Genomic DNA, 144,179 nt, shown 5'->3' with positions numbered 1-144,179 from the left:
TGTTTTCAAAAGATACATACTTTGATATAAAACAATGTAACATGTGTTTAAACTAATCTTCACAGGTCAGTCTGTCAGTTTGAAACTAGCCACACTCACACAAATGTGAATAACATCATTATTTGGGCGATCTTGGCACAAAACGTGGCACTATTACCTAATTCCAGATCAAGCATTTGAAAATACGTCTCAAAGCAAGCATGTTTCTGGAAGCATTTAAGTCAAATTAACTGCATCTGGCGGAACTAATCTAAAGAAATAATCAACTAAATTCACATATCTTTACCCGGCATATACAGTATGTTTATGAATCAATTTATTGTAGAGTGTAATACGGCCAGTCAAAGGCCTTGAGTCATGATTATTTTTAATCAGTATTTTCTAACACACAGTATTTATTCTCCCTCATGCATATTATGTATGATCACCACACTGATTGGTTCATGTGCTTGGGTGGAACAATGGTTTGGCCTTACTGTAAATCCACAAAGGTCACAGTGTCACATGAAGAAAAACAGTGCAAGGTTGTCAGAGAACAAGGCAGGAAAAGTTCGTATAGCTAGTTGCTTCAGTGCAGGAGTGGAGGGATACATTAGTCCATCAAATTAGGCGACTAAGACAGTAATGGTGGATACTCACAGCAGATGGCAAATGATGCCTAATGCACGGACTCATTATCGACAGGTTCATGTCTTCCCATTAGCATGTAAGAGCTTGTTCAGTCTTACGTTAAAAAGGGGTTACACTGGCGGGAGTGTACTGTTATCCCTGAGACATGATAAACAATCAAGAAGGTCCAACTTGAGTAGCAGATTCTTGAGTTTGAAGGCTTATTGGACATAAAAACACTGCACACTGGTTCAGAATCTTAAAAGGAAGAATTTTACATCTCTGGAAAGTTGTCAAGACAGCAGTTATTTCATCTGTCTTTGCAATGTCAATGGTCGTGGAAGCAGTAGAACTATGCCGCTCGTGTTAAAAAGTATCTGAGCTGTATCTGATTGGATGATGCCGTGCCCTGCTGCTTTACATTACGCTGTGTTGTGTCAAAAGTTGAGCCAGATTTACCAGAGACCTCTGCATTGGCACCCCTGCTGGTTCCATTCGAATAAGTGAGGTCTAGGCTCTTTCACGCAGTGTTACTGTCTCTCTGAACGTGCCCTCATTAGGTTTGATGCCAGTAAGCAACATGTACAAGCTACTGCACCTCATACACTCAATGAATTCAAAGCTGTACGGCTCTAATGCCATGGATGTGTTGAGCAAGTTAACGTACAAATTTAAGTTTTTATTTTTTTATGCTGATATGGACCTATGAGCCTGAAATAAAGTGAAATGTTTGATATTTTGATGACTTGGTGGGAGAAGCACAGTAGGGGGAGCGTCACTTCCAATCTAATGTCTTTATCAACAGTATTTTCCAAAAGTACTTTCTCAACATTTTATGCCTTTATTGGAGATGACAGCAGGGAGATGACAGGAAATTAGAGAAAACGATACAACCAAGGTCCCCGGTCAGACTCAAACTGGGAAAGTTTTGGTTCATGGTTTGTATCTTAACCGCTAAGCCACAGGGGTGCTCCATGACCAAGTCCATTTCCTTCATGTTTAGGACTATGTCTCTCTTCTCTTGACATCACTATACCTCTGTGGACCTTCAGTTCCCACCACTCCTCTTTCTGCAATGTGTCATCACAAAATTTGTCCAAATGCTCTCCAGACAGCGACCACACTGATGCCACAAAACCCTGTTTCACTTCCTCAATCAGTGACAGAGGCTTTGCTCCGGTTTACACTGAAGCAAAAGAGCTTCACTTAACTTGAGTGTGCAGGTGTCCATGCACTATTATTTGAGTTTCCCTTACCATGCACACACCTTACAGAGAGTCCAGCCTGATAAATCAAGGCCTCTGATCTCCCAGCCAAGAATTCCAGACAGCCTGGGCCACACCATTCAGATCCGTGAAATACGGAAACAGCGGCTCCGCGCACCAAGAATTCAAAGAATGCCATTAAACTCCATTTGTTTTCTGCTGAGGTGACAAGGAGAGGGAGGGTAGGGAGATGAAGACATTTTTTGATTTCTGAACAATTGAAATAATCCACTTCTAGCCACAGCCACATGTTGTGCTTCGGGTGGACCACACACGAACACTGACACATGCATAAATTAGTGCTAAGCCACATGCAAAAGAATACAGAGCACATAACACAAATAACAGAACTGCAAAGCTAAAAAGATGAATGAATCCCACAAAGACGTGCAGCCAGAAGTGCGCATACATCACACGATGTGTTATGTGAAATAAAATAGGGAATGCCCCATTCAAATTTATGCTGCATCAGAACTGATTTTTCTCGAACAGCTTCCATCCCATCATGCTGTCTTCAGCCAGCTCATTAGCACAATTGGTGTATGGTTACATGGGGAAAGACAAGGTGGGTGGAACACAAGGAAGTGCGCAGTATTTCAGCAGGAGGAACAGCCTGCAGCCGCAGCCTCGGCAGTGAGCTTCATGCCTTCTTCATGCGTTCTGTGTATGCACAGTTTCTAATGAATGCTCCATGTGATTCATGGGTTCCTATGAGGTGAAATAACAGTGAAGACTTCAAGTGTTCATGATGAAGATGTGCCGAAAACGTGGCTTGTAGGGTTGGGTTCATTTGGATGTGGCCACCAAAGCTGCACAGGCTGCAGGAGTGGAGCACTATTTGACACCAAAGTGGCAAGGTTTTTCTCTTTGTGCGATTTACGCATCGTTTCCCATTAGCAGAAAAATGAACAAAAGAAACGCTAAACTGAAGCAAATTCAAAGGCAAACGTGTCCAAATATCTGCTGATGTTTCTTTAATTGGCTAAGCGTGTTTGAGAGAGTGTGTGTGTGCATGTACAGTACATGTGGAGATATTAAAGGAGACACAGTGGGTAGAGTCACACAACTGGAATTTGCAAAAAGAGGAGCTGAAAGTATAACATAATTCCCCTGATCAAAAGCCATAAAGAGCAGATTTGGCAACATAATTTGAGTTAGAAGCCCACAGATTTGGGCTTAGTTCTTTGTTGTGGTGTGGGCCCTCTGCTTACATCTCTTCATGTCTTTTCAGGGATAAAAAACACCATTTACACATGACAAACTGCGAAGCACTTCTCACTGCCAAGCTCTGCTAGGTGAGAAAAGGCCTCACCATTGATTTAAAATGTAACAGGAAACAGTCTGAGTGCCAAAGACGCATTGATTTAGGTGTTATTCTGCGTGTTGGGTGAGTTCCCTCTCTCAGTAGAAAATAAAAGTCATATGTGTGACTTCTAAGACTGACAGTTGAGCTTGTCCTGATCAGCCAGCTAAAGGCTTGAACTCAACATAATGCAAAAGACTGAAAGCAGCTTTGTTGATCCTTTGGAAGCCAAGTCCCAATACAGGAAAATGGGATTCTCGTCATACATCCTCCTTACTCTTTCCGTATATGGCGCTCATTGCAAAGGTGGACCAACAATACATCTTCTAGTTACATTTAAAAATCAGAGTCCAAAGTAAAACTCCCAATCCTATCCTTATTTTCATGCTTGTCAGGTTGCTGCAAAAGGCCAGTGCTAAATGAAAACATTTGCTGTTGCAGTGTACCACTGTTTCAGAACATGAGAAGGAGCTGGACCCTCATCAAACTGCAGCTATTGAGAAACTGAGAGAAAACATTTCAAAGCATGTCAGATTTCACTGACACACACATCACCACCTCAACCTCAGAAACAGGCCGTCTCTGTAGGAGACAGGAAAGAGGTTGGATTGACCTTCCAGCTTTGGGAGTCAAAAATTGTTAGGTCATTTAGAGGATTGTTGAGTTTAAGTGGACTGCTAGCAACCCTTGTCAATGGAATTAGATATTTGACCAACTTCTGAGAATGGTCTAGTTATTTTGACAATGTCACATAACAAACAGTCAAAAGTCAAACTTTTTTTTTTTTTTTTACCTTTTTTATAGCATAAAATGTATACTGTACTGTATGTTTGAAGGTTGAATCCATAGATGTCTTAAGAGACCTGGATACCATGTTCCAAGATGGTGTCTCATTTATTCCAAGGAAAACGGGCACGGGCACAGCTGGAAAGACTAATTTCCAAAGATGATGTACTGATACAGCTCTTAATGTCTTTTTATTGTTTATTGGACTCAATAGCCCAACTTGTGATAATACGAAGAGCAGTACTGGAGTTGACCAACCCCAAAGACCATATCTGAACACAGGCAGGGGTGACAATCTCTCCTCATGCATGATCATTCGTTATCCTGTGACCATACAATTCTATACGTGCTGTCGGTCACATGATGAACGTGAATCTCCACGACAACTGAGCACACTGCTAAAAGTCGTGAGATGTGGCTGAAAGCTCTAGAAGAACACTTGTGAGTGAACCCTGAGTTGAGAACTTTTTGTTACACTAATTTTGTATCTGGGATTCTTTCATAATGACTGTGTGGGAATGAGGAACTGGAAGAAGAAGCACATTCTGGGCACATGACCTGCAATTGTGCGGCTTTAAGTGAGATATTTGGAAAAGATCTGACATTTTATTCTTTTGGAGCGCACTGCTCCATTGAAAAGGTTGAGTTGAAACTGCAGTGTCCTGTGAACTTCAGTGGAGTTTTGACTAGCTATTGCTTTAATGCTCTTTTAATGAAGTGTGGCTGGGAGCCTGGTCTCAGTAAGAGGTGATTAGTTTAAATGTCAAAATGTCAAAACTGAGACTAAACTGACACCATGCCTTGACTTAGCCATACAACCAGCAGCCCAAGCTCAACAAAAATAAAGAAATTCAAAATGCACATTAACTGTACAATGCACACTCACATACTTGCATGCACACATGCAAATGCATAGCCAGGTGTATCCACTCAGGAGGTATAATACAACTCAGGCCACATTTTATAGGCCCGTATAGCTTATAAAAGCTGTGAACCTTTCTTGGGCAAATACCTGCCTGCTCAGAGGCAGAAAATTACATGCTAGGCATTAGATCATTTTGAAACAATGTCTATATTTTTATACCTTTTATTTGAGGCCTGTGGCTTGTACGTCTGAGCCTGTACATCAGGGGTCTCGTATAACCTGCGTTTTAACACGCCATTATGTTGTAACATTCAGATGGCCTCCTTCTGTTGAATACCGAGCATGTCGTTCCCAACTTTGAGTGACCGCTCTTTGGCTTTTCCCCTCACTGTTTGTGTCAAAGGGACAAGTTTCATGAGGTATGCCAGTGTGGGCAAAGAATGTTGAAAATGTGGAGGAACTGCTAAGATTGGATTGCGGAGTGCAGGGGGTGAGACTGGAATTTGTTGCCATTGATAGCATCTTGCTCGAAGCACAATGGAGCACTGCGCTTAATGTAACTCAGATAGGAAGGGCAGCTACAGTATGTACAGTGTATCAGCACAAGACTGAACATCTCATCTTTATTTATACAACGCAGAAAACAAAAGAGTTGGGATGCCGTGTAAAGCATGTAGGACAACCTATGGTGGGCACTAAAAACCTGAAAGGCCCTCTCTGGATCCAGTGTTTGGTTCGTCCAATTCCATGGAAGAGGACGCACTCACTCTGTAGATTAAAGGGCTCATTCTATGGTTTCGTGACTCCTGTCCGCCGTGCAGTGCATTCAGTGCATCTGCCGCGGTGGCACTGCTTCTTTTTTCCACAATCAATATTAATTTTCACCATTGATTGTGTGGACTGTTTTCCAATTCAACTATACATATTTGAATATAGAATATTCGTTGACAGCCCTATTGCTCTCACATTAATATTCATGAAAACCATTGAAGAGCTGGGAAGGTCAGAGAACTTCTGTACGGCCATGCAGTTTGCTGCCAGGCCATACAGAGGGGCAGGAGATGCCACAGTCACTTTGTTTAACTTGCCTTTTAAACACTTGGAGGGAAATGAGTCTCATGCTAGACATCTATTTGTTGATTTTTCCTCTGCTGTCAACATAACTCAACCCCACATTTTAACCAGAGGGCTTTTGGAACAATTTGACTTCAGCAGCAATCTTGTGAAATGGATCTTGACTTTTTAACTAACAGGACACAAAGACTGAGGACAAATGGAATTCTGTCTCATCAAGCGTGCTCCTCCACTGGCTCGCCAGATGGATGTGTGCTTTTCGCCCCTTTAATTTATCCCCTATACAAATATGTGTCAGAGCAGTGTGTGCAGATGACTTAACATGTCTACCACAGATGTGATACTTGATTTTAGAAGACGTGCTCACACACATCCATTAAGAGTCAGACAGTGGAACGTGTGCAATTTTACAAATATCTTGGGACATTTATTGACTTGAAATTGAACTTTGAAGCAAATTGTGAAGCTGTGTGCAAAAAGGGGCACCAGAGTTTGTTTTGTTTGAGGACACTGTCTTTATAGTGGCACAGTGGCTCGGTGGAAACACTGTCACCTCACCTCACAGCTAGAAGGTCCCCGGTTCGAATCTCACTGTGGGCGCTGGGCGTTTCCTCCACCATACCTTTGGTGCCTGCTGCTGCTTGAGGAAAAATTAGGGGCCTTTCTGTGTGGAGTTTGCATGTTCTCCCCGTGTTCACCTGGGGTATCCTCCATAAAAATACCCCCACTAAAAACATGCAAGAAGATCACCACCTGAACAATGGTGACGAAAAGGAACTGGTCCCCGGGCGCTGGTCGACTGGCAGCCCACCGCTCCCGGTCGTGGAGGAAGGACTGACCATGGATGGGTCAAAAAGCGGGATGGAATTTCACATATGCATGGTGTGTACAGTTTCCTCCTCAACTGCATGTTGTGTGTAAAAAATGTGACGAATAAAGGAAATTCTTCTTCTTAGGACATTTGACCTTTTATTCAAATCATTTTATCTGTTTCTTTGGTGTCATTTTTTGGAAACCTATCTTTAAAGAAATTTTTTGCACTCATTGGGGAGTCGCAGCGTAACTCAGGGTCCCTGTACACCAGACCAGACAGACTCCCACCCATTGCACAGTTTACTCTTTCTGGATGGAGGATTATGGTCCCATTGTGTGCAACAAAGCGGAATAAAAATAGTCCAGCAGTAATCTTTGAAATGAACAAGTCATAGCAAGATTCCACAGATGCTATAGAAGCAGTGTTTATTTATTTATGTATTCATTTCTCTGATAGGTGATAGTATCATGATTGGGTATGAAAGGGGCATCCTCAAAAGGCTCAGTTGTTCATAAGCAAGATGGAGCGAGGTTCACCACTTTGTGAACACATGATTGGATAAAGAATACTACATGGGTTTAGGAACGCTTTGGAAAATGACTGTTCAACACAGTTCATTTGCAAATGATTGCATTACGTTTTTATTCATGTTTTGCACAGCGCCCCAACTTTTTTGGAATCAGGTTTGTACATTTGTAGAGCGGGATATGGTTATGCAGTGGCAACTACATTTTCTTATTCATTTTCACTGTTGCACACTCCAACTGACCTCCTCCCTCTGCCCCTCCTCTAACTGTCTCCATGTCCCCTGGTGTGAGTCCCTGATTAATGGTTGCAGGTCAAACATTTTGGCAGAGGATCCAGTGATAAAAGATCACTGGAGGTGCTGTTACACCCGGTTCAAATCATTCTCCCCTTTTCCCACTTCAGTGAGAGCAGCCCCAGGCTACTAAAATACATGTGACCCCTGACCTGTATTTGACCTGGCAGTTAAAACAAATACACACATTGCCCCTGGACAGCTTTCGCTCTCTGCCTCCCCGTCTCCTTGCCCGAGCCAAATAAATGAACAGATAGAACACGAGGTTCCTTTTCACCTTTATGTCCTCCCCCTGTCTCTTTTGTTCTCTCCTTCTCTGCTTTTTTAAATTTGTTTTTCTCTTTAAAGCAGTTCAGCTCACTGTTTTCCTGGACTGATGAGAAAGAGAAAAACAAAGAAGTCTGTTACACAACCAGTCTAGTCATGGGGAGATGACAGGTCCATTTTGGGTGACGACATTATTTGCCAGAGAAAAAGCAAACAGATGAATGGCGCTGGGGGGATTATTTTATTGTCCCAGAATCCCTTGAGGTCTGGTCACGCTGTCAACAATGCCAACAATTCCAGTAGCCTCACTGCCCACTCCTTTCACAACAGAGCACTTCATAGTCAATCAGCGCCGTACCTTTCCACCACATGTAGTCCAGCGCATCTCCCCCGGATTTATTTTGACTACCATATCCACACAGAAGTCTAGACATGCACATCGTCACTGCTGATTCTTTTGTAAATGAACGGAGGTGGAAAAAAAAGAGGAGAGAGAGGGAGTGATGGGAGCATTCCTTCCAGTTCCTAAAAAGGGAACACACAGCCACATTTTTGCCATAGTTCAGAATGGAGGAAAGAAACCTGAAAGACTATGATGGATGATCCTTGTAAAAGATAGGCTTATGAGGTGAATAGACGGGTGTAAAAAGAGACAGAAGAATGCAGCGTTTGTCTGATAGAATAAATATATCCATCCACCTTGATTTGGCTGCTGTCAAGTAGTCTATGACTAGCAGAGAAAAAGCTTTTACTTCATCATTGTCTAGTTCTATGATGAAGCTGTCCCAAGAGAGCAATGCACAGCTTATCACTGCAGTAATGGCAATCGGTATCCTTCATGAAACCACCACTGCATGCTGGGAAAGAGACAGAGAATTTTAGCCAACGTGTTTCCATGTGAGTAAGGATGTATGCTGGATCACAACGAGCACACCTGCTTTACATGAAGAGCTCATTTATCCTTATATATCTAGAATTCCCCTACCAGAAAACACAACCCAGGTATTGTATGCAAACTTGATCATGAGGACTGCTCATCACACACAGGTTCAATGGTAATCTCACCCAAATTATAAAACATTATATTTTCCTATTTTACTGTGGTGGTATCCAACTATGTAGATAGTTTCAGTTTTACATGGTGAAGGTCAAGCAAACTTGTCTTTGCAGAGATGTTGGTCCAGTTTGTGGTGGACAGCTTGGTGAATCAAACGTTTTTTTTTATCATTATCTTACAAAATCTTATTTCCATGTTTTTGACCATTATGTCTATTGTTTATGACACTGACTTCACCAAAAAAAACTGCTGAGTTCTGGAAACAAAGGGATATTGGTGCAGAGGAATTGAAGCAGTGAATGAAATGACCTAAACTGTTTCTTTTACAGGTAACACCAATACTAAACTAATTATCCATCATTGCTCACGAAAACTATGGGTGCACAACTACTTCAAGTATGGTAAATTAGATTTTAACCAAGAAGCCAGTCTGTTAACTCTGATGGATGTTTACAACGGACTGTTTGGCTTACTTTGGCAAACCTGTCTGATTGACTGACTGCTTGTTTTGTCGCCATATTTCTAGAACTTAACAAGACAGTTGGTGAGCACAGTGCTATTATTATGGATAGAAAACTACTAAAATAAAACCCAGACTGTATGAAACCTAAATGTCCCTTTAAAGCTGTCATACCTCTCTCAGACAAATTCACATTTGCACTTTCTCCTTTGCTGTGCCAGTTCTGACACTCCATGCCAACCTTTTTTCACTTGGGCTAGTCAAAACTATATGGCCAGCGCTGCTCCTGTCCTCTCCCAGTAAGCCTGATCAAAGCTTGTTGCTGTGGAGCTTTTCACCAAACCCTTTGAAACCCATCAGTAGGTAATTCCAAAATCCTGTGCAATCCCAGACCGTGGCATCGCTCCGAGCTTCTTCCAGAAACATCGATCAAACCTTGTTGAGGAAAAATGTTTCCAAAGCATGGCTGCACACCTATGGCCATTTGCGTGGAAAAAAAGCATGCGAAACAGTGGGACACCAGCTTGGAACAGGGAAACACTAAATATTTATCCTAGAGGAGATGGAAAAAAAACTTGCTTTGTGAGGTTGAAGAAAAGATTATAAAAGAAGGATAAGAAAAAGAGGTAGGGGGAAACGCGAGCTTGTCCTTGAACAACAGCGAGAGGGAAAATGTATTTCACATTTGCAATCATTGCACAACTTAAGTGTGCAACTGAATTCACTGTTTGTTTTCTCACTTTCATTTTCCCTCCTCTTTTTTGGCTTAAACGAATTTTCTCATCCTTACCCAAATACACAGCTGTCACTTCTCCAAATATTCAATGTCTCAGGGAAAAGAAATGTTGATAATCTGCCCGAGAGTCCTCCAACAGCAGCAACCCCATCTCTTTCATCCGTCATTTCCCATTTATACAGCAATCCACAGCTATGGGTTTAACTGGGCCTGTTTAAACACATTGAAGAAAGTCCTATTGTGCAATTCTTTTAAGTAAAATAAACATATTTGCTCTTTTTTTTCAGTAAGAAATTATCAACAACGCGAAAGCCACCGCAGACATGTTTAAAGAGGCTGGGTAAAAGTAATCTCTAATCATGTTTCCATTCAGCTGTGCCGGCAATCTTACATTGACATCTAACAAAACAATGTAATGTGAGTTCAGTGTGCTTTGACTAGCAAAGAAAACAGAAACGACAAAAGGAACTCAGCTGCATCGGGAAACACTTTTGCTATAAATGGTGTGTCGTTACTTATTCATGAAACGTGTTTTCGTTGTTATTTAATGCAGATATTCACATGGCTTTTCTTTCAAGGACAAACAAGGTGAAATATTTTCTGACCACAATGATTTCTTTAATTTTGGCAAAGGAAAATAATGAACAGCACTGTCAAACTACTTGTGCGTGTTCGTATAAAATTACTAAAAATGCACCATTTCTGCAATAAGAAACCTATATGTTCTCCACTCAAATGCTTGTACACAACCATGTGTGCATGCACATTATGAAACAAAACCGGGACCCCCCCTCCCCCAAACCCATCTTTTTGCCCGTATAAGTAAAACTGAGACAAGAATGACTAATGCTGTGCAGCGAGCTAGTTTCTTCTGTCTGCTCTGAGGAGTGAAAGGACCTCTACAGTCAAGGGACTTGCAAGGTGAGGGTCACATGACAACAGCGATGCCACCGATAGGCTATACGTACTGGAAAGCTGCATCTTGTGGCACTGCTCCTCTGTACTGGGAAACAGTGGCTAGCTTTCTATCCAAGCATCGCGCAAATTCGAAAAGAATTACCGGATAATCAGCAGAAGAAAATGCGACCACGATGCCATTATTAGGAGCTGTTTTGTCGAGATACAAGCAGCTGGCATCCATTCTCCAGTCGGTTATCATTAAACCATTGCAGAAGAAGAGGTTACAACAAGATGATGTAATCAAATGAGCTCCAGTCAAACCACAAACAGTGAAAAACAATGTCGAAAACAAAACGGCTTTCATGTTTGCTTCATGGATTGATTTGATGAGCGTTACAGACTCGCCGTTGCTCCACACACATCTGATGTTTTCTATGTTTTGTCTCTTCAGTGGGTGTTCAAGTCATCCTTCACTATGTCGTGATTTATTGACTAAATCTGTTTCCACTGCACTTTGTGGCATTTTGCTTTCAATGATCCAACTTTTCTACCTCAGGCAAGCTTAAAAACTTTGGAGATGTTCGAATTTTCAGTGTTCCCACTTTTTTATTAGCAAATTGAAACTGCGCATGAAAACAGGTGGATGGCATCCCACCTACAAACTCAAAACAGAGGCCTTCTACTACACTTCACTTTTTTTTTTTTTTTTTTACAAAGTTGGTTCTTATGTTGGCCACACAGACCCACTAATTGTGACTCCCTGGAGTAGACAATCAATAAATCAATAAACACCTGGGTGTAGAACATTGCAATCCGAGAATGTCCTGTATGCACCTGGTTGATATGTCCATGTGAGATGCACGTTTTAATTTGTGTCTGCATATACAGCACGTCTCTTTATGTCTGTTTCATGGCTTCGCTCTGCACAGTGCACATAATCTTTAATATTTACAGTCTGTTCACGTGCTGCCAGGTGCAATGTTGGAAAATATGAGGGCAACTTTATTGCTGTGCAGGTTTTGGGGACGCACAGCAAAGCCTCCTGCTGTGTAACTGGGCAGTGATGGATAGCGAGGCTGATGGGACAGCGGCTGGACCGCCGAGACCTCCAGGTGCTCCGGAGTCTGGGGGCCCGCTGATGTACAGCCTGCTCCCCTGCGTGCTGCAGCATTAAATCTCTCACACACTAACTTTATATTACGCGGCCACACACACACAAACACATTAACACAAGCACACAAACACCGCAAGCAGACATGAAAAGAAATATGCCGTAAGTAGACACAAACGCCTTCACGCACATACTCCCACATACCCAATGCTGCTGCACTAGAAGAGGCCTACATCTATAATCCAGCCTCAGTTCAATGTGATGGGCTGCACGTATTTTGGCCACGTGCGCCAACTCTCGTTAGGTGAAGAATTATCAAAAGAGAAAAGTGAAGCAGATGTTTTCAAAACGACTGGAGCCAGTTCTTTTCACACAGCTAAGCATGGCTGCCATTGGAGCTGTGTGCGATTCATCTTAGCACAGCAGCTCTCAGCACCTTCGTGTCACGTATAAGCACTTTTCTCTATAATTAACATTTGACGGCTTTGAAGGTATTTGCCACCTTGTCTCTGCCTTTGTCTCACAGAGGAACATCTAAACTCAGACTCTCACTGTCTTTCACACAGGCTCAGTCCGTGGGCAGCAGGGAAAAGCAGTGGGCCAGCTAATCATTTGCGGAATGTGGCGTGGATATAAGATAGGCCCAGATTGGGAATGCACGGAGCCAGAGGAATGGTAATTACTGTGGAAATCAAACACCATCAATTGTGAGGTTTTTCAACATTTCACAGTGTCCCTCTCCCCTCCCAAAGCCCCTTCTCCTCTCGCTCCAACTCAAACGACCCTCGCTGCCACTCCCTCAGTCCCTCAGCCCTCCCTCCTTATTTTTTCCTCTATTTTCCACCCTATTCTGCTCCTCTACTTCTCTACTTGCCTCTCTCTACCCTCCCATTTATTTTCCTTTAATTTTTTCCACCTCACTCCACCCTCTCACTTTATCTATCTTCACTTTGTTTTTCCTGTCTTTCACAGTACACCCATTTATACCTAATCCCTCGGTCGAAATCGCTTTGTTTCCCATCCTGTGCGCTCCGCCCACACTAGTTTGCACACACACTCATACACGCAGGAACTCACATGAATGACCACATAAGACAAATGACCCTCATCACTGTACGTCTGGAATGTAAAAACACTGAAAAACGGCGCCCGAAACATTTGTTAGACATTCCAACTGCTTTTAGAGACTCTCACTTACTTTGCACTCTGCTGTCCCGCAAGAAATTACAAGCTAATGCTAATTCTCTCCATGCATTTGTCTTGTAACTAAGATGATAAATGAGTTTGAGTATTTCTTTTTTCCCATGTGTCTGTCTGCCTCTTGCCTCTGACTAAAAACCACACACATGCTTGCATGACCTCAGGGGTAGTTAGAGGATTGTGGGGTGACAGGTGATTACAGGTCGGTTATAAAGTCTCTGTTCCCCAGTGGGTAGTTAGACTGTCGACCTCATGCATACCCACGCTGGGGTACGTGACACTAGCCAGCCTGACTGCAATCAAAGGCACTTTTTGACAGTCTGCTGCACGTGTTCTTGGGTGCAGATATCAAAGTACTGTCGTTACATAAGTCTCACACACACACAGCCTCTGTCCTGTCCTTCATCCCATCATTCCTTTTTGACAAACACCAAATATGAATTGGACAAATAGGGCCTCTGTCAGGGGTGACTTCCAGGGATAAGGAGGAGGGGGTGGAGGGGGAGATGGAGCCCCCACAGTTCATACATCTTCCCTGCTGCGCCCACAACCCCTCACAGCAGCCTCCTCCAGCTAGCTCCAGTCAGATGTGTAACGCTGTAGTTCACAGATCTGTTTCCACGGTCTTCAAGTTGAGGCTTTACTACTGATTTGGATTCAATTATGCTGCTTCTCCAAGCCAGAAGTGTGTTACATTTTATTTATTACTGTAATTTGTCCCCAATTCATTTAACTCTTGTTAAAAGCTGGAATGATATCTGGTGATGTAGAGGTCTACAGAGGTTTTGAAAACATCTGAGCTGGATGACCTGGTCAAAGCTTTATGAGGCCTCTGGTGCTTGTCTGCCATGAGCCCCCTGTGCAAAGTAGGCCGCCTGTCTGCGAGAACACAAATAGATGGAGGAAGCAACGCATTAATGAGGCAGGAAAACCTGCACAGATGGGAAGACACGCACGCGCGTCTGCACATTCGCAGGGCGGTCCAGACAGTAACAACGCTCTTTGCCAAGTGTCACTGGGCAGTGTTTGTCAGAACATAACATTAACGCTGCGCCACGGCAACAAGCACTTCCTGCTTCCTGCACTCGCTGTGTGATGAGACAATCTGAGGAAATCAATTTTGCAGCAATGTTGCAGAGCAGAGCAGAAACACAAACACAAAATGCATGGGTGTCACAGCACGAAATGAAGAAATTAGAGAGTCCCATGTGAATTTCTGGATTTTATAGGAACAAAAACTGTTCAAGGGTGTGAAAATGACATCCTAATATTACATTCTGAACACACATTTCTACTCTTTCTTGGCTTGATCGACATGGCAAAACAATGGACTTTTCCAGCTTTTATCAGCTGGAAAAACCCAAACATCGTCTTATAAAGAATGTGGGAAAAAGAGTTTTCACCACATTAAAGGGATCCAGCATCCATGTTTCATCACTTGGAGGAGCTAGCAAGTGTATCAAAATAAATCACGCATTTGCATACAATGCTGTTGGGGGAAATGTTGTGGAGGTCTAAACAAATCATAATCAAAATAAACTGCACTGTCGCTTCGGTTAAAATGCTTCCTGTTTGTGAAAGTGGGCCTATCATAATATCCTGTCTACACTCAGGCACAAGCAGCAGATTGGACATTTAGTTATACAAACATCTCAGAGGCGAAGCTGCTCCGGAGGCAAGAGTGATCGCATTAGATGAGATGTAACTCTACAGGTGGAGTCGAAGTGTCACGGCTTTTCAGTGCAATTTTGCGAACTGGCAAATCTTACAGGAAAAGCAGAAAGGAAAAATATCAATATAAGGAGGAAAATAGAAAAAATAAGAAAGCAAATAAAGGGAAAAGATGTTTTGCTGTCACTCAATACCACATAACTCATACTCTTGGGGAAAAAAAATCTTCAAGTGTGTCTGGCCTCTGCAAAATTAATTAATTAAATGAAATAATGATGGTGTCTTGTTTTTTCAGTTACTGTACCAGATTTGCTCACACTCCCTTTGCCAGTCCTCATGCTCAGTGAGCTTCACTCACACATTTTCCCAAAGTCAAAGTGATTGATAGATACAGTAGATAGTTACACTGAGTTAATGTCTGAATTAAAATGACTCTGTGGCCTGGACGCCTTCCCCGTGTTAGTCTGATGAGAAATCCCATTCTTGTTGTCCTTCCAGTTGGCAGTCAGCCAAGGCCACAGCCAATGATGGAGGAATGTGCATCTTTGAATGATGTAATTGACATATTTCATGGTGAACATCACGAATGTTGACTGTAAAAACATTTGCAAAGTAAGGGTCTTATTGCCACTGTTGTTAAAATCTTTCATGGGGGTTTTCTACAGCTTTGTTCCTTCATACTGTGGCAACAAATACACGAATATACCATCACTTTGAGATGCAAGCTTTTCCGTAAAAGAGCTTCTGTATGAAAGTATGCCCTCTTATTTTGTGGTCAAAAGCTCATTTTGAATCCCAGCAAAGAGTATTCATTGCAATATTTTTGAGGAATGCGCTTCACAGGAACACTCACTGTCAAAAACTGTAATTAAAAAATAGGTGGTGATGCTGGAAGCTTTGTGGTGTAGTGCCTGCTACATGTCACACAGTTGTGAGCATTGGTCATGGCTAGTTTTGTTCGTGGAAGATGGATACCATAAGCTCTGTCGGTGTTGCTTGCATCTCATTTTGCAGTGTAGGTTTCTATACTGTAAAAGTGGATGATGCAACATAATTGAGATAATAGCTTCCTCTATGTTGGACTTTCCACTTCTCCCTTTTTCATAAACAGATTGCCAAGAGGATTTGCAAATGGTCAGTGGTGCAAATGTGTGTGCAACACAAATCAAAGTGGAACAGTACACAATAATGTGCAATTTTTTGAAGCATTTCCGCTGAAATGAATTCAAATCTGCTAATTGCTTCAAAGTCTCGTGTGATCCAGCCGTTAGCACCAGGCAACACAAAAGCAACAACTCCAAAACAGTATTAAGGACCCTGTTAAAGACTTTGGCCCATGCATTGCACTAACCACAGCACACAGTGTGCTGTGTGTCTGCAGTGTGCGTTATGAGCGGCCTGCTCTGCACTCTGTCACACACTAAATGTGTGATTAAAGAAACCAGAAGGCTGCGACTAAAAAAAACGAACAACACTCGTACATGTCAGTCAACTTTTATGGAGAACACTCGACTTTTAAATGAATCATCGCGGACACAAGTACCCCTGAAGTGAATCGGCCCCCGACCGACACGCACGCAGACACACAGGCAAACATAAGGGAGCTAATAAAGAAAATCAAAGCAGAGAGCTCCACTTGGTAATGACAGAGTGCCCTGGGCCTCCGTCATACGACCCCTGGATGGTCTGTCTGCTCCCATGGTAACCCCCATGCTCTCATCTCATCTCGCTCATAAACAACATTCGATACCCCAGTAAACACAAACACTGCAGCCAGCATCCATCATCCAGCGGTCAGAACACACTCTTGATTTACAGTTTATTGCTTTGCTGGCTTGATTTCCCTTTTGTTCCCAGAATTCCACTTTTTCGTTTGGGTTTGCATTCCCGTGTTATGACCTCTCGCTGCGTTGAAAGAATTGCGTCTGTGTGTGTGATATGGTGGCATTCGTTGTGACGAACGCCTGACACCTGGGACTGACTGATATGACCAGAGTAAAGCCACTGTGTCATAAATCTTGGTCTGATTTATTCTGGGCTTTGGTGGTGTGTTTCTTGACCTCAGCAGGATGCTATTGACAAAAACAGAGACAGTGATAAGGAATTATATCAGTGTGTGTGTGTGTGTGTGTGTGTGTGTGTGTGTGTGTGTGTGTGTGTGTGTGTGTGTGTGTGTGTGCGTGTGTGTGTGCGTGCCTCACGCCTCACATACAGCAGCTTCCCTTGCAGCCAGAGGTCAATAATTCCACATCATCATCTCCAGCTTCCCACAGTTTCAAATTTTAAACAAAAACATGGTTGATCAGAGAAAAATGGACAAACATCTATCGGTGAAATGGACCATTTAGAAAAATCCATGTTTAAGTTATAACTGAGCCAAAGCCAGAGAAACTCAACTTACTCAAGTGAATGTGAAAAGCAGCCATTTATAAATATTCCATGCAGCTACAACACAATATGCTTTATTGTGAGTAGTAGGACATAAATAATTGACTTATGAGAAGCACACGCTGATGAATTTTGAAATACAACATTTACACATATTTGCTTAATTTCATACAGAATCTTGGCGAGCACTTCACTCGCCCCATGAGGTAGTGCAGGGTGCCTTTTCAGCAGTGTACATAAAGTCCTGTCCATTAATCTCAATTTGGACGTGTGTAGCACTGTTCCCTGCCACCTCGATTACACGTGCTCCCTGCCCATTAATCACTGGGATCATGTGCAGAAAGCGTGAGGGATCATTTCAGGAAATTCACCGCGTTTTTTTTTCCCCCTCAGCCCTGTCTCCTGTTCCTCTATCTCCGTTCCACTCACATCCATCGCTCCACAGTTTGTTTTGCCACAGGAGCAAGAAATGCTAGATTGTGGAATAACAGTCTGCATGACACAGTAAGAAACAAGACAGGTCACACAGCACTGCAAATGGAAAACATGTGCCCAGCGTGTACTCGGTAATAAATGCCCTGCCATGTACAAAGCCCCTTCTCCATAGCTGAGTTTTAAACTTGTCTCTAACTCAGTTTGGCATGTCGCTCTGTGGGACAGTCTTGTCATGGTCGTTAGCAATTAGTGCTAAACTGTGAAAGCTAATTTTTTTTTAAAGCTGAACTGAAATTTCAATTTCCTCACTCTCTTTGGAAAGAAATATAAACTACAACGATACTGCAGCTGTTCTTCAGGCCTCTGGGTGGGCAGCAACTGACTGACATCTGAGAGCCGATGATGCTGGAGGACACACTCTCAATTTCGGTGGTGTGCAACAGTAAAGACTACAGAACTACAACAGAATTCAACATTTGGATGGACCCATCACGCTATTAAGTTCGTACTTCACTCAGAAATTTAAAGCCAGCAAGCTAAGCTAACTAGCCTCCACTCAGACTGGAATCTAGTTAGCATTATTTACTAACGTTAGCTTTAATTCTCCCATTAGCTGACGCTTTTCCTTGGTTCCAGTTGTGGAGACGGCAAATTCTAACTCACACCTCGAGTAGTCCAGTAACATCAGTGCTTTGTGTCTGACTAGGTGGTTCAAATCATGACACTGAGCATTTACCAGTCACACAGTAACTCATATGACAGATGCGGCTCAGTAACAGCTCATGACGTCAGCCTGCCAGCGAATTCATTAATTCACTGCCTGTGTGGGATTTGACAGCGAGGCGATATAACAAACCAGTCTTCGTGCCCACCCACACAGATATCGCACTGATCAAATTACAGTAGCCCACCAACGGTGTTAGTTGGAACAAATCATTCACAAAATCGAATTTCATTTCAGTTTCATTCATATGTGGGTGATTAAAGTTCAAAAACAACCAGGCAAGTGAACCACACGGGATTACACTGACAAAGTGTTGTTATACTTTGGGTGAAGGCAAACTTGCCCAAAATAGCCACAGTTGAAAACATGGCCACATAAAAAAATGTATACTTGCTCCTGCTTTGTTTTGTTTGCTCACTTTTACTGTAAGCAGTGAAATGAAGGCAGGAAGTTGAGACAGTTGCGGACAAAGGAGACGCAAAGGGTGTAAATGAAGACAAATCACGGAAAATCAGGCATTGGTGGCTGATGTGTAAAACATTTCACTGGTTCAGCCTGGAAGTTTGACCGTCCCACAACAACAATAGTGAACAAGGCACTGTGGATGTACGAGCCAGCCAAATTTTAGAAACTTACTCCAAAACCAGCCCAAGAGTTACAGTATTTTTTAATTTTCTGTACTGCTACTACAATTTTAAAGTTATGTTAACAAATCTGAATTATCGAACAGAATAATAACATGAATAAAGCAAATCATCTGGGGGCAGAGGCAGTGAACACAAACAGCCTCCTCTGTTCTGTTTCTCTCCACAATAAATATTTATACCTGAATACAGAGAAAGCAGACATGCAAAAAGACAATCACCTGGCTCGGCTCACACAGGCCTTGACGCCTGCCAAATACTCAAAGCTTGCATGAGAGTCTTAAGGCTGCGGCGTGTATGAGTGCTTGTCTAAAAGCCATCACTGCTGTCTGTGGACCTTGGTTTGATCCTTGAGCTAAAAATAAAAGTGACTGCAATGTACAGTTCCCCTATATTGGCTGTGTTTGGTTACCTAATAAAATATTAGCTCTGGAGGGCCCTAGAACGGTATGGAAGCTGTTTAAAAGTAGGGGTGACTGGGTTCATATAGTGGAGTGACACATCCACCTGTATTCTACGTACGTACATGCACACGCAGACACTGTAATTATGATGGCATAAAGTTGAAAAAAAAAAGCAAGCGTACATGCCGAGACATAAAAGGCATCCATCCATCCTTTTTCTAAATCGCTCATTCTGCTCAGGGTCCTCTTATCTTATAGAGCACACATAAACACACATCACTACACACACGCACACACACACACAAAATGTTGAAAACCAAACAGAGCAGACGTTGCCCGGAGGAGCGTTCAGCTGCGGCGCAGATGTGCTGAAAAGTGGATGGACCCAGTACACAACATACACATGTGCACATACTCACATACACACCTTTGCTCGCCAGTGTGTGTGTGTGTGTGTGTGTGTGTGTGTGTGTGTGTGTGTTGGGGGGGGTGGGGGGGGTAGACAAAGTAAAGGTTCAGAGGGTGGGAGATAAGCATCACATACCCTCTTCAACCAGGTAATACATTAAGACACTCTGATCAAATAGAGAAAGAAAGAAACAAAGGAGATATTCCCCCAAAACAGCTGCAGGGTCAGGAAGAGAGAGTAAGAGGAAGTTGGAATGAAAGAGGAAAGGAATGAGGATGGTAGCGAATGGAACCAAGACCCCGACATGCGGTTCAGATTATGACTCCATGCCATGAACATCCTAATGGGAGAAGCTGTGTGTTGAGCCAAAAAAACTGGCAATGTGTGGCTGGAGGTATTTGAAGGGGCATAAGCATTCTGCACCGTTGGCAGCGTGGTACAACAGTGCGCAAACAGCACACAGGTTCATTTATTTAGCACGTCATCACGCTGCCTCAATCCAGCACTGTATTGAGTGGGAGCGTTTGTTTCCTGTGGGGAAGCGTCTTGCACAAACAACATTTACACGCTCAAACAAAACCTGTTTACTCCCCCGTTGGCCATTCCTTCCCCCATTGTGTTACACAATGTCAGCATGCATTTGACTTTAAATAAACTGTTTAGAAAAGCCAGCTGTCATCTGCAAACAGCATACACAAAACAACATGAAATTATTCATTGTCTCAGTGTCTAATCATGTGTAATCAAGCCATGTCAATTAGGCAAGGGAAAGGTCGCTTTCATGGTTTTTGTAACTTGAAAAAGACTTAGGCGCACCTCTCCCTGCAAAAATGCTTCATGTTTCTTGTTTCTGCCGTCTTAATGCACTGCTGATGAACAGGTAACAGAGATTAGTCACAAATTGTCATCTTGAAGTAATCAAAGCAAAGTAGTCTCTGATTTTGTTCCTAATAGGGGCCAGGGTGTATGCAGACTATTATGGGGCCTGTTTCTGATCTGCAAGAAAACCAAACAAAAAGATCCACAACTCCAAGCAAAAAGGAAGCATCAGTACCACGTGGGCAAACAGACAGGAAGTGTGTGTCAGAATAAAGGACATGCCCTGAAATCCACATCCTTAGTCACACAGTTGTGACAATGGATAAATAATGTTTAGTATCATGTTCCAAGTCAACATATTTATAATCTCTGTTTGCATATTTGACTTAGATAACCTCTGTTCTAAAGTCAGGATTTTATGGTTTCTGTTGGAGTGCCTCTGGGTATTTTTTTTGTTTCCCTTGGCACAGTAAAATACAAATAATCTGTTCTTGTAAATATTAGGTCTGATCATGAACATACCAGAAAACCAAATCCTTCCACACCAAGAAAAAGGCCAGTGCCATGGAGGACATCAACGACTGAATATCAAGAGACACAGGTGTGAAGCAGGACCCCTCAGCCTCAAGCTGCTCTGTACCTTTGAGGGGCATCAGGGAGCCAGGCAGAGACAAAGACGCCACACACATTTGGATGGACCCTACTATCCCACAGATATAATCACCCCTGGAAGAGTCTCTGCTAGTCTGTTTCCCATTTCAAACCTCAATGAATCCCATCCTCATCCTTTAAAAGTGCACAGACACACACACACCATGGTCTGGAGAGATGGTTACACTCTATGTCGACTCAGTGGAAAATTTCTGAACCACAGAAACAAAGGCATTTGGTAGAATTGGGGAATAGAGCTCATATATATCAAGTGATTGGTCCTTGAACAATCATTATTGATGTAGAGGTTTCATAAACTTCAACTAACACCAGCTAGTGGCTCATTTAGCACTGATAATTATGAAAACTGGTATCATTCCAAAGCGTGTAATAGACCTGCTGGTCCACCGTATCAGTGTCATGTTTTGAGCGTGAAAAGGATACCTTTTCACTGGTCAAGTTCACAGTAATGTTAATATGCAACGTCCAGTAGGGCCTTTAAAACAAAGCCCGCTGAGAAACATGGCAGGTGACAGCCACAGTTTGGTTGAGTTTAGGCACCAAAACTACTTGATTAGGTTTATGAAAAGATCGCGTTTCACTTAAAATAAGTACTTCCTTTAAACAATTTTTCACATGGAAATTAAATCCTGGACTTGTGTGTCATAGTCCTGTACTCTACCCTCACTTTTTATAGTACATTTGTCATTTGATCCCATCATTATTGCCCCCTGTTGGTACTTCGTCTTCACACCCATGTGTACTTTTCACGGCAAAACAATGACTCGCTATCCTCTAGTGGATTTGCGGGTGTATTACATGCTGTGGCTTGACTAATAAAGACAACAGACTGTCTTTCAGTTTGAATATGAAGTGTTTCAAATTTTAGAAAAACATTCATCTCAAAGATACAAAGCAAAATATCCTCATTCATGTTAATATGGGTAAGCCCCATGTGGGATTTTTGTGCACATTAAAGACAAAAAACACCAAAAATTGGAGAATGTTTCAATAGTCTGACTGCCAATAGTGTTGATTTCATGACAGTAAAGCCTGACCCTCCTAGGAGTTGATCTATTTAAAGACAGTCATTAAAAGTAAGTCCTAAAGTGCTCTGCTCCTTCCTTTTCCGTTCTGTATGTTACAAAAGGGAAAACGTGTTTGCAAGTTGTAACATTCGCTCATATGCGCTTGTTTCAAAAATGGTCTTGGCTGGAGCCTCGTGTTTCCAGTGTGGGTCCTGAGATTCAAAATGGAAACATATTGAAACCATGGTACAGATCCAGCTCTCTTTTAGTTGTGTACATTCTTCATCGGCACTTCTGAATCAGAAAGAGTTACATAACAAAAGTTGCGAAACCAAGAGGCTCTGGGCAACAAAATGCCCCTGGTCGTCTCAGTTGTGTGACAGCTTTGTTTCAATTCCAAACAAAAAGGCACAGATATTCTATTCCTTTCAGCTGTGAGGAAACCTGTTGATATTTCTGAGACTCTCCATTTCAGGAACTTTAAAGTACCATTATCTGACTCAAAATTCTCCTCCTTCCAGGGAGTTTGAAGTATATAATCAAGGTCTGGAATATGCCTTGCACCACCAGTTTGGCTCTGTAGATCCACAGCCTCAGTTGGACAACAACCACTTCTTATTGCCTTCCCATGGTAATGGTGGGAATGATCAAGTCATTAATGTCCTCTGTATTCACAATTCAATTCAAAAAAGAAGAAGGCCAAATTGACCACAGTGTGCAACCCCAAAATGGGACTGCATACAAGCATATTCTGGTTGCCTCTGATCAAGATCAAACCATACAGTCAGAGCAGAAATGACTTTACCATACAGCCAGATTACAAGGACACTAAACATGTCTTTCATTTTCATCTATCATGGACTCCACATTGCTTTCAATGGGGGATCAGTGGGACATCAAGGGTTGTGTATAGCTGATACACACTTGATGGTACTGATTGAGAGCTGAGGTATTTCTTTAGCCATGCTTGTGATGTGGATGGCAATGTTGGTCTGTTGGTTGGTCCAGCATTTTGGTCCAAACTTGAATATCTCAACAACTATTGAATGGATTCCCTGCAAATTTGTACAGATGTTTGCCAGAGAATGAAGCCAACTGACCTTGGCGATCGCTTAACTCTTCATGCGGTGCCACCAACAGGTCAGAGTTTGTAGTGAAATATCTCAACATCTACACATGGACTAGTGCAAGCTTTGGTGCAGACATTCATGGTTGCGGTGGATTAAACCTATAATGGCTTTTGAGGTCCCTTGACTCTTACTCTTCCCATCAGGAGGTTGACATTTGTGGTGAAATATCTCAACAACTATTAGATGAATTGCCTCAAAATCAGGAACAGACAATCATGTTCCACTAAGGATGAATCATTATCATTTTCGGGATCCCTTAACTTTTCCTCTGTCATCATTTGGTCTAAATTCTAATTCATTCAATACTGTAATTTATGATCAAATACCTACAAAACTAATGACATTCCCATCAGCCTCAGCTGCTTTGTGTTTCATATTAATTAGATAATGTTAGTGTGCTAAAACGCTTAGCTGAAATGGCAAGCATGATTCCCATTATGCCTAGCGGCCAAACATCAGCTTATGGCATTGCCAATGTGAGCATGCTAATATTAACATGGCGCTCAAAACTCTGGCTACTTAGCATGGGTGTCGACTGTTGGCGTCTTTTGGCACAGCGGGCCTCTGATTGTACCATACTGCCTGCAATGACTATGAAATACTTTACAGCGAGCACAAATTGATATGAATAAGAAAAAAACTGTGTTGCAATAAAATTTAAAAGCATTCACTGATTTTCCTTCAGAAACTAATGCTTAATGTTTATGACAGTGAGCTGAATTTGGACTCAGTTTATGGTTTTTCTTATCATTTTATTCTTTTGATGTGCAGTATCTATCAAAGCAAAACCATTTGGTGTGCAGATATGATGTCAGAAAAAGCAAAATGGTAAGATGGTGACAATTTTGCCTGGTTAAATGGTTTCATCCACCATCCTCGGGGCAAGCATGACATGTAACTCTGAAACTGCCTGTTATAATTCCAGTGTTATACTACAGGACATGCCGCCGTATGTCATGCTCACTGGTTGGGAAACTATCATAAAAACATCTAAATGTGAAAAAGAGTTCAAAGTGTGCAGCAGACCAAAAGAAAAATTTGAAGCACAGACTTGTACACAAATGTTTTTTCAGGCTTTTGCTGGGAACGCTCCCCATTGGCCCTTGCATTTGAGAGGCCGAATCTACAAAATATATCAGCTATTAGGGGGAAAAAAAGATGTAAATGGGTTCAATGCAGAGTCTCTCCAATTAGGGAATAAAAAACATGTGTATCAGAGGCAGGTTGCCAACGTGTAGTCTGGACATAAAAAAGGTCTACAGATTTCAAGAATGAAAGCTCACAGTACTGCTGTGCTACACATATTTCCAAAGAATGAAGCTGAAAATTCATGTATTTTATACATACAGATACACACACGCTCGTTTTAGTCCCGTCAGATACCATGCTCAGTAGCAGCTCGGCATCTCCGTGGAGTTCAGCAGGTAGGGCAAATACTCTTTTAGGAACCGCCACTGAAATCTCCAGGGCTTTGGAGCGCGTCATTGGCCCGACGCTTCAAAACACTCCCCAAATCCTGGAGATCACCCTGAGAGGGAACATCTGTGGGCTGGGACGGCCTGCAGATGAGAACAGACTGCGCTCTGTGTGTGTGTGTGTGTGTGTGTGTGTGTGTGTGTGTGTATGAGGCTTTGTGAGAGTGTGTGTGCATGCATGTATGTAATTATGGTTGTGTGTGTAATAGGTAGGTAAATTATGAATTATATCACACGGTGGAGTTAAGTTCGTGTATGTGTGACATGTATATGTCCTTCTGTGAACAGCTAATTACTAGTATTACGATGTGCAAGTGTGTGGCTTTGTGTATGTGTGAGTGTGTAAGTAAGGCTGTTCACAGGGTACAGAATTCTGTAATTGGGATCATATGCGTGAATAGACCAAGAGATATTTTTACCTGTTTGAAGGTTAGGGTTGGAGGTTGCAACCTTAAACATAGATTTTCATGATTATGCTACTGCACAAGGATGCCGGCCTTTCCATTAATAATACTAATAACATGCAAACAACAGCTAACATGCAGCAGCACACACTATACATAGAAGTTGTACGTACAATGTGCATTTAAACAAGACTTTCTGATTATAGACACAACAGCAATGACTGTGCAAACACTGAAAGCAGCCAGTATTTATGCAACAAGACGTCTTATTGTCATCCAAATATCTACTGTCCTTTCTAAATAGCAAAGGCAGAATTCGCATGATATTACACAGCAGCATAACCTCTTAGCAAGCAGGTCAGGGTGGATGCTTTGGCATACAAAGCTCTTGACTCTGACCTACCCTGTGGTTTGCATCACGTCTCATACCAGCAGTCAGTGTTGGTTTCATTTTAACCATGGAGGCAATCTTGGTCAAAGGTTTACCACGACCACTTTTCTAACCTTAACAAAATAGTTTTAATTGCCTAAACTTAACCAAACTTTAACTGTAGGCGGCAGATGAGAAAACACGAGTTCTAACATATCTAACATTTTTTCAACTGCGGTCACATAGGTTGTTTTGGATTGCACTGACAACTGATGGCCCATACAATCCCTACATATGTACCCAAAAGCCATATGTACAATACAAACACACACAGACACACTCAAGATCCATTGCACATACACACCACCCACACATGCTGCACTTACAGCCAAGACCAACTTTGACTGACAGCTTAAGCAGATTCAGCCTATCTGTTCCCATCAGGTGTGATGACTGGAGGACCGAGGGGTTAAATCCAAAACTCCACTCTAAACAAAGAAACGGGCGTATATTTAAACAGGTCATTGCCAACTAGCCAAGGAAAGCAGGACTTTGTGGCCACCTCAGCAAACAGCTCGATTAAGAGGATTTACCATTGATTTCTTGGTTAAAGTTACAGTGGAAATATTTGGACAAAAGGCCGCTATCAACATGAATTACCACTGACATGTTTGCACGTTTGAAAAAGGAAGAAGGAAAGAAAGAATGCTTAACTTAGTGAAACCGAAGAAAAACAAGAAAGAAACAATGTGAGAAAGATACAAAGAAATAAAGAAAGACGCAGTGGAGATGAAAGTGGGGTGCAGATTTTATGAGGGCATCCTGAACGTCCCTGATGTGCGTTTCTCTGTGGGAAGCATGTTACAGGCTGGGTACACTCCAGTATGTGGTTTTCCCAAGGCCAAGCAGATCCAGCTCAACCCACCTCTCCCTCATAGACACACCACTACTCAGAGGGAGGGAGAGTCAGGGTTTTCCTGTTCATGTGGAAAAAAGCAGGGAAGAGGGGAGGCAAGAATGAGCGAAGGTAACTCTAGCCACCGAGGTGGCCAGTTGGTAGGGCCCAAATCCTACTATTCTCCTTCCTGAGTGTCTCAGCCTCTCTCTCTCTCTCTAATGGACACATACGAGCGAGCTGAACACGTGGGGTGAGGCCGCCCTGCATGGATGTCGGCTGGTGGGGTGGGGTCTGGACACTGTGAAAGCCTCTCCCTGTTTTGACCATGGTTACGTTACATGCCAGTGGGTGTCTTTTTAAGAAAATAAAGCAGTGCATGGGCCAAGTCTAGACTCGTGTACAAAGCATATGTCTCCAAACATAGGATCCAAATTCCAAAGGCAGGAATTTAGCAGAGCTCTTCAGTTCTACTTTACTGCGGCATGTAGCTCTTTCAATCCAAAATGTGATTATCCTCCTTACAAATTGTTCAAAAATAGCAAGAGAACAGGGGCTGATTTGCAGCATTGCAGGGTATTGGATTCAACTGTCACTGTCAGACTCTGGGGTATTTGTCTCTGTCTACATCTGGTATTCACTTTCTTTCCGCTCTCTCCATCACTGTGTGCTGCTCTTTTGTCTTCACTCCATCTTCCCTGTTCTGTCTTTCTGTCTCTCTCTGAGGGACATTGTGCAGGCAGGCCTCCGCGTTACTGCTCTGATCCCAAAGAGGGCCCCACTGAGGAGGGATATGGATTCCATAAAGCACTCAGCTCTATAAATGTCTCCCAATCCACGTTCAGCACCTGGCTAAATATTATCCCGGCAATGCTTTGGCGACGTCCTCAGAAACATGACTGTATTGTCTGATGACAAATTCTCTGTTATGATTAATGATGTGCTTGCTGTGTTTCTTCAAACAGCACATCTGCAATTCGCAATGATAACGGTGACAGATTTACTACTTGAAATTCTTTCTCGAAACACTGAGTCCTTGATTTCACACAGAAGTGGACAAAAAGTATTTCTAGCTCAGTCTCATCAGTGGCAGCTAGCTGGCCAGCTAATAAAGCTAATGTTAGCTCTGCACAATTCACGTAAAGAGAGAAATATTTGAGAATGAGGATTAACTTGTGTTTGGCAAATGTACTGCCAAAACATTAAACCAGCCACAAATTTAATAAAGAGCAGGAGAGAGAAATTTAACGTTAGCCTAAACTGTAATAGCATCCAGGACTGGCTTCAAACCAGTGGGAAAAATGCTACAATGAATGTGCTTTTTGTTTTTCTAACGTAACCTGTAACCCCATCAACTAACGTAGTTTGTTAAGATGTGCTCCTTGGCCTCGGAAGTAAAGTCTGGTTACTACTGAAGGTAGTAAAGTGGTTAGCCAGACTGGGTAACGATTGCCACATACAGTTACATTAAAGGAGATAAACACACTGTGTAGTGTATTAATTGCTCTTGTGAGTTTGTGTCCAAAAAACAGACACAGCCTCCAAACTCCTTTACCCCTGACAACCTCTCAGTAGTCAGAACCCATGAACTCTGCTTCCACATCTAAAAGCTTGGCAAGTGTGAGGTGCCTAGTTATGGCTGCTAACCTATGATTGGACAATCCCTGTTTGCGGGAAGGGTTTAACAAACAGTCAATTGTGAGTTTGTGGATTTTGGACAGATCATAAAAAAAACACATTGATGGCTGAAAGCTGAGCCTCAAAACTACATTTTTTTGTCTGTTTCTAAAAGGAGACAGAAAATGAATACTTAAACTGAACCTGAACAATGGACATTATTTGGTCAACTCCAGGACTCTGGTGGCTTCTCTTTGGTTGGAAATCCAGTGCTGCCATGAGTCTCATCAACCACACAAATGACCCCAATGAAAGTGCACGGGTGAGACAGGAGGGTATGGTATCTTATGGTTACCCTATGCAACAATTTAACTTCCTGGCAATGTACCAGACTATTATGAGTGTTTTTGACCACCTGTGTCTATACGACCTCTCATCTTCTCTCTCACAGTACACCTGGCACCAAGACTGATCACATCTGAATAAGGCTGGATGTCAGTCACATTGCAATCAGGCTAGATCATCAAAATCATCTCATTATGACAGGTTTCAATGATGCAACGCATTAGCAACAGCACATGAAGGCTCATCACTTAATGTGGATCTTTGGCTACTGTGCATGGGAACCAAAAAGCTGCAACAGAAGCATGTGACACTAACAGCCTCAGCAAGCCTCGCCTCCACATGGAATGACTTATATTCAGTCTCTGCCAGAATGCTTTGCATTTTGAAGTACAACCACAGTCATGTTTCTATGATTTTATGATGAGAACGTCTTAACTCAGAGCCATACAGCACTGTTAAATAATAACTTCAGGCTTCCTGGAGAGGCAGTGCAGGCAAGGGGTTAGAAATTGACGGAGATAAAGAAGGGGACCTCAGTTTTTTCAATTTGCTTTGATTGTTAAAGAATCTGTGAATTACTGTATAACATAAATTAATAACATTTCACTGGCTTGCAAAGGAAAGCCCTGTTAGCAGATCAGGTTTCTGCCATGTTACCTTACAGTCAATCCAAGCCTGACTAGAAATCTCACATGAAGTCACAGATCTCTATCTAGATTCAATTTGATAAATAAGATTGACCCTTTAGTTCAATCACAAAACCAGGCTCGGATGTCAAACATGCTCATTTTTAATGGGCTTTGGCGGCTTAGAACTACAACAGAAACCTCTCGGGTTACCACAGCTGCAAGGTTCACAATTTGGGAAACCGATTTAGATGGATGGATCCAAGATAGAGATGGGATCCAGTGGACTTGATGCGACCTGGACTACCTCAGCCAGTACACACTGACAGTGATGGAGAAGAAAAACAAAGGGCTGGAGGGAGGGAGAGGAATCGCAGAGGAAATGAATATCTTACAGTAACACATGGTGTGAAAGAAAGAAATGTCTCTCTCGCTGACCTCCTTGTGTTTTTCATTCCTCTCCTCTCCCCCCTCCCTCTCACCCCTTCCTCCTCCACCCCTCACTTGCGCTCCATGCCGATTGAAATATGCAAGCATAATAGTCTGGGAAATAGGATCGAGAGGTTTATGAAGGAAAGTGTGTTTGGGCAGGGCCCGCTATGCAGTGTTAAGTCTGTGTTGAAGACCAGCGAAAGAGATTTATGCTGTGTGTCAAAAACATGAAGGTAAATTGGAATTATCAATTTGAAACCATAATACCATGAAGAGAAAATCATGCAGAGGAGATGCTGAGTGAGTAGATGCGGATGGAGCGGGACACTGAAAAGAGGAAAATTAATCAGTGGTTTATGCCAAAAACTGCTCAGGAATGACTTAATGGATATATGGTTTGCTGTGGTTTCTCTACATGCACAGAGACCAGACCTCATCCAGTTTAACTCTTTAATCCCCCCTCTATCTGGTGTGTGTGATATCTCTATTAAACAATTTTGCCAGATTATTTCTTCTCTCTCTCTCCCCATATCTGATCCCCTCAGCTAGCCAAAACTCTTCCACAGCATGGGATGTCCTCTCCAGTTTCATCTAAAAATTGGTTTAGTTAATATGGGCAGTGAGATGACTGTTGCTCTCCTCCTCTGCGGGAGAGCTTTGTTTGCCCTCACTCATCCAGACATGGATAATAGAAACCAATTATCTCGCACCACTGACTTCATAATTACTTTGGAAGGTCTGTGCAACAGATCTGTTCCCACCGAAGCTTGTCAAGAGAAACCAATCAAGACCCTCAATTAGATGAGATTGATAAACCAGGCAACAGGCACTGCTTTAAAATCACCTTTTCACCTCTGCAGAATGGCTGGATGAGGTCTGAAACACTTCCTGAACGCAAAACAGTTAAAGTGTAAGTATGCTTCAACCGAATGTGTTATTTTTATGTAGTAACGAGACCCCCGAAGTGGCCATCGAGAGAAAAAAAAAGGTATTGAGGCAACTTTTTCCTACATCAAGATCTCGAAACGCTATCGTGGGCACACATGATACAATTCTTTGCCACGTTTTGGTTAATTCATGAATGAGATAAGTGTATATACTATGTCGAATGCACTGGTTGGCCATCAACACACAACTTCGGTATGTCTTAGTCCAAGCATAGTGACCATGCATAAAGATGTACACAACTCATCCACTAAAACTGACAGCTATTCTTTTGAAAAATGATCACGTCTTTTATCTTATATTTATTTTATCATCTATTTTTATGCCAGCTTCAAGTGTGGCCGTTCAGAATAGCTATAAACACTTTTATTAACAAATTCTAAGCCCAACGCGGTCTTAAGTTCACCTTAAGAGCTGTCGTTCACTAACTATATAAGGGGAACAAGTTGTACCTGTTTTAAATTTCTTGAAACTTTTATGCAAACCTCTTAGTTTGTCAGTGAAATAAAACAAAAATCAAGAAACAATGAACAGAAGCGATTGTAAGTTCCAAAAGACACAGACAGACTGACCTGGTCTCACTTGGCCCCAGATGACAATTCACATTTCCTCCGCCCAGTCGAAAGGTCGAACAAGTGCATCCCTCTTCCTTTTCCTAGAGTGACCTCATCTGTCAGCTGTGGCAGGCATTGACACTGCTCCCTCCTCAGTCTGCCGGTGCCCTGAAACATTAGACAGGAAACACTGTTACCATCCCACTGTCCGTCCAACATGTACGTGTTTCTGTCGGCTTACAGAAAGTTTGCTTGCTACAATGTAGAACTAGAGATGCAGATGTTAGGTATTTGACCTTGAATGATTCCATATTACTGACAAATGCGGCCACACATTGTACACACAAAAAGCAGACATATTTGGATTCAAGCCCTTTCAGTAAATGGAAACAATTATGCATTTCCTCGAAGCTGCTGGTTGGTGTTACAGGCAAAGCCTTCAGAACGCCAGTAGCGAGGGCGGGTCTACAGGTGGTGTGATGTGTCTGTGAACACATCGCACCACCAACCATTCTGGTTTTAACCCCGTCACACACTTCAAGTGCCCACATGTGAAAATGGAAATATCAAATGCAGTTTTCCAAGCGTGTTAGTTATGTTCCCATTTTTAGGTACAGCACACCTTTTTAAAAGTCTATGAAGAGGTGCTAATGAATGAGTCACATTTCATGGAACCCTCCGCTGCGCCTGTCATTCTTTCCTCGCTGATTCAAGCATCCACACCTCGCACCAATGACCACAGTCATTCCTCTATTTTCATGGTAGCCGTAAATATCGGAGGTCACGCTCACACTGTTAGTTTCTGACTTGGTTTTTTTTTTGTACAGGGAAGAGATTATATAATGACTGAACAGATCACTTTGTTACACTTCAATAACCCATTCATTGATCCATCCATCCGTCCATTCATTTATCACTCTATCCAGTAGCCTTTCACCTTCTCCTGTTCCACATGATTCCTGTTCATGGAGTCCTTTAAAGCACATGAACCTTCAGGTGTACACGTGTGTATTTGGCTCTACAGTGTACTGCATGTGATCGTCATACAGTATGTTGAGTATGAAGGTGTCGAGAGGTACCTCATGTGTCACATGAAGCGCACTGTTAGTGTTGTGGTGCGTGTGTGAGTGCGGAGGTGTTCAGAGGGTCACAGAGGTGTGAACAAAAAGGTGTGTACTGGTCGAGGGAGCTGCAACTGTGATTGACGGCGTCTTGTTATAATTACACACTTATGTTCAAACCTGAATTTCTTCCAAACACATTCACCCTGTAGGTTATTACTGTATGTTCTTTTCCTCTCCTCAACATCGTGCACCAATCTCAGTTAAATCCTCCACTGACATGTTTTCCCAGAGCTGGTGTTATTGCTAATACGGTTAGTGCTGGAAAACCAAACAAAGCATGACACAGCACTCCATCACCTGGCCTGATGATGTCATGATGTCATAAATAGTGGCAGCCCCACCTTCCTCCCTGCACGTTTGGTGAGCCAAGGGCAGGTGTGTGTGTGTGTGTGTGTGTGTGTGTGTGTGTGTGTGTGTGTGTGTGTGTGTGTGTGTGTGTGTGTGTGTGTGTGTGTGTGTGTGTGTGCGCGCGCAAATCGGTGACATTTTTTGGAGGTTGAGTAGTGACAGGGCATGTTTTTAAGACCCCCCTCCTTATTGTAAAGTTGAACCAGACCATGCAGCACAGGGGCTGGTTGTGAATGGGGGGGTTGTGTTTCTGAACAGTCCACTCTTTGAGCGTCCATAACCAGGTCCACCCTAGCGGATCAAGCATTCATGGTAGAGGTGTCGCCATCAGGATGGTTGGTGCCCCTGGCCTCAGGTGTGAGAGTGGATTTAGTGTTTCAACCTTATTGTGGTTGTATCACATCCCATTAGTACAAACTATGGCAACACCAGTGAGATCATTCATGATTTCACCTTAACCTTTAGATTTATTCAAGAACATACTGTTCAGGTTTTAAAGAGACGTCCTTAATATAGTAAAAAAAAGACTAAGACTCTACAGTCACGCGAGTATATTTAGCCACAATAGCGTTTTGAGCTAAAGGCTAATGTCAGCATGCTAATATGCTTGCAATGACAATGCAAGCATATCAGCATTTTAATGTTTATGCTCATTTCGTTCACCATCTTTGTGTTAACATGCTAACATTTGTAAATCAGCATTCAACACAAAGTGCAGCTGACACTGATGGGAACAGTTTAGCAAAACAAAAATACTGGACACTTTTAAAAAGGGTAATCATGTGCTTAAGGCTCTGATTTGTGGTAAGAATATGAGGCACTGAAGAAAAATTTTGGATTCATTGCCATGCGGACAAAGACATGAACTGGTTACTCATGCCAGATAAACGTACTGCTCAAATGAAAGTGTCATCACTTTCATCTTGAGTAAAGCATGTCTTCGTTTTTCTCACAGCATCATCTATTTGCACTCATTCACACCTGCCAAGAAGTAGATAAAACAGAGAAGGACAAAAGGAGAGATAAAAGTGAAAAGAAAGAAAATTAGATTGTTGGACACTCCTGTGCATTTTGAGTCATGCTTTTGCCTTCCAAAGCACATCTCCGAGGACATCCAGGTCTCCTTCAATCAGCTCCACTGGCTTTTATGTCCGCTGAAAATGTCTCCATGGTGTGCACTGCATACCGAGTGCAAAAGAAACCAAATGTGGTATTCTGAAAACCAATTGTTTTCAGTGATTATGTTTCACTTTCCTTTGTTTCTTACATATACAATTTTGGTTTGACTGATTATGGTTAAATTTCTGAATCAAAGAAACGCTTTCATGGAATTAAAGGAGGGGAAATAGGAAATAATTACATGGTCTCACAACATATTAACAACAAAATCGATTCATAGTTACTGTGAAACATAAACCACATTGTTCTCAGATGACAGAGGCTGGAAAGACTAACACACAGAGAGAGAATCTCACTTGGTGACAATCAGCTACCCGCTGCATGCTTCTGGTCCAGTGAGTCCAGTGAGTCCCGAGAGAAAAGATATGATATTTGCGTGTGAGGCTATTTGTGGCTGCGTGAGTACATGAGCGGTTGTAATATGGCCACAGAGATCAGAGTCCGTCTGGCTTTTCCGTTTTTTCTCCTGCATGAAACCATATGACAGTCTTTTAACTGGCTAACTGATGTGGATGCTGACAGTCGGAGGGCCAGACACTGAACTGCAGAGAGAGGCCCGGAAACCATCGGACAAAATGCTCCACAGCTTTTGACAACTTCCTCCCTCTTCCTCTCTCCCGGTCCGTCCCTTTGGACCAGGACCCAGTGGGTGTTTTGTCTGGGTCAGATTTACAGTAGATTTAAGCTCCACTGAGCCCAACCTGGCCGGCTAATTGGAAAAAGGTTTGTGCGTTATGAGGCCCGGAGGGAGTGCTTTCAGCACCTCCACACTGAATGAGAAGTGAAATCACACAGGGAGTCACATAGGTGAAGCAGATGCACGCATGCACACGTGTGTCGGGAGAAATCCTCTACACACAGACACAAACATCACATTTTCTAGGACATAGAATTATGAGGAACTTTTGGCGCAGCGCTCACATTACTGAATGACATGAGTGAGGAAATGGGAAGGGCAAAAGGTGAACATTCAGCTACACATGTTTGGCATGGACATTGAAGAATGAGTATAATACACTCCCACTACGCATCCCAAATATATGCAAGCATGTGTTGTATTTGAAGGACAATAAATACGCACAATTATACATGTCCTCTTGCATTCCCTCACACAAAGTGAAGTAAAACTCCTTTCCTGTTTTAAAACATCCTCTCTTGTGTTAATGGGAGGCTCAAAAACCCACACTGTTCGCATAAATCAAGCTGTTGTTACATCTTGTTATCGCTGCACGTTTCCCCAGACCGTAGATTTTGTAACGTCATACCTCTGGAGGCATAGGACTTTCATGACAGGCAATAAAATGGCAGAGAAAAATCGCTCCTGCTGTGGGCCTGCTGGATGTGTGATCTTTTGCAGGCAATTTTACATCTACTGTGTCTAATCTCGGTTGACCTCTGATTTCCATTATGGATCAGTAAAGAGGCATGCTCTGTGCATATTGGCCTCTCCGATTAAATAAATCTCTCAGCACCCCAAGAGCTTTGTACCTCTGAACAGCAGGTGAACAAGAGGTCTTGAACTTGGCAACGATAAAAAGACTTTGAAGGCTTTACAGTTGGGCAGACGTACCACCACAGACTCTGGCAATATTAGGATGGAGAAATGACACCTGCCATGAATTGTTGTATTAAAATATATGCTTCCTGTGCCCAGTGTCATTCCCAGGGCGTCAAATACCAACGTTTTATCATGCCCTTCAGACGCACACTTACAGATGCACATGGTAGCCTTTGGCGTCTGTATGAGACACACCAGGTTTTCAACTAACTCCGCTGTAAACACATCCAAGACACTCATTGCAACTGTATCACCCAACGTAGTAGGAAGAGCGACAAAGCCCTTAGAGGGGTGGAGGTGTGGGAAGAGTGTGGGGTCAGACACAGGACTTCCACTCAGGAGAGCAGGGTTTCTATCCCATGTGAAACTAAAAGTGGTTGGTTCCTAAAACCAAACCAAACTGCGAGTTTTTCACAACAGTGACTTTTCATATCAGAGACTGTTTGACAGTGTGAACCATGTGTTAGAAACACTTTATGGAAGGAAGGTGCACACAGACGCTACCGTGCGCATTAGTCGTTACCATTATTCCTCAGCCATACTCTTTGTTTTGTGCTAATGAGCACTTTTTAGCATGCCAAGTAATGAGTGTAATTATTTCGACATCACAGATGAAATAATTGTGGATAAAATAAGACTTACTATGTCACTGTAACATTACCAAAACAATACATGTGAACCTAACTCAACTGTTAACTTGCTAGCTTTCGCGTGAGGCGGCAGAGGCACCGGGACTGAAAGGAACAACTTCAGTTCTACAACATGGTTTAGGACCAGGCTACAAGTGACGTCTTCAAAGTGATTTGAACAAATTACGAGTTACTTCTCATTCTTTCAGACTTACATTTCAGGAAAAGTAACAGCCCTGATCCTCCTGTAGGAACCCATAGCTGTTCAGCCATTTCCTGATGCACTGAAATATTCAAGTGCATTTTTTCATCTTTAAATTAAAAAGCATGAAATGTCACCCATTGCCATCGCTAATGAACAATACCTGATAGCGTTTCTTCAAAGGTCTTTAATTATTTTGTAATTGCATGCGTTTAAGTGACACTGATATAGGTTAAGGTAGGCCAATTGGTTTTAATAGACACACACATTCCTAGCACAACTTAACAGTTAAATTGAAATGCAGCTAATAATGCCCCATCACGCATCTCCCTCACTGTTAATTTTTCATAAACCTCAGTCCGCCCGTCAGATTCCAGTCAGTCTCATTTTGCAGTGTGACAGCTTGAGGTGTTTTATATGGAAAGTCATACTCACAGACCTGAAATGTCTAGCCTGCATAATAGGACATCCAGACCCCTTACAATCACATTGAGTGGTGTGAAAGGTGCATGCAGTGGGTGGATAATAAATGACTTGCTGAAGACATAAAGCCTTTGAGCTGGTGTCTAGATTTATGCTGTGATAATAGCTCGGATATATTGCTTTAAAAGTTAGATAGATGGCCTGCCTGGGAGACATGCGTCATCAGAAGTACATACTTCGCTCTAATCAGTGTATGGTGTGTGTTTTGTCACTCCAAGATTTTGATGTGACACACACACACAGACGGTCAGTTCATGCTTGGCAGCGGTGAGCGGTGATATCCCGTCCAGTGCAGCTGGTGTGCAGCCTCTAGGCAGCCCTGTGCTCTGGGAGGGAAGCCTGGTTTGATTTTAGTCCAGGGCAAACCAGGACTTTCACATTCCTGCTTTTCAATTGGAATTAATGTATTTGTTGCTGCCTGGGAGACTGATAGAAATATATGCTTACATATGTGCATTGGGAGGAAAAGGCCCTGTAATAATGAAGTCTAAGGTGAGGTGCCATTTGCCCTCAGGGCTAGCCAGTGTAATATTACATGACACTTTTTTTTCCTCTCTTTCCCACTCATTCTCCTCGCTCCATCTTCAAGTGAGGCCGTTCCAAGCTGGAAAGTTCTGCTGCTGTTACATAAACTCCAACTCGAACGGCTGCGGGGTCAGGAAAAAGGGAAGAAAGGAGGGAGAAAAACAAGACAAAAGTTGAGTGTATTGTGGGAAAATGAGGCACAAAGATGAGAGAGAGGATCTGGAATGGGTAAAATCTATATCATCAGCAATGTCTAAAAACTCCTCTTCATCAGATCCTGAAGAAAAGAGGAAGAAGAGAAGAGCAGGAGGAAATTGGAAGCAGAGCACAGGCAGCTTAGCAGCTCCCATCCAAAAAGCCTGCAAGAAAGGGAAGGAGCAAAAACTAAAAACAAGGCATTGAATGGCTCGGCGGCGTCCAGGGCTCCGGCTGAAACCTTCATGGAACCAGCCAGGTCACTGCTGATACAGAAAAGAGACCCAGCTTTGGACCAATTTCAACCTGACATGTCTTCCTGCTGCAAAGATGTTTTCTTTGTTAACACAAATCCCTTGTGACACTGGTGATCCAGGATTTTATTGTCCGGGTTAGCTGGATGTGATTCATGCTTTTATTTTTGAGCTTGAAGAGGCGTGTTTTACTAGTTTTGTTTCTTCATTTCACCCTTCCTGCCAACACTCCTGATGACCCAAACATAGCTTCTCACTTTCTATTAGATGTAGGGCCCATGCTAAATGGTTGAGTTATTAGATTTATAGGAAGTGCTCAACAGTTTGTCTGGAAGTGGGTGATGATTCATATTCCAAATGGCTTGCAGATGCTGTAGCAGATTTCAGTGGGTACATACTGTGACTGAACAACAAATCAATTCATAATTACATCCCAAAACCACATCCACGTTTATTTACTGAGGTGTTTATGCACATAAATCCCACGAACATCCCCTCAAACCGCCAAAATCGCACTTTCACAAAGAACAACAGGATGTGTTTAAGCAGACAAGTGTTGAGCCTGTGAATTATGTAACAAGTCCTGTGTTGATGTGAGCATCTTTTCAGGTGCGCACCAGAGACATGCTCATTAAATCAAGCGCTTCTTCCCACACCGCTTCTCTGCCCAGGAACATCATTCAGTCTGTCTGGGATTTTCTCCATGAACACGCTTGTTTGCTGACTCATTGCATTCTCCTCTCAAAGAGTGCTGTCCATCCTGCTGTCATCCCCTCTCTTTCCACTGACCAGACACAAACCGCATGCTCTGTAAATCCAGGGTGACTGCATCTTCAGTCAACCCTTACCTCACCTGAGACAGAGCGCGTTTCCCATCAGAGGCAGGACAGTCCCGAAAGCCTGACTACCACACATCCTTTCCTTGATTTAGAGACTGCTGGCTCTCCTTCAGCACATCAGCAACGAATTAACAAGACTAAGACAATGGGAGGAAAAAAGCAGGAATAATTGAAACAATGAAAAAGGACTGAGAAAACAAAGTGGGAAAACTAAGAGAAGCAGTGGATGGAAACGGATGGAGTGGAGGTAGAAGAAAGCGATGCGGTATTCAATAAGCGCAGGTCAATACCAGGCTGTGCGCTGGGCTTTACTGTCACAGCGTGCCTTTCACCATTTGTTTCCCATAAAGGCCACATGGAAACATTTATCTGGCTTAAAGCAGATCGGCGCACGTTGTCTCGGGCCCGTAACATTTGCTACTTGTTTTCCAGGTCTGTCCTAATAAAGTTTTCTGAAATATATAGGCAGCTGCAATAAATATCATCAATGATAATAAGAAAATAAAAAATAATTAAATAAAGACGAAGCATGTGCCGACAGGAGACACCAAACCAACAGAGACATGAGTGATGTGAAGTAAAAGAAAGGAGAGGGGGAACAACAATAGATAAAAATAGCATCTTCGAAGCAGTTCTTCATAGCGTGGGGAGAGTCTTAAGTGCCTCAACGACTGCTTTTTTTTCTCCTTGTGTTTTCATTCTGCGACATCTGCAGTCTTGCGAAGGGAATAGGGCTCACATATGCACAGGTTATGAGTCATACGCAGCGTTAGTTTACAGTCTTCTTGTTTAATGGCCAAAACTGTGAATACAATCAGCACAAAACTCTCACTGGACACACTGGTAGAACTTTGGTTGGTGGGAGACAGAAAACGAGCTATTTGTTTGGACAAGGTCCTTCTAGTGTGTTTTAACACCTATTTGCAAGAACAGTGGCTGTAATCAATTCGTTCTCCATGGCGAGTTTGTGCATGTATGTGTGTGTTTGTCAAGTGAAATTCCTGCGAGCATATGGCAGAGTAATACAGGTTTTCACAAATACACAAACCCAGCTGTCTGTCCATCCCCCAGGTACACGGCTCTAATTCTGCCAAGTCATTTACATTAAGCTTCTGCACAAAAACGATTTCCTGCCCGCCGTCCATCCAACATCCACATCACAGGCCTACAGGGTACATAGATATGTGCACGTAATGTGCTGAAGAGCTCTCCTAACGGCCCGCCGGGCTTATTGCACCCTGACGGCCGTCGGGGTGCTTCCACTTTCCACTCTTTATTCTTCTAAATGAGCACTGCCCCAGACAGGAGTGGGCAGAGACTTAAGACAGTAAATAATACGAAGAAATCCCATCCTAATACATCTTCCCGGGGATTATTAAGTACAAAGACTGCATGTTGTCATCGTTTGTCTATTCTCCAGCCAAATCAAAGCTAGAGTCCACATATTGGCATCAGCCACTCCGCTCAACTACTGCGAATTGTCTGCTCTTCCCATATTCAGAATCGGAAAATGAACCTTTTATTTATGTTTTCTGGCAGCTCTAGCTTCTACTCCCACAAATAAGGGAATGTATTTCTCCCACAACACCCACCTTTGGCCAAAAAATGCTAAATGTACATAACTTGAGCCTCACACTGAAAGCTGCCTCCAGCTGAGGAAGGTAATGTACACAGCAACCTCTGGTGGCTTTTTGGAGAACTTGTGCCTGAATGCTAAAATTGTAAAAGCAGAAATGGGTTCATGTAATAGCAGCTATAAAATAGGATGTGTAGAGCCTGAAGGTTTCCAGCAGCTAATAGCTGACAGATTTCTCCAAAAGGAAATCCCTATCTTACAATCTCATCCTCTAAGTGCTTTCAGCAGACTCATGCGTTTGGTACTAATGTTATTGTTCTGTTACACAATAAAACAAAAAAAGACAAAGAATAAGAAAAACATGGCTAATGTTCTCGTGGTATCCAGACCAGATTCTTGCTTCTAAAGCAAGACCAGGGATAATTTGTGTGTGTGTGTGTGTGTGTGTGTGTGTGTGTGTGTGTGTGTGTGTGTGTGTGTGTGTGTGTGTGTGTGTGTGTGTGTGTGCATGTGTGTGAATGAGCGGCTGTGTTTTCAGTTATTGATGAGGTGTGCAGCAGGTCTAAATGAGAAGTTCTGTTCGTTACTTCTGGGTGATGTAAAGCTATTCACAGGTGTGACAGCCAGAACTGAGCACTGGTGAGCTTAAGCAAGGCGGCCTGTCCTTTTCTGCACGCACTCACACGCAAACCACAAGCACAGATTACTTCCATGTATCCTGAACAAACATAAGAGAGGCATTAGGTCTGTTATTGTTTGCCTTTGCAGAGAGGCTACGGTGCTCCAAAGGAATAACGCTCCCACAGTACACTGAAGCAGAGCTGACAAGGTGGTACAGAGGACACTGTGTGTGTGTGTGCGTGCGTGCATGCGTGTCTCACTAACTAGTTAAAACTGTTGCAGGTTGCCCAACAGGCATCTTATAAAGTCTCCACTCTCACAAAGCACATTAGAAAAGCATCAGTATTAAATATGCCGCTTTTATTTGACATATCCATCTACATAAATTAACATACCATATACATAATTGGGAGCAATAAAGTGTGTGATTTCGTACAAAAATAAAAGAAAACAAACATAAAAACATTATGAATAAGGTTTTCAAGCCTCACACCAAAAAGAAAAAAAAAAGCAGTCTATACATGGCCGAACGAAAAGGCATAAATCTTTCGAGAAACAGCACAAATAATGAAAGTAACTTTGCATGAGGGATAAACAGTCAGAGGCGTTCTCTCCTCCTCGACAGCAACAGCTGTCATTCGGGGACAGAGCTACAATAACTTTCCCCTCAAACTGGCAATCGATGCAAAGGATGATCTTCTTTATTCCTACTCCAAGATATTCAAGTCATGTTTCGATGATGAGCTGAGTTTCGTTGGTGAACAGTGTTTCTTCTCTCTGGAAATCTCTATTGTTTCTGTGAAGGAGATGAAGATGCTAGAACTTGAGGCTTCAAGGAAAGTGAACATGCTGGGGTTTGTATGTCACTTGTCTTGATGTTTTGAATTCATTTATCTACTCCGTCTGTATGTGACTCGGTCCTCTCCGTATGAGACACACCAAGCTGAGGGAAGGATCTTCTCATTTCCATCACTCGTCTCCTGCTGGGAGGTTTTCTTCGATCCTCTTGATGAACTTCATGCGGATTTCTGTCACGTTGTCCCCTCTCAGAGTGTCCTGAGCAAATCTCACATCCACAGCCATCTGGACCTGAGTCAGATACATAAACACTTAGGTTTCTATTCTATTCATACAGGAAACCTATCAATGATTCAACCATCAATTTATCAATCCGTAAAGACCTGGAGCGTTGACCTTACCATCTCCAGGGCTCCTCTGAGGACCCCACACAGCAGGTTGGAGTAAATCAGCGTGTTGTGGTTATCGGGCAGCTCCACAAAGTCGACCAGCGGGTTGTTCTCGAGAATGAGGGAGAACTCGTCTCCTGCTGGGCTCCAGTTGGTCACACTGGGGGTGATTCCCAGGTACATTTTAAATGCGACCTAACAACAACCACAACACAGTGAGGAGTGGTTAAAAAAAACAGTTCATGATTACTCAATAGAAAACAGCAGTGTGTACTTGCATGTTTATTTAGCTCGGGCAGATTAAATGTTTACCTTGGTGGCACTTGTCGGTTCTGCTCTGTAACTAATTACAGCAGCTCCAACAAAAATATAGTAGCACAAAACATAAAAGTAACTGCAGCGCCAGACAAAAACGTGCTACTCAGTTCGTACCATCATTAGCATACACTCAGGGTATGTACACATAGCTACATAATCAACATCCTCCTCTGAGTTCTAGGGCTCAGGGAAGCAGGTGGAGCAGGTCTAATATAAAGGGATGATTTGTTCAATTTGCTTACAACAATATGCTGTCTTTTCCAAATTTGAACAGGAACATAACCTTCGGTGTCTTGGCGCACTGATCCACTGACCTCACAGCATAGTGACAGTTGCATGTGCACACACCTGATTTCTGAGAACTGTTGCTTCCATTCGTCCACAGCACTCATCCCTGTGATGTGTCACGGGAGGGGTGGCATGCATATTATGCATGCACAAATCAAGGTTGGCTCAAGATAGCGAAACTGCATCCACACTGATGAAAATATTCCTGGGTGCTGGGTGGATTTTTAGTTTTTACACGAAAAATGGTCAGACACTGGGGAGCAGCTTTGCATTAATAAAAAGTCTTTTAGAAACACAGGAAAAGAATATTGGTAAACAGTGGTGTGATTAAGTCTTCGACTCCTAAAGAAATCAATCATGATCTTGAAAATCTGCTTTTGAACAAACAGCCGACCTCCTTCACACATACTCAACTGACGAGGTGACTTTCAGAGATTCACTGGAGGTCATGTGATACCCTCAGGAAAGGCTATCACTGCAACCTCCAAACCACTGTCCCACAGTGGTCCTCCAGTTACAACCATGACCCTCCTCTTCACGACCAAGAGCCAGTTCCCTGAGCGAGTGTGAGGTTACATGTGTGGAATGACTCCCCCAACAAACAGCTGTAACACCTTGAAAACAGCTGGAGTGCTGAACACAATCAGGCCTGAGAGGGGCCTTGGTTATCTGTTGTGTCTATCAGTCGCAAGGGGAGTCTGACTATCGCGAAACACGACAAGGACGCGTTAAAAATCCACAGGCAGAGGACTGAAGTACAACGACTCGCAACAGTAATGTGATCATCACCTTTCTGAGCGACGAGATTACATTTCAACACACATGTAAGTGAATCCTCGCCTTCTGAATATCAAAGCAGTCGCCACACAAAGCAAAGAGGAAGAAGGACGCAGACTGGAACTTTTAAGTTTTCTCAGTCACAATCATCGGTTTCCCCTCCCAACATCCTTCTTTTCTTTCAATTGTCAGGATGTTTCACCGACATCACTCTGTCTAGTCTTTCTTTTTTCCTGCCATCCATCCTTCTCCCTCCCTCCCTCCCTCCTTCCATCTTGGGAGAAGTCCACGGTCACGCTCTGATTGGCCTGGAACCTTCCAATTACCTTAGCTATGACATCGGCTGTTTCTCGGAAATCCTGACACCTGCCGATGTTGGAGCGTGCCAGGAAGTCCTCAATCAGACGCACTCCGATGTTATAACCCCTACGAAAGAGAGAAAGACAGAAGAGAAAGAGAGATAAAGTCATTATTCCTCCAAATACTCGCAGAAAAGTACTGATGAAAACTGATAGCAATGACTTAGAAGTCAGTTCCAAATGCAAACATTTTTGGTCATGCGCTTGGCAAATGGTGATAATTCTCATAAGGTCAAGTCAACTTATTCTTTCTACAGAATCTGAAGCCAACCGATACATCCCCATCCTAACATGGTCTTCCTCTGACCAGCTGGCTGGTGACTGGCAGGGTGGGCAGCGCAGACCCACTGCCTTCTAAGGCCAGGTAAGAAAAGCCCCATCATGACTTAGCTTTGAGAGAGCTTAGGGTTGCTGCACAACCAGAAAAGCAAAGTACATCCAGTCCAAAGTCCTGTCAGCGTGACAGGATGTTTTGAATTTTTGAGTTATAAACCCAACGATTTTTCTTAATCTTATTTTCTGGGAGAACTGTATCCAGCATAGCCTTCCAGAGACTTCTTATTTTTTTTTGTCTCTCATAAAAACACATATCAGCATTCTCTTCTTCAAGGGCCCCATGGGCTCTGAGAAATTACAAAAGCAGAAAGGAACCTCTGACACAGAAGTGCGAGAAATAAAACCTGATTATTTCATCTCTGTGCTTTAGTTTGTGTCCGGGTACATTATGAACGGAAAGCCGCATAATGTGTCAGAGCAGTGTGAAGGTGTGAGTTAAAGGGAGACACCCAAGAGGCCAAAGAAAATCACTTCTCTTCCCTTGGTTAAACAAGCAAGTTAAACTTTAACATGTTAAAGCAAAGCAACTCAGCTTATGCGCTCAATGTGTGCGTGCAGGGTTATAACATCTATGCAATGCAGAGAGCAGGGCTACATCTTGTAGTAGTTAGACACCACTGACTGTATATAAAGACAGATGACATGACAGCCTCTCAAAAGAGAAGCCAAAACATCTTGATCGCCCCCTGGTGGCTGGCTACAGAATAGGTCATAAATCTCATCCTTTCCATGTAGCAGATGGGACAAGGACCAAACTAAAAAAAAAAAAAACCCAGAACAACATGCCAAATAAATGTTTCTGTCATTTTAGGTAGCTTGTATCACACTGGTGTATGTTTACGTGTTCATTTTAATGTCAAGTTTGGTTTCAATTAGTTATTGCTGCTATAAAAAGAGGGTTTGACCTCACGATTGGCAGTTAACCCCAACCCACGAAGGAGCCGGGATGCTCCACTCCCTGATCACTGTGGTGCAGACATCACTAGTGTAAGATGGCAACGCCTGTTATCTTGAATATTTTGGCTTCATTTTTATACAGTGGGAGGAAGTGAAGACACATCGTCCATCTTTATTTACAGTCATTATTAAACACCAACGCACAATATGTTCAGTGCTGTATGGGACTTTGGTATGGTTCTGGCATTTCGCTGGATATTTGAAGGTGGTATGTGATATACTTACTGTACAGATAGCAAATTCCACCACATTTTTACAATTGTATGAAATTTTCGAAGCCAGATGAAAACAGATATTTTGTGATATGTAAAGAATCTGTGTAATTAATAACACAGAAAGAAAATAAAATGTTTTTGTGCATAAATCACTGATAACAACAATTCTGATGGCATCTACACTACATGGAAACTACAGCTGGGTGTGGTCATAGCTCATGACAGTCGATGGGGCTCCTTACATCTTGTCCAGCTGCTTGTTGACCTCCTCATCATTCTCATAGTCTTTGCAAAGCTGGGTGACCAGGGCCCCGTAAGTCAGAGTGAACAGCTCAGAGTTCTACAAGAGAGAAAACAACATAAGTCTTGTGTTATTTTGCCTACTCCAAATGAAATAAACCATCATCTAATAATCCTTCAATGTGAAGAGAGGCGTGGAAACAGTTACAGGGTTACTTTCTGCACAAGGAAGTACAACAGGTCATGCTATATGGACAGCTCCTGGTGCTGAAATGAAACAGCAGTCATAAAAATTAAAGATTTTGATAATAGTAAGAAGAAGAAGAAGAAAAAGGAAAAACCCTATATACCCTCTGTAATTTATTGGCATCATGAAAAAATATTTTCAGTATTAACACTGAAGGCTGTGTCTTCACCATGGCTGTAAAATTGTAACGCAAACCATGAATAGTGCAAATAAAAGCTGAACCAAAGCTGAACATGAGTATTGACTCCCTGCATGGCAGTGATGATACTGACCGTTTAATACTACCGTACTGTGACTTATTGCTTCAGCAAAAAGTCTTTAACAAACTTAGTCTGACACTGTCGCTCAGCTCAGAAATTATGTTGAATGCTGTGTGTTTTTTTCCCAGGTGAGAATGCATTACGGCGGTATTTGTTGCAATCAAATATTATGGATTTCATTTAGAAAGTTATCTTTAACGTGAACGGACTGGGAAGGAACCCTGTACAGCTACGGAGGCTAACTGTTTAGCTTGCATGCTGCAACGAACTGCACTTCCTGTCAAAGCTAGTGCTCTTAAACAATGAATGAAATATAAAGTCAATTGGTTCAAATGCTTTTCGTGTATCTAACCAAAACTGTCTTGTAAAGATACATGGTTGACAAGTAGTTTAGTTCGCTGACAAATAATGTAGCCAGTTGTTTTGTTAGCTAGTTACGGTTAGCATTTTGCTAGCTAGGCTAGATAGCTTTGGTTGACGTTAATCCTGCGGGAGTCGCCTACCATCTTCTTGTTGTCTGTTGTTCGGCTGGATTGCCTGGACATTGTGGACAGTGTTACAGGCTTACACAGGTGGTGACTCGATATTAATCCTTTATTTATTTGATTCTGACTACGCACTTATTTCCGTAATCGCCCGTTTAGTCACGCGTTTACTAACGTCAAAGTACCTAGATTCAAATATACTCTTCCGGCCGTACTTTCGACTAAAAAATGATTTGGGGTAAAATTTCTGAGTAATAAAAGGCAAAGAGATAAAATTAAACGATGCATTTCATAAAACATCAATCGATAAAAAAAATAACCATTTGTTATCATGTTATCATGCCCTTGCAGTTTTTTTTGTTTTGTTTTGTTTTGTTTTTTACAGGAGAAAGACGCTGTACGCTTTATTTTGAAGACAAAATAGTAAGATTTCCGGTATTGTTTTGGTGACTCTTCACTAGCTTGATGCAGCGCTTCAGTCAGCTGTTTCGTCAATTTTTCCTCCGCTATTTCCTCCTGGCAGATTGCTTTATCGCCCTCCGGCGTCCCGGAGGAAAACACCGTGGTCAAAGTGAGACCTACTTCTCAAGAACTTCTAACGATTGACCACTGGATGGCAGTATGCCTAAAATATTGACAGTGAGATCATTCAAAGGACCGGACATTTCATTTTTAAAGCTGAAAAATACAATTTTAAAATGTTTTTAGTTGAGAATTTAAGTGATTACTCACACTTTTGCAGTAGGATTTCAATAGCATATTGTGTGCGTGCGTGTACGCGATAAGGGAGTGTGTGTGTGTGTGTGTGTGTGTGTGTGTGTGTGTGTGTGTGTGTGTGTGTGTGTGTGTGAGAGAGAGAGAGAGAGAGAGAGAGAGAGAGAGAGAGAGAGAGAGAGAGAGAGGACTGGGAGCTGGAGGACTGTCAGTAATAGGTTAACTGTTATGCCTTACAGTCGACATTACATTTTGTATCATAGCAATCACATGGTGCTTTCCTCCACGTTACGTCTTGATTAGGGTATTCGCATCTCGAATAACCCGCATGCTGGTTGGCTGAAAGGCAATCATCCCATCGTTGTGAAACAAACTCGCTTCGCTTTGACACCGAGGAGGAAGAGGAACGGAGCGCAGTGGCTCACACACTGCTTTAATTTGCTCACAGAAGAGGCTATTTGACCGCAGCCGGCTCGGACTGTAGGGGCCGTGGAGGAGGTGGACCAGTGCAATGATGACGGGCAAATCTGTGAAAGACGTTGACAGATACCAGGCTGTCCTCAACTCTTTACTGGCGCTGGAGGAGAATAAATACTGCGCTGACTGCGAATCGAAAGGTAGGTGTTTGCCGCTGTCTTGATCCCGTCCATGCCTGCTAATGGTCACCGCATGAATCGACCCTCTTGCTCATTTACTACGCTGGAAAATGCGGCATTGCATTCATCATCCCTCGACCAATTACATTGTACTATGGTGCAAGGCACGGCTGGAGCATGGCATGCAGCGACACCATGCCAGCCCCCCAACTACTGGGGTGTCCACAAACACAATAGATCCTGATTTTATGAGGACCACCTCTCATCAACAGCTGTATTACAGGATGAAATGACTAAATGTGATCATCAGTGAATGTAACTCCCAACTATTGGGGCCCCTACCAGACACCTGAGGCTCCCTGGGCTCCAGTTTGGAAACAGAGCTCGAGACACTTGTACTGACTTTGAGTCACCCTGAACAGACTGTTCCTGCAGTCTGAGTGCAGATGGGGACACAGTCTAACTCTTAACAAAAGGGCACTCCAATATTTTCACTCTATAGCTGCAGTCAAGGCTCGGTCATTACTTAAAGTTACAACGAACTGAAATTTTGAAAATGTTTTTAAAATTTCTGTGCTGTGTAGTCATAATATCCTTTTGCAATTGTTCTAAAATGTAGTGTAGGATTATTTTCTATACTGTATATAAGGATCACCACAGCCAGAGACTCAATTTTATGTGTTTCTGTAGACTCTGTGAGTAGCCTCAGTGAGGCCTTGAACTCTGTCATCAGCTGTTTGCTGAACCTGTTTTTCCATGCTGGAGTAAACACTGCTGTTTTGGTTACAAATACACTGAGCTGGAGACTGAATCAACAAGCTGATTGTCCAACATTTTGCCTGTTGAAACTGTCAATAAGGTGAAGAGATCTGCGACTGTGAAATGCTCAAAACCGTACACGTGTCCACACGCCGGCAGATAAAGTGCGATGCACATGAAACCACTTCGCAGGCGGCGCTGTGAACAGCTCTCCTGTGTCTTTAATCAGAATCAGAAAAGCCTTTATTGCCAAGTACGATTTTACACATACAAGGAATCAATGTGGAAAATCGTATTTGGTAATAAAGTACGAAAGAAGGTGTCATATCTTTTTTTGGCATAATTGCTTGTTTTCTTGCAAGATATGTCAGGTTTTATGGAAACCTTTTACAAAAACATTGGTGCTGGTACCATGTTTTAGTATTAGCCCATTGCCCATGATAACACTGCACAGTGTCTCAACCTGTGCTATTTCACACTGGCTCTGATGTAACACAGTGGCACTGTCGGTGTCGAAATGGATGAGACTGACCTCTTCATACCTCGTCCGAGAAATGAGTCAACAGGGCAGCTGCGTGTCACTGCTCTCGGCTCAGTCATAGATTCTCAAGTGAAGGATGTCCGTGAATCACTGCGCGCTGTCATGCAGAGGGGCACATGGGATTCCTGATGAAAACTTGATGAATGATCTGAGTAAGCTGCTTCTCATTTTTAACAGGGAGCGAGATCTATCCTTTGGTACAGGTCTGCTTCCTGAACAGACGCAGAGGTGGACAGGATGGACACGCAAATAGCATCAGGGAAATACAAAGCGCTCTCATATCTGAGTCGTGTCACGGCTTAAAAATCTCCCTTTAATGTGTAACTGCGCCTGCAAGCCTACCCCTGCTTCATGAGAGGAGGGGATGAAAGAGTGGGAAGCATTGAGTTCTGTTAGCTTTTTTCCAGATTTATGTGCAACACTGATAAAGGTGGTGCAGACAGACAGATTATTTGACCTCCAGTAAGAAGGCTAAACTTAATCTCAAAGCCCCCATCCTGTCTGTGCTTGTTCATTTATGGCCGTCACCATCCAGGTGTTCTCTCTGTGTCTCCCTTTGTATCCCTCAGTCTCTTTCTGCCTCTGTCTCTCTGTTCATTTACTGCGTCTGCATCTCTGTGTCTATTTCAGGTAGCTGCCAAATGCAGGTAAAAATGATCCGGGGTGCTGATGCTGGCATCACAAATATTTCATAAGAAACACAAAGCGAGTCAAAAAGCTGCCGAAAGAGAGAGCAACTGTCAATACGGATGTGGAGGGACTTGTTTTTCTTTGGATAACCTCCAATTAACCTCAACAAAACAGTGTATGAGCAGAAAGGTTGTCATTTCAAAGCCTGGTGGTAATCTGAGATTAAGTAAGACATCAAGACTTTTAGAGGCTTCGGTGATAGTGGGAAAAGTAAATCCACTATTTGTCGTCTGCTTGGTCTTAAGTATGATTATACCATTGTTTTTTCTTGATTTGCACTTCAAGTCAAATCCAACACACACACAGAACACAGACAATGGCAACACTTGTACAGAACTTCGCTGAGATGACATCTGAAGTCGAGATCTGTGTTGGACTCAAGCCGCAGACGTCACCAGGACTCCATGAATGCTTTGCTTTTCAACACAAAGTTTCATTCCACTGCGTATCGCCTTTGCATGGTCTTTTTAATAGGGTATAAATAGATCTGCAGACATTGTTAGACTTCAGGCAAAGATACTTGTGACTGTTCAGAAGTCAGTTTAAAAAAGCAAACTGTTCTCAGACTCTTGCAGCTCATCTAACGACGTGACCATTCTCAGCTGACAAAAGCACAGAAAATAAATAACAAAGGCGTCATTTTTGTGTTGGTGAGGCAGTCTTTACGGGTCCAAATCGGAGACATGTGGAGAAAAAGTTCATGGAAATCCTTTTCTTTTTCTCACACCCTCACACACGTGGTCTCCAAACATGCCAGTGCATTGCTTTCTTGATTGGCGTGACTTCGCTGTGCAACAGACTGACCTAATTAGACTGCAGATGAGATTAGGTGCGAGGGGAGAAAATAGCAACCACACACACACACACACACACACACACACACGTACCAAGGATGCTGAAGCTCCAGCTTAAATCCTTATAAAAAGTGACATTTATTCTGCATCATTTAATGGTCTTTTATAATGTATAATCTGAAGGGTGTTTTCAGTCAACTATGTCGAAAAACTTGTTCTTGGTTTTATTATTTAACCACTGAATAATATATGCTTATATATATTTACACATCACTCTCATTTCTCAGCTTGTGTCACTGTGCAAATGAATAAAGCCGCGTTTCCTCTGCAGGAACTTTCAACAGGAGCTAGGAACTTAACGACTGCATTGGGATCCTGCGGGACCTAATGCAACTTGTAATTTTCACTGGATGAAGTCACAGAAATCAGTTCCTTTGTGTGTGAGCCAATGATTGAAATTACCGCTGGTTTGTTTAGAGTAACGCCACGTGAGCAGATAAGACATTACAACAGAAAGAATCTAAAGCCATCACTTTTTCCTTTGTCAGCAGACACATTTGTCTACTCTTAGCGGGTCTTAAAAGCACACGTGTGCACCTTCAACACATTTGTCCTCTCCCCTTCCTTCTGTCAAGTCAGGCTTTTGGCCATATGGCAGCATGATGAGGTTTGGTCTAATCTTGTTTGCTTTGACAGAGATTACTGTGCGTTTATTACCTTCCTCCTTCTGGGTGATTGAAGAGGAAGTGGCGACATGTATGAAGCCGAGTGTGTGCACACACCAGCACATGAAAAACACCCCAAAACATACATTGACGGTGCTTTCAGGCCCCTTCCATGTTTACTGTACAGATGCTGCAGCAATGAAACAATATCTCTGCTTTTTGACTGCCGTTTGCTGCCCAACTTCCTGTCTCTCCGGACCGGACGCTCTGTATTATTTGTTTTTGATCACTTCCCCACAGTGTGACACTTCTACTGTAAATCCTCAATACTGCCAGGAAATAATGAGAGATGGGGGGAAGGGGGGAGAGCAGGTGCATAATGTAGTCAACACTTCTACCTCTGGCTTCAGTCTCAAGAGGCTCTGTGTGTGTGTGTGTGTGTGTGTGTGTGTGTGTGTGTGTGTGTGTGTGTGTGTGTGTGTGTGTGTGTGTGTGTGTGTGTGTGTGTGTGTGTGTGTGTGTGTGTGTGTGTGTGTGTGTTTGTATAAAAGCCTTCCTCCTTTATTGTCTCCATTGTACTTGTGTTTACGTACACACCGGGCCCTGGTTGCCATGGAGATATCACCTGGCAATACCATGCCTTATCCCTCCACCACCACCACCACCACCACCACCACCACCTAGCTCGCCTCCTTTCACACCCCTTAACCTCATCCAATCAGACGCCAGGAGGGATTTCCATTTAAACAAGGTGATTGGCTGGTTGGGTCCCCGGGCTGCCATAGAGATCAAAGTCTCATGGTACCACGGAGAGGGTGGCACAGCGGTACACTCTACAGTATATTGCTGTGTGTATACAGTCTCTAATACACTGCTATGGCCAGATTAACCTGCTCGGGGCCTCTGGGAAAAATAACTTGCTGGGTCCTTATTAACAGCGCAGATCCACACAGCATCATCTGAGGGCCTTAAAACTAGATTTTGACACAGAGCCCCTCTAAAAGACAGGCCTGAAGATGAGGTAATAAAGTAAGGTTCTTATTATGTCATTTGATATTGTGCACACACCAATTGCCACACAGTGAACCTTGGGCTTTGGGGGGTGGCCCTGACAGTTTGAGGCCCCGGGGCAGTTGGTAATCCAGCCAAGTACAACTGTGTATAATAGAAAAACACACACACACAGTGTGATTAAATCAAACGTCAGTCTGCTCTGCCTAGTTAACAGGAGACCGCTTCGTCACTGTACTGGAAAAATAAGACCATTTCTGTCGATGTGATGAAAAAAACAAAGAGCTATTACAATAAGAAACATTCCTAAAATAATGACATAGTATCTCAGAATAAAGCTGGCTTTCTCTTGGATGTGGATGCTTAGTTTGATATTATGCAATTCTTCCAAAACCGCTGAACTTTCACTATTTGTGAATCCACCTCTGAAGTTGAAAGTCTTCGGCGATGGGGTCCATTTGGGTTTGCTGAACTTCGTCTCACCCACTTGCTCTTGTTGCTTTGGAGCATATGAGGAAACGACACATGGGCCTATGCAGATTTCAAGAATGTGTCTCATTGATTTTGAGAAACTAAGTCACCATTGTGAGAAAGCTTCTCATTATTTGAGCTATTATGTCATCATTTTGGGATTCTGAGTCATAATTTTGAGAAACTTTTCATGGCATTGGTGGAAATGGGCTTCCATAGAAATGCCAGGAATGGCTTACAGTAAAATGTGACAACACAGACCTCAAAAAATACCATGAAGTCCAAACAATAAACATTTGCAAAGGTAGCACGTATTTCAGGGCTATTATATTATTACTGTTATGTTGTCCACCCCTTTTGTGTCACTAGCAGCGGCTTTCAAAATGAAAAATAGGGTCTGGGGATGAGTTTAAATACAGGACTGTAGGCAGTGTTTTTTGTTAGGTGGCATTGATTTATCTCTCCTGTTTGTGGATAACTGTGAATTATAGTTAAAATTTGTATTGCACTCTTTAAAAGATCAGTCCTCTCACACCCATGCCAACGCATACTCAATAACTACAGAGAGTACAAACAATAATATCAGTAATAGGATCAAATGAAGCAGAAAAGCAAGTCTAAAGATGTGTTTTCAGAAGAACCGTAACTTACAGTGGAGCATCTTACTCATCTTTTGATGTAGAAGGCATTCAAACTCAGTGACTCACCTGCAGGATCACAGCCGTGACACTTGCATTGTAGCACAGATGGTGGGTGTGTATTAGTAAATTATCAATAGGGGTCCATCTGTTTAGCTCAGACTGGGACTGGGTCACTGGTTGGCCTCAGGGTTTCTGGAGCGGTTTAGATGTTGCGAGGCCGGATGGGACAAGTGTGTGTATGCACGAGTGTGTGTTTGTGTGGCGGCGTAGGAGGGCGTAGGATCCGCTCATGACTGAGGCTCTGTGGGATTAACTGGATGCATGCAGAGAGCACCATTTATCCTTGTGGGATACAGGCTAATGAGCCATATGCACCTGCTCATGCATGTGTCTGTGGGTGTGTGTGTGCGTGCAAGTCAGTGGGTGTATACATGAACAAATGTGTTTATGTGTGACATGTCCATTTATCTGTGTCATCATAGGTGTGAGTCAGTGTTAATATCATGTGTGTGTTTGCTATGACCTGGCTCAGGGTTTTTTCTCACTTTAGGTGTGGGAGATTTCAGGTTCAAATCCTGGACCAGCCCCTGTTTGCTATGACCTGGCTCAAGTGGCCAGAACAAAAGGGAGATGTGCTGAGTGTGAAAGTTAACCAAGTATATTTTATTAAACCCAATTAGGACACTCAATTAGGTACTGACAACATGGGGGGTGGAAATCAGTAAAGTGAGGTTAAAAGCTTTAAGGTAAACATAACAAGCCTGTCATGTGCCTGTGGAGGAGAGCGGAGAGAGGGCTTCGTCTGCCAGGACTTATATAACCTGGGAACACAAATGGCCGCCTCAAATGTTCCTGCTCACTCCGATCAGCTGCCTGCAGAGCAAAGATACAAGTCGGTAGACCAAAACAAGGGTCATCACAGTGTTGATGCATGATTCGGTTTTTTGATTCTATTTGACATTACCAGGACGTCACATACAACTACAACAATGCCAAGGACGACACAATCAAGCCCAAGACTTGTTGTCAAGGTGCTAAAAGAGCGAACTGTAAGTCTTTCTGGGGAGTCTTGATTACAGGATGGGGTGCAGCTGGAGATGCTCAGGCAGAGACACACAGGGAGGGACACAGAGAGAGAGAGAGAGAGAGAGAGAGAGAGAGAGAGAGAGAGAGAGAGAGAGAGAGAGAGAGAGAGAGAGAGGCTCTGTGGGAGACGGGGGGCTTACTGCAGATCAGATGTGCGAGGGGCACATAGCAATGATGCCATGTTTCCCCCAACCCAAATGTCGTCTCTGAGGTACTCAGGGGTGCTTCTGTTGTATGTACCACACTGAGTGGAGCTGGTGGACCTGTTGGAATTGCTCATGCAAATTGAGTAGTGAAAGCAAATCAAAGCAGGAAATTGGCCAAGAGCCTTTGACTTCCTTTAACAATTACATTAGCTTTTCTATTTTCTTATTTAAGATGATTTATCTCTTCATAATTTTGATAAATAAAATACATTCTTCCCGGTTTACAGTGGCCTTCCAGGCAGCCATTGATTTCCATTTATTTCTGTATGATATGAAAATGTATTCGCAGGCTCTTGAAACTTGCTCGAGGTGTATAATTCAGCAATGTGAACATTAAGTTTGAATTAGCTTTTGACAAAGTTACATTGTCATCATGAGGTGCTGAAGTTCACTGCTCCGATTTCCAGTTTTTCCACTCAACGTAATGTTCTGTTATTTTAATTTTATGCAGACTTGACATTTACTGCAGTGGAGTACGCAAGCAAACTTAATTGAAAATCACTCAGAGCGCTTTAACTTAACAACTCCAGAAAGTTCAAGAACTAAGAAACTAATTTGCTAATTAGTTTTCATACTATATGGAAATGGATGGGACTCAATGGTTCTCTTTAAGGTGGATAAAAATCATACAAAATCTGTATGAAAGTGTAAAATATGCATTTAAAAATGATCACTACAAATGTAAATTAGACATAGTTGTTATGTGGATAATATTTCAAACCTACAATGGTGCAGCCCTTTGAATTTAACATATTAGTTAAGGAGGTGTTCTAATATTGACAGTGAGGGATTACAAAATGAATGGAACCAGTTTGGGTCCTCACAAGTGTTTTAATACAAATAAGTGTGTGTGTGTGGGTGAGTGACAGAGAGGTTCATTATAGATCTCTGTTTGCGCTCGCTGCTCGTCATACCCCCTGTGCATCCCAGCAGGTTATCAAACAGCTCAAGTCCACCATTTAACGACTATAAAACCCTCTCTTGTTTGTCTTGTTTTTGGCTTTCGCCCGAGCTCTGCCTTCTCCCCTCCTGATGTGCTACAGACTGCGTGTTAGACAACCACAACCATGGTCGGATTTTGCCAGGATGATTCAACAGTCTCCTATGCAAACCCTCTACTTTTGGGTAGTTTGCCCTATAAAAAGCAACAGATTTATTAGTCAAACCTAATAAATATTTCATCATACCTCACAGAAGGTGTTGGCCTTTGTTCTTTGTTTACGAAAAGAAAAGAGGAAGCTGATTCACCACTCTTATTCAACAGTGGAGAATGTGCACTGCAGTGCAAACCCAGCAACACCGAGAACCTGATTTGTACAGATTGTTCGATCTTTCCTTCCTTTTTTATATGTCTGTTCCTCCCACTCTCTACCAGCTATATCTGTTGAAAGTACATGGAGGTGTGCATTGTTGCTGGACAGACGTGCTCTATATGGGTTCTTACTCAAGCACAGCATTGATTGGAACCAAAGAGGCTACTGCGGTGCAGTGTGCAGGCGTGATTCACTTTAAATAACTAACCTTCACCTCTGTCCTGATCAGACCAACACGTCCACCAATGGACACAGGATCATACATGGTTTGGAAAGAAAAACATGGGAGTTTATGGAAACTACTTATGAATAAGAGTCTGCAGTCATGACAGCTAACAGCTCTGTGAGGCTGCACTTACTGGAGGCACAACAGTGCTTTCAGCTACATGCTAACATTAGCATTCTCACAAGCTTACACGCTGTTAAGCAGGTATAGTGTCTGCCATGTTCACCCACGAAATTTTGTCTGTTAACATGCAAACATTTGCTAATTTGCACCAAACACAAAGTGCAGCTGAGGGTTCAAGTCCTTCATTTGTCATACGCACAACAATGAAGCACTCGCTGGCAATGAAGTTGGTGGTAGTAATGTAATTAGTTTTGCAAGTAATTGATCATAAACCAACATACTGGACACCTTCAACTGTGCTGAAACTTTCAGGGATCACCAAAGTCATTCAGATACAATGTCTGTGAAGCATTAACATCTGTACCAAACTTCATGGCAATCCATCCAATAGTTGTTGACATATTTCAAGTCTGGACCAGCATTGCCATCCCGAGAGCCACGCTACAAGTCTGGCTAACAAGAGCTAGAAAATCAGTACAATATGCAAAGAGAGAAAAATTCAACAGTGCCAGTAATTGGGTGAAACCCCAGAAAGTAAGGGTGGAGAGTGTTATAGAAAGGGAGAATTAGAACTGTGAGTGAGAGATATGGACGGACGGGGAGAAGAAGAGGGAGGCAGCTGCGGTGAATGAGAGAGATAAGAAATGGCAGCCAGGACACAGAGGAGCATTAGAATAAGGATGTGGAGGACAAACAAATTCCACCATTCAGGGGGTTCAACACAATTGACAATCTCTCTCTTTCTCTCTGTCAGGGCCACTGTTTACAGCGGTTAAGCAGGCTTTGCAGAGTAATTCTACTATTATTAGCCGGCATGACAGCTTATGCTGCAGCCAGACGGTCAGGATGATGGCCATACTCTGTCTGTCTGGTGACCCTCTGTTTATCTTAACTGGTTTGCTCTTTTGTTTGCATGCTTGCCCTTTATTTCCTCATTTCAAGCTATAGTGTACAAACTGGGCAGCCTAAAAATGCATGAACACTCAGAGCCAGTCTTATGATTGCCTTCTAATGATAGGAAGAGTAGAATCCCTTAAGCATTCAGGATGTAACCAAGACAAGATGCTATTATTTGTTTCTGCACCCACAGCGTTTCCGTAGCTGAAGAGAAGAGGAAGGTTTCGCATCTTTTCTCTTCTGAAACTCAACTTCCTGTTTCATTTGCATAGAATGGCCTTTGTCAAACACTGTGCCAGCGGCTCTGGCTCACAGGAGAGTGCAGTGAGAAATCCATATCGAAAGCTGCTCTTCCACCTAGTGGTACAAAGGCCGCAGTGCATCCACTTGGAGCAAGGTTGCAAGCGAGGACTGTTAACAGAGACGAGTGGAGGGGTGGAGACAGAGTGCTTTCAGCTGACCAGAGCAAGCGAAGGGTGGGGGAGCATGAAGGGGAGGGGGGGCAAGATGAGAGAGAGATGTAGGGAGCGAAGGGGGGAGAGGCACCAGTATTCTCTTTGAAGCTGACTGTATTCTCTGAAGAGGACGGTTGCATAATTTCAGCAGAAAAATAGCCCAACAGTGTTGTTTTTATTTCCCCCCTCGAAGAGTTTTCTGGTCAGGAAAGCAGAAGGAAGGAGGAAGGATCCATGCAGCGGTATAGAAAGCTATAAAGCGCAGGGTTGAATGTAGGGCACATGACACTCCAGTGCAACCATTAAGATACATGTGGCAGTAAACTGGACAAAATGGCCCACTCAGATAACTACGCACCCACACACACAGGCTCATGACCAAATGAGTAATCATCCCTGCAGGTATCCAGGCTCAGAATGTGTGTGACTGCTTGTGTGTGTGTGTGTTTGTGTGACTTTCTACACCCCCTCTCTCCTCTCAGTCTCAGCTATGTAGGCTAACTCTCCGATTGCATCCCATTATGTGTCAGGACACCACATGACTTACACAGGATTAGATTTCCCAGCTGAATTCAGACTCATAATTGAATATCAGGCTTGTCTCTCTATAATTGGCCCAAAATTAATCAGGAGTCTTTCTCATCATTCCTCAGCCTTTCACCTGGTTACTCTACCTCGCTGTTATAATTGTAGATTCACTCTCATCCCATCTCTTTTCTGTCGCCCGATGACTTCATTGGCCTCCTCCAAAGACCCTGTGCTCTGAATATTATATTCTACCTTCCTCTCTCTGACAGGTCCAAGATGGGCATCTTGGAATCTGGGCATCTTCATCTGCATCCGCTGTGCCGGTATCCATCGAAACCTGGGGGTGCATATCTCCAAGGTCAAGTCTGTAAATCTGGACCAGTGGACGCAGGAGCAGGTCCAGGTCAGAAGTCACACTGCAGATCCAAACAATGAGATGGGGACATTTGCTACATGTTAATATGTGATATAAAGTACATAGGTTTTCACAAAATATTAATGTGATACAGTCCATGATGACCAACCGACCCAAGCCCAACAACTATATGTTCTTCAAAGCGTGACACTTTTCATTCAGTATTCATCGATGAACTCCAAAAAGTGTTATGTGATAACAGCGACTAATGCCCCGATGTTCTGATATCCATTTCATGGAGTTGTTTGCATTTGCAGGTATGATGCTTTGACATGTTGGGAAATATGTTGATTGCTTTTACTGCCCAGAGTTAGATGGGACGATTGATCAAACTGTCATATACTGTAAGCTTAGCTTGGTGTCACATAAAGTCTGGAAACAGGAGGAAGCAGTTAGCGTGGCTCCATCCTCAATCAAACCTCTTCAGTTATTGTACAGATTGAAGCCTCTTTTCAGCTAATCAGCTGCTGGCTGTGTTTTCATATTTAGCTCAAGATGTGAGAGTGGTTTCAATCCTCTCATCTGACTCTCATAAATATATTTCCCCGAATGTCAAACTATTCCTAATTATCCCTTACTCTACAAAATCTTTGAAAAAGTATGACATTAACATTTAGGGCTGATTCTCCCTTTCACACAAAATAACTCGCTTACTGCAGCCTGCTCTTTTGCAATTTATGTGACCTTTTGGTAACAAGATTACGGGGAACAAAGAGTAAATTGGGCCTTTTAGAGGAAAGGAGGAATAAATCATTTGAATAAATGCAGAATTATTATCAATTGGGGTACATCAAGATAGTTTTATGGTAACAGACGCATAGAAAGGGAGTACGAATTTTGGATTAATGACAGACTCATCAGTGGAGCACAGCAACATACTTATCTATAAGGGATTTAAGAGGTTAAATGTTATTCCAGAGCATGGGCGAAAACAAATGCTTTTGCCCTTTGCTAATGGCAGTTATTAGTTAAGGCACCCAAACAGAGAAGCTGCTATAGAAATATAGTTGTTAGGGTGGAGAACACTGGCAGCTTTAATGCCTTAATGAGTGTAATTTATTTCTTCCGTCCTCTAAAATGCCCAATTGTTAATCCATTGTTCCCCATAGTCTTGTTTTCTTCCATGGTAACTACATTTAAGTAGCAGTAGGAGCCAGTAAATATTAATTAGAACTAATGACACTATTAAAGTTTATATATATATATTTATATGCATTATGTATAAGCAACAGTATCAAAGCACAGAGCCCTGAGTCAGAAATGACCAGTTGTTGGATCAGTATTTCTGTAGTATTTCGGTGGTTGCTGCAACTGTATCTCGAGTGATTGATTAGGAAAGTTTATCTGACCTGCCAGGTGGTTTGTTACGCAGAACCATCTGGGAAATTGTCCAAACTGTTGGGAAAAGGGCAGGCACTTTCAAAAAACATTTGCCAGATGACTGGATGAACTATAACCATCTATCATGAGCTAACTGCAACCAATCGGATCAACGAACCATATGACAAAACTCTTGCGGAAGCCTGTCTTGTATTTCTTCTTACAATGAAGAAATAGTTTGGGTATAACTGATGCCATTGAAGCATCTACGCTCACCTCTTCGCCTTCGCATGACCGCAGCTGCCAGTAGTTCCTCTTAGGACGCCGATTGGTCTGAACCACTGTGGTTCTGCCACAAGTGCCTCACTTGACACCTGGCAAGATAGATTCTCACATCATGTCATCCTCCATGGTCTCCTGTAGTCCAACCTCCTCGCGAGGTAGAAAAGCAGAATATTAATATTCATGTATTATGTTCACATACAGTGGACAAAGTTTTCTCATCAGTATGCAGTTCAGCTCATCTAGATCTGAAAGAAAGTCAGTGTTGTGCTTCCCAGTGTGATAATTTTCCGATAGTCAGCATCTTTATTTCTCTCTCTCCTCCACAATAACAATTCACGCTGTTTTATGATGAGGACACCACCACATGCAGTGCGAATATTACCTGGGATGATGTATCTTTTTATCATTAGACTGCTTAAAAGTGTGACTGATTGTTGTGTTTGGGTGGCATCAGTGTGTTCAGGAGATGGGAAATGCCAAAGCAAAGCGTCTCTACGAGGCTTTCTTACCTGAGTGCTTCCAGCGGCCGGAGACAGACCAGTCTGCAGAGATCTTCATCAGGGACAAGTATGATAAGAAGAAGTACATGGATAAGGTCATTGACATCCAGATGCTCAGGGTGAGTCCACAGTCGTGTTTCCATCACTTTTGGGTATATTACATAGACTAACATTCATTTCCTGGAGACTTAACCTAACCTTTAAATATAACCACTACATTTCTAACCCTAACCTAAACTGAACCCAAGTCTTCACCCTAAAATATAGTCATTTATATTATGGGGACCTGCATTTTGTCCCCACAAGTAAGACAAGTCCCCACAATGTGTCTGTGTAAACAGATTTATGTCTCCGCAGTGTGAGTAATACACAGCCACAGAAAGCAGCTTTGTGCTTGTGTCTCAAACAGGATGAGCACACTTTTTTGTCTTGTCTCTCATTCCACCTGAAGTCTTTGCTTGCTCAACAAAAGTGTTTGTTCTCCCTGTACAGAAAGAAAAGAGCTGTGACAACATACCCAAGGAACCAGTTGTGTTTGAGAAGATGAAATTGGTGAGCACATCATGCCTTGTTCACACTGGTTGTACACTGTATCACAGCATTAATGGAGTGGGACTTGTCTTGTCCTGAATTGTTAGATTTTTCACATTTAGCCGATATGAGCTAAAGACAGAGGGGCGAGTCAGTGAGGAGAAGGTCATATGACACATCAAGAAGAGATGAGTTTTCAGCCAGTGGGGGAAAATTGGGACTAACTGCTGTTTTGACTTGAGTGGAAAGGTCATTTCACCACCGGGGAGTCTAGAGAACAAAAAGCATTGTGGATTCAAGCTCATTTGTCAGTGCAGACATATTGCATTAATTGTGTCGACTTTCTCTGTTGTGACAGAAAAAAGACGTCAGCCCGAAGACAGATTCCCAGTCTGTTACGGACCTGCTTGGATTAGGTATTGCTGCTCACACGCATACACACACAAACACCAGTTCAATTAATGTATAGTTGTAGGTCAAGTTTAAGGCTGATCATCATATCCATGCCTCCATATACCCTGTATCAGATGCCCCTGCTCCAAGTCCTGCAGTGTCTAATGGCGGAGGATGTGTTCCAGACAGTAATGAGAGCCCAGTGGTATCTAATCCAGCTCTGGCACAGTCTGCACTGGATCTCTTCAGCTCCCTGCCAGCACCCTCCTCTGCTTCCTCCACTAAAACCACGGTAGCACACAGATAACACTCTGCACATACTGTACACTGTCTGCTCTCCACAGAACCCTTATGTTTAAGCCCTGGCAATGCCGGTCTCTTGGTCAGCCCATCACTTTGGTCCAGACTGACATAACCACTCTTGAATGGATCGCCATTGAGTTTTGTACATTCATTCATTGTGCAAAATGTCTTTGAATCTTAATTAACAAATGGGAGCTGCCTGCTGAGCTAAGATGGTGAACATGTAAACATACCTGCTAAACATCTGCGTCTTAGCATTGTCATTGTGAGCATTTTAGAATGCTAAAGTTAGCGTTTAGCACCACTTACCCTAAGCACAGCCTCATAGAGCCATTGGCATGTAGACTCATAGCCTTGCTTAAATCTCACTTTGAAGCTGTGCTTTCATTTGCCCCATTTCTCACACCTGGTTGCAACCTTCCATTATTGATGATAACCTTCTACCACTTCCTGTTTGTTTCTCCCTTGTGTCTCTCTATCCACACCACCCCGCCGCCCTCCCTCTCCAGCCTGTTTCCAGCTCCATGCCCCAGAGCAGAGTGACTGCCTCAGTGCCTGAAAACCTCAGTCTGTTCCTGGATCCGGCTCCCAAAGCAGAGGAGGGCACTGTCAAGAAACTGTCCAAGGACTCAATTCTCTCCTTGTATGCCTCCACCCCCTCAGTGCATGCAAGCAGTATGGCTACTCACGGTGAGAACTGAAAAACCTTCTCTCAGGTGTTGTTTTCTCCATGTTTTTGAGTTAGTTTCATCAAAAGAGACAAGAGAATTACAATTAGTAATTGCTTACCAATTGCCAAAATGGCCACTTTCTATCTGTGATTACTTTCTGCAGGCTTGTACATGAACCAAATGGGATACCCGACACACCCCTATGGGTCATACCATTCTTTAGCCCAGGCAGGGGGAATGGGAGGTGCCATGATGACATCACAGATGGCCATAATGGGACAGCAACCAAGCGCCATGATTGGAGTTCAACAGAACAGCATGATGGGACAGCAGAATGGCTTAATGGGTGCCCAGGGTGTCATGGCCCAGCCAAGTGGCGTCATGGCATCACCCTACATGACGGGGATGACACAGGGCATGATGGGACAGCCTCAAAGCGGAATGATGGTACAGCAGCAGAGTGGGATGATGGGACAGCAGCAGAGTGGGATGATAGGACAGCAGCAGAGCGGGATGATGGTGCAGCAGCAGAGCGGGATGATGGGACAGCAGCAGGTTGGAGGTTTACCTCATCAGCATGTGTATGGAGTGCAACATGCCCAGCAGCTCCAGTGGAACATTACTCAGGTGTGTGTGTGCATATTTGTTATGGACCATATGAATTTGGAAAGCAGTAAAAGCATTTTAAGTAACAAAGTGTGTTTTGTGGCTTTCAGATGACTCAGCACATGGCTGGCGTGAATCTCTACAACACGAACGGCATGATGGGATACAGCAGTCAACAAATGGGAGGCTCGACAACTCCAAGCTCAGCGCACATGACAGCACATGTTTGGAAATGATCTCATCCGTCCAGGAAGTGATGTCATGCCAATAACCCACGAAAGAGAGGGCAACTGAGTCGTAGGAATCTGTGGATTAGACTTTCAATGAGACATTTCCTAATGCAAGGGAGGAGGAGGAGGAGGAGACAGGTATGAAGAAGAATAAGGTTTGGGAAACCACTACTACCTCTCTTTCTCTCTCCTCGCTGCCCATGCTTCCTCTTCTCATCTCATCCATGGCCATGTTTTGCATATTTCCATGCTTGCCTTGAGAACATTTTCTTATGATGACCAAGACAACAGGGTACAGAGTTTTGCTGATTAGGACCACACATGTTTCTTTGTACCTTGCCTGTATGTGAGCGTGTGTGTGTGCATATCTGCTGTGCGTAGGGGTCAACTAACTGCTTGACTTACAAGAACAGTTTTACAATTTTTCTTACTTGATCATAATCAAGTAGATAATCAAAATGTAAATGTTAAGATGTGCTGGACATTTATTGGAACAAGATGCATTTTTTTGTAATTTGTTAAATAGTTTGACGTTTTGGGAAATACACTTATTTGTATTTCTTATGTCTGTACATCAAATATGAAACCATCAGCAGAAGCCGGTTAGCTTAGGTTAGCATAACACAATCCACCTAGCAGCACCTCGTTAGCTTACTTATAAACAAACATATCATCAGTGAGCTTTATATGTGCTGGTAGGCAGATTTTGTTACCTTTGCACAGAGCCAGGCTAGCTGTTTCTGCCTGTTTCCAGTCTTTATGCTAAGCTAACCAGCTGCAGGTAGTAGCTTCATACGTATTGTATAGGCATGAGAGAGGAATCGATTTATCATCTAACTATTAGCAAGAAAGTGAATCGGCGTTCATCTTATATCCGTCCAAAATGTTGAGCTATTCTTTTAGCCGAGCGTTAACATTTCTTACCAAATCATTTACAACAGAATGCAACAAATTAGCTTCATTTTAGCCACAACCGTATTTGTGAAGAAGAAACTACAAATGTTTTTCCAGCCAGCTTTCAAGCGCACAGGGGTTAAGAGTTTTATACCTTAAAAATTTTAGGTGACATAGGCTAGCATTTTAAAATTATATAGCTAGATTGCGAGCGGAGAATCAAGCCAGGCTATGCTAGTCTCTTCATTTATCACACCTTCAAGCTGCAAGTAGACGGGAAAGGAAAGAATGCATTCGCCTTTCTCTGTGTAAGTAGGAAAAATGTGTAAAATCTTACAAAAACCAATGTATTCCTGTCTAAATAGCCTACTTAGGTTATCCTTCCCATCTAATAATATCAAATCTTACCTAAATATCTCTTAATTATGATGTCTTCAATTTACAGAGGGCTTCTTTTAGAACCAATATCTAAACTCAACTTTACGTGTCAAAAGTCCTAAACTGGATTTTGGGAGACCAAAGATCAACACTAGCTTTATCAAGGTTGTACAGTATTCCAGTGCTTTGTTACATCTGTAAAGCCACTTGACTAGTGATTCGTAGAAATTTCAATTCAGCAGTCCTTTAACAGTACGTCTGGTTGTACCTGCTCATACACGACGAATGTTTGGGCATATCAAGTCACTGTGCTATTTCCTCTGCAAGTGTGGGACACTTAAAAAGTCACTTGCATGCCATACCATAAACTAAATGTCGAGTTAACGCGCACACACCTCAAGTTAATCTACCTTGTACAATAGAGGCCTCAAATAACATTGAATGTCCGTAAATAAGAGAGAAACAGAGACAGAGGTGGGGACAGAGGAGACTTTTTGGTACAGATCAGTCATGTTGCAGATTCTTCCACTGAATTGCATGAGGAGAATGTTTTTTTTTTTTCTAGCTCTGATTGTATGTACTGTATGTTTATTAAGATATCCGAATGTGTATCTCTGAATGTTTCTCTATACATGTCGATCAGTCTCTGACCAAGACCCATAAAAAAAAAAAAATCTCAGTGAATGTGTGTCCTGAATGTGCTTCACGATTGTACCGGACTTGTTACAAATATACACACCTGAGTATCGCTGTGGTGTGTTTGTTTTTGATATTCTATGACTCTGTCAAGCAATGTACACTTGTGTCTTTTGAATGTTCTGTGGTCAACGACATCCTGTCTGTTTTTGGTGAATTGTCCAATTCAGCCAAGTTTCAATGTTGCCGTCATGTTAGGAGCAAACTGTGACCGGGCTGCCGCGTTTTCAGGTCACTCCGGGGGCGTTTACAATTTGGCCAAATCACATTGTGAAGCGAAAAAGCGATCTTACGACCACAGTCTGTCATTTCTTAATGTTTTAGTCAACCCCTCTACACCTCTCCTACATGCGCCCACACAAACCATCTCCGTGCACTGATTTATCTGAAAGTGTTTCTAAATATGTCCATTCTTATAAATGCATGAAGCCATTAGTGTAAATAATCTTTCCATTTTTTTTTTGTAGGAGCTCGTCTGTGTTAAGTTGCCATTATGATCATGAGGGGTAAGAATGTAAAAGGAGCCGCTTAAAGAGAAATAAATGAACACACTCTGGCATAATAAGATTCCTTTTGTCTGCTACCAATAAATGAGCAGTGCAGCCTTCACGACTCAGACACTCGTGTATTCCTTCCAGGTGTTTCTGTCAGGCAACAGAGCGAGAGCAATATCACCATCAGACTGTGTCGTCTGCACTGTAACGGCAGCGAGCCATGAGAAGTTTCTGGAAAAGCAGTAACAGTCCGTCTCTTTGAGCGTTTTCACTTGTGATCAACTTTAACTTTAGGTTGCTTGTCATCTGTTCCTTTTTTCGTCTGGTATATTTTCTGTGAAATAAGAGCCAGTGAAGGAATGTATCTTTTTTTTTTATCAGAATTTCTCTGTATGTTTCACTATGGATGAACATGTTCTGTATATTAGTTCTTCATTTTTTCACACGCTTTGCACTGTTGGTTTCAAGTTCAAACTCACTTAAATTTGAGAATATGTATGTAACATACAATACTGTCTCTGTGAAATATACAAAATAAATATTGTTTTGATTAAATTTGATAGCTTGTCAACTATTTAAACATGTTAAACCGTCAATGTGCCTTCCCTCACATGTGCACTCTGGACCCTATCAGTTCCACCCGAGTGCTGACATTCTGCTGGCTCTGTGTAGTGAAGCTTACTGGTAAAAACATTAATAATCCAGTTCCTTAAAAGAAAAGGATTACTCAATTACTGTTCTGTTACCAATTTGACGTGAAGCAATTCCCTTTTTTTTAGGCAAACCTTTCTACATATACGGAATACATCATAAATCTTAAATGTGACTTTTCACAGAAAAGTTTGTCTTCATTTTTAATAAGGATGAGAAAATGTGCAAAATATCCATGCCATCTGTCCACTTCCTGCCCAGCTCCAAACAGCAGACAGACAAAGCTAGCAACATGGTGAACACAGCTGGGCGGTAAAGAGCCAACTTTCTTCCTCAGGAGTCCAAGCAGGATCAAAGACAGGCAAAAGCGAATGTTGTACTTACATTTATCGAGTAGCCAGAAACACACAACTCTGAATAAATGCTGAAGCTGAAAAGGTTAAAATGAACACCTGGCAAATGTTTGTGATTCAAATAAACTTTATTCACTTTGCGTCCAGATGTCAAAGGGCATGCAAATACAGGCTTCTGAATCCGAAATTGTTCTTTTTTTTCCTCAGTTTGGTTCTATTTTCTTACAAAACTACGTGCACCTTAAGTAATCAATTTTGCAGCGTACAAACCACAAAAATACCAGTTTTACATTATCAAATACTGCACATAGAAAACATTTACAAAGCACAGGTATAAAATTACAGCTCCCTTTTTCTTCTTTGCCATAAGCCGCATCCTTTCATCAGATGGTCTGCAATGCTTTGCCCTTTAAAATGTACTCTGTGAACACTCCTCGGTGGAAAGGTTAAGGCCAGTTAAGAAAAGACAACCACTCATCTACCAACAGCAGCAAATCCAATTTAACTCGACTGAATGTTTTGATGCTCTCATCTATCTTTACATTTGATTCCAAGATGGGAATTGTGGTTGATAAATATAATTAATTTTGCATTTTGAGGTTCCACATTCAGCCATTAGTTCAGGTTGTATTCGTGAGGTTGGGGCTGTGCTGGGCTTGATAAAATGAAGGTTGTCTTGACAGTGGGGAGGGGAGCTACAGTGGCCTTAATATAGTCTGACGGACAGCTACAAGGACAAAATGCCTACTCAGGAAACTTGTGCTGTGATTACAGACATTTATAGACGTGGATGAAGACAAACTGGCATATTCAGCAGCAAAAACTCCAATTTGCCCATCAGCTCAGAGATAATGTCTGTTTTGATCTTGTTGACAGCTGCTACATTGGTAAACAGACATATGGAATGCATGCTTCATTAGAAAATGAAAGTAAAATAAAAAGTCAGAGATAGAAATTTGTTGCTCATGGTCGCTATATAAAATAGCAGTTATTCAAAATGCATTGCATGCTCTGTTGATGCTAAATTGCTTCTAGCGCTTGAAAATGTGATTCTTATTTGTCATCATGGTCAGCTGATGCAGATTCAGCCTGAGGTTGCCGTGACCCAACTCCAACGAGTGAGAAAGAGGCTGAGGCCAGGAGTGAGGAACAGCAGAAGCTACAGCCAATGGTTATTGCCAGAAAAGTATTTCAGAAAATGGAAGGGTTAGTCCATGCTACGTTAAGATACAGCATTTTTGACAATTCATTTGAACCCAAATGAATTTCCTTTGATATTACACTGGGTCTGATTGACTTCTCACCACTTGTCACTCTCATAATTATTATCATCATAATCATACCATCATAAAGATTAAATACAAGAAAATCATCAGAGTAACCATGCTGCAAACATTTTCTAGTTCAAAGTACAAAAATCAAAAGAATTCCATCAGCTCGACAGATAAATCGATAAGTTAACCGGTGCAGGGGGAGGGGAACAGCAATCCTTTGTGTCTGACACCCATCGTGGCGATTTAAATAAATAAAAATGCATTTCGCCAGACAGAGTTCATGCTTGTTTCAACCACAGAGCTGCTCTTTTAAATGAACACACAGAGAGTAAGACATACAGTATACAGTACAGTAAAAGTAGGGGATACCTGAACCTGTGCAGGCGAGATCCCTGGAAAGTCTTCAAAGAGACGGTATAGCAAACAAGATGACAAAAAAATTACACTCAGTTCTGGTGTAAGGATTAAGAAATACATTCATAAAACTATACATATACACATATATAACTTCAGTACAATATTTCAAGCAAAATACATTTGTCAAAACTTTCAGTTGTGTGCTACAATAGTGAAGCAATGTCTCCTTACACAAAATAAGGCCATTGTAAACCGAACAAGCCCTCATTTTTGCAAAAATCTAAAGGCAGGTTTTGCCCACACCGCCTCTCTCTCCGCCCTCTTGAAGTAATACCTCTCTCCTTACAAAAATAAAATACATCTTCAACATAGCACTCAAGAGACGACTCAGGTTGATTGAAGATACGTTAGAAAAGTTCTGCACACGACAAAACAGAGTTGGAGAATGCTCAGTGTGGATTTTACAGGGAAGCAAGCGAGCGTACGGGTTTACATTCCAAGCATCTGCAGCCTTTACATTCAAACCTCAGCTGAGCCATGCTCAGATACTGCCTGACTCAAGCTAAGACCATATCTACCTGTCTGAAACACTCTCTCCCAAGCTCCACATGCTCTCGTGCCATTTCCCATAAACTGCACATACGTGTCTACAATCGACACTTGGATGAATCCAACAATTTAGCTACCCTGCTTGCATGCATCTACATCTACAAAAGTCTAAGAATCGCTCGGCTTCACCAAACCACTAAGACTCACTGACGACCTGCTGTGACTCTGCCCCACCGCTTGAGAGGCCTCAGCCTCCCTTTCAGCATCCTTTTTCATCTCACTTAAACAGCGGAGTCTGTGTCCAGGTAAATAAAATGACCATATGATGAGACAATGCATTTTAATCATGTGATACTACAGCAAATTCTTTCTAATCTATGCTAAACACCATGATGACAGAAAAAGGTGTTAATGTTCACATCTGAAAACCCTGATCCTGAAATTCTCTACACTGTGGTCCACAACTTGAGTTCACAAGTGACTTTTTAACAAATATCTACACGTTTAAATCTCCGCCCTGCCACTCTTCATTGTGCATCACGTAGTGCAATAAGTGCACCTCAGTAGAAGACACACGCCCTCACTACTCTTACAATACTTTCCTTTTGGGTGCAGGGATCAAAATTTGGCAAATGCTCCCTGCTCTCAATAAAACGCTTTTTGCAGGATAATTATACATCTCTTTGCATCATCTCTTCCTCTACTGTCAACCATCAGAACTGTTAATGTTTAGGGCTACTCAATATACAGCAAAGGGACATATACGGTCTCATATAAGCTCCAACTATTGGAAATCACATGGAAAAATATTAACAGTATTTTTAAAGACTTTACCAAGGACTAAACATTCAACAGGGATGTTATACAGGACTAGAAATTTCTTTAGATTTCTTCAGGTTTTTTTGTTTTTGTTTTTGTTTTTTTTTTTGGTTTATATTATTCCCATTTATTTTCTCTCTTGTCAACCAAGCATTTTTTGTCTTCACACAAGGCGCGCACTGAAGAGAACGTGTGCAAATACGAAGAGTATAAGTCCTTATTTTTACATCATGCCAGCTGTCCACAAAAATAGATACAAATTAATTAGGTACATAAAATTACTTCATATACATGACCAGTACAGTTACAGATCCAGAAAGGAATGGCTCCAAACGGTACAAAGAAATTGGAACCAGGACCTTGATAGTTCTTCTGAAAAGGGTTGTATACACGATTGGAGGGTCAAAAATGACCATCATCTTCCTCCCAAAAAAATCAAGAATGCCAGAGATCCCTTTATCCAAAGTTCAAAGCACGTTAAAACGCGAATTCTGTTGGTCTGAGGTGCTGAGAGGAAAAATGTGTTTCCCTTTTTTGCAGAAAGATGACAAGAGGAATGAGCTACACGGTCTAGAACAGACGATAGAACATATGGCGGTGATAAAACCAAATGTCAGCTTGTAAACACACGCAAGCTTTTAAAAGCCTATAGCTCGAGACTATCGTGTCTCGAAACACTAGTGAAATACAACAGTCTTCAGTGTCCTTATCCATACACAAGGTCTGGTGTTGGTCTCAAGACAGACAGATTCAAAACACCCTAAAACAAGCTACTGAGGAGAGGATGAAATTTCCATCTTAAAGAAAACAGTAAACACCAGTAGCTCAGTTTGCCCTGCTGTTCCTCTGCTATCAGTGAAGACGCAACCATTGCACATTTTACCTGAACAGCTGACAGGTCAGTCTCACCTTGTTTGTGTCCTCAAATGAATAAAATAAAATACTAAAAAAAAAAAAACAGGTCAAAGTTGTCAATTGACTCATTTCTTTAAATAACATGAATGCAGGAGTAAATGTTTTGACTTTTTGAGACACACTTATCCTTTATCCTTGAAGACATACACTTTCAAGATCTAAATGTGATTTAAATGTTAAACACAACTAGTTATGTTCTTGAATAAGCCTACGCTGTACAAGATTTTTGCACATTAAAGAGTGTTACGATTGCTCAGATTTATCTCTATAATCAGTGGCAGAGCTGACCTATTTCAGCTGTTCTTTACGCTGAAATTCAAAATACACTCCTTACATTTCCATGCTGGCATTCAGTTAGACGATTCAGAGGTGCACACTGCAGTGTGACCAAATATAATAAAAATAAATAAAGAGGTGGTCAACCACGCTATGTTTGTACTCCAAACATAATACTTCTATCTTACAGTAAAGTGCCATCTTCCTTACAAACACACTGCCTGACAGGAAATATGAAGAGTGACATATTGCACCTGAAACAAGTAAAACCACCATACATGGCAGGTTAGCAATCACCCTGTGAGCAAAGTAATACTGGCGTAAATAGTCAGATATCAAAAAGAAAAACGCATCTGGAATCAAATACATGTTTACACATTTACAACAGGTTTAGTCACAGCCGGTGTGACAGACTGGAGTGGCCAGAGAGAAAGTAGAGGGTTAAAGGTAGCAGTTGGTACAAGCTGTGTGCGCGTTGTGAGCTCACCAGACGTGGCGAGACAGACAGAGGCACGCTACATCCTTCATTAATCAGGAAGAGTGTGAGAAAAGATGACATCACAACAGGGAAATCAACAGGAAGTTCAAACAAGTCTTGGTGCTGGTAATCATACAGCGAGAGTGATACTGTGGCACCCCCTGGATGTGGAACACAAGAACCCCGGACAAGAGCTGGACACGTTTCCCACAGTGCCTTTGAGCTGAGCACCCGGTGTGGTACAACAGTCCCTTATACTCTAAAGATGAAGGCAGGATCAGAAATGTGTTTATCAGCAAATGGAGAGCTGGCTGACTAATTTGTTCTCTTCTTCTGCAGGCGGCAATGACGGCGCTCTCCCTGTCACCTCGATCCTTCTCCCTAACTCAGTGCAGAGCTCTTTTCTCACGACAGATTGCGAAATAAAGTGGCACTATACTCCCGTTACATTGGTCAAGCTAAATGAAAAGATTTAAGCACTTTAAAATGTCTCTACAAGGGTTGCAAGCAAACATGCAGAATGCAGCCGATACGTACATTAACACAAATAAGTATTTAACTATCTATTTATATATATATATATATATGTTTATCTATATATAAACTCTGCCCTGTGAAAATTATAGAATAGCAGTGCTGCTACCTCACATAATAGCCATTATGTGAACATCTAAGCCTGTTGCCCAGGTATGTTTATGTGTTTGGCTTACCGTTCTCAGCTCGTGTGTGTAGAATGTATCTTCTTTTTTTGCATTACATCTAAGTCATCGACTCTGCTACATATCCATACTTTATATTGTATACTAGTTCACCTACTACTTATAGTAATAATAACAACGATAACAATTGCTTTGGTTTTAAAAAATAAAGTTTTTTTTCTTAGTTTGGCATAGAGAGTTTAGAAACTGGCATCGGGATGGCCCTGGGATGAGTCGTGCCACGGAAATCTGGTACCTTGGAATGCAGAACATGGTACCCGGTGGGGTCGATGTGTCGTGGTTGGAAATGTTGAAATGGGAGGGTGAAAAATGCTACATGTTCTGGTAAATTCTATCCACTTCAAGTTGAATTCGCTAAATGTTTTATCAACTAAAAATACAGATCGTTGGGTGAGAATATGGATGCTGTGAGTAATGTCCAGAAAAGGATATGGCAGCATATCAGTGTGTGTATTCATGTAGATGAGATCAGTGTTTGCACCTATATGTCAAATGTGTCTTCCTGCACATGGGTATATGTGTGCCTGTGTGTGTGTGACTGTGTGTGTGTGTTTATGTCTACCTGTCTTGCGCTTCAAATACAGTCATTGTGTAGGCCTATATACAGTACGTGTGTCCATGTCTGCATGATCTGTGCCCCTGCTTGCGGTCTACTGGGTGTCTAGGTGCACGAGGGGCTGGTGGCACTCTCCAGGGAGGACTGGGAGAGGCGTCTGGTGAGGGGTCCGATGCTGGGATCCGCCAGAGAGGAGGTAGGGAACAGCTTGTACCAGCCGCTGACTGTGGCAGACAGGTCCAAGTCCTCCAGGAGGATCTGGGCCATTCCCATGAAGCACTTGTGGTCCATACGCCCGTAATCCCCCCACACTATTACCTACAGAGAGGGTGACAATAAATTATACATACAGCACTGTGCAGCATAGTACATGGCATCAGTATGGTTGTTGTATCCTAAATAGACCATATATTTTAAAGGCCCAGGAAATGTCTTCAGCATTCTTTTCAGGCCCCACATGAACACACTATTTGTTTGCCAAAGTTTAACGATTTGGGTCATTTCACATGAGATTCGTTCTTCTGACTGGTTTGAAGTGGGTAGGCTCATTTAGAAAAAGATGACGTCACATACTTCCGTGCACCAATCACAATTTAGTGAATTTGAATCAGATTAACAGCTAATATCAATTAAATCCCACACATCAGTTTACTTTGACAGGAGATGAATTGCTCTCAGTGGCGCACTGAAAGATGAAGAAACACATTTTAGGGTTGGTATTTATTAGATTTAAGTTTGTGTATTGTGGGTGAAAATGATCAGTACGAAAAAGAATATTATAAGAAGTGTGATCAAGGAAAAGTAAGAAAGGGAGGAACCCAAAAGAAATCCTATACCTGTAGGACTTTGCCCTGAGGACTCTCATCAAACAACAGAGCCTGCTGGTAGGTGGGGTCCAGATTCTTCTTCACTACTTTGGTTTTCTTCTTGGCCAAGCACACGCCATTCTCCAGCAAATACACCTTCACGTAGGTCGCTGCAGACAAAGCAACACAACGCAGCACAGTGAAACTCCTATGACATACAGACTGGACAAAGGGGCTAAACGAATAGATTTAATGCAGTGGGTGAAGTCAGTTCAGGGTACCTGGTATGTTCTTGGAACCTGGTTTGGGGGTCAACCCTCTGGCCTGGTTGACCTCCACCTCCAGCTGCCCTCCTCTGTCTACCATGCCTACATGAACATCCCCTGCAGAGGGAAAGGAAATTTATCTCTAGCCATCCAACAGAAATCTGCATAATCAGAGCCAAAAACGTCACACACTCCGGTGCTCAGGCATTCCTGGTCTGCTCTAAGTCTTGGTTCACTGATGTTGCAGTGGCCGATATCAAACTGCAGAGGGCGACACATAGCTGTAAGTCTGTCTGCACAGCCAGGTACAGAGCACAGTGCTCTGTTCTGTTGTTTTTCCTAAGCAATGACCTTTGCATGAAAGATTTATACCTCATGCAAGAATAACTTCCTCCATGCTGAGTGAATACACTCATATTGTGCAGTATTTTTAGATGCTGCTGTGCATCTAACGGTTTGTAAATTGGCTTTAGATTCATGAATTTGATTCTCCATCATCCTACAGTCAAACAATATTTAAAACCTTTTGTATTACAGCTTTAATTACCTTTGATTTTCTGGTTGTTACTGAAATGTGAAAAGTTTTTTGTCAGTGTTTAACAGACATAAGTGTTGCTCCTACAAGAGTGCAAAGAATCTCATGAAATCTCATAAAGAATCAATTGATGATGATGCTTTTGATGAGATTGAGACGGATTGAAAAGGAAAAGCTGTTGCTCTTACCCATGGGGGGTGTAGCTAGCGTTTGCCGGCCTACAATCTGAGCAGGGCCTAATCCATCCAGAAAGTCACTGAACTGGCTCTCAGGGCCCAGGCGTGTGGTAGGGAAGACAAACCTGAGAGAGAGGAAACAAAATAATGACAGATGGATACATTATATGGATGGATGGGTGGAGGAGCTGCGGGGTGGATACTCACGTTCCATCGGAGCTGTTTGAGTTGGTGCTGCCATCAGTTGAGTCCTTGCTGCCCTGCCGTGTCACTCGGTTCCTCATCTCCACAGCAATGCCAGTCTCCGTGCTCCGTCGGATGGTGCTACGAAGCTTCTTTGTCCCGCCGTCTGAAAAACACAGAGGTCACAGCTCCTGCTTTAAGTACCTTCATTTCAGCAGGGTAATCCTTTAAGTATAATAATCAGAGGAAGTCAGAGTTGTCTGATAAGGAAGTTAGGTATTAAACAGTACCAGCCCTGCATGATAAGCCTTTCATGAGGACCTGCTGCCCGCACTTCTAGGTGCAAATAGGTCTTCTGAAAAGATCTGAAGCCATGCATATCTTCTCTGCAGATGATAAGATAAAAGCAGATGCTTCTTTCCTTCAAGAAAAGTTCTCTGAGTTACCAAGTTTATGAAAAAAACACCTGAAACATACAGAGGATGGATGCATCTGTCAAACTCTTTCATGTCTGTGAGCTGGGCTGCACAAGAAACATCCACAATGTTTGCTTTTATAAAACTGCTCACGAGAAATGAGGATAAACTCAGGCCGGCCTTGAGACCGCCCATCTCTCCACTATTTATTTTGAAGTAAGTCCACTCAGGCGAGAAGGCAATCTCACCTAATTTCCACTGAGACGTCCCCACACTATTGGAAAATCTCTCCACTTCGCAGGTTTTACTATGGCCCATTTTGAACACACACTCTACAACGGCTGATGCGAGAGGGGGGCAATAAGCGTTGAGAGGGGCTCCTGAGCCCTGGCTTGCGAGGTAGAAACACACACAATTTGGCAGCTTGAGGAATGCTGTGAGTGGCGGGGTAGAAAGAAGGTGGAGGCTGAGCCGAGAGGAGGGAGGAGGAGGAGGGAAAGGTATTTAGGCTGTATGGCTCTGCTGACGCAAGGAGAATGGGAGCGAGCTGCAGAGTTAGCGAGCTGCTAACCCCAGAAGAAGCTTTCAGGGCATCATCCCTTGTAATGACACACTGTACTGTATCTCTGTGTGACTTCACATGCTGAGCGCAAAGTAGCAGGGCACTGTCGCAGCGATTCGGGATATGACATGTGAGGCTGTGCTCTCAAGCAGTTTTAGCAGATAACCCCCCCCCCCGGCTTCTATCGTTCCCATCTTTGTCTCGCTATCCTTCTCGCAACATTACCCAGAGTTCCCAGGGTCCAAAGAGGCAATGCAGGCCAACATCTCACCAACGCATTTCAGGCCACTTCACACGCAAACACCCGCACTGATGAAAATATTCAATTCTTTCAAATGTGAGGATTTGCTGCTGCTTTGAATATCTTCTGGTCAAACAAGGAATTTGATCACCTTGTAAATTATGATAAAATTTTCATTATTTCCTGACATTTTATCGACGAAATAATCAATTGATAGATCAAGAGAATAACCGTCAAATGAATGAAATTAATCAAAATAATCACTAGTTAAGGTCCTTATATCAGAGCATTTAACATATATGTACAAAAATACACATAAATTACACTTATGTGTACACACACTGAGTATGTATACAAGATGCTAATTGTTATGTGGAATTTATATTAAAACATTAGAGGCAAGAAGCTTGAGGTAGATGAGAGGAAGGAGATGTAAGAGAAAGAGAGGCAAATACGAGGGGACACTCTTGTTCTCCCTCAGGTCCACAACAGTAAACAATAAGATAATGTAAAATCTCCCAGAGCTATTCCATGTGATAATCTATAGAGACATGGCCACATATTCACACATGATGCTGTCGCTAGACACCACAAGTGTCTGTACAGTCACACCTATGTGCAGCAATTACACACACACACACACACACACACACACACACACACACACACACACATACAGAGTCTGCACGTGAGCAGTGAGGGTGACAGTTCAGTCAGACGGGAGGATGAGAAAGCTGCTGTGAGTCGTCGTGTCAGCAAAGCTTGCTTTATAAAGACCTCTCCAAAGTCTAGGTTCTGGGACTTCCCATTGACAGGGGCTTTCTAGGCTGGCAGATATTTTTCTTTAAATCCTGCAGCAGGGATTTAAATTCTTGAAAACCTCTTAAACCTTTTACAGACGTCTCTATGTTTTCCCATTCAACTTGTTAATTTGGAGGTAAATCACTGGTTGACAAGAACACTGCCCACAGTAGAGCGCAGATCTCCACCAGGTGCATCCGCCTGAAACTGAGGAAGGTGAAATGTCTGAGTTAACAAATGGTGGAGCATCTGTTTCAGTGCTACAAGTTTTCTAACAACAGATGCAAACGAAGCTTTTAATCTTTTAGTATAGTACAGTCTCAGATTTTGGCCTCCAACCAAATAGGCCTCGTTTTAGCCAATTGCTAATTGTCGGAAATACCTTTTGCTATGCCATAATGCATATTGTAACAAGGTGAATACAGCAGTCTAAAGCAGTCAATAAAATTGATTTTTAAAAAATTGTGAATCACTGCAACCAGAAGAGGTCCTTGAGCATACACTCATAAATGTGCACAGAAAATATTAGGCTGATGGCTCCATCAGTCTAACAGCTACTTGGACTGCGAAGTAGCTATTCATTTCACTTAATATGCAAGATTAGCTGCGTACATACAGATAGACACGCATGCATGCATGTATGCATACACACACACAATGAAGACATGACCCCCTCCAGTCTTACGCCTGGCAGAAAAAACAAAGCAGTAACAAGAGAAACAAACTGATTAGCTTCCTGTTTTAGTGCAGCTGATTATGACTGCAGTTGCTGTAGAAACTCGTCCATCTCTCCTCTACAGGAGCCCAGATTGCTGGATGATACCATGAAGTCACCAAAGGAGACTTTTAACAAGGGACTGCTCATTGTTGCCAGTTAAGCGCACACCCAGGTACAGCGGTCCCACTTCATTAGCCTGAGCAACTCCAAGCTCATTAAGCATCCTCGCCGTGCTCGTCCCATCGCCATGACAACCACAGACACCCCACATCATCACCATCACTATGGAGATAAACAGACAGCAAACAAAGCCACCTGATGAGACTTTAAGTGGCTCAAAAGAGGAGATTTAACAAGAGTAGATAAAGCTTAGAAAGAGGGATGATGAGTGAGACAGAAGGGAGAGGACAAACAGAAGGAAGTGTTGAGGAGAGATGGGTGTAGAAGAAGATGAGGATGATGAGGTCCCATGGGTGAAGGAGGTGAGGAGAGGGGTGCTGCCTTGTGCAGCTTTCTATTTATAATCCTGCAGTCAAGAATATTTCCAACAGACAGTGTGTGTGTGTGTGTGTGTGTGTGTGTGTGTGTGTGTGTGTGTGTGTGTGTGTGTGTGTGTGTGTGTGTGTGTGTGTGTGTGTGTGTGTGTGTGTGTGTGTTGCTGCATCACACCCAGACAAACTCCATGTGCTCCTGCTGCCATGACAACCCCCGCCCTCGGATCTGGACCCAGACAATGCCACCTGAGACAACTGGCGCCATGGCGGCAGACTCATCCCCCATCACTTTTTTTTAATGAATCTATCGAGGCAGCATTTCACTGAAACTCCTGCACTTAGAGGGGAACAAAGGAGCAGCACCATCACTGCAACAGTAACCTGAACCTTGCCCTTAGCTGGAGCACACAGGCTTGCTGGTCAAGAATGCAGCATTAGCACTTAAACATATCTGTGTACGATGGTCAAATGCATCTCTAATGATGGTGAATCTGTCAAAATAAGAGCCCAAGTGGGCGATCTCCACTATAAACCCGTCTTTGAACTAACAAGTAGCTATTCATTTAACTTCATAGCCACACTTGTTACTCATTTGTCAGCCAGCCCCTCCTCTCTCATCACAACAGCACCCCCCACCACCAACCCCACCATCCCCCCATGGTGTGAAGCAGTGATCTCTTCCTTCCTATTTAATCCCCTCCTCCTCGTCTGCGCTTTCCCTCCATTCGTTTCCATGGCAATGCCGTCTGCATTGCACCAAGAGCCCGGGCCGGCGTGTTCACTCATAAGCCTTTCCCCTCTCTCTGCGTGTCTTTCTTCGCTCGTATTGTCCTCTCCATGAGTCTCGCCCCTTAATCTGCCCCCACTTCGTTTTCTCTCTCTGTCTTTAAATCACTCTTCTTTCTCTTTAATGCTGCTCTTTATCTCCAGCTCTTTGTTCACTTCTATATACATACTTACATACATACTCATGCACCAATTCCTTTTTGCTTTATCTGCATTTCCAAATCACTCTCCCTTTTGTTTTCCCTTCTCTGGTAGTTCCCCAGTTTTTCTGTCCTCTGTCCATCTTTATCACACATCTCTTATCTCTTTTCCTGGTCCATCCCATCTAAATTATTTAGTGTACTTTCTCTTCTGGCTCTGCTGAACTAACTTTGTCATACAGCTTTAAAATCGCACACATCCTGGTGGAATAATTACAGGTAGTCTCACATACATGCTGTTTGAGCAGCAAAATAACACCATTACATAAGCTGTTGTGCTTTACCGTGCTAGAGGAGAGTTTCTTGGTCTTTTGTGCGCTACAAAGATGTTAAAAGTGTCTCCTGTTGGCTCCACTATGATGAGTAATACCTCATCCCTGAAGACGCAGTCACAGAAATGTGCAGCCCAGAGAGCAATCACACATGCAAAACTTTCTCTGCATGTGTGTAAAAACCAAGCCACTGAAAGCTACTTATGCAATCTACGTTTAGTAATCACAACAGGACAAGATCAAGTCATGGGGAGGAAGATTAGGATGGGAGAAAGACAGAGGTGGTGGGGATGGAAAGAATTAATAGTGTCAGTGGAGAGAATTAATAGCAGAGAGGGAAATAAAGAAAGGTGGGATTACTGAAAACGCCAACAATGCAGAAAAGAGCCACACACTGTGACTGCATGCACACTCACCAGATATATAGCCTCTGTGTGTGTGTGTGTGTGTGTGTGTGTGTGTGTGTGTGTGTGTGTGTGTGTGTGTGTGTGTGTGTGTGTGTGTGTGTGTGTGTTCAGTAGATCATTAAAGCTGCTCTGACATTTGGAGAGAGCACTGATGAAGCCTTTCTCATTATATGCTGTAATATAGAATGCTGTTTTTAGACTCGCTGGCTCCGCCGACATGCCTATTGGATGCACAGTGACGGCAACAATCCACCATGCATAGCAACAGTAACCAAGCACGAGTGTTAGAGATGAACGATCTGTTGTGGTATCTTTACCGCTGGACCCCTGCTAAATTTGGAGACTCAAAGTAGAAACAAAAGATTTTTATATAAATATATACAAATGTGTGATTCAGAGACATACTCATCTGTCCTGTGGTTACATAAGATTACAGCCAGTGAGTCAGTGGTTAACACGGTGGATAGAAAGCTTCATGTAACCATTTATAGCACTTTCTAGGAATTTCTAACATCACGGATGATAGATGATATAAATGACAATAAACTCTATTATTATTCTCTGGACTTAAAATCTTGTGTAGAAGGAGTTTTATGCTCCCTGGTTAAATAACCCTCTAAGCACATTAGTGTGAAAAATCAGCAGCTTGTGTGTTGCTCAGGGACACTTCAACAGCCTGAGCAGGCAGGTCCAATAGCATGTAGTGCCAATACAAAGTATTGTTCAGCTAGCAGAACACTGAAAACCTATTTTCTGAATAAGCATCTCACTATGGGATCCAGAATTAACCCACTATTTACGAAGTTAAACCAGTTTTGGTTGTTTTACCTGATATATTCCTGCTTCTTCTGTGCTCCTCTCACTGGCTTGATGTGAATGGGGCTTAAATAGAAAACATAATGTCACATGCTCAAGTGCTCCAATCAGGATTTGGCAATATTTGAATCCAAATGCAAAGTCAGTTGAGTGAATTGTTTGGTCACTGTCAATCAAATCTGGTTGAACCGCAGCCATACGACCCTGATGAAGCAGGGGTTTTAACGCGTGGAAAGAAATTGTTTGACATTTTGAGACTTTGATGAGAGGACTGATACCACTCTCATGCTCTGATGTGTAGCTGGAGCCAGCAGGCATTAGGCTTAGCTTAGCAAAAAGACTGGAAAAAAGGGGAAACAGCTAGCCTGGCTCTCGCTGAAAGTAGTAAACTGGCGCATTAATTAGCACGTTTAGGTATGAGGGTGGAATCAGTCTTCTCTTCTCACTCTCTGAAACTATTCCTTTAAGGGCACACCAACAGTCTGAAGGTCGTTAGGTTAATGGACATGACTTCTGAATGAATTTGGTTGTATTCATGTCTGTATGTAATCATATGCTTGTGTTTTCTTTCCCAGCTGCTTTGTGCGTGTTTGTTTGTGTTCTTCCTAAAACCTTTTTCTCTATAATTTAACTTTAATTTATGAGGCGCTGTCAGCTGGGCCACTTTGCTAAGACAGTACTTTAACTTTAACAGTGCGTGCAAAAACAAATAAATGTGGCGGTGAGTTAAGTGTAGCCAAGTGTGCTAAGTGTTTGTCTGTTTTTAACGATAATGCATGGGAGTTAACAAAATGAATCTCCTGTGTTGTCTTTGTGTGTGCGCGCGCACTGTCAGTGTGCGCGTGTGAATCACATTAACAGTTTAGACAGGGACATAAGGCAGAGAGTGGACAATGTGATGCGATTAGCCTTTCTCAGCGCCATGCCGCATAGGAAATGATTTCTTCAAATCTCAAACCTTCATGTATGGCAGGATGTCTGTCAGTGAGTTAATATGCCACACGGGCTCCTGTCTAATGACTATTCATTACAATGAGGAAAGGCGTAATCTAATTCAGATGTAATTTCCCCTTGATTACTCAACTTGGTTGATGGGCAAATGATGCAAGATGACCAAACGATTTACAGGGAAGAGGCAGATGAGAAGAAACAGATGACATCAGGTGGCTGGAAATATTTCAGAACACTTTCCGTTGCATGTTAAGCAGTTAACATTATTTCCACTGGCATACCCAGTGACGAAGAGAGAACAGAATACTGTTACACTGCAAAAAAAAAAAAAAAAAAAGTTCATCTCATGTATTAATTTTTAAAATCAAAATTCTACCAGGGGAAGATTAAATATTTCCATTCCCTTCTGATCTATATTAAAGAGGAAACAGTGTCAGCATCTTCAGGTAAAGCAGAATAAAGACGCCAGCTCCACTTTGTATGAAGACAGTTACACTCGGGTCAAGAAAATTCCCCAGAAGAATCGACTTACATTGAGTTAGCAGAAGGGAAAATATTTCGCCATCTTGGCAGCTGTGCGCTCTCTGATTTAAGAGCATATAACATTTTAAGTCTCAGAACTAAACAAAATCTCTTGGTCGATGTTTGGCCAGTGCAACAGCAGCCCCCCTGTGCCATGACACAGATTTAGAAATCAAACATAAGTGCGTGTGTGTGTGTAGCTCCCAAGCACCAAAAGATGCTCTCCAGTCCACCTCTTCTTTCAGGGCACCATACGGCAGACGGCAAAAGGCTTGTGTATTTTCTGTGTAAATATGTGTTTACAGCACTCCATGCTGGGAGGAGTGGTAATGACAGCCTGATTATAGGTCTTTTACACACACACATTCATACGCGCAGACAACATGGTGACTCACCTCACACACTCTTGAGCTCAGTGATACTTTAGTGCCAGTTAAAACCTTGCTGGGGTGCCAAGAAGTGCTCTTGCTCATGTTGAGCTTTGCTAAATCTGAGAGCTTTTACTGTATTAGTGCAGGCTGCCAGATCAGCGAAACGCCTGCAACATATATGAGAAACAACACTTCAGCTGACTCTGCTGTGTGAAAAACTGACGTCATGTATAATATAAGAGGACATATTCTATGCTTTTCATCAACGGAGCGCAAGTCTCGAATGGAGAGCCGTGCTGTTGTTGAAGGAATAGTGCGACATCTGGAAAATATACTCGATTCCTCGAAATCTAAACTTGATGCAGACTGGAAGCAGGGGGGGAGCAGCGAGCTAGCATCTCTAAAGCACACTACTTAACATGTTATATTTCACTTGCTTAATCCGAACAAAGTGGGTTTTATGGGGAGTTATGGGGGGGATTATATTTCTTGACGAGGTGCAGTAAAGGCCTGGTCGCACCAAGAAGGAGCTCAGCCAAACTGACCCGCATCTTTGTAAAATATACGTGGTTCTACACCCTCGGTGATGCAGAGGCCACTCGCAGGTGGAGACAAAATGTGCCTGGCAAGCTAGATAGCTGGGATGTGATAGGACCAGTCCGTCAATTCATTCATTCACCAGCTTCCTCCAATTTGGACTCTGAAGCTCTCCATTCCATCAAAGGTCAGTTCAAGGTGGCTCGCTATTGGACAACAGTGTAAATTTCAAAGTCAAAATCGTGGGTTTACTGCAGCCCTATGAGCACATTCACTCGCATTTCGCCATCTTAAGATTGGCGAGATTAGTTCACAGTTGGTTGAAAGGCAGTGTTTTACACGCAGAAGCTACACACACTCGCACATTGTACTGACACACATTAGCAGGTACACAGGTACAAAGAAAAACAGATTCACCGCTGAATGGTTCACCAATCATGGCTATGAATAGAGCATGGAGCAATGAGGAGTCGGTGATTGAGAAAACACGATAGACGTTCTGAGTGAAAGTGAGAGCAACAAAGACGGAGATGAAAGGGGGAGAGATAAAGGAGAGGAGAAAATTAAGATGTCAGCGAGTCGGAGCAAACACAAAGAGGGTGACAAGGGAGTACGGCCAGTGGAGGGACGCAAGACAGAGAGGGGAGAGAAAGTGATTGCTGGTCAGTCTAGCTGGTGTCTGGTAGCCTCTAAATGTACTGGTGGGGAAGAGAAAGCTTTTAGAAGACACGTGTAAGGTTTCAGTTTGTGTGTGTCAGGAGAGCCAGTGACTCAATACGCTTCAAAAGAAAAATCAGGTGGTCGAGCAGGAGTTGGAGCGAGGAAGACAACAGAGAAGCAGAAACACCTGAAACAGCAACTCAAAACACAAAAGGAGGATTTTTCCATTAGTCATAGTGAATATGAACAGCTATCATGTCTAGTCATTCTGTGAAAGAGCCATTATTATGAAAGGATATTTCAAGTGTTACCACAGCTCAGATGCTGCAGTGACTCAACAACTTCCATTCTTACTACTCTAACAATTCATAGCTTTTTATTCACTGTTGCTCATTTTGTCCGCAAGCCTTTTCCGAGCTGTCTCGATACGTCAGAATTTCTCTTTCGGGGTGAATTTTCCCTCAAAGGATCTGATCACCGTAAGCTTTCCAAAATGTCTGCCAAAATTCCTGAAGTGTGTTTCCTAGCTGTGACTCAGACACAGAGCTAGAAGTAGGGCATGAGTGAGTCACCCCAAAAACATCCTGAGTACTAAAATGCCAGGTCTATTCTCTGGTAGCTGTTTTTAACCAGTGGATATAGTAGTCTGTGACCTTTTCTTGTACTCTTGTTGGGTTTCTTTCTCATGCCATAACATCCCTGATCACTTCAATGTGCTCAAATATCACAAAACCCCTCAATCATATTGAATAGGGCTGCTCAGATAGAGGAACATTCTGATCCAACGGACGGAAAACATGGTGCACAACTTCAATAATGAGGGAGAAAAGAGGCTGGAACTGAAAGCAAAGTGAGTATTATAAGGGAAGGAGACTTCAGCTACAGTGTTTTTTTCTAATGTTATATGAGTGCCAAGGAATAAAAGGAAGATCTGCACACACGTGGCTGAGTGCTGTTTAGAGGGTTGTAGGCAGTGGTGTCGAACTGTCTGCTACACCAGCGCTCTTATTTTGGAATAGAAACAGAGCCTTCCAGATAATGTTATCATAGCTATCTCCCATCTGCATCACATCAGCCTGTCATGCAGAGTTATCTCAAAGTACTGCGTTCACGTTGCAGGTACTCAGGAAACCACCAAGACTTTTTATGAACACTGTAGTTCAGGCGAACTGATCAAAGCAGACCTTTAGCTAAACACCGTCCTGTCAACAGAGTTTCAGTATCAGCACTGCCCTTTGCTTATCAGTAATAACCGGAACTGTAGGGTAACATTAAGGATAGCTAAAGACAGAAGACTTCTAAACACCACAGCCATATCTGCCAATGTTAGCTTTGGTGAAATGTAGTCTAGTATTGAATAATTCCAAAAATGGCAATAATTCCAAACAAATGCCATAATGTGTAGGCTATCAAATAGTGGGGCAGTTTGACAATAACGTTAAGATACTCTGTTTGATACGTTTATGTTAATGTACAAACAGTGCCTGACAACCTTTTCATTAATAAAAATTTACAACAGGAGGTAGAGTGGTCGTCCTTGGCCTCAGCAGTCCACATGCCGAAGTATCCTTGGGCAAGATACTGAACTGCACCCGATGCTGTGCCATCGGTGTGTGAATTCATATGTACGTCACCTTGGATAAAAGAAATGCCAAATGACTAATTGTACTATGAAAGTACCCAAAACAATGAGAACCAAACTGCCATGAATAGCTAGCTGGTTAAGCACAGGTGACGGTAGCTATTCTCGCTTTAGCAAAAGGTAAACAACTCAGCGTTTCATTCTTAGGCCACTCCTGTCTTACTTCTGTCCTTCTCTTTGTTATTGTGAGAATAATATCTGCTTGTTTTTAAATGGCTTTGAACTCTTCCACCATTTAGCTGTCAATGATGAGTTTCAGCGGAGGCTAAGGCTAAATAAAGCTAACCACAGCTCATAATTTATACTGAATATACTGTGTGTCTGATATATTTCTGTTAGGATAAATTAGTTTCGAAAGACGCATGGCTTAAATTTGCACTACACAGAGAAACAGCCGACAAAGGTTATTATTTCTTGGCATTATAAAACCACAAAACTTTTTTTTTTTTTTTTTTTTTTTTTTACCAGCACTCCTGGCTTGTGACACTGAATCGGGTAGTTTTTATAGCCGGGGATATGAAACAGAAACAGCTGTATCATTTTATACTGAAATAAAACGGAGTCAAACGTCTGGGAAATGGTTTTATTAAGATTACTGGCAATGGTGAAAGCCCCTTCACATATCCTCACTCGCAGGCTGGAGCTAAAGATACACTCAACAACCTCCAAATTATTTGTCTGACAACAGAATATTCAGACACGTGGCTGCTATTGGTCTCCGAACAAAGTTGGAATCAATTTAATAAGCAAACTAACAAGTGCTCGTGCTCTGTAGCAGACATTTTTCCCTCTCTGTCTGTCTGTCTGTCTGTCTGTTTCTTTTCTGTGTCTCTGGTGTACTGCCAACAGTATCTACAGCAGCACAGAAATAAACACGCAGAAGACAGAAAGATTTAAATAAAGAATATCTGAAGGAATTGAAAAGTGAGGCTGAGAAAAGAAGAGGATGGGTGTTGAGTGGGATGAGAGAGCCAAATGGAGGAGAAAAGAGTGAGGTGTTTGAGTGGGAATGTGTGGCAGCCAAACACAGGCCCACACACACAAACACAAACACACACACACACACATATATATATATATATATATATATATATATATATAGAGAGAGAGAGAGAGAGAGAGAGAGAGAGATTTTTTAAAATATATATACATAAACTAGGAGGGATGGGAGCTCAGAGTTGAAGCCTCTCAATGGGATGCTCACCAAAAACACACACAAACATGCACACACCCATGCCTGGTTTCCTTTAATGTAACTCTGCTGGTGTGCTGCATCTCGTCTGTTGTTTCTCCGCGAGCCGCGTCCCTCAGTGCAGACTGACAGTGCACTGGGAGCTGCTCTGCTCGCTCTGTTTTCACAGTCATGGATAAACCTGCTCAGGAGATAAGACTGTGTTCAGCGGAGGAGTGACTCACCCATTAAACCTGGGAAACCATTTGTGTGTGTGTGTGTGTGTGTGTGTGTGTGTGTGTGTGTGTGTGTGTGTGTGTGTGTGTGCTTTCTCCTCACTGATTCTAATAATAGCAGGTAATACATAGAACACAGACAGAACCAAAATGCCATCTCCTGTCGCCTGTTACAAAACCTAGAATAATGAGACAATGACACAAGCTATGAATGGAATTACACGAACAACACTGAGATACATCATGGAAAGAAAAACATACACCGTGCATGACAATAGTATCTGAGAATTTAAATATGGAAGCACACCTTGTACAACTACACCAGTTTTGTAAAAGTGTACTGTACATGGACATTATCTTCTCTTCTACACTGTTTTTTGTTTTCATGTCAATCTGTATAAGATTGTCTTACATGTCTCAACTTTGACACCTTTATTCACACAGCTATCTTTGGCAGGTGAGTGCAGAGACACATCAGCAGGACTGGAGGTGTAATGCGAAAAAAGTGAAGCTTTAGACATGCAAAATGGATTTTTAATACTGAACAAATCTGACGAGTTATGGCTCCCTAAAGTTATACATTTTTGTTTGGAAACACCAGAGGGCACAATTAAACTGCATCCATTAACACTAAGAGGTGTCAGAGGGCTCAGCTGCTGTCTGAAAATGTTGACAAGGCTGCAGCCAGAAAAAATGCCCTTGTCCTACTTTAGGAAGATGAAGAAGAATCGGAGGGACACACGCATCTAATATCAGCGTGTGTGTGTGATGATGTTAAAATCAGATGTTTTTGTTGTGCTGTTACCTTACTGTGGCGGGGAAGCTTGTGCGTCTCAAAGACCTTGAGAGCTCTGTGGGAGTTTTTGCTCCGAAGGGGATTAAGTAAGTAAAAGTTTGTTTTCAATCTATCTTTATTACAAATATTGCGAATGTATTGTTGCACCCCATGGATGACTACCTCAAAAGGCCTGATTATTGGACAGTCATCAGCAGTCAAGCGATTCTTCTTTTCAAATGGGTTTAACACCTCCATTGTCCAGATGATGCAACACAAAACACTTTCTTTACACTTTGGAAATGAAGTTGTTTGAAAAATGAGGTGCAATTCTTGCTTGGAAACATCGACAAAATCGCTTCCTTGGTTGCAAAAGAGTTTCCTGGACAGATCTTGCTGATTGTTGTAAATTAACTGGATCCAATTCGCAAAATGGAGCACGGGAAGAACATACCCTGCAGAAACTCACAATAACAACACCATAACCACGTTACCACCTAATAGCTCTTTAATGTGAGACGCTGACATATACGCCCATCGTTTCCGTTCACTTTTTTTTTATATCTTTGCGTCTCCATGAACTGCCTCTGTGTTCAGTCACTTTATCTAGCCCAATGTAGACATCAGCTATTAATATGATGGTTTAGAGTAGAAAAACAATCAACAGGAACAGATTTTTACTATAATGGCCATAGTTATGGTCAAATGGTCTTTTGTTTTGATTATTTTTCCCATTTCTGCACCCAAAGTCCAAATGACCTGCCTCACACGTCCCCCCTCCTCTGGGGACCGCTTCAACCTGTGGCTTCTCTGCCATTAGGTGACCAACCGAGCGAAGCGGGGGGCTCTGCACCTGTGTCAACCGACCCCATCGGCCAATCGATTGTGTCACTCGGAACATGGAGCAGTGACAGCTGACCAGCCTGGGCTGATAATGATCGCCAGGAAGGAACACGGAGAGGGCCATAATCGAACTTGACCAAGCGAGGGGGAATGCTTGTCTGTGTGACCTTCTGTCAGTCTGTCAGTATGCGCGGGTCACCCATTTAATTGCATACACCCATTTTTTGCCTCTAGCTGGTGTGAATTATGAGGCTGGGAAAACAACAGATAGTCCATTTTGGCCTCTCTGGGTCATTGAGTAAACAGCCTTGTTTGTCAGTAAGAACAGGTTTCCAGGCTCAGCTCCAATTTACTACTAAAGGAGAGACATAATCTTGTTGTTGGGCGGATTTTATGTAACAAAACTAAAATGAAACACCAGATTTTGATTCAGGTTACATTTAAATAATTTTTTGAGCCTACTTGAGACTGTCAAATCCCAAATAATACCAAATTCTGATATCCTAAACTCAAGGTGTCTGCTAGTACAAGTACAAATAAAATTGTTTTTCCCATATTTAAAATCTGAATAGTATGTCATGTCCTAGGGCGGCACGGTGGCGCAGCAGGTAGTGCACGTGCCTCCCAGCAAGAATGTTGCCAGTTCAATCCCCGGGTCGGGCAGGGCCTTTTTGTGTGAAGTTTGCATGTTCTTCCTGTGCATGCGCGGGTTCTCTCTGGGCACTCCGGCTTCCTCCCACAGACCAAAAACATGCTCATTAGGTTAATTGGTGACTCTAACATTGTCCTTAGGTGTGAGTGTGAGTGCTTGAATGGTTGTCTGTCTCTATATGTTGCCTACGATAGGCTGGCGACTGGTTCAGGGTGTACCCCGCCTCTTGCCCGTTGACAGCTGGGATAGGCTCCAGCCCCCCCGCAACCCTGAAAAGGGATAGTCGGGTATAGACAATGGATGGATGGATGGATGTCATGATGTCATGTCTTCTTCATTAAGCTTTGTTAAGCAATAAAATCATATGTTACTGCATCCACGTAAAGGTTCAAAATGATGTGACAGAGTGCAAAGTTGGCTCGAGTCAATTTTTGGTAACACTGGTAACACTTCCAGCAAAGATCTATCACTGCGCTACCATTAAAATGCACCTATTGTGAAGATATCCAGGGCTTAATGAGTAACAGCAGTAGGTCAATGCAACAGATGTATCTATGAATTAAGACAAAGAGAAAATATTTAAGTATTTAATGTGGATCAGTCACATTGGCCGACACCCAATCGATCTAAAAACGTATCAGGAACAATCCCAATCCCTTTCTTAAAACCTCATTCTCAAGCTCAGGCAGTCAGAGGTTTGTTTCTGAAAAGTATCTCAAAACCTGCCGTGGTTAGCACAGTGAGGAAACTAGCCTGCAGGAGCTGAAGAGGAGCTGTGGTTTGGATGGAGGAGGAAGGAGCGGTGCATGATACTGTGATTTTTTGTTCCAGGCGCGATGTGTTCCTCTGGCAGCTGAGAACATCTAAATTTAGACACACCCCTCGTCTCCCCTTCCTCTTCTCTACATCCTCAGCCCCTCCTCGCCTCCTCATCCACACTTTCCCATCCATTGTGCCCTCCTCATCACCACGAGCACAGCGACCTGAAAGCCCCTGTGGTGAAAATATCGACAGCTCTCTCTGCGTCAGACAAGTGTCAGCTGTGCATGAGGGCGCCAGCTCTTTGAGTGTGTGTGTGTGTGTGTGTGTGTGTGTGTGTGTGTGTGTGTGTGTGTGTGTGTGTGGAGCAACAGCCATCTCAACCTGATGGGTGCTAAAAACAGGTAATGATAGAAGATAATGATTCAGGATTTAGGTGTGTGTGTGTGTGTGTGTGTGTGTGTGTGTGTGTGTGTGTGTGTGTGTGTGTGTGTGTGTGTGTGTGTGTGTGTGTATGTGTGTGTGTGTGTGTGTGAGTGAGTCTTCCTGTGTAAACTGCCCATTAGCCATATGGTGGCCATGTCAGAGCTGGCATGACAACATGTACGAAGTGAACTCTCATTTTTTATTTCATTGTGTGTGTGTGTGTGTGTGTGTGTGTGTGTGTGTGTGTGTGTGTGTGTGTGTGTGTGTGTGTGTGTGTGTGTGTGTGTGTGTGATGTTTTCATCCACATTTTTCCACTGTTGCTGCAAACTGGTCTCTTTCTTCCCACTTAGCTTTCAGCAAACCTGTCTGGTCTTGTTATATTTGCTTATCACAGACCAGTGAGGAAGTGTTCCCAAAGGACTGAAGTGAAATGAGAAGATGAGATGATTACGGAGAGGACAGAGCCACTTTGGGTGACAGGGTGGATACCATTTGCTATGTCACCCAATCCCAGAGGGCGTGTCATTGGGATGATGAATATCCTGAACGTCCTAGAACTAGGACTGGGTGTCAAATGAGTACAGGCTAAATTCTGTCCGGAGCATGAAGTACAAAAAACTGTCAAGTATTGAGAGTTGGCTCTGAATCCCTTGTCAGGATCTCAGACTTATTCCTCGATCACATATTTTGTGATGTCAATCTTCAATATTTTATTCAGGCATACATCAGCTGACTCGCGTCAGACACTATTAAATGAAGTTTGCCATATTTTGTTAAATATGGATTAAATTAAAGATTCAAACGATGTCTTATGGGAAACAAGGAAGCAAAAGTCCACAATTCTATTATAATTTGTATGTAATATTTTAATAATCCATTCTTTGGATGTTTGTCTAGTGCTGATAGTATTTAATGTTTTGTTTTTTTTGATAGTATAATGCCAAGATCCACCATTGAAATAGGTTTTGGACTTTATGGTGTTACCTTTGACATTTTAGTAGTCTTTGTAGTGTGATTTCGTACTGCAACTAATGTTACTTTCACTACCTGTGGATTACTTTCTCAGTCAACCAATTAATCATTTAACCCATACTAAATATGATACAAATAGTAAAAAAAATGATCATCACATGTTCCCAGAACCCAATGTGACGTCCTCAAATGTCTTATTTTGTCTGATTAAGAGTCTGAAAACAAAAGATGTTCAGTTTAATATCACAGAAGGCAAAAACACTGCCAATATACGCACTGAAAAAGCAGAACAAGTGATTTTTTTGGTCATTTTGTCTTTAAAAATACTTAAGATATCACATTTTGGAAAAACGTATTTATATACAGCTCAAACTAAGGTAATGGTACATAAACTCAGGTATCCTACAGTACTCAGCCTGCTACATGATGCAGAAAACAACCACTCCTAGATGTTCTAATAAGACTCAACATTCTTGCAGAATAACACGCACATACTGTACAACCGCAAAGCAAGCAGAAAAACACAGACAGACACTGTTCTGACAAGGTTACAGTTCATCGTACTGGAAGGAGAAACACCATGTACTAAGAGGATGCGGAGAGACAAGTAATGCGTTTGTTACCGGCAGACAGAAGAATGAAGAAGGACTTTATGTGCACTGAAAAAGAGTTGCATCCCCTGCCCATCCTGGCCCAGCCTCTCAGCCTTTACCCAGCCTTGGTGTGTGACATGTTTTTCCCGTTTCCCACCAGGAGTGTGTGTGTTTGTGTTCAATGCTGAGGTGCAAAATGAGAAACACTTTTGTTGCAGCTGCACAATATCTGTAATTATACCCCACAGGACACATATAAGAACATAGTGTTGCTATCATTACTGCACAGCCACCATGCACAAGAGCTGCCACTGCTGCAAACCCACTTCAGAGTGCAGCACACAATAATGTTGAAGGCTTTTAAAAAGGGCTCATTACAATGATAATACCACAAAAGGTAAAGCCAGTGAGAGCTTGTTGAATAAGATATTAAAGGTATTCAAACCCCGGCAGTGCACCACCAAATGCCCTTTGGAGTGGATTATGCTAATGTTATTGTGCACACTCCAAAACAATCACTGTTCTGTTAGACCAGTGTTAGCGTCCGTGTAACTGTTTAACAGCAGCAGGAAAACATTTAATCACTTTAAAGGCATGTGGAATATTTGGAAATGCTAAAGCCAAGCCAGGTGGGTAAAGGTGATTAAATGCCTCAACTAGTAAAAATTCCATCTTCATTTGGAAAGCATTATGATTTGCAGCTTTCACTCGAAACTGAAATTTAAACAAAATATCCCCACAGACCACATATAAACAGACAGAAGAGGAAGGGGAAAAGGTGAGGAAAACTGTGGGAGCTGATAATTAGAAGAATGGAAGCAGGGAAGAACAGAAGTGGAAAGGGACTAAAGTCGCACTGAACTAGCTGAAATGGTGCAAACGGTAGAAAAATATGCTGGGATTGAGAGAAACTGATGATGAAAAGGGGGCTGGAGGGCGAAATGAAACTTTACTTGAACAAGTGGGGAAGCTCAATCTAAAGAGTTTACACCCAAAAGAAGCATTTCAAACTGTAAACTGACCTTGCTGGTTGAGCTGCTGTGTGCTCTTGCTCCACTGCGACAACCCCACAATGGCCACCATCTTGGCGCCCAGACTGGAGCGCCGCTTCTTGTTGCCAGCCAGTGACGTGGAGTCCGGGCCCCCGCTGCTGGGACTCTTCTCCAGGCTGTACATGGCCCCCGAGATGCTGGAGGAGCGCACCACGTTCCGGGCCGCCGCGCTCAGCCCGCTAAGGCCGCTCATCCCGCCCGGGCTGGGCACCTCCACGGAGCTGCTGAGCATCATGGTCCCGCTGGACTGAAGGGCCGGAAAGTTGGAGCAGGGCTGAGGAAGGAAGATAAAAGAGACGATAAGGTGTTTTGTGTCTTGATGCACAGAATAATAGCTTGTCTTACAGCTGCAGTGGCTCCCCGAGGCTGAAGGACACCGAGTTTGAATTTCAACCACAGTTTGGTTTTCAATTAAATTCCCCCACTTATTGTTGAGGCAGCAGAAATGACTTCCTGTCCCATAAAAGACAAATAAAAAGCGAAAAGCTCAGAAAAGTTTTTTTTTTCTTTATCTCCAATAGTTTTGCAAACTGAGAAAACAAAGAACACAAAGGTCAGCAGATGAGGACAGTGCAGATGGCAGCAGACTGTTCGAGTGAGTTAAGAAATATCTCCGGTCATACACACACACACACACACACACACACACACACACACACACACACACACACACACACACACACACACACACACACACACACACACACACACACACACACACACACAAATGTCAGGGCAGGCCTGCTGCTGAGGGGTGACCCTGTCAGCTGGTATTTGTCTCGTGTGTTTTTTTGGAAGCTCATTCTGTGTCTGACCTTAAACAGTGACAGATAATAAACTCTGCAGCTCAAGTCATCACTGGTTGGTTGAATCCTGAGAGGAAACCTGTGTGTGTGCGCGCACTCTGCTAAACTTTGCGATATCTAACTGATGCGCGTACAACTCTTTGGTTGCAAAGGTACAACTCTCACTCTTTTTCATCATAGTGGGAAAAGCACAGTTGTTACTAAAATCATTAATGATAGTTGAGGTCTATTCAAGTAAGTGATGACAGTGAAACTGACCCTGAGACTGAAGCTGCTAAATGGAGCCATCACTAATTGAATTGTTTGCACACGTGCTTCTCTTAATGTGACATGTCAAAATGTCTGCTGGAAATAAAAGGTTTATTGTCCTTCAACATCTCTGTCACGCCATATTTCTCTCCTCTCCTTTCCTTCTCTCCTTTCCTTTCCTCTCTCCTTACTTCAGAGCGATTACACTGAGGCTAAACCGACACCCCGAGGGAAAATTAAATATGTAGACGCACTGCGGCCAACACCGCTTTCACGTGCTTTCACACTCCTTTTTAATATTTCTCTTTCTTCACCTCTCCCCTTGCATGTAACTTCTGTTTCTACTTGCTTTCTCACTTGGTGAATCATTGGGACCCCTGCTATAATTTTTTTTTTGTTACACACAAAGTACAGCAATGCAGTCTTTTACTGTCTCACAACCCACTAAATAGGTGCCTCGCAAACTTTAGTTCAACTCAGGTGATTCATATGCTTCAGCAAACCAACGCAGTGTTGTATGCGTCATCATTGAACAGGGCTCAGAGTCTACAGCCATGGAAGCAGCTCTGTGATGGCACAGGCACACAGAATCTGAAAGCTCTGGCTGGAGGGTGACGTAGTGGAGTGAGTAGGGCCCACTACGGGGGCCAGGTCACAAACTCTCTCATATTACAGCTAAACAGTACGCTAAAATATGTTCCTAAAAACATCTGAGGTGAAGAAGAGGCAATGCATTGACAGAATCTTCAGCACTGCCTAGTTTGACTGTGGGATCTGATTTCAGCTGGATGGACTCAATTGCATAAAGTTGAGGAGGAGTCCTGATTCAGCTAATTCAGACACAGTGACCGGTCTCTCAACACGCCATTTCGCGTCCACCGTGCACAATGCTGCTGGATCTTCTGCTCTCCATAGAAATTACATAGGATCTGTTAATGGATCCAGCGTGTCTGCATCTTGAGGCTACAAACAGCAGTACTTTGAGCTAAATGCTCACATCAACATGCTAACAATTACAATGCCAAAATGCTTCTGTTTAGCAGGCATAATGTTTACCATGCTAATATTTGCTAATTAGCATTAGCATAAGTACAGGTTAAGGCTGATGGCAATGTTGTTCTTTTGGTCAGAAATCAAATTATTGAACATATTACAGATTCTGACCCGATGATGGTGCCGTAAAGAAAGTCATGGGATCTATCAAGTTTTTATATTACAATTCATCATTTTATTCCAATTCAAACATGAACATATGTACCTAATTTCATGACCATTGTTGAAACTTTTCAATTAAAACCGCAGAAAATCACAAATAAGTAGCATTTAGCATCTGGGCACCATAAATAATAGTTGCTGACATAGTCAAAGCAGTGGCCCTACCATCACTGCCAAATCTAGAACTTCTAACGTGACTAAAAGGCATCAGTTTTACATTCTGCACCACATATTCTTTATGCAACTTAAACACTCACTCCCATGACTGGAAACCATAAATAATACATATACAGTACAGTGAATTTGGAGCCTCAATTGCACTTCAGATGTCTCCATTAATCATCATCATGCTCCTGCTTTGTCACACCACCACAACCATGATGCTTCCAGTCCAAAAAATGTTGCTGACAGGCATTTTTTGCAGGGATGTATTGAGCATTACCACAGTAACCAAAGTGGGTGCTATTGAGGAACAATGAACTGATGTAGCAAAGGGCAAATTTTGGCATTTTGTAATGAAGCTCATAATAATAGCAACTAGGTGGAGGTGGAAGACTGCATGCTTTGTACAGGGCTATTGCAGTGACATTTGCTTGGACTGGAAAAGGGTACTGAGGGGAAAGAAAGAGCGAGGGGAGATGGGGGCTTGAAATCTGAAATGCAGGTGAGCCTGTATGCCCTTATTTTCATCCCCTCTCCTCTTCTCCCTCCCCCTCTTGCCCGCTCACCCTCTCTTTTCTATTCCAGCCCATGCGCACTTCTCTCTCAGGGGGGCCTCTGTATACTTTGAACACACAGCGAGCAGAGCAGGAGAAAATGAGGATAGGGGAGGGATGGAGAAGGCGTTGTGAGAGCCACGAGGACAGAGAAGAACAAGCGAGGCAGCGAACAGGGAGAGAAACGTGGGAGGAGAGGATGCTTCATAATGAATGGACACAGAAAAACACTGCGGGAAGCTGTGAGAAATAATGGAGTGAAAGGCAGAGACGGAGAATATGACACTGATAGTGACGATGACTGAGACATGCATCTACTCCTACTTTCCTCTTAATGATGAGATCCTCAGTCCTGTGTGTGCATGCGTGCGTGTGTGTGTGTGTGTATGGCTGAAGACATAGACCAAAGTGAAAAGCGTGAACTTAAATGTACTGTATATAATCTGTATATATGTTTTGCCCAGAGGACATCTACACTGACCAGTGACATTGGTACTGGTTTTAGTAGTGCAACATTAAGGATCTGTTTGGGGGTTACTTCTACTGTGCTTCCTTCTCTGAAGCAGAACATTTCTCAAGTTTTTTAAGAGTTTCTTATCTTGTCAGCTCCATATCTGATAAATCAAGCCACAGAAAAAATAAAATATCTTATGTGGAATGGGGCATGGAGTAACCTTGTCAGTTTTAAGACAAAAAGACACATATTAACTCTGGTTAAATTAAAAATATCCACACCTGCATATAGGAGTCTTTCAATGTGCAGTATCTGCAGTTGAAGATGACACCACATACCTGTCCTCACACAGTGTTTTGCTGGACCTGAAGGTGCAACCAGACCCCATCTATCTTCATCTCAGTGCCAGACAGCTCCCCTACCATATGTCTGTGCTCTTTTAACTTCTCATCTCAGAGCTCATTTATTTCTCCTCCCGTCAGCAAACCGACCCCTTCGACCCCGCTTTAAGCCCCTCCCCTGCACCCTGACACCACCCTTCACGTTTGTATGCATTCAACAAACCTGGTGGGCAGGTTTCTTAGAGATGTGAGAGTGGTATCGATCGAAAGTGAATGAGCATAAAGTGTAAAACTATTAATTAAGAATTCACAGATCATTCTTGGTAGATATCAATATGTCACAACTTTATGTCTCTTTAAAGCTGCTCTCTGGTATGAAGGCCACCATGCTAATGCCAGTCAGTTCATTAACCTACAAATTAGCTGCAAAGTAGATGATAAAGATATACTGTGGGTGTCTTGTTAGAAAACAAACACTAAAAAGCCAACGTGAGTCATGTTCATCATGAATCACCAACGAACTGTTATTATTCATTGGTTTTATCCTTTTCTAATTTATTTTTACTTATTGCCTGCACTTATTGCTTTTGCTTCTGCATGTTACTTTTTCTAATTGATTAGAGGTTTTTTGTTGTTGCTGTTGTTGTTGTTTAGTTTTCTATTGAATTAGTCTGTTTTCATGTGTCTGCCAAGTCTTTCTGGCTGTTGCAAGCCAGATTTCCCACATGGGACAGTAGAGAGTAAACAGCTGAATTGCGGCTAAATTAACAGGAAAAAAAAGTCTATCAGCAGCATGCTGTTGGTAAGTAAAATGTCATGAGGCATTTAAATTCAAAACAATAAGCATTTTATTTGACTGACTATTGAATTGCCATGTGTGGTTATTTGAACGCCGACCACCACAAGGTAGTGTGTCACTCTTTGGTAAAACAAACTGAATGAAAAAAGCATATGCACACTCAAATCTGTGCAAATATAAGTGAGCTTTGCTGTTAAGTCCAATAGCGGGTGTGCAGTGTATTTTTTTCTCTCTATGTTTGAATTTGATTTAAAAAATAAATAAATGAAATTAAAAGACATGACAGTATTTTTTATTTAATTATGGAGCTAGCCAATTGTGGTTCCCTCACTTATCCCAGCTAACTGGTATCAAAGTCTGAACTGTAGGATACAGCAATGTAATGCAATGCACACATTAAAAAGGATTTGATCAGCAAAAGCTGAAAAAAATGTAAATCTCTGTTCTCTAAGTGCAGAAGAAAAAATATACAGATGACCAAGGACCTGGTTTGAAAAGTTAAAATTGGGGTAATTGAGCGTATTGCAGTATGTTAGATGCATCTACAGTATTTAGAACAGCATTACATCACACACGTGTTGTATACATGCAATTTGCAGTTGAGTGAAAAACAGCTAGAATTAAATTCATGAACAATCACACCGGCAGTGCACAAGGACAGGCAGGAGCTGTAATGCACTTCCTGTTGAGGCTGCCATGGAAACTTCCCAGGTGATACTATATGTGTCGGCCCGGTGCCGGCTGCCGTTGTGTGCCTGGTGTCGTGTGTGGCTGATGTATCCCTCTGATCATGAGGGGTCTCTTAAGGTGAGAAAACAGAAGGCTGGTTCTGCAGCCACACACACACACACACACACACACACACACACACACAGACAGTGTAAGAGTGCCAGGCTGTGGGACGAGTGAGAGCCAAATGGATCACACACAAAATCACACACAGAGAAACCCAGTGTAGTGCAAACACACATATGCTGCACTGAATGTACGTGCCAGAACGTGTCGGAAGAAAGAGCTGAAATACTGAATGACAAGGGGCATTGACACTGGTGTCTTGGCTTGCAGACTTGAATTAACATCCAAATCTTCTGTAAAACACTCTGCTGACACAGATTTGATTTCTCCAGTATCACACTGACCGAGGGAAGCAGTGTATCAGAAGCGAATTGACCACATGCAGTCAAAGCACCATTAAATATTCACAAATTTCCCATTTCACACTTTGCAGAGCAATATTATGCCTTGTGCACACACACACACAAATCTGAATCAAGCACTAACAGCCATGAAATGAACAGAAAAAGGAGTTCATAAGCAGCTTTCGTTTTGCCTCTCCCATTGGCCCAATCAAATTTTTATCCAATAAAATCTTTAATGAGGTGAGTCAATGAGTCACTCCCTTTACATCACCTTGTGACAGCGGACATAAATTCGATCTGTCACACCGTGTTTTCACACAAATTGCCTGAATCATGTTGAATCAGCCATGGCAGGGAAGCAAAGGTTTAGATTTTCTCTATCAGGGCTACAATTAAAGGGTCAGATTAGCCTGTCAGACATTGTATTAAAGGTTATGTAGCATTGAAATGCTAAATCGAAGCGTACAGCACACATCTGTGACCAGTAACAGCAGTTGTACTCATGTATAAGCCATTACATCTTCTCATAACCCAAATAACAATCAACTCTGTCTCTTATTTAAAGGTACACTGTGGGGTTTTTGACCATCAGCCATAATCTTGTAATCTTGGTTGCAATGAGCTTGGTATTAATTTACATGAATAAATACTTCAAGGATTGAGGAAGGAACATGGTATATTACAACCTGGGTACTATTTTCATAGTTTTGGCTGTACTAGCGGTCCAGAGAGTATTGTACTCAGAGATCTGTCCAGCAACATTTCTACATTAAAATCTGACAATGTGACAAACACGAGTGTTCAGACAATAAGACAACAAGCTAACAATTTAGCTACATTATGCGAACCACTTACTCTGGTGATAAAACCAAAAGGGAGTCCACCAGTAATGTTAGCAGTAATCCACTGCTCATAAAACCTGGAAGTCAGTCTGTAAACTGCGAGAGATTTCTCCAGCTGTGAGTTGGAGCAGCCATTTTTACCGCTCACCACCTCCAAACCAGTTTGGCTGACCTGGGGATTTTGTTTGAAACCCGTTAGATCATTCGACTGTGCATGTTTCTTATCCTTCTGAACCATCTCTTTAGAAACTTTTCCAACAAATTTTCCACAATTAACTTGGTGAGCTCACTGATTGAAGGCCAAAACAATGTAAATAAAGTAAACTCTAATATATTGAATTGTGACAGAGCTGCATCACTGCAGGCTGTCTCTGCACCATACTGCACATAACAATAGGTGAGCTGAGGTAGTCTTATCCCATCACCTCCTTTCTGTTCATAGGATGCTAGTTCATGAGGTAGACATACAGAAAACACAATTACATGAAAATACTTTTTGGCATCAAGCCACATCGATAACCATCAAATCACTACCCTGTAGTATCATTTCAAATGTCCCTTCACTCATCCCCTGCTTCCCCCCATGTTCCCCGCTAATCCCTCCACAGCTGAGCTAGCAATACAATGTTTTCGTCTCAGCAGTGAATCAAATACCTTGTCCAGGATTTGAGCCAGCAGCCTTTTAGAGAAGTAAGACCTCTCTCATATCATCACTTATCACTCCATAGCAGTCTCACCAGCTCACAGGGTTTCTCTCTGCACACCACCAGTGGGAATCTGGTGTGAAAATGAGACACACTATGTCACTGTGTTATCTTCTTCTCTCCCTACAGTGACACAGACTAAACAAACTGCCTCTAATCGTTAGATTTAGTTTCTTCAAATTGCAAAAAGTTGTTTTTGTGTGAAGCTTCCTGACTTCTTCCCTCGCTGCACTCAGGAGGTTGACCCTAAACCTCCTCTTGCTCTCGTCTCTCGTGATCTGCCCGGCACTGAGCCATTCTCTTTGCGCCCTCTTCTCCTTTTCATCAGCATCAAAAGACGGATGGCAAAGTTACTCCATCAGCAGCAGGGGGACGGAGAGCTAGCAGAGAATAGAAAAATAAAAAGGCGGAGTGGCTGGACTGAAAGGAAAGTGGGTTAAGAGGGGCGTGATGGATGAGGCTGGGAGCTTTCCTGACTCATGACCTGCTTTCTCTGGTGACTAATGTGGTCAGTGACATCTCTCTCACTCCCCCCACCCCATCTCTCCACCCCACCTGGGATTCTGGTGGCCAGCCCAGGGTGGAGCAGCACACAGGCTCTCACTCCCACTTACCACGTCTGGATCACCAAGTCCCAGCTTAGACAGCGTGGGTTGTGTGTGGTGCCGAGGTGGGGGCTACAACGGGCCTTTGGGGTCAACCAAAGCGTGCCTCCCTGTCTTATTTACTGCTAAAGCTCTGGAAGGGACGTGTGCACTGGAACGTAGAGAGACCCCGCGGGAGGACAAGATAAGAGCTGTATATTTATCTCTCTCCCCGCTTATGTTTTTAAGACTTCTATCACGAGCTTTTAATCCATTTCTCTCCCATCTTCCTTTTATATGTGACCTCATTTTTGGGTTGCTTGCAGGTTCAAGTATTAGGCCAATCTGTCAGACTGACAGTCTTTTAGCACAATGGGATATTAGTTCGTCAGTGTTATTAGCCAAAAATATAATGAATTTCAGGGACTGTGAATCACAATACGTAATTAAGTTGTCTAAATGAAAAACAAAAAACAATAATTAGTGATTGCAAGGTCTGCAGATTGCAAATGCAACTCAGTTTAAATTCTCATTACTGTGCAGTCCAGTGAGAGGAACACAAACTACACAAATGGACAATTACAATGCAATGATCTTAATATAGTTACAGATATTGTGACATGGCGAAAGGTCTTCTTATTATTGTCATATCTCTTAAATACAATTTCAGTCGCAATAAATGCAGTTTGATTGCATAGCTGATGGACGATCATGACCTAAATAATCTTAATGTGTGATCGTATAATGCAGCTCTGCAGTAATGTGCAAGAACTCCTCTTACAATCGTGCTGCATCAGTGGCTTGTGTGAGGGTTTTGTGTTTTAGGTTGTATAAATATAGCATAAGTCAATAAATAATTAATTTCCAGCAGGCTTAACTACATATAAAGAGCTACAAACACACTGCCATGTTTATATTTTGTTACACACATTTTCAGCAGGAAGCACAGAAGACATTTGTCTCCTAGACAGGTGTTATGTTAGCAAGCCAGTACTCTTATGATAGAGGTCACCTTTGGGCCTGCAGCAGACTCAAACACATATCAGGTGTTGAGCGGAATTGATTTTCTTGGTTCTGTTGTTGCAGAGTCCTTGTATAGCTCAGAAAAAGTTCAGTGGCGTTCAACTGGATGATCAGCTGACACTGTGTAAAATACAAACTTCAAAGAAATGTAGGTCAAAATCTACATCCGTGTGTGTTGAGCGTGAGTGTGCAAAATAATCTCACACAAGACTGTAGTGTCTCATTAGCAGGTCCGGTTTGAAGTGGGAAGTGAGGCACAATAACCACTCACTGATAGCCAATCGCAGCTACTCTCTTTGATGATGCACACCAGTTGGCTGGTGAATTGTGCCTTACAGATGGTTGTCTACAAGTGTACACAGACACATAAGCTGCATCAACAAACACACTGAAGTCTGCTCATGACTACAGAAGTGTCTATTCTGGATATTTTCACTTCATTTTCTTTCAAAGAAGACCAGGACTGGCAGGGCCTGCTACAGATCTGAAGTGTGGTCAGATGTGTCAGCGCATATGTGTGTGTGTGTGTGTGTGTGTGTGTGTGCTGCGCTGGACGTTGCCTTTGCCCTTTCCAGCTATCAATTTTGAAAAGTGAGTGTGTTTGTGTGTGAGCAGAGACTCTTTGATGGAGGATGATACAGTGCACAACAGTCAGGCTGGCCTTTTGAGTAGCCAGTTCTGAAACACGCGCACACACACACACACACACACACACACACACACACACACACATACACACACACACACACACACACACACACACTCGGTGCATATGTCAGAAGAACAAGGTTTTTCCCGCCCTCTGAACTTGTGAGCCACACATCTCAATTCTGCTCGGCAGCCACGCCCATCCAAATCTGACACACATACATGAATACTCATGTCATGGGCTGCGTGCCACAGCTGTTTGAGGACAAAATCATGAGTTGACAGACTTTTTTCCCTCTTGCTTTTGTGCTAATATAGAATGCAGAATTTGTGGAAAATCTCTTCTACATTTCAATGTCTGAGTTTGTAAATGGAGTTATAGAAACACGGTTTTCCACAGCGCTGGGCTGAGTCTCTTCCAGCTTTTACTGTCTCAATGGATTACTCAGAGGATCAGGTTTGAGTCAGGCACGGATTTCAAGAGTTAAGCAGGAGGATAATTATTCCCTTTCTCCTTAAAACGGGCCAAGGAGGGCCTGCTCCTTCAGGCCCAGTTAATGTACTCACTCCACGCTTCACACTCTGAATTTAACACGAACAACTGCACATGTCAGAAATGTCAAACAGCTTTCAGATTGTTCTTAGCAAGATTTAGAGAAAGGCACGCGCACTGGAGCCCCATCACGTGTCTCTGCCCCCATCCACAGGTGAGGGACACAGTTTGAGATGAGATCTGGAAATTGTTGTGTTCGCGCGCGCGCGTGTGTGTGTGTGTGTGTGTGAAGCCATCTGACATAATCTCGCACCTCAGCATGCACTTGGCCTGACCTGAGTGTTGGCAGAGGACAGGCATCTGAAAATATGTTTATTCTCTTCCCCACACTCCCTCCCTCCCCCCTCGCCCTCACTCGCATGCGCTCACACATACAAACACACGCAAAAAGAGGTTCCAGTGCATGGCTGGCTTATCCTGAGACACCTACATGCGTTTGACCCCATGCAACCGTGCCTCACATCACCTGCAGAGCAAAGCTGACCTCTGACATGGTTGCCCTTACACAGCTTAATCAATACAGGCAATTAGTTTCTTGTTTCTTCAGCAGCATTGTTACAAATCCAAGCAGAACATCTTTAAATGTCCAAACACAACAGGCTATTCAGAAGTTTTACTCATTGGTTCCACTCTTTGCAACTGAAAGAATAAAAGCAGACATAAATGAGTATTTAGGTCACATTGAAATCTGCAGCCTTAATGTGCATTATCTTGTCCACATCATCTCATATGATCACATCAATCCCGTTAGGCGGTTAATGAGATTGAAGTAGGAGAAGGTATAAAACTGTAAGCTGTAAGCGCATCTTGGCATTGCTGGGCTTATAATGCTACAAAGGTGAGAGTGGAAAAGAAGAAAGCAAGTCTCCTCAGCTGATGCTAATCATCTAATCTAGTGCACTCTGCCTCTACAACAGGCCTGCACATTATAACAATAAACACAAAAAATCAGATGACAGCGCCCCGTTTGAGGCAATCATCCGCTCTGATATTAATTGCATTATTCGCAGTATCAGTCCGCTGGCGCTATCACTCTGCCCTGTGCGGAAATTGGGCGCTGGGAGCCCTGCAATTAAAAACGAATAAAGAGGCACTTACCACTTACAGCAAGGAGCGGCGAACGCAAGGTGCGGGGTCGGAAGTTGTCAAATAATTGTTTGCTTCTGTCGTATGTGTAAGAATGTCATCGTTTGGGTTTTATTTTTGCAGTGCTGGTGTGCAGACGGCGGTGCGCTGGACGGTTTCTCCGCTCAGTGCTGCTGGTCACACGGCATCCAAGGCGCGGTGAGAGACGCGCTGCTGTGGAGAGAGGAGAGGAGAGGAGAGGAGGGGGAGAGGGAGAGGGAGGGAGGGGGAGAGGAGAGGAGAAACGAGATGAAGCGGCGTGGCAAACAGCGACAACGTGTGGTTTTGTGAGAGAAGTGTGATTAAACGCTGAGGAGCCGATGGTTCACATCACCAGGCTGATTGCGTGAAAAAGCCTGCAAAAACAGCAGGGACGACTCCACAGAAGCTACCTGTAGGTCAGGCACAACAGAGGTGAGGTGAGGTGTCCAAAGGGCAAAAAAAATAAATAAATAAATAAAAATGTTGTAGGCCCCTATTGGCCCTTTGTGGTAATTCAAACACATGCATCACATAGCATTAAAAAGTGAAAGATGGCGTATGCATGCTCATATGGGTTGTTAAAGGAGCTGTTTGACATTATAGGGAAACAAGCTTAATCTGCAAGAAAAAAAAAACAGTTATTTCAGGTTTAATTATTATTTCATACAAAACCCAAAGTGTGAAAAGAAAGAGTTGCAGGTGTTGTGCAGTGGCAAATCCATGGTGACCTCAAGACTCCAGGAAGTAAGTGCGAAGCAAACTTGCAGTTAATTAAATCACCACAAACCTGCCTGCTGCCTGCTGATTATTAGCATAATAATATTACTGATGTGCTAAAGGTATAATATTTCTTATGTTCATCAGAGGACCTGAAGCCATCTCATCCAAATATCTCATCAGAGAGTTTTACAGCCAGGGTCTTCAGGGCAAGTAAAACAGCTGCTTTTGTTGTGCAACCAAGAATAATTCAGGAAGCAGTGCTGCTGCTGCAGAGCTTCACAGACAGGATATGCCATTTTTTTAATGTGTTCATCCTTTTCTGAATTTTAAGAAACTCGGCTTGCTTGAGAAAAGTCATGCATCACATTATTGCTGTCATACATTGTTGTTGCTCGATCTGCGCTGCATCACCACACGAAAGTCATGTAACTTTGAAGAAAAAATAAAAGATACTAAAACATACTCAAAATTTGTGTTAAGTATGGAAAAATGTGCAAAATACAGTCTTTTGCAGTTTGATGCAGAATGCATAAAGACTGTGTTTTTCATGTTTCCCCATCTGCTGAGGGATCATGCAGCACTGTCCACATGCATAGATGAAATCAATGTAATGTAATGACATGTAGCATAATTTTCTGCCCAGGCGCTTGGTGCCACTTCAGGTCAAACGACCCAGGCCTCACCCACTCTGGTCTCAAACACATAAATTCTCTGCACCGACAGTATTTACTCACTACAGTGTGTTATTTCTGTCAGTGTGTGGAGGTGCACTAATACGAACCCATAAACATCTGCAGTACAGAAACTGAGGTCCAGAACCTTGCAGGTAAAATATGTGCCACTCAGTCTCCCATGTGGCGAACCACTCAAATAGGCATAAATCACAGGCCTTGGATCAATGCCCTGTTTCTTATAGCCAAGCTGCTGTGGCACAACACAATCAATTCTTGTTCTCTGCAGCAACAGTGAGGAGAGTCGACTGGAATCAGCCCCCATCAAACATTAATACCAGCACTGAATCCGAATCAGCTCATTGGCATTCTGTAGACAGAGGGGATTCAAGCAGTGGTAACAGCATCTGTTGCTGTCATCAGCCGACGTAGTGACCGCAATCGCTGTGTAATAGCAATGAACACTGCGTGCATTTAGGTAGTGTGTGTCATTGAAAAATGTTGATCTGAAGAAGACAGCCAGTGAGGGGAGGAATTTGAATAGCTGCAAGGAGAAGTCATAATTCAAAGGACTGATCCGTTCAGAGCTCTGACACACACACGCGGGTACAGTACACAGTCTAAGCAGGGAATTAACAAGACAGACAGCCCCTATTGCCCCTGTGTGAATGCTAAATGTATTAGAGCACCATATACAGTGCATGTGTGGTCCGTGTTGCTGGAGTCAGGTCACAGTCAATTGAATCCCAGTATACATCGTGGTCATGTGACCGGGTTTGTGTAAGCTATTCCACAGGAGGGTGGGGCAGGTTGCTGATTAAAGCAGGAGGAGGGGGAGGAGGAGTGTGTGCAGTGTATGACAGGTGTGTATAAGTGTGTTTGTGCGTTCATTTCAACTCAAGTGTCATCTCTCAAAATCCAGGCTGGGATCTCCTGGGAATACTGATCAATCCTCAGGGGGGGAGGAGGAGGGAGTGACTGCATTCGTAAGTGATTTTCCTCACTATTAAACAGAAATGAGTGAAATTTAATCATTTCTTTAATATGATGCATCTTGTACCATAACCTTATAGAGGTCTTAATGCACTCCAGAGTGATTAATTGTCTCCAATAAAAGCATTCAGTGTCTGGCTGTGTGTGCGCAGGCATCCACAGACTCATCCCTCATCTTTAATATTGCTCTGATCCCACTCTGTGCAGCTCATGCATACATTACATAAACACAGGCAAGCTGGCAATTTGATACACAACAGTTAGTGATTAAATCTGCTTATTTGCTGTTGGGGAAACAGGGACTCACGAGTGCTCATATTTCTCAGTTAGAATTATTTAAGAGTCACCGGATGGCAATTTAAACAAGTCTCACTGAAGTGAGCGTGCAAGTGCCTTTTCATGAGATAGTCTCTTCTTCAATCGTTCATTAATCTGTTGAATTATTTATGTATTATCTGCTACCAGGGGGTGGGTGGGAGGTTAGTGCTGACAGACTGCAAAGTAGGAGAGAAAATTACTATGTTGCACCCTGTTGCTGGCAGTCAGTGCTTTTACTTCAGTAAAAGTAGCCTACTAATACTGATCAAGTCCTACATTTGTACATATGTAAGTATAATATGCACAATATACCTGCATAAATGGATGAATGAAATGGAAATGCATGAAAAGGAAATACTTAAATAAAGCACAAATACCCCAAATTTGTGCTGTATTTAAGAAAATCTACTTACTGTAGCTACCTGCTATGACTGCTGGCAGTTAAGTGTAAAATTGTATTATGCACAATGCCTTTGACCTGGCTACGCAGATATTAACTTTGGATGAATTCACACACATACACTCACAGAGAGACACACAGGAGGCAGCAGCAGCTCAGTTTCACCTCTTGCTGATATTACAAACTCCCTGTCAGCTGAAAATATGCTCCAGTCAGCAGAGCTGTCGCCCCTATAGCAGCAGAATAGCTTATTGCTGTCTCTTTGTCACTGTATTCCTCTTCTTGTGGTCCCACCAGGTGCTCAACACCTAATGAATACATATTGAATAGCTTGCTCACTCATTGTCTCCTGTGCACGACCACACTTCCCTCTCTTTCAGCGGATGTGGGCTTACAAGATGGTGTGGATGGATGGATTTAGACAGACAGGCCTGGCTTTAGTTATTTTAGTAGTGTCACATTACAATGTACACGGAAAGAGATGAAAAATAATACTCAGCCTGAGGCAACAATCTACCTCTTCTTTTCAAATTAGTCTTAAGTTATACAGCCATTTACAACATCCTAGTATGTGTGCGTCATTGAAATGTTGTAAGGCTGGCTTGTATTCTGACATCCTCTCCTGGTTGAGTTGTGCAATTGCAACTTTTACAAATGCACGTTAGTTCATGGAAGATGACAGTGTCATCCAGAGGAAATTCTATTATTCTCCCACCAAGCATAGAGTGTAATGCATTTGGAGGTAAGAGGGCACTGGGTATGAATTATTGCAGGAGTTTTGTGCAAAGGAAAATTTCCAACCCAGTTCAAGGCAGGTTTTTATTGTTTTGTTGTAACAGATTATGTCTGATCACATCTTGCAAATAAATCTCAGAAAGAAAGGTGAAATTATCAAAATGTACAATCCAACCTGACAGACATTCAATCATCTCAAAAAATAGCACTTTATATTAAAAAAGACCCAATGTAAAAATATGTCCTGTGTATTGTGTGGCTGTACATAAAGCACACCTATGCATAAAAACCTTCTGTGGACCGAAAGCAAGTTTTCCCTTCCAAAACTGATGTGTCTGAGCGTAAGCCATATCTTACAGAAGCACTATGCAGAGGAAAATCTTTGTATAAATTATCGCTTTATTTCATCTTGCAAACCTTTCTCACAGCATCATACCACCAGCATGTCAGCTGGAGGAGGCTTTAAAGGGATCTGGCCTAGAGTGAACCTCTTAGCTTTGAACTGACTCAGTTCCTCTGGAGTCAGTTTGCCCTCAGGTGAAAACAGACTGTCTGATGCCCCGCCGGCAGACCCGGCTCCTGCTGCAGCTGGAGCAGTGGATGCTCCAAACCCTCCACTCGTCTGTCCAAAAACACTGCTGTTTCCTGCTGCAGCAGGTGCTGCAGTCCCAAAACCGCTCCCGAATCCTCCTGCGGTGTTTGCCGTCATGGAGAAACTGAACCCTGAGGCAGAGCCAAACCCTGAAGTGGCTGCTGATGTATCAGAGGTCGGAGCGCTGAAGGAGAAAGAAGACGCAGAGGAGGGAGCAGAGGAGGAACCAAACCCAGAAGGAGGTTGTGCAGGAGCTGCTGAGGCACTGCCAAAGCCTGTAGAGGATGACGGTGCCATCGCAGAACCAAATCCACCACTTGCAGCACTAAAGCTGAAAGTGCTGGCCTGGACCGGTGCTGGAGCCCCAAAGCCTAGGTGGTCAGAAAGATTGAGAGTTTGCAACATTCCACAGGTAAACAGGTTCATTGGTAACAGGTGATAGTATCACGACTGGGTATGAAAGAACCTGCAAATGCTATGCTATTTGGCAGTCTATTCCTCTGAATGGGCGCAGTCACTTCCTTTGCAAGAAAGTGAATTCTAAGTATTTCCCAAAATGTTGAACTATTGCTTTCCACTTCTGCTGTTACAAAGAAGCAAAACTTAACCTTCACCTTTGTTTCCAAAGCCGGATGTAGAGAATCCAAATCCGGTCTCTGTCGACGAATCAAAGCCACCTGAAGATGCCTGAGGTGCTGGGTTGCTTAACTCTGCAAGCTGCAAGGAGATATCACACGTTCACTGTATTTAGAAATAGTCCTTTATGAAAACAGATGGGAGTGCTATTACAGTAACTGTGTGCCTCACCAAAGATGCGCGAGTGGCTGGATTCATGACTTTCAGTTCCTGCACTCTGCCTCTCCACTGATTGAGCAACTGATTGACACCATTAACCTAAACAAACGAAACAGGACGTTCTCAGACTCTTACGCATTCTAAAATTCCTGTAGTCACATTTATAGCATCATCACAGACAACACAGAACTAATTCAAGGTCATGTGGCAAAAAAACTGAGGCATCACCCATCATCTTTACTGAAAGGAATACTTCCACACAGAAGACAGAAAATCACAGAAGACAAGTCTTTATTTCCTTAGTGTCCTGCAGACAAACGTTAGCAATGATATTAATGAGTGCCACTACACTCACATAGCTCTGCAGATCTCCTGAAGCTCTTGTAGTGTAATACTCCAGCCTGAGCTCTTCTGGAGAGAGATCAGTGAAACCTACAGACAAGAAATCATCATGTACAACAAGTACTCCAAATGTGACAGAAATCATGTAATTAAATGCATATTTGACACAGACCAGATAAAGTTGTCTTGGCGTTAGCATAGCATGAGAAGCCCCACTGTCCTGAACTCTCCCAGATGTCCATGTCCAGCTGAATGATCTCCCTGGGTGACCATGAGACAGAAACCACATGAATTAATGTCTTGTGATAACATGAATTTGAATGCCGCACAACCTGAAAGGAAACAGCAAACTCACAGTTTTTTGTCATCCTCTTCATCACCACCTGCCGCCTGCTGGCCTCCTCTTCCTCCCCTGTCAAAGGTGCCGGAAGAGCCAAGCGCCGAAAATCTGTTTTGACTGGCGAAACTGAATTCGGAGGCCTTTGCATTATCTCTTCTCCCTCCACCTCCTCTGCCCCAGTCAGTCCCTCCTCCTCCTCCTCCTCCTCCTCCTCCTTGACCCCAGTCATCACTTCCACGAGAAGAGAAGGATGAAGGCTGGATATAGCCTCCTTTTTGCTGGGAGGGATTCACCCAAACTCTGTTTCCATAACCTGAAACCAACATGCACACCAATATCAATGAATGCTGAGGAAAAAGGTGCCATGAGTGCTTGCTAGACAGAAATGCAAAGTCTCTGGAGGTTAGCAATGCAGCCATCATCAGATACATCAAATACAACTTGTGGCTGATGCTGATAAATATGAGTCATATTTTAGCTGCCACTTTTAGTAGATTACACTGAGCTGATTTCATGCACAGGCCTGCAATAAATTCAGCCTTCACGACGGCTTTTTATTCTATTCGTCAATTCAACTCAACTGGTCATTTTGGAGGATGTAGTTTGCGATGCTACTGACTTGCACTGAGAGGTGTTTCTAGTATTTTCTACAATCTTATTCAGCCAATAATAACTCAGCTGACATTAAGTTAGCTAGCTAACGCTGAACAGGTTCGCCAGTCAATAGTCAACGCAGAGTTTACCAAACAAGAACTGCTACAGAATTACTTTGAGAAGTATAACTAAAGCTATAGTTATTTATCCTTAATGTTACCTCCACCTCCTCTCGGCTGCTGCTGTGTAGAAGAGCGGTTGTAGTTGTTGTATCCTCCACCACCTCCTCCTCCACCTCCTCCTCCTCCTCCTCCTCTGCTTCCTCCCCTCGGGTGTTCATTCCAACACTTGTCGCCATACCGACAACGACCCTGAAGGAAAAAACTGCACACTGTCATTTTGAGTCGGTTTAGAGTCTGTCGTTTATTCTCCCAAGAATCACCGGCACTCGGCAATGTTTTCGTACGACTGGCGAAGAGACGGTGTCGCAGGAGAATGACGTCACATTGAACAGCGACCCCACGTGGCCGTCAAGTAACTTGCAGCGGATAGGCGAGGACGGCTTGAATCACATCTGGTTTGCATTAAAGACACGTTGGACAGGGACTGTGTTTCATCAGATCATAGACTGTGAACTATACCAAAGGTCATACATCACTCTGCAGAATGTAAAAATGTGACAAATTATCTGCTTTATAAACTACGAGCATGTGTTTTAGTCTGAAATAGGTTAACCTGTAACATCTCTGTGGTAATAATGCACCACTCGAAACGAGGTTGCTTTGCCCTCCGTTAGAGGTCCTGCACACCCACACAGATGACTAAAATTATTCTGATTAGACTTGTCAATTTGGGTAGAGATATGCAGGATGTTTCCTGAGATCACTAAACTCTACCCTCACAGTTGCCAGTTTATCGCTGAAGATACGCATTGTTGTCTTGGCAGGATTAACTTGTTTCGGCCTTAAGGTGAATTGCTGTTGAACCAGACTATACATAATTTCTTCATTGTATGCCCAGAGACCATAACATCTACAGTGGAGTTATACTTCTGACCCCAGGTTTCCTGCATGTGCTTTAATTTGTCATCAATTGATTAAACACATTAGTAAGATGTATGTCGTGTCACAATAGAAACTAAAATAACTGAGTGTCAGTTGTTCCACCCTAACAGGTGCAACAAAACCTTTCCGGGATGATTTCATGGCCTGTGAATACATGCATACACTGTACTGTGAAAAGGTCTAATCAGCCATAAGTGAAAACCTGTATGGGTGTGCAATGTTTGTGCATAGGTGAGTGTGGTATGTCTGACATGTACATACAACTTTGAAAGAAGAATTTGTCTCAGACTTGTCATGATTAATCCCTCTGACAGACTCTTGCACTCACTTTTGCATGACAATGAATATGTGGATACTATCAGACAAATGCTGTTTGGGCTCTTAGTCATAGAAATATAAATTCAGAATGAGCAAAGCTTTTAAATGGAAGTTTAAATGTTTGCAGCTGTTCAACAGAGAGCACAGGGGTTAACCTCAAAAGAAGGCACTTTCCTTCACACTTTATCATTCATGCATTATGAAAAGCTTTATTTGCCATTTCTGTTAGACAAAATGACACATTTTGATAGAACGATGACACAGACAAAACATAAAGATTTAATATAGTATAAAGTAAATAATATTGTTTTCCCAAACAACAATAAATTAAGGCGTTAACTGACAGTTAACGGAAAGTGGCAGGAAGGCCATGGCAAAGGCAGCTTCATAAACCTTCATAGCTTGTCTTAAAATAGACTTGACTATCAAAAGTTTAATACTGCATTGGAACATAATATAGCTTTTTACTATTCAATGCCAGTATTTCAATGAATGCTTTATATAAATTTAGTATATGTAATGTTAGCATAATAAACCATTTTCTCGATAAATAAAAGTTTTGTAGCATATCTTTTGATTAAAAGCAGTAGCAGCAATAAAATGCATACTTGTTCAAAACAAACATCTAGGCAAGAAAAGGCATGCAACACGGCTTTCAGCGAGCCACGTGAATGTATAGATGTTATTGGCATGCATTCAATTTGTTGTCAAAAAATCTGTAAACATTCAATAAACAGGAAATCTGAACAATAACAATGTGTTTATTTACAGAGGTCCTGATCAAGTACCTCAGCTCCTTAATGGGACTCTTCTATGAACCATAGAGCTGCCCTTAAGTGTAATAACTAATCACATAAAATATATATATTTCTTATTTTATACAAAAATATGAAGTAAAAGATATATATATATATATATAATTGGAATATCAGTATAATACTGAAAAAAAAAATAGTAAATTATATGCAAACATCCATGACAATGATTATATAATAATATTAAACATTGTAGTGGAAAAAGTTTACAATAAAGAAAGAAAGAAATGGACAGATTAGAATCCATGAAAAAGAAAGAAAAGTGCTCATGCAGACACTACTTTTGCTTTAGCCCTTTGCACAACAAGGTCAATCCACGCACGCTGAGACGGAGGACCAACAGCTGAACTGCTGCTTTATTTCCTGCCTCCACCCACAGCGCGTCAGTGTCTCTCCTCAACGTCACACTGGTTGAGCTGAGCAGCTGTTCTGCCAGTTGGAAGGCCTGGCTGTCCCGCAGCAGGACCGGAGGACACTGGATGGACAGAGGCTCGCTGCTCTCCTTTATGCTGCACAGCTGGTGACACAGACAGACAGATGTAGACATGGATAGACTGATAAACAGATGAATAGATTCATATTATATTAATAATATTTTCAACTCATGTACAATAGTTGACGGTGTAAAGACATGTAGTAAATGAAACAAGTTAACTTACAAGTGTGTCGAAAGCCTCCAGAAAGTCAGGACAGCTCTCACTCAAGAGGCTCAGAGTTTCATCAGGCAACTCTGCAAAAACAGCATATAGAACACACAACAAGATTAAAACTGTGCGGCAACATTTCCCGAATGCTACCTCGTTTTGCTCAAAGCAGGAAAAAAGTGAGTTCGCCCTCACCCTCCATGGCACTGACCAACAGGTGAGCTGCACTCAGGTGAGCAGCCCCCTGTGTGTTCTCACTGGGGCAGTCTACGCCGAGTCGATCCAGTATGGCTGACACTAGTTTTGTCTGACTCTCCGTCAGTTCCTCATGCTTGGCCATGTCGGGTGTCTCACCACAGCACAAGTCCTCCAGCTACCACAGAGAGGGACAGAGAGGGGGAAACAGAAGATGTTAAAAAAGATAAGAATTGTGTCCATGTATTAGCGTTGGGGTCATGTCACTGCATCACTCACCTCACACTGCAGATATGACAGAGCACTTCCATCCTTCAGAGTCTCTTGGAGTCCCTTAAATAAGGCCCATCGAGTTGACTGGGGCAGCTCTGCCAGAGGAGAAAGGTCCATCTCCTGTGATCCTGCAGAGACCCGGAGATACTGCATCAGACTGAAACTGATGCTGAAAGCTGAATTTAAAGGAAGTCGTTTGTTGGTTTGTTAGAAATTTGACGTATTTCCACAATTCTTGAAAACATTATGGAAACACGTATGCAAATTTCAATGACACATGCTCATGTCACTTCTGATCCTGAGAATTCCTGTGATTCCTGGATGCCATTTTGCCTCTACATTATGTAGATTGGTACAGATGGTGGTAGAGTGGCAGAATAACTTTAAATGGACTCACATTCCTGAGTTTGACTGACTTGAATTTTGCTCAGCTACATTCCTGTACAAAGTCCTCCTTTCCCTGGATTTTATCCCCCAAAAATCTACCTGAAAATCTACCTCATTTTCTTAATGACCATGTTTATTTTGATACAGATCAAAAACCAAAGGCAGATGAACTCACTTCTAAACATTTTAAAACAAGACATTTCGAGGATTGTGCAACCTTCCATGACTTGTCTTTTGTTTTTACTTTAAGTTGGGAAGAACTGATGTCAATGAGGGGCTGAGTTGGGAAAGGTTGTACTGCACAGTTATTTGGAAACCTGAGAATGGAAAATATTCTATTGAGCAAAATCAGAAGAGAATCTAATATTCATATCAGAATATAAAGTACTATACTGTATCTATTATTGGTAATAACAGTGTAATGTATCCCACTGAGCAGTATACCTTAGTATTGTGTTGTGTTTATTTGTATGATAGTCAGTTTTAGTTCCATTGTTTGCTACTGAGGCCGGTCAGCAGTGGTGGAAGAAGTACTCAAAGCTTTTTATTCAAGTAAAAGTAGCAGTACAGCAGTGTAGAAATAGTCCTGCATTCAAAATTTTACCAAAGCATTAAAATCAAAACATACTTAGGGTGCCAAAAGTGAAAGTACTTGTTTGATTAAAGAATAATGTACATTATATTACTTGATCATAACTGTTGCTGCATTAATGCAGCTGTTAAATGTGGAGCTAATTCCAATTACTTTATTAACTGTCAGGTAGTTCGTGAATTTCCCCACCAGGATTGATTCAGAATGGGGAAAAGAAAAGTATAAAGTAGCAGAAAAAAGAAACACACCAAGCAAACGACAAGTATCTTAAAATTGTACAGTTGGTTACTTTCCACTGCGATTGCTAATATTCCAGAGCAAATAACTTGTGGAACTGTGGATGCAACAATTCAGTGAATCCACAATGGCATTATGGAGAAAAGGGAACCTACGTTCGTGCCATCATTTCAGTCCCTTGGGTTTCACTTCCTTGGGAAATGAAATCAGGAAAATGAGAACATGAACAAAATATGATGAAAATGAAAAAGCTAAATCATTCTTCCTTGATGAGTAACTGGCCAAATGTATGAATGAGTGGGCACGAACCATTTTGCAGTGCACGCAAAGGTCCTTTCTCTGGAGCCTTCTCCCCATTGCAGTTGCCGTCCACCATACTCAAGGAATCATGGGATGGCCAGGACAGTTCGGTTGAGTCTGACTCAATGCCTCCTATTGTGCCAGGTTGTAGGCATATATCTGGAAACACACACGATATCAGAGATAAACACACAGAGGAGGAAGCTCAGGTATGGCACATAAAGGTGCACGCGCATATTAGTCAACACAATCAAACCACAAACGCTGACCATAGTGTCCACTCTTTTTAATCTCCAGTTCCAGGATGCTGTACGCAATGACTGTTCCAGCTGGGATCTCCAGGGAAACATCACTGTCTGCCTCAATGTTGTTGCTGTCTTTCACACACACCTGGGAGTAGACATAAACACACACACAAACACACACAAACACAGGTGATTTAAAATAGAAAAACATGTTTGAATTCATCAAGAAATACCCATGCAATGGATTTTACCAGGCATGGTCATCACACTGAAATGGATCACACACACACATTGAAGCTCACCCACACCCACCTTAACAGAGCTCCCCAACATGCCCACCAGCCCGAGCACCCCCTGAAAGGTGCACTGCTCCTTTTTCGTCTGGGTGACGGAGCAGGAGCTGGTGGTGAGGATCCTCTCCTTCACCACCGCCAGCACCTCAGCACGCTTCTCCAGCTGCTGCACCAGCTTGTGCTGCATGTCCACGTGCCTGTTGCAAAAGAGAAACTGGTTTTGGTTTACAGTGGCGACACAGTGTGCACTACAGCACGTGTGCAGCATTTAGGCAGTGTAGTTTGTCATTATCAGCCAGCTATGAGTGGACTCGCATCAGGAATGGTTTGAGGAGCAGCTATCCAATCACAAGAAACCGATCCAGTGCAGTTTATTTAAGCAAGATGACACTCTTGAGCTCTGTGGATGCATCCCACTGGTCTGATGTGTCAAATGTCTGATGTCTAACCACATTTATAGTGTTCATCCCATCAATAATGAACTCATCACCCGGTCACCTTCTGATGACTCGTTGCAAAGTGCAAAAGGTATAAAAAGAAATTATTTAACACCTGTCGCTGGAGTCACGCAGCAGCTTCTTCACATCTAGTTCCTCTTTCTTCAGCTTGCCAAAAGACGACTGGAGCTTGGAGGTGCCCCGCCCCTCCAGCGTGACGCTGACGGAGCCAGCGTCGGTGTCCAGCTTCCCAGAGAGTTTGTCTCGAAATGTCCCCTTGTAGGTCAGGAATTCTGTCTCAGACACGCCTGACGAGACACACGGAGTCAGCATATGGACGTGTGCTAGAAATGCTTCATGCACTGTGAAAATATCAACTTGTGTCTTACAAAGAGGAAGCTGACATGGAAGTAAAAGATAACATATAACTTGAGAAATTTCTATTCACTTTGCATGATGTCGTTTTTTACACAAACAGTCTGCATGCGCACACCCACTTACCAGGACTGAGCACCTTGTCGTCCTGCAACAAGTCACTGAGAGTGAAAACTGTCGGTTGGTACTTGGGCCTCTGCCAGAACCAGATGCGGTTGCGTTTGACAACCAGTGCCATGGGAACCAGTTTGTGTGAGTCATTTACTCTGGACACGTGGATGAGACTTCCCTCAGGGTCAATCTGACGGACGAAGTTGGCAGTGGCTTTGGAAAACATGGCTTCAGCAAACGAGGACTGCAGACAGCTGGAACAAAGAGGGACTTTTAAGGCAGTTCAATTTGACCTTATTTTGTGATGCGCATTTGCTTAAACCACTGGGTGATTTCCACTTGGTATTGTCCCCAGCTTTCCCCTCAAGATGACGTTTGTGTAAGTTTAACAAGTCTCGATAAAGCCAAGCAGACCCTGCGTGTGTGTTGGCAGCTACCATGTAACCTCACACGGCTCAGAGTCCTGCAATCAACAGCAAGCAGTGACTCACAAGGCTCAAAGGAAGTCCCCCTCCATGTTGTTAACATATTAGTGTGACCACACACACACAAACACATGTAAATACACACACACACACACCCCGGCTTGTTAATTCTGCTGGCTCAGCTTTCATAGTTTAAATATTTAAAGTAATCAGGCGTGAGGGGGAATTGCGCCATGTGGGAAGACAGGGAAGGAGAAAGAACAGAAGAAAGTAAGAAGGTTTAAGCTGTGGTTTGGGGAGTGCTAGAGTTAAACAGAAGAACGCAACGCTGGCTGGAGGACAGAGGAAGAAGCCTTTCGGGGAAATGATTATTAAACAGAGGGGGGATCAGAACTCTGAAGCTTTTCCCCTGAACGAAACCTTCTCACACAACACAAACTCCCCTCGACTTGCCATGGTCTTGGTGTGTTGACTCATTTGGTCTGCATTATTTAAGAGTTGTCGTAACGTCACCGGGGACCTTTCTCTAACCCCAAACTCCAATTCCAAAAGCTCAAATATGCTGTTTCTAAATATTTTATGTTGCTTTTGTTTAGTGTGATCTAGACCAAGGAAACAAGTGAGAGAGAAGATGATAAAAGCAACAACCTTTTTTTAAACCATGAGGGGAAATGTTTGACTAAACAGCATTCGAATGGTTAACGTGACGTAGTGACAAATATATGCCAGCAATGTAAAGATAAATATGTTTTCTTTAGTGTCTGATCAACAAAAAGCAATCAATCAATAGTATCCACAAAGTGCATACTTATTTTAACTTTTGGTGATTTGTTTATTAGATTGTCATCACTTTGAAGATGATATTTATTAGACTTGAACTGAGTCCACAGCAGAAAAGTTTTATAGAAGTAACAGAATAGACTGCAATTAGTAAAACACATTACAATTTCCCATCAAACTCTCGTATTTTATCCTCCCACAGCATTCCTGCCGTGTACAAATTATACACAACCACACACACTTCACGTGTGCCAGCGCGCGTGCGTATTTCCCGGCAGCCCTCTTATTCTAATATGACCAGGCTGCAGTGGCTGAGAGCCGCGCGTGCTTGCACGGTGAGATCAACTGCGCGCGAGCCTTAAGGACGCATGACTCGGATTATGAATGACCAAATGATCTGAAGTTTATGTCAAGTAGACGAGAGTGAGAGTTACGCTTTTCACTGACGTGCTGTCTCCCCAAACATGCTAATAAACGACTCGATAGAAAAGTGGACGCGCTGCTCACCTCTAATGATCTTCTAAACAAATGTCCAAGTTCAGGATTTAGCGTCGCGGCTGCTTTCAGAAGCTCCGTCCCGTCCGGTTGTCACTCCTGGAATGTCACCAACGCTGCCATGCGTAAAAGTAGACCCAAGTTATCCAAACGCGGAGAAAATAGTCCTCCGGATGTGACAGTGACGCTCCCCTCACAGCGTTAATACAAATCTAACATCGGCCGTCAGTGAATCGTCGGGTGTTGCAGCTGAAATCACGGAGCGCGACGGTGTTCGGTCAGAGCTGTGGCTGCATGGTGGGAGGCTGTTTGACTGTACAGTTATCCGCTTCCTCCTCCCACTCTCACTGCAGAGTTAATTATGAGCATATGAACTCCGGTACCCCAGTTGTGTGAGTGCGTGCGTGCGTGGATGTGTCTGTGTGTGCGTTTCGGGACATGAGCAGACTTGCCTCCTTCTCTCTCTTTTTTGTTTGAGAAAATTGAGAGCGGAAATGCTTGCAAATCGTCCCTCGATTCATTCATACAGCTGTCTGCACATCTGTATAATGGTGGTGGTTTGTGAGAGGGCCAGATCGGTTTATAGCACGTTACCACCGGCTACACCACATCCTATCTAATGAAGCGCACCTCCTGTGCAGTTCTGCGAACGATTTCAAACTTTCTTATCCGACTTAAATTACAAAGAACTTCGGTCACTTTGCCATAAACATGGAAATTCAATTAACTTTAAATCAAACAATTAGCTCACAAGTCAACTAAAGCAGCATGTCCATTCACTGCCCATGCAGCTGCGCCAGATGTGAGCATGATGCTGAAAAGTGGTACACGCTGAGCTGTCAAAAACGTGTTAAAATCACGTGACTTCTTAAAATAGGTGGAAATTCCCCTTACCTGAAAAGAGACATATTCTGTGTAAGTGTTGGTACCAGGACAGAACATGTGGGTATTCAGATTTAAAGTGAATGATGTAAGGACTGAGCTGTGTGTATGTGGGGGTGGGTGGGTGCATTTTGGTTTGTGACATGCTTGCCAGTGATGATAAGCAGTAACTTTGTAAAGGCTGACAGGGCGTTGTCACTCAGATGTACAGTGTTGGGAGCAGCAATCTAAAAGTAGTGTGTGAAAGTAATATATTACTTTTTGCAGCAACAAAGTAATGTAGCACATAGCTAAGATTTGCTAACAATATTACAAGATGCCATCTAATGCATTACCATTATAACACTAGCTCTCTGTAACATAATCCTCTCAATGATGCTTAATGCAAAGATTTCAATGTCATTCATCTGAAATACAGCTGGAATGAAGAAACAGCCACCTCACAAATGGTCAATACTATGTATAAACCAGCACCAACATAAACCACCATGCTCCGAACAGACACATTGTTAACACTGTTCGACAAACACTAATGTTTACCTTGCTCCAAAAGAGGTGTGTGTGTGTGTGTGTGTGTGTGTGTGTGTGTGTGTGTGTGTGTGTGTGTGTGTGTGTGTGTGCATGAGTGTCTTTTTAAGCAACAGAGTGAGGATATTTTTAGAAAGTGATGACATTTTCACTGGTTCTCACAACTTCAAAGGGCTGTTTGAGGGTTCAGGCTTAGTTTTAAGGTTACATCAGAATTAGCTTTAGGTTAGGGTTAGGCATTAAGTTGTGATGGTTAAAGTTAGGGTAAGGGGCTAGGGAATGCATTTGCCCAACTTTGTCACCCCTATGCATGCATGTGCCCGTGACAAAAACTTTTTTAGTTGGACTCCTGCAGCACAAAGCAGTTTTGAGGAAATCAAGCGACTTCTTGCGGCCAGCCCTGTGTTTACACTGTTTGATCCTATGCTATGCATTGCAATATCCACTGAAGTCACTGTGGACTAACTGCTGTTTTTGCAGTCCAGCCTGATGGCACAGAGAAAAGCCTTTTGCTTCCCGCATACTGGCTGTAACAGAGCGATAGTGCTCTGCTGTTGAAAGAGAAGCTCTTGCTTGTGTATAGGCTGCTGAGAAACGGAGAACATACTTACTGTCTGCACAGATCGCCAGGCAAAACACTGCCTAGCAAAACAGGAATCGGTCAGGCTGGAGAGCACGCTGGTACCGCTGGCCCGCTGTTTTAACTGTGATATCATCTACCATCCAGGTTCTGAGAACTATGTGGCTGATTGCCACCCACACCTCCCCTTGCCTGTCTCTACTGACTCCACTCTGGATGCAGAACCTACATTTGCAGTGCAAATTTCTGCTACCCTGACCTCTCTGCCAGTGGTTGACTCGACTCTGTCCTGAACCGGCAGCCTTACGCACACAAATTAAAAGCTGCTGGCCTGACATTATATCACTGAATGACACACTTGCACCATATGGCAAGATCAGAGATGAACTTTCACTTAACTGCATTCTTAGATGCTCAAGGCTTATTACTTGAGAGACACGAGAGACATCTAGTGGTGGCCAAAAATTGATTCACAAGTACAGTCTTCCATAGCTTCATGTGTCCACTGCCAGTCCAGCGATAAAACCATCACATGCTACTCCTCTCCCACTTTAATAATGTAAAGTAATGGTAACAACACATGTGAGCATTCACCCATTCACACACACTTTCTCACGCTGGTGGCCGGATGCCACCTGCTCACTGATGACACTTTGGGGGATTTTACACAAAGATACTTTGACGTGTACACTGTAGGGGCGAGGAGATCGAACCACCGACCTTCTTATAAATGGGAGACCTGCTCTACCTGAGCCACAGCCACCCCAAAAGTGTGCAGTCCAGTACAAGTGAGCAGTTAATCAGTCCTTCATAGCCATTTGCTGCTAAGTGTAGCTGCCAGCTGAGCTGAGCTAGTTAGCTCACTTAGCCCTGCAGCTAGTGGTTTGTCATGATAATCCAAAAACCTCCAAAGAATGAAAACCAAAAGAATGTGTGAACTGATCCTACACTTAGCTTTAGTCTGGTCGGACTTGTTTCAAAGTATGGACTGGACTGTCTCTCGCCGACTGAGCAAGCATGTTTGACTGTTTGTCTCAGAAATAATATGTGAGGGTTCAGATTTGAAGTGAAATTCTGAAAGGGCAATAGATTGTGTGTGTGTGAGTGGGTGGGTGTACAGTATTTTGTTTTGTGACATGCTTGTCAGTGGTGATAAGTAGTAACCTTGTAAAGGCTGACAGGGAGTTGTCGCTCAGATGTTGAGATAATGCTCCTCTGTCCCCGAGCTATGGATGCACCCACATGTACAAGCATTAGTAGTCATGGCAGGTTCAGACTCCTCCTCCTCCTCCTCCGCCTGTAACTGGATACTCAGGACCGTTTGGCCACAGGCAGCAGGGGTGGATGACGTACTAGGAGGGTTGACCATCCTTTTTGTGGCTTTGTCAGTGATAGCTTGAACAGGTTTACTGGCAAAGATGCAAATGCTTTTCCCCATATCTGAAAAACAGTCTTGTTTCAAATCCGTTAATGCGACACTTGATCATGGAGCACAATTAATCTTTTGTCAAAGCGATTGTTTCACACGCTTGAACACAGGAAGAAATTTTCTTCATTTTTATGAATGCAAAAAGTTGAGCAAAGGAACATGTGAGTTTAGAAAAGTGTGAACTTGTGGAGTCAGCACAGAATATGTGATCAAACTTTGTACCTACTCTGCTGCTCAGATCTCATTCAGGTTCTAGTTGCAAGTTCTGAATATTACCTTAAGATTTGTAGTTATCATAGTGTAGAGAATGGATGCAAATCAGAAAACAAGCAATGATTCTAAACTTTAATTTCTGATAAATCAATAATTGGCTTCAGCCCTAAATACAGTATGTGAGTCTGAATAAGTCCTCCTCTAAATTGCACTAAAAATCCATAAAGATCCGTTCCATGCTTGGGTTTGTTAAAAAGGCTGAATCAATAAAACTAGAATACCAGCAAAACACCAGGTATCAGACGCGTGGCTGCAACATGAATGAGTTCTGAGCAGTGCCAAGTGAACAGAAAAATGTAATATTGCACAAGATATTGCATGAAAGTAATGACAAAGACGCTGAAACGTAAAATCACACAGAAGTGTAAACAGTAGGTCTGTAAACACAGAGCTACATTAAACAACACTCGAGCTGAACAGTGTGACCGCAGTTGGAATGAAGGACCTGCGGTAGCTTCACTTCTTACAGAGTGGGTGCAGCAGTCTGCTGCTGAAGGTGCTGCTCAGGACCCCCACTGTCTGATGCCCAATCCCCAAATTCTTTGCAGTTTTACATTGAGAAACATTATTCTTAAACTGTTGCACTTTTTGTCAGCGCAGTCTGGGAGGCTCTTTTCATACCCAATCATGTGACTAACCAGTTGCCAGGTAACCTAATTCACTGTGAGATGTCCCACCAGCTGTTTTCTTTTAGCATTTCACAACTTTTCCAGTCTTTTGTTGTTTTCTGAGACGTGCTGCTGGCATCAAACTGCAAATGAGAATATACTTTTCAAATTTCTGTTTCAACATTTGATATGTCTCCTCTGTGCTATTTTCAATTAAATGTGGGGTTTCAAGGTTTTGCTAATAATGACATTCTGTTTCTATTTATGTTTGACAGTGTCCCAACGTTTTGGAAACAGGTTTGTGTGTGTGTGTGTGTGTGTGTGTGTGTGTGTGTGTGTGTGTGTGTGTGTGTGTGTGTGTGTGTGTGTGTGTGTGTGTGACACATACATATAAAATCTCAAAACAAAGACAGACGATTGAACTTTTTCCATCCAATGTGCAGTTTATTATCTTCTTTGAACATGGTGTATCATTGTGGTTTTCCTCATTGACAAACATTATCCTTGGTCCTATGACAGTCATAAGTAATTATAACAAGGCAGCAAAAAAGGCTGAAGGCTCTCTTTTATAATAACAACCTGTGATCAGCCAGCGATTTAAGGAATCAGTCGGTCTTCTGACTTCAGTCATGATGCTGACTGCATGGAGGAATCCTTGTGCAGGGTTTGACCTTTTGAACTTCCACCCAGATCCTTTTTTCTCCAGTTTAGTCCAAGTCACACTGACATCAAGATTTTTGAAAGTCTCTGAATACAAGTGTTTTTGCATAACTGCTACAACAGTTGACTGAGTGAGGCACTGCAATAAAAGGCACTGTCGTAAATGCTGAGAATGATGCACCAGGACATAATGATATGAATCTACAGTTATGATAATGAGAGGAGTCAATGTACCCTTAAGGAGAAACATAATAAACTAGAGAAACAACATCATCAAAAGTTCTATAGGCTCTGCTCAGTCCTGAAAGAGGACACAGGAAGTCCATTTAGGTTCAGGTTACCGTGACATGGAGCAATTCATGTTAACCAGGTCAGGACAACTGGAAGCTACGCTCAGTTCAGTTTTATACTTCCTCTAGGGGCTGTAGTGGAGAGTGGTTTGGTTAAAGAGGTCACCACAACACAGGGAAGTCCATTTTACTGAAGCCAGGGTCTCTGCGCAGCTCCCAGTATGTGTTGTTGCTCACCCATGTGTCATTGTTAGACTTCCTGCAGACAACAAAAATGAAATCTGGCTTTAGGATTGGTACATCATAATTACAGTAAGTGTTTCAAACGTGCATATTAAATTACCACATCAGTTTCTAGAATAATGTTGAATATCAAAATTAACTTGAACAAGTTAACTTGCTGGTTCTAGTTTCTTGAATATAAGTATTTGTTGCTTTTCTTTGTAATTTATGATAGTAAATGAAGAGTCTTTGGGTTTTGGACAAAAGAAGCAATTTGAAGTTGCTGCTTTCGGGCAATGAGCAATTTTCAAATAGTTTTATGTCAGAAAAGTTTCTCTTTGTATGATTCGTATAATTTGTTTTGGAAAGTAAGGGAAGATTGTATTTTGAAATTTTTGGGTATAACTAAAGGTTAATGATGAGTCAAGCATCCGGGGAGTGTAGAGTCACATGTTACTTCTCAAATGGACAGTGAAATAACAAACAAATGACTTATTTTGCAATGAGGAGCCCAACAGTTATCTTAACAACCCAGTCTGTTCATCACAAGCCTGCAGACTGCCACATTTATACCACATGGAAACACAGCGGCTGCTCTGGAGGTGATCTCTGACCACATGCAATAGACCAATTACATGGAAAAACACACGCAAACACTGTGTCTGGTTGCACACCAAGACATAAACACACAGCAGCATACTTGAAAAAGCGTGGCTGGTGTGTCATGTTGTTGTCCTGCAGCACTTTCCTCCTCTCCCTCTGGAGCTGCTCTATCCTCTGTTTCTGCTCCTCAGCTCCTTCTGTGTTCCCCTCCTCCAACAGCCTAGACCAAAAAAAAAAGACAAAAAGAGTGAATGGAGATAGGGACCAGTAGAAATTTGGTCCTAGAGCACCACTGCTGCTGCAAAAACAGGAAAACAAGAAGCAATTTAAGTTATTAACAATGAAGTTTCTAAAATGAGCAGGGATGATAACTGTGGACCAACCTCTGGTCCGGCCTTAAGCGTGTGTCTGTGGGGGGCAGCAGAGGTCTCAGGGTGGAGTCAAGCTCATTTAACTCCACCGCAAACTGGGTGAAGCCATAGTACTGGTCTTGGTCCGCTGGCATGGAGTCTATATAAACACACGAAGCAAAAGCTGTTAGAACAAGAGTTTAACACAATTCATCCATCTTTGCTCACCACATCTTGGTCTCTCTTACTCTCAGTGTGCATAAACTACAGGCTTATGAAGTGTGAAATTATCACTAATCTTATCACGATCAACCATGAGGAGCAGGTCATCATCGCTACTGGCTGAAAAAATCCATATGGTACATCCCTGACCTTCAGAACTGACATTTCCACGGACCAATCACTCACTTGCTCTCCAGATACACGTGGCAGAAGGTGGATCTCCTTGGAAAACTGACTCGTGCCATTTTCCAAAAATGGAGTGTACAACTTTTCCATTTGAATCTGTAACCACGCCCTCTATCTCGTTCACCGTAGAGCTCCATGATTTTGCCTTAAAATAAAAAAAGACCAAAAAAAAGAGGTAAATTGATTGCATGTGTTCACTCACGTGTGAGAAATACTGTTTGATTTTTGTCAACGTTTAAGAGGATTGGATTCACGTTGCATAATTGTCCATGTTCATGTTTGGAAAGTTCAGTTCCCACTTTTGTCCAGAAGATGGTGCTGTTTGCCTTAATGATCATATCATTCATCCTGCTGAAACTAAGCATGCAGAAAACTGCAGTAATACTGTCACGAAGGAACAATTTTCAAGGGTCTGCTCAGAGGATGACGAAGCTTAAATCAGGTGCTAAAAGCCGGGCGGTAACAAAAGTCTTGACCGAGGTTCATGTGAATGTGTTTTTCTACATTATTGAGCAATGAAAAACACTACCAACCCTCAAAATCAGTTGTGGAATAAAGATCTATTTTTGTCATTCACACACATTCACAACAAAGAGTGAGTTGGACATCTATGGTTCCTTACCTTGACAAATGTGATTTTACACTGGCAGGCGTCACTGTTGATATTTTTGATGGCCATCTCTCCGTAGTGTTCGATCCAGCGCTGGCCACTCAGGATGTTATGGATGCAGGACGTCACTTTATTCCATTCATAGTGATCCCCAAACCTGGAGAAATCACACACAAATACAGCTGATTAGTCAAAAAGTGCTTATTCTTACGGCCTATACAGCGCACAATGACGCTGACACCCATACTCAACATAGGAGAATGTAAACACTCATGCACATATGCAAACACACACCTGCACACAATACATAGAGGACTTACGCGGGTAGTGTGACATGGGTGGTTCCCATGGGAACGATTTCCATGGATTTGCCCCAGAATTTATTTTTCCATCGGACATCTAAAAGAAACAGATCGCAAAACAACAGCTGAGTGCTTGTGACGATGAAAAATGTCATATTATCTTAATTTAAATCTTCAAGGCTTCACTTTGAGCATTTTTACAAATCAGCTTCTTCATGAATGTGGGACAAGGCAACAATTTGCAGTTCCTCTGACTACCAATGACCAGATTTGAAAGAAATATGTGAGTTTACAAATGAGGTCACATTATAATTTGCATGGTAATGTTACAGTATATAGATATTGAGCACTTAACGATCATGCAGTGGAAAGTTACAGAGTGATTACCAAGGCCACAAGGCCAGTTTTCCCCATAAATACGACCTACAGCATGTAACAAACACTCAGAAATAAAGGTGTGGCGGCAGTGATGCAATGTACACATAAGCCCAGACAAACAGAGGAGAACTGGGACTTTTCCTCCAGACATGCTCCCTCCTGCTCACCTTGCCAAAAGGTAAAGTTCCTTGAATCAGAGTGACATGCTGACACAGGTGGATGGTGACTCACCTGGGAAATGGAGAGAATAGGCAGAAGATGAGATGTAGCCATTTTATCAAAAGCTTTACCACAGTAGACACTGTGGCCAAGGAAGTACGGGGCTTTTTCTTCTTTATTCAAGAGCGTGGTGTTTCAACTTGAGAGCACGACTGATTGATTTCACATACAGATTAATGCTTTCCCTCAAAACCCTGCCCACGCACTCAAATAGCCACTGCTTGCACTTTGGTTCGCTCTGCTTGGGTGGCAGGATGAACCGGGTTAAAGAGTAACCGCCGAAAGGGACACTCGAAGGGTGCAGACACACAGAATCCGGCGAGGACGCTTGAGGGAAAGTGTTACAAAATCTGAACGTGAAATCAATGAGTCATGCTCTCAAATTCAAAGATCACAACCTCTAAGACAGGAAAAAAACATCAAGAAGTCGTATCATGAATCAAAAGGTGGGAAAGGTGATTGCTATACTTTTTGCCAGCTATAAACCATTACCACATTTATTTAGAGAGATCAGTCTAATTACTGGAAACACAGACCACCACAGGGAGGAATGGCAGTGGTTTCACAGCTCTACACTGTTTGCTGTTAGGATGGATCGTGTGAGGAGGCCACTGACATGAGACAATCAAAACAACAATTAATTTGACGATTACATATCAGTGCTTAAACTTAACTTAATGGCATACAAATGGTGCAGCACCTTTCCTTTGCAAGAAAGCCCGTTGTGTTCAAAGTTCAAAGTGAAGGGAGTGTATTCCCATGCAATGAATCACGTGTGTTGTTAACCATCTGATCTCTACCTGTTCAGCTATAAACCTGAAGTTTTTGTCCGGTCTGTCACACTCGTACGTCTCTCCCAGGACAGGGTTAAAGGGTTTACTTCCTGCTCGATGGTAGGTGGATGCATATGCAGATATTGCAAATGTAGCGACATAGACCTGCACAAAAAAGATCAGAGAGGATGAGTTGCACTGCTTACATGTGTGTCCTCGATGTACTGCCATGTTTGTCTACATGAAGTAGTGAACATGACTGTGTGTACGTGTATGCATGTGGGACGCCACTCTGTGTTTCAGATTTTAACTGTGTTTAAATGGAACTATTGTAAGGATATATAAACTGTGTGTGGTGCAGGTAAATGTGTGTTTGTATAGGTATTAATTATTCATATATATATTAGTGCTGTGTGTTGTATATTCTACACTATGAGTGAGACTTGATGCATGACACTTTAGTGTCTATGCAGCTATTGTGTGTGTGCTTGACTATAACTGTGCATCAAATATTCTGGAAAAAAGGCTTTCAAACAGGCCCAGAAAGAAAAAAAGACAATTGAAAGCTGCTTCCTTGCAAAAATGAAATATTTATTCAAGCCTCTAACAGAAGCGCGCAGAGCTAAAGATGAACATCTGAGTAGCATTTACAAAGCTGCCTGAGGAAATGCTTGAAACACATTTCCTGCTTTGCTGCAGCGACTTTGATGTGCATGAGCTCATCACGGCACATCAGAAACATCAATAGATAGTTTCACTTTATAGAAGCATGCAACTTCAAATTATCTTTTTCTACTATCTAGTAAGTGCATGTGCCAATGCTCCTGTGAGACTATTCTGTGCATGTGTGGCGGTTCTTCTCACCATGCGCTGGTAAGGGTCGTGGGTCTGGTTGGCAGTGTCCAGCAGCTCACTGTACTCCAGCTCCTCACACAGCCTCTGCAGGGTGTTGAGTGGCTCATTGAGGTGGACCGGCATGGCCACCTTGGACAGGTCCTTGCCGATGTTGTTCCTCAGGATGTTCCACAGGCTAACGCTGCTGTTGGGACTGGGAGAGGGCAGCGTGGAGCGCCGACGAGCCAGGGTCACCACGCTGCTGACTAGAGGGGAGCAGTGTGGAGAGACGAGCGGTGAGACAAGAGGATATTTTAAAGAATAGTGACATGGGTGAACTGAAATGACAGAATTTTTTTAAGGAAAAAAAAAACCAAATATTCACACAAATATTGGCTTTTTCTGTTTGGTGCCACCTTGAGGCAAAGGTTTATGCAGTGAATATTACATGACGAAACATCACACTGAGCTTGTGAACATGTCTGGAAGTTGGCTGTGGTCATGTTCAGCACATTCTCCAAGCAAGTAACTCCAAGGATTTCAGACATTTATCATTTATTTGATGCTGAGACTTTCTGAAAAATACACAAAAGTACACAAAGGCTTAGTCAGAGCCACACTGAAGTGCACCAAGACGGACAAGCCCTGCTGCATTTTGACAGAATAAGGTCTCTTTGCAGCGTCTGTTGTTCTCTCTGTCGAGGGAGCTGATATGTCCACACACACACGCGCACGCACGCACGCACGCACGCACGCACGCACGCACGCACGCACGCACGCACGCACGCACGCACGCACGCGCACACTTTGCTACTGTATCATGTACCAGAGTTGTGTCTCTCGCTGCCTCCCTCATTGCTGTAGGTATCCATGGAGACGCTGTCACTGACATCACTGATGTACGAGTCATCGTCAGACACCTGGAGACAGAAAATCAATGGGAAAAGGTGAGCGAGTTACCGGAACATAGAGTCAAAGGACAAAAACGCACAAACCCAAAAGTCTTCAGTCATCAGAAAAGAAAAATAAGAAATGCACCCAGTGTGGAATTAGCTTAGTTAAAACCGACAAAAAAAAGTAGATCGTGTTTCACCTCATTCTCAGAGGAGGAAGAGGAGAGGAGGTACTCCTGAGCATCAAAAAACTCTGATATCGACTCTGGGATAGATGCTCTGCTCTCATTGGACGCCTGGTGGACCAAGGAGTGGGAGCTGCCTGCACATTCCTGGTGAGAATAAGAAGTCAATTGAGCAAACTGGACTGGTGGCGGTAGGTGGAGGACATTTGTGGTGTAATCATGCAGAACCATGATTTTTAAGTCGCACACTCACTGAGGCATAAACGGTCTTCAAGCCCATGACCTGCACTGGCTGTGGGGCCTGCAGGTCGATGGTGTGCCTCAGTCTGTCTCTTTCTGCTACCAGGGAACTAAAAGCTGATTTCAGCGTGCCGTGGACTGGAAAGAGGCAAATGCCAGAGACAGATAAAAGAGGGAGACAGCAGACACAGAGTTGTCATAGAAACTATTTTACCATATAGAAGCAAACACTTGCAAGAAAGCATCCTTTTCTATCCAACCAGAAGACACCAACACAGGCACTCACTGTTGTTTGCCAGCCTGCAGAAGTCCTCCTGTAGACGGGACACATCTGTAGGTGAGTCTGGGGATTCAGGACAGACCTCGTGGGTGTTTGACTCAGTGGTGGAGAGGTTGGGGTTGGAGGCGTGGAGACGGGGGGTTTGGGAGGAGATGCAGCTTGGAACCTGGTGGACAAAAACAGAGAAAGGTGAAGACCGGGATGCCATAACTTCATTCGCACTGTTGAGTGATAGTGAACACGTTTCTTAATAATTATCAGCAGAAAAAGAAAAGCTGCAAGTGTACCTGTAGTGTGGATTTGCTTTCTTTGCCATTATTTTTGGATCTCCATCGCCTTGGTCTCTTCTCTTTTTTGGGGATGTCACATGTAGACGCCTGTGGTACCATGAAAAAACGTGATGTTTAGAGAGTAGAAAAAAAAGTAATGTCTTCCTCAGTCTTACATTAATTCCATGAGTAAGATTATTATTTTCACTTCTTACTCCCTTTTCTCACAAAGTCAGCGAATGCATTTCATTGGATATTAGAACACCTCTGAATTTAGCATCATGGCTAACCTAATCTGTGTGCCTGTGCTCACCTGTAGTGCGCTAATGGCTGGGGCTGAGTATGTGCGGTGGAGCACCTCCATGCTCTTCAGCAGCAGGTTGAGTTCGAGCAGGTACGATTCACATTCCTCCAAGTCTGAGTGAAAGAGAGAATATTATTAGATGAAGCAGTAGAAGTTTGGGCGCATGCAGGCGGAGTGATGAAAGGTAAAAACATGAAAGATTCACTGCAGTGAGACGCATTTTAAGACACTGCTGACAAGGCAGCCTGACAAAGAAGCCACAAGACAATTGGTGAGCAGAGAGAAAGAGACAAAACAACAACTGACCTTTGCAGCACTTGTCCATGTCCCCGGAGGAATGGAGCCAAGAGCTGACCTTAGCCTGGTGGACTGACGCCTGCTTGGTAAGAGTAGTCCTCTGTTTTAAAGGGAGAGGCGGATGAGAGAGGATAACATACATCCCTAATGCATCAAACTGAAGGGAACAACAAAGTCATCTTTTCAAATGATTCCAGCTTACTTTTCTCAGGGAGTCATTGAGAGAGGGGGAGGATGAGGCGTGGGGGTGGAAGAGGTGCCTCTCGTGAGGATACATGGCAATCTCATTCTGCCGAAACACGCGGTGATGACGCAGCTTTGACACCCACTCCTCAAACAGCTCTGGAGACTTCACCTGGAGTGACATACAGTCAGATTACGGACAGGGACTCACAGAAAGCTGATGTGAACGTCTTTGTAGGACACAGAAACCACGTAGGTGTTGCGTACACGTATATCTCTGAGAGGTGGCACTGACTCAACAGAATTCAACAGAATAGGAGTTTGCTAAGTGGAGTATCAGGTGTTACCTTTAAGTGATAGATGTTATCCTCTGTGTCCAGGTCAATGCACATGGCTTTCTTCTTGACCGACATGACAGACAGGCCGACGTCAATGCAGCCGTGGAGCTTTCCCTTCTTCAGCTGTGAAGCGGAACACTTTGTTAGTGCATATCTGTATGTGCCTGAGTGCAAGAACGACCGACAGATGGCGCTCTTGAGGCAATACTTACATCAGTTCCACGCTTTGCATACTTCATGATGCCTTTCTCCAACACAAAGTATCTCTAAGTGGAAAGAAATCAAACACAGTTAGTCATTTATTCACCAGAATTACTCTTTTTTTCACCTCTTGCCACCCTTGAATAAAAGTTTACTGCACTCTTGGGTCATGCAACAGTTAAAAAGACACCAAAAAAAAAAGGATAGGCAGAGATTGTGCACCAATAATGCCATTTTCTTTTGACCCTGTCATTTAAATTTCACAACAGCAGCAATGAAGTGATCAGCATTATGGCTAATGAGCAGACACAGAAACAGCTTACAAGTGCACCTTGCTCGCTTAACCTTTCCCATAAAAAAGAATTTGCTGATTGCTGATAAAGCACCTTGACAGTACTTGGGGCCTCCTTTTCAGTTAAAACGCTGTATTAAAAGCAGCAATTCCATCATGTTGCAAGGCAGAACTTTCCAGGTATGCATGAGCACACTCGCAGAGACGAGGGGGAGGAAGATGAGTCAGGGTTACAGTATAATCAGATGGGAATAAAAAGAATGGAAAGACGGAAATATTGAGGACTATAATGGTGAAGAGGAGGAAATGTGGAAATAGCTTGAGGTATTAAAAGAAAGCAGGTCAGGACTCCAGTTAGACATTTAGGGAGGACTAGAAGTGCTGCTGGTTCAATCCTGGTATCATCAGAAAAGACATGAGAGCCAGCACCCATGAACATTGAGTTTAAAATGCTTAATTGTAGTGTTCCTTAACCAAGATGGATATGAGGCCTTTTTTCTAATCTCATCTATATTTATACAGTGCGAAGTATCAAAAAAGACGAGTCTGCTTTGCACCAGAATTTAAAAACATTACAAACAAAGCCTTTACAGTTCCAAAAATGAACAAACCCCCATGCTTGCTGTCTGACACCCCTTGTATTAAAAATCAATCGAATTCGGAGTCAAGACAGTCTTTGCTTGGCAGAAGAAAGGCGGCAGCAGGGTTCTAAAATAAGACGTGTTACAATGCTGTGGCTGTCTGGAGCTTTAAAAGGGCTGTCGAGGTGCTCACCTTATGCCACCCCTTCATGGGCCACTTCCTCCTCTTGAGAAGAAAGCCCTCCTGTCTGTCAGGCTCCTGCATGCTGGCAGGAACCCCCCTGAGCCCCTCCACAATCTCCCAACTGTCCTGGAGGGAGACACAGGAGCAAAACTGTAAGTTAGACAGACAAGTAATTATCTTTCCCTTGAAAAAGCACAAGTACAGCACAATCTAAACATCTAAACAGCATACACGTCATCATCATCTGCATCCGCTTCAGTACAAGTTATTGTAAAAACAGCCTAACTCTGCTTAAAAGATTTTCAGTGTTTAAAAGGGTCCAGTTCGCATTTCTAAGAAGGCTTAAATGTTTGGTCACAGAGAACATCCCTTACAAATTAAATCAGTTTCATCTGTTTGATACAGACCACACATGCACAAGCACACACACACATGCACAGTAATAATATGCTTCATAGCCTTCAGCATGCCATGGTGCATTTAAATTCAGCAAATCTGAGGTCAGTTCACGTTAACTGAGAAGAAAAACAAATGCTGAAATTCTAACAGTGGCTGCAAGTCCAAAAAAAACTCACATACTGTACATTAAAGGCACCACACACACACACACACACACACACACGAACCTGGTTACTGTCATGCTTCGAGGAGCCACTGCTGTCACTGTGAGTGGGCGACGGCGATGTCATCTTTTAGCGACCTGACTCCTTTCTGCCCACTGCGGTCTCGTTTCTGTGGAAACCCCAGCAACAGAGATCACAGCAGAGCCGCCAGAAGCATCGCTCTGACCTTTGAAGGCCACACCACAACAGTCCGCACTGCGGAGAAAGGTTAGCACGAACTGATGCCAGAGCAGCACAAAGGTTGCGCTTATTTTAAAGAGAACGGTAGCAGCACGCAGAGCCAGACGGAGAGGAATCACTTGCTCACTGTGAATGACTAACTGAACAGCCAGGATGTGAAATCCCCAAAGTGGCTTGGTTTTGCGGAAGCTAGACACAAATATCTCAGATGAAGACACATGAGAGGCCAATAATCCTTTATCATGAGCTCTCTCACACTCACACACACACAGGTCAGAGTTCGACTTCCACTGTGTCAGTTCAGATATGCTGTGACTGATGTCTGGCTTTGTGTGACCTGTTGAGATAAATTTGAGCTAAAAACAAACATGAGCTCATGAACACATGGCAGTAGCATACATATGCTCAAAGCCTCGCGGCATTGGGAAAACAGCAAAAAACAGCAAAAAAACGAGTTCGGGCAGCTACACCAAGCAGCTCATATGCGAAAACACTCAGCACTCTATCTCCATACTGCAAAACTGAGAGCTGGATCCTTGCAACTTGGGTACCACTGGGTACTTTCCACATATGTCACCTCTTCTACTTGCCCCAGCCTCCCGTTTCAGCATTTAGATGCATAGATTTGAGTGTGAATTTTGGATGTTTCTTTCAAATGTTGTGCATCTGAAGGCAAGGGGGAGGCTTGTGAGGTCAGGCACGGTCTATGTCAGTCTTGCTCAGATTAGTTCTACAACACTAAACTAGAAATGTGTTAGTTTTGCAATTAACTGTTAAAACCTCAACATTATTACTTGTGCATGTCACACTGTTCTAATCTTTCATAGCTCTGCTGTCCAAAGTTATATTTCCACACCAAACTGCAATAAAAAAGACAAAATTAGTTTGTTTTGCTTCACACATCTGAGGAGTTATGTTTCTACATAATTACACAGATGTACTGTGCATGCTCGTGGCTGTATGGGCTGAGCAGGAACGCCACATTCTCACTGCGATCCAACATTCATTCCTCTCCTCACCGCAAATGACATGCCCCAACCTGGCTGTGTGTGTTGCACCTCTGAGTTTTAATGCCACTCCCTTTGCACGCTGATCCTGTCAGAGACTAAACTCGGGTGTGTTTGCGAGGACACGTACTGTTCATGCGAGCAGGACACATCCCTGTCTGGTGGATTGACACAGTGAGAGAAAGCCTGTGTGCTTGGTGTGTGCTCACATGCAAATTTGTGTAAACTCCTGTGTTATGCTGCTAACTCTCCTCTGCAAACGGTGCGGTGGTTTGAATGTGTGTTTGTGTATTCTGTAGTTCCCCAGGGCCTCGCTTACAGTCAGTACCATGCCCAGGACATGAGTCATCGACAGGAAGGAATGTGCTCCGTGCTTCGATACCCCCGACACACCATAACACACAGCTAGCTACAGTCAACACTCAGCTAAAGGCCGACTGAAACACGCAGACATCCCACTTACTTCACAGGCCCTGGAGCACAGACTCAAAGGACAGACAACATATTTGAGCAAGCTTCAGATGATAAACTTGGGGAGCTTGAAATTAGCTCATCAAGCTGTTGTGTTTGCACTTATCAGGCTGGGACATGCCTGGCGTCTTCAGCTGCAGCTACAGCTTTAGATATACATCAAGTTCAGGGATTCATGACATAGAACTTCTGTTTATTTACATCTGTTTAAACTTTTAACAACAAAAGCTGCATGCAGCCATGAAAACATTATGTGCTGGCATGCAGTGCAGAAGCTCAGGGCCTCAGTGGTAAATTTCCAGCTCTGACTGAATTCTTGGAAGAACACAGTCATCACGATTATAAACAAAGTAAGCGGTGAGTAAGGACAGCGGCATCAAACACCACCTTACCTGACAGCCAGCCCTGCCTTGCATTCTTCAGCCTTTTTTCTTTCTCTCAACTCAGCAGCAAAGTTTGCAACAAAGCCCTTCCTTTGAGCAAAACCTCAGAAATTTGCCACGGCATCTGTGCTTGTTTCAAGTGTCGCTACCTCACGACACTTCCCCAGTTTTGTGATTTAAAAGTTTGTGCGAACGCTGTGTATTATCCAAGAGTACTACGTGCCACAGATGAACTGTGAAATCTGTAAATGAAGCTGGGAGATGTCAATCCCCGAACATCCCACTGACTGCCCTACTTACCTCGACTGAGTGATTACTGTAGTATTGTACACCACTGAGCCTCCTGCGCTGTAAGACTAGAAGTGCTGGGTTTTGCCTTCAGCCTTACGTAACGGGAGTCAATCATTAATGGCACAACACCTTGTAAATGATCTGTCAAGATGGAAAGGGCTCATTCTCGCAGCGAGGGCCAATGCCACAGAGTCACAAGGCCCAAATGAGGGAATGAAAGGTTTAAAGGTGAAGGATGTGACTACCTTGTGTGCGTTTCTTTCTGTTCTTCCTGTGTCAGCGCTTATGGGAAGCAGGAAGAGATTAAGTAGATGCAAATGAGAAATGTACTGGGTTTCTCTCTGAGTGTATGACAGCGGGTCTGCATGGGAGATCAAAAGGTAAGATTTTGCAGTCAGCACTGTACCTACAACTACCTCACAATGAGAACAGGTGTCTCCCCTCAGCTTCCTTCCAAGGTTTCCAGTAATTACTGTTTTTTATTGTTGTTCAAGTCCGACATACTTAAACCTCTCTGGTCATTACGTCTGTCTCTTTAACAAAAAGGTATCTCTGAAGGGATCTTTTCCACAACGTTGTCTGATGCTTCCACAGTGGTGTTAGTGGCAAAACCATGTACTTTCACTGGATGTGCTTTGATGGTGCGCAAATGCTCGGAGGAGATTACGCTGCAGTCCATTTGGCAGCTACCAATTGCAGCACTCTCACTCAATACAGGACCAATTTTAAAAAATTGGTGTCCCCTTTAGTCACCTAGACACAAAAACATGGGAAAATAGGCTCCAAAAACACATATTATTGTTTGTCCGGGACAAACCTGCGCTGATGAGATGGGGACTTCAGCCCAGTTTCTAGCACAGCAAATATACACAAGAAGGGGAATTAGACTTTTTATTCCTACTCGTCCCATTCCAGATTAGCCTCCTAAAATGGCCACCACACTAACAAGTGGTGTCCTCACAAAGCTCTCCATTGATAAGCTTTGTGCACAGGCAGAAATGCACTTTGAATTGTTCAGGAATGCTGCCTTTAGAGTCATCATTCAACAAAAACTCAAAGAACAACAATCCAACAAGTCATTAAATCCACCATTACATCCTCTTTGAGCTGAGCATGGCTACAGGCAACGCATATTGTGTATTTACAGGAAGCCCTGTGGCTTTCATAAAGCAAAGTGTCATCTGTTGATCACCAGTTTCCATGGCAGGATCTCAAGACAACGACGCTAAAGCCTGAGGAATTGTTAGGCTGGAGTTTCCAGTCCTGGCAGGACAAACACACAGACATTGACTTAGATAGCAGCCAGTCCATCTGCTTTCTGCCTATACACATTCTGGCAACAGCAGGGCTGCCATCAACCCAACAGTCCACATAGCTGTATATCTTCGCCATTACTGACTGACTAGGACTGCAAAAAGGTCCTCCAGATGGCCCATCTGTGACTCCACCTCCAATAAAGCATCAGAATCTTCCGGTAAAGCTTCTTCACAGAATTATCGAGTTAAAGCTGTGCATGATCCTCTGATTATCAAACTGAGAGCCGGCATGCAAGATGCTTTAGACAGACTCACATCCGGCAATATTACCTACTTCATACATCAACACCCAAATTTTCTAACATAAATAGAGAAATGGATGTGTGGCAGCACATGCTTTTGGATTGGTTAGTGGCAGCAGCACTTAGCTTACCTGACCTCTGACCTTGTGTCTGAGTGGTGTTAATGCAGATGCAAGGAGTTTTTAACTGGTTATAGAACAGTCTTAATTTAATACCAATGCCTCTATATGACTTGCATAAGCAAGACCATCCGCGACAATATTATGCCAGAGCTATTTCTATACTGTACTGTATTACTGCTCTTAACCACAGGGGCTGCCAAAATCAGCACAAAATGAAACTTCTTGCGCTTGCTTTCATCTTAAAATAATACAGTGTCTGTGTCTCCTGTATGCAGGCAAAGAAAGACTAATGTGGGCATCAGCGAGCGATCAAAGAGGTAAAAAAGTGGCCCCAATATGCCACACAGCAGTCAAGTTATTTTGGTGTGCACTGAGACAGAAAGAGAACAGGCTTGAGAACCAGCAGGCCCATAAACTCTTGACCAATGTATTTTTCAAAAGCTGCATCACAAAAGACGTCCTTCTGTCTCTTTCCTTCTGAGACAAGAGACACTTTGTGTTGCTGCTCAATCACAGGTTGCTATGGATACAAAGAAAAAAAGGCAAGAATATATTCATTTTGTTTGTTCTTTGTGGGAAATCTGAGGGCATAAAAACATGGGGCTATTAATAGGACCCTGCATCGTTACCAGCAGAAACATGATTTCACATGAGTCTCAGTGCCAAGCAGCCAGCTTGGCGGGAAGTAGGACACAACATCCTATAACCTTATAAAACCAGAAGAGATCACAGGAAGCCTATTCTCAGAGTGGCCACTTGGCGTATTAGTCAAGGCAGGAGTGCTCTGTATTTACCAGCTTTTAAGTGGGAGTTGTGTAAAGGAGAGAGTGACACAGAGATAACTCAGCGAGTCACGTCAGTGATGCTGGATGTTTACGCCCAGAAATGTTGCGGCAGGAATAAACATTTTGGCTTAAGTGACAGACTTGATTGATTCCTGCGGCGCAATCCTGCATTGGCTTGAGATCACGAGAGTGCAGTAGGACGAGTCTGCAACAGTGCCACCTGAACTCAGTTGGGATCCAGTCTCAGTCTTGCTCAAGGATGCTACAACAGGGCCAATACATGCCAATAAATAAAAATAAAAACCTACAGGGCTACATTTTTGTTTACACCAGCTTGTGCACTAGACTGGTAATGTGTGCCCACAGGCGATCTGTGAATGGCACATTGATAGCGATCATGACCATCACCACTCATCCATGAAATGATCCTGTTTGGACTAAGAGGTGCTAAGGCCAAGTATTGATTTACAGTTCAACAGAAGCCCGAAGTGAAAACGGCTCATGATCATTTCATGAATTAATGCAGTGAATGTAAAGCAGTATGTATTGATGTAAAACAGTGAGAAATGGCCATCACAAGTTCCCAGAAGCCAAAGTCACATCTTCAAATGTTTCGTTCAACCAATAACAGTCCATCACCCAAAGACATTTCACTGACTATGAGGAAAATTAGCAAAACGACAGTGGAAATTAATTTCTCTTAATAATAATTGATTCACCACTAGAGCTCCAATGGTGTGTGTCCACATAAAACACAGGCTAGATGAGAAGTACACTGTGAACAGACAGCAACTTTGAATGAATGTTTCCCATCAGATCAGATCAGACCAGCAACAGTCAGCCTCCATCCTCACTAAAATCTCACTATTTGGAAGAAAAACGGTTTGCTCATCCTGTGAATCAAGTCAGCAGAGCAACCAGCGCAGATCGCTCAAATTAAGGAGTCATTACTGAGGACAAACTCCGCGGGGAGAAACCACAGGTGTCCCGTTTGAATTCACAGCTCAGTTCCTGTTGCCAACAGCCAACACAATTCAAACTTGTCAGCGCAGATAAAACGTCCCATATATCCCATGTGGTCGTAACACACCCTCGATAAAATCCAAGCATCACCTCTGAGGTGGTTCACGGAAGCTTTCACACACCAGTTCAGCTCCAAATATCACGCGGAAGTCCATTAATAATTCTATCGAAAGAGATATTTCACTTCGACGGTCTGCCAAAAGACACGACAGGAGCTCTGTCAACTCTGCCGCTGAACTCAAACGGAAGCTATTCAACAACGGCAAAGAGACCGACATAGTTTTCCGTGAGTTATGAGTAGTAATAAAAGGAAATGCTTACGGTTCTGTGGCGAAAGCTACAGCATCCTAACGATAGAGAGACATTCCGCCTGGGCTTCAGGGCCACAGCTCCTCGTTTCAATGCGCGAGCTCCGTGGAGGAGGAGGGGCTCGCTCGGTGGGCTGGATTGGCTGACGCGTCATTGAGCCAATCGCAATGCAGGAAAAGGGAGAGGGGCGGGACAGGTGGGTTGGGCGGACACGTTTCTGGACGGGCCACAGAGTGACGTACACAAAAATGTCAGAGACAGAAAAAAATGCCGTCAAGGTGAGAGTTTAGCGTCAGAAACTGGAGTGTCAGGTGAACTCCAGCTGCTGAAATGAGGTTAAGTCATGTAAATAAATGGTTTAATGTTCAACTATGTGTTAATGTATCATTTTATGTTCCTTCTATAACCCTCACTCATATTTAGTATCAGTTAAGATCAAATTCACGTTTATTTTACATTTGCTTACCATCATTGTGCGTTTTGTCAAAGCTGACAGTATGACAGTTTGATTTCTACTCAGAAATTACAACTACCAAAGAGAACAAGGCTATTTTTTTTATAATGCCCGACCACAACACTTAAACACATCTTTTGAAGAACAAATAAATAGGTATAGCCAGAGGTCAGATGAAGTCAATCATGTAAGAAGCTTCAGAAATAGGCCAACACCAAATTAGAGATGGAACTTGTGATTTATTATTGGGTATTATTGGTGCCAATTTAAGAGAATAATTGTAAGAAAAATCCACTCTATAATTTCCTATCGCTGAAATGATGTCATTAAATTGCTCGTTTTGGCCTAAATATATTCAGTGTATTGTTTCACCTCTACAATGAATCCTTTAATATCATTACCTGCCGTGGATTGCAGGAAACAAATTGTTCATAAATCAAAGCCAGTAGGCGTGGAGATGCAGTATGTCTAATAATCTGTCTGGTCTGAGGACAGATTGTATGGTGTTTTTCCTCAGACACTCAAAAGATGGCTTTATACACAAGTGCTGACTGTTTGCCGAAACGATGAGTAAGTGAGGGAAGTTGTGTGATTGCAGCCAGACAGAACGAGCGAGTGGGTGAACCAGTGAGCATGTGTTTATATGCTTCTACTTAATGTCCGTCTTGCTCTGATTAAGCTATGCTCCTCATGTCTTCTTTGGAGAAAGCTCTGTTCAGTCAGCTCATCTCTATTGTCCTTGTAGCTCCCTGAACCACCTTCATGCCTAAGATTTGTTTACCCAACAAAACAAATTTCCTTCTTTGCATGGGCTCGAGGCTGTTACTTCCTGCCTGGGCTTATTTCTATGGCAACAGGGAGAAGGGAAAACATAAAATAGGGGAAAAATGTCTCTGAAAGGGAGGGTTGAAGGTGGGTGTGACCAGAAACTTAGAACCAGCAAGGGGTTAGGTGTTTAAAGGTTTAAAGGAATGTCGGCTGAGTGCATCACCACTGATTGAGGCTAAATGTGTATTGATGGCTGACATAGTGTGACGCTGTGACACACAAGGAGAAAAGTGTTTGCATCACAGATCTTTCCACTGTCAAACCCAGGTGAATTCCCTTGTACTTACTTGAGAAGTGCACAAGTGAACCCCCGAGGGAACACACCCTGGCATACCTTACAAGAGACAGACTCTGAACCACACCTGTTTACGCGCACACACACACATACACACACACACACACAGAGAGAGAGAGATAGAGTGAGGTAGCCAACCTGAAAATGTACCAGACATACACTGATAATGACTTTTAAACAGATGGCACATTTTAAACCTGATAAAAGAACAATGAATGATGGAGAAGAGAGAGTGAGACAGCCATAGATAAAATAATGCAATGGAATTTGATACGTGGCAGTCTGCTTATGCCACTATAGCTATTTATATCTCCTGTCACCCTTCTGTCCCTTCCAGTACACACACAGACGTACATGCATATTGCACAAGCAGATTATGTATGACAGTGTCATCTGTAGGTCAGATATGGTTACTGCACACAGAACAGCTCTGAACCGCTGCAGAGTGCTGATGCTTGTCGGAGAGCTCACGAGGACCTGTGTTTAACAAAGAGGCAAAGAGCATGAATTGCAGGGAGAGCCGTAATGCTGTTTTAACTGCATACAAAGGTCTGTCATTGACTTGGCTCTGGGCACGGCGCAATTTGAGCTTAAGTGTAAAGGAGGGGGAATGAAGAGGGGCACCACCCTTCAACTAGAGAACACATAGCGGTCTTAGAAGTTTAAGCACCCTTGAGCAAGACACAGGCACAGTCCCTGTTCTAAATCTGAACATGACCTCTGGTCCTGGCATGTAGTAACCCTTCTGGGGGCCCGGGTGTGGGGCCCTACCAACTCCCCTGTACCTCCCACACTGCTGTGTATAGTGATCAGTAACTCACTGATTAAGCACAATTCTATTGAGTGAAATGCACCAGGTGAGCACAATAGTGATATCATTCCCCTGTCTGTATGATAAATATGAAGCTCCAGCCAGCAGTGGGTTCGTTTAGTTGAGCACAAATACGGGAAGCAGCTGTTTTTGGTGCAAGATGCAAACTACCAGCAAATATGATGTGTTCATTAGTGACCTTTTAGAAATGCTAGTGAGCCAGGCTGGCTGTTTCCCACATCTGTCGCCTCCCTGCTCATTCCACATATTGGTTTTAACAACAAAACAGCTACCTTATCTTAGCAATTTCTTTGTCCTAAGCTAACCTGCTGCTGGTGGTAGCTTTACCATACAGACATGAGAGTGTCATTGATCTTCTCCTCTAACTCTTAGCAAGAGAGCAAAAGTGTTTTTTCTAAAATGTCAAACTGTTCCTTTAAACTCAGGCCTCAAGAAGGATCGTAATGTAGATGCTGTCTCAATCTCAAGGCCTCTGCCATTTCAGTTTATCTTGTACACTTTGCCCAGTTGCTAATCCAGCTTTACTCTGACCTCTGAGTGAAGGAGGAGGCATGCAAAAATAAAGTTCCTCAGAGGAGATCAGCACTCTATTCCGATATTGTAGTACTGCCTCCTCATGCTATCATGTTCCATGTCTGCAGAGGGCAATGTTGCACAGAAGCAATGCAGTGTGGGGACTCTGTCGACAGCTGCAGATCAGATGTCTCAGCTCTCTAAATTACTGACTGGCGACTTTGTTTTCATGACTCATAAAGCCCACATTTTTTGTCCTCTTGTTTGTGACTTCTTTTACATTGTGTTAGCTTGAGTGATGCTAATCCACAGGGTGCATGTGCATATGTGCATTTTTGGGTTTGCTTTCATGTTTTGGTGTGCTCATGCAGTCCTGTGCAGCCCATCGCAGGCTGTTTGAGAATGAGTGTTATCTTCTGTGCAGCTCACTGATCTTAAGATCTGAAGGCATTACGTTCTTTCTGTGTCATTATGTGATTGAGGCTGATTATGTGCCTGCAGACAGTTTCTATCAAACTCTGTAGATCAAAGGCCCTGCCAATACACACTCACTTACACACACACACACACACACACACACACACACACACACACACACACACACACACACACACACACACACACACACACACACACTTTCCTTTACACTACCCTCCTTATTCCTCCCCCTTATCTCCCCCTCCACTCTCTCCACCCTTTCAACAGGGCAATAGCATGCTCTCTAATTTTTTCCAGATGTCAAGTACCTCCCTTCCTCTGTTTCCCTGCTCTGTTCCCTTCTTTTTTAACTCTCACAGGGTCAGCTGAAATCCTGAAAGTTCTGCCACCCCTCCTTTCCTCCCTCTCTCTCTCTCTCTCTCTCTCTTCTCCTCGCTCAACATACTGGTCTCAACGACAGACCATGACCCCAGGAGGTCAAGCAGGAGAGGCTGGAGCTCTCCCAAAGTAGAAAGGAATGCTGAAGCCAATGCATTTCCCACATTGCCTGACATGCTAGTGTTGTTGCAATCAGCCACAGTGAGTCCACAGTGCATCTTTAGAGTGCCAGCTGTTTGTGACATGCTTTTAATCTTGATGAGATTGTTTTGGTTTTTTGACCAGAGTGACGATCTGGACTCTCTGTCTCCTGCGCTCTTTCCCTCCATCTTGCCTTCCATTTCTACTTCCTGTGATGAGAACCAACTGTTGGAGTTGAGCAGTGGGAATGTGAAGGTTTACATGTTTGAGGCCCAGGTGGTTCCATACATTCTTCTTCTATTATTTGTTTACACGCCTAAAATGGGGCTGCATCCTCTGTATAACATACAGCATACACAGTGTCTTCAATCTCTACACGCAGCAGCATTTCAGTGGAGCGGCAGACACATGAGGGGAGTCTCTTTTACCTTCTCCCTCTAAGTGCATAAACACACTCGCTCATCCACTCACAAACATGCATGCACACACACAGTGTTAATGCATGTGAGCATGCTAGATCTATGATTCCCTGCTCGAGCTAAAGCACTTAATGATCCCAGCAGCTGTTCCTCATGTTAACGCTCCTCAGACGCACACACACACACACACACACACACACACACACACACACACACGCACACACACACACACACACACTCATGTTTCCATCACTTTTGGGAACATTACATAGACCATTAATTAATTTCCAGGACACTTACCATAACTATAAGCCTGTCGCTACCTGCCTCAACCTAACCTCACTCTCTCGTTAACCCAAATCTTCATCCTAAAATTTAATGATGCAGGTTATGGGGACTTCATCTCCTCTCTTCCCTCACTTTTTTTTTGCTCTCCTTTATCCTTGCAAATTCATTCTTTAAAGCAACAAAAGATCATTTCAAATAGTAGACTTCACACAGAGAAACATACATACTCCTAACAAGCAGAAGTGCACACACACATACACATGCACACACACTTGCTTTCCAACTCTGCCACATGTAGGGGACAATCTGTTATTAGTTTGAAC

General features: G+C 42.8%; 6 protein-coding genes across 7 annotated transcripts; 1 reads left to right on the top strand and 5 right to left on the bottom strand.

The window, feature by feature from the left end:
- Positions 1-41,105: 41,105 nt before the first annotated feature.
- Positions 41,106-46,618, bottom strand: trappc3 (trafficking protein particle complex subunit 3). Its single transcript, XM_070985436.1, has 5 exons — positions 46,454-46,618; positions 45,446-45,543; positions 43,663-43,762; positions 41,966-42,148; positions 41,106-41,855 (listed from the first exon to the last, which is right to left on the bottom strand). Exons 1-5 carry the CDS (start codon positions 46,493-46,495, stop codon positions 41,736-41,738), a joined length of 543 nt encoding a protein of 180 aa, XP_070841537.1. The 5' UTR covers positions 46,496-46,618; the 3' UTR covers positions 41,106-41,735.
- A 694-nt stretch (positions 46,619-47,312) lies between these two features.
- Positions 47,313-66,426, top strand: smap2 (small ArfGAP2). Its single transcript, XM_070985214.1, has 9 exons — positions 47,313-47,766; positions 58,421-58,554; positions 60,626-60,790; positions 61,164-61,223; positions 61,561-61,618; positions 61,730-61,887; positions 62,408-62,588; positions 62,733-63,196; positions 63,286-66,426. The coding sequence occupies exons 1-9, from the start codon at positions 47,661-47,663 to the stop codon at positions 63,409-63,411; spliced, it is 1,452 nt and encodes a 483-aa protein (XP_070841315.1). The 5' UTR covers positions 47,313-47,660; the 3' UTR covers positions 63,412-66,426.
- Positions 66,427-69,938: 3,512 nt separating this feature from the next.
- Positions 69,939-104,027, bottom strand: rims3 (regulating synaptic membrane exocytosis 3). 2 transcript variants are annotated; one of them, XM_070984307.1, is made up of 7 exons: positions 103,828-104,027; positions 92,627-92,930; positions 74,805-74,946; positions 74,610-74,722; positions 73,902-74,003; positions 73,651-73,790; positions 69,939-73,132 (listed from the first exon to the last, which is right to left on the bottom strand). In XM_070984307.1, exons 2-7 carry the CDS (start codon positions 92,889-92,891, stop codon positions 72,920-72,922), a joined length of 975 nt encoding a protein of 324 aa, XP_070840408.1. In that variant the 5' UTR covers positions 92,892-92,930; positions 103,828-104,027; the 3' UTR covers positions 69,939-72,919. The 2 variants fall into 2 exon arrangements, with proteins under 2 accessions (XP_070840408.1, XP_070840409.1); XM_070984308.1 differs by having other exon boundaries at positions 72,290-73,132; positions 103,835-103,965.
- Positions 104,028-107,720: 3,693 nt separating this feature from the next.
- nup42 (nucleoporin 42) lies at positions 107,721-110,830 on the bottom strand. Its single transcript, XM_070984791.1, has 7 exons — positions 110,557-110,830; positions 109,758-110,055; positions 109,575-109,663; positions 109,416-109,492; positions 109,073-109,159; positions 108,880-108,982; positions 107,721-108,636 (listed from the first exon to the last, which is right to left on the bottom strand). Exons 1-7 carry the CDS (start codon positions 110,732-110,734, stop codon positions 108,104-108,106), a joined length of 1,365 nt encoding a protein of 454 aa, XP_070840892.1. The 5' UTR covers positions 110,735-110,830; the 3' UTR covers positions 107,721-108,103.
- A 1,941-nt stretch (positions 110,831-112,771) lies between these two features.
- On the bottom strand, positions 112,772-118,605 carry LOC139346177 (gasdermin-E-like). Its single transcript, XM_070985124.1, has 10 exons — positions 118,335-118,605; positions 116,638-116,876; positions 116,252-116,444; positions 115,719-115,896; positions 115,431-115,551; positions 115,171-115,320; positions 113,652-113,773; positions 113,373-113,550; positions 113,193-113,263; positions 112,772-113,050 (listed from the first exon to the last, which is right to left on the bottom strand). The coding sequence occupies exons 2-10, from the start codon at positions 116,846-116,848 to the stop codon at positions 112,811-112,813; spliced, it is 1,464 nt and encodes a 487-aa protein (XP_070841225.1). The 5' UTR covers positions 116,849-116,876; positions 118,335-118,605; the 3' UTR covers positions 112,772-112,810.
- Positions 118,606-123,041: 4,436 nt separating this feature from the next.
- LOC139346271 (oxysterol-binding protein-related protein 3-like) lies at positions 123,042-139,366 on the bottom strand. The gene is made up of 22 exons (XM_070985264.1): positions 139,283-139,366; positions 133,145-133,250; positions 132,528-132,644; positions 131,473-131,526; positions 131,270-131,383; positions 130,942-131,094; positions 130,749-130,839; positions 130,452-130,555; positions 130,157-130,246; positions 129,876-130,035; positions 129,603-129,727; positions 129,365-129,496; positions 129,098-129,191; positions 128,302-128,537; positions 127,465-127,602; positions 126,613-126,676; positions 126,086-126,164; positions 125,778-125,922; positions 125,156-125,300; positions 124,781-124,907; positions 124,495-124,617; positions 123,042-123,831 (listed from the first exon to the last, which is right to left on the bottom strand). Exons 2-22 carry the CDS (start codon positions 133,205-133,207, stop codon positions 123,735-123,737), a joined length of 2,451 nt encoding a protein of 816 aa, XP_070841365.1. The 5' UTR covers positions 133,208-133,250; positions 139,283-139,366; the 3' UTR covers positions 123,042-123,734.
- Between the last annotated feature and the right edge of the window lie 4,813 nt (positions 139,367-144,179).

Source organism: Chaetodon trifascialis, chromosome 17, assembly GCF_039877785.1.
Source record: "Chaetodon trifascialis isolate fChaTrf1 chromosome 17, fChaTrf1.hap1, whole genome shotgun sequence".
NCBI lineage: Eukaryota > Metazoa > Chordata > Actinopteri > Chaetodontiformes > Chaetodontidae > Chaetodon > Chaetodon trifascialis.
This window is presented reverse-complemented; position numbering and strand designations above follow the sequence as displayed.

Excerpts from the sequence above, each read along its gene's own strand:
- rims3 (XM_070984307.1), bottom strand. The coding sequence starts at position 92,891 with ATGATGCTCAGCAGCTCCGTGGAGGTGCCCAGCCCGGGCGGGATGAGC. Across the intron at positions 74,004-74,609 it reads GCTAGCTACACCCCCCATGG|GGGATGTTCATGTAGGCATG; the intron begins GTAAGAGCAACA and ends TTCCCTCTGCAG. Across the intron at positions 73,791-73,901 it reads AGGTTCCAAGAACATACCAG|CGACCTACGTGAAGGTGTAT; the intron begins GTACCCTGAACT and ends CTTTGTCTGCAG.
- nup42 (XM_070984791.1), bottom strand. The coding sequence starts at position 110,734 with ATGACAGTGTGCAGTTTTTTCCTTCAGGGTCGTTGTCGGTATGGCGAC. Across the intron at positions 109,493-109,574 it reads CGCCAAGACAACTTTATCTG|GTTTCACTGATCTCTCTCCA; the intron begins GTCTGTGTCAAA and ends TCTTGTCTGTAG. Across the intron at positions 109,160-109,415 it reads CAGGAGATCTGCAGAGCTAT|GTTAATGGTGTCAATCAGTT; the intron begins GTGAGTGTAGTG and ends TCGTTTGTTTAG.
- trappc3 (XM_070985436.1), bottom strand. The coding sequence starts at position 46,495 with ATGTCCAGGCAATCCAGCCGAACAACAGACAACAAGAAGATG. Across the intron at positions 42,149-43,662 it reads CAGCCGATGTCATAGCTAAG|GTCGCATTTAAAATGTACCT; the intron begins GTAATTGGAAGG and ends GGTTGTTGTTAG. Across the intron at positions 41,856-41,965 it reads TCAGAGGAGCCCTGGAGATG|GTCCAGATGGCTGTGGATGT; the intron begins GTAAGGTCAACG and ends TATCTGACTCAG.
- LOC139346177 (XM_070985124.1), bottom strand. The coding sequence starts at position 116,848 with ATGTTTTCCAAAGCCACTGCCAACTTCGTCCGTCAGATTGACCCTGAG. Across the intron at positions 115,897-116,251 it reads CTGCGTGACTCCAGCGACAG|GCACGTGGACATGCAGCACA; the intron begins GTGTTAAATAAT and ends CTTTTGCAACAG. Across the intron at positions 113,264-113,372 it reads GTTGGTCAGTGCCATGGAGG|AGTTGCCTGATGAAACTCTG; the intron begins GTGAGGGCGAAC and ends CTGTTTTTGCAG.
- LOC139346271 (XM_070985264.1), bottom strand. The coding sequence starts at position 133,207 with ATGACATCGCCGTCGCCCACTCACAGTGACAGCAGTGGCTCCTCGAAG. Across the intron at positions 127,603-128,301 it reads ACGACCCTTACCAGCGCATG|GTCTATGTCGCTACATTTGC; the intron begins GTGAGAAGAACC and ends TTTTTTGTGCAG. Across the intron at positions 126,677-127,464 it reads TCAGGTTTATAGCTGAACAG|GTGAGTCACCATCCACCTGT; the intron begins GTAGAGATCAGA and ends TCCATTTCCCAG.
- smap2 (XM_070985214.1), top strand. The coding sequence starts at position 47,661 with ATGATGACGGGCAAATCTGTGAAAGACGTTGACAGATACCAGGCTGTC. Across the intron at positions 47,767-58,420 it reads CGCTGACTGCGAATCGAAAG|GTCCAAGATGGGCATCTTGG; the intron begins GTAGGTGTTTGC and ends TCTCTCTGACAG. Across the intron at positions 61,224-61,560 it reads TGTTTGAGAAGATGAAATTG|AAAAAAGACGTCAGCCCGAA; the intron begins GTGAGCACATCA and ends CTGTTGTGACAG.